This window comes from Amphiura filiformis, chromosome 4 (assembly GCF_039555335.1).
Source record: "Amphiura filiformis chromosome 4, Afil_fr2py, whole genome shotgun sequence".
Taxonomy (NCBI): Eukaryota; Metazoa; Echinodermata; class Ophiuroidea; order Amphilepidida; family Amphiuridae; genus Amphiura; species Amphiura filiformis.
In genome coordinates this window covers 80,208,719-80,352,897 of record NC_092631.1, presented here as the reverse complement: position 1 = coordinate 80,352,897, position 144,179 = coordinate 80,208,719, and the positions used below count along the sequence as shown (strand labels likewise).

Genomic DNA, 144,179 nt, shown 5'->3' with positions numbered 1-144,179 from the left:
GATATGAGATCCACGATCACCTTCTCGAAATGCTGGAGAGTTCTCTCCACTGCCCAAAGTTCGAGAAGGTTGATATGGAACTCCGTCTCCGTGGCCGACCATAGGCCCGAGACTGAGTCCCCGTGGATGTGGCCCCCCCAGCCCAGCTTCGGTCGTCACTACGTGATGCACCGCTGGTGCAGGAAACCTGACACCTTGAGTCAAATTGGGCTGATGGGTCCACCACCAGAGTTCCTCTCGCGCGATCTCCGACATCGGAACGCGAGGATATTGGATGACGACTGGGCCTGTAAAAGGCTAGAAGGTGTAGTTGTATAGGCCTCATGTGAAAGCGGCGATGCAGTGCGAGGTCTACCATACTGGCCATAAGGCCCAAAACCTTCATCCATGCCACAGCGGGTGCCCCCTCTGACTCGGCCAAGAGTCGGGCACACCTCGCCATGTTCGTCACCCTCTCGGGTGAGGGCGCCGCGATCCCCTCCTTGAGGTTGATCTGGGCCCCTAGAAATAGTGGTGTCTGCGTCGGGACCATCTTGGATTTCTTGACGTTGATCAGAAATCCCAGGTCCCGCACCGTACGGACTACTAACTCCACGAGACACTGTGTCTCCAGTGGGGTGCGTCCGTAAATGAACCAATCGTCCAGGTAGCAACACATGTTGACTCCCCTGCGCTTCAGATGCGCTGCCACCGCCCTGACCAGGAGTGTAAACACTCTGGGGAGGTGGACAAGCGAATGGCAGAGCATCGAAACTGGTAAGTTTGACCCTGTACCTTGAAGCGTAAAAACCTCTGATCTTGAGGTGCGATCGGAGCATGCAGATATGCGTCCGAGAGATCTAGCGATGCCGCCCACATACCCTTGATGGGGCAGGCTAGCACCGAAGCGAGAGTCTCCATTCTGAACCTCTTGGGCCTGATGAACTCGTTCAACGGCTTGAGGTTCAGGATGGGCCTCAATCGCCGGTCTTCTTTGGAGCCAGAAAAATGTGCTCCAAAACCCCTTGGTGAAAGGGGGGGTAGACCGGGACAATCGCTTGCTTCGTGAGAAGCTGAGTGACCTCTGATAGTAGTGCCCGGCGCTGGGGGCCGTCTGGCGGCACTACCGTGGACCTCTGAATCGTGTAGGCGCCACGAGGGTGGCTGGTAAATTCCAGCCTGTAACCCCCACTGACCACTGACAATACCCAGGCGCCCGGGAGATGGCATGCCATCTCTGGGCGTAATGCTGTCAGCGGCCGCCCACAGGGGAATCCCTGTGGGAAGTCAAACCTGCCGGCATGGACTGTCGACCGCCGTGCCCTCAGGACCGATCTGGTTTGCCTCCCTTAGAAGAACGGCTCTTCTTAGGGGCTTGCCATCTGATCCAGCACTACTCTTGCGCTTCCCAGATTTTTTGGGAGGTGCTGGAGTAGCCTCGGGCTCGGGTGTAGTCGGTGGCTGGCGTCCTGCTGAAGCGGAGCTGGCGCTGAAGAGCGCTTAGAAGACTGCTTCTTCTTGTGCTTCTTCTTCGCCTTACTGCCCTTCCCCTTGGTCAGGGCAGCCTCTGACTTCTTCAGAGTGCTCTCATTGGTGGCCTTCTTTGCCCGGTCCTCTACCGTGGCGCAAAAGGCCTGTCCAAAGAAGCCCTTGTCCCTCGGAGTCTGACTTCTTCATTGCTTCAGCAAAGTCAGAGCCATAAGTTGACTGGAGGGACAAACAGGCATTCTCCCGGCGGCAAGATGACATCCTATGGGCTAGGCCCATAGAACTCTCGTTGAGGTTAGCTGTTAGCACCGCTAACAGATTAACCTCGCGGAAGAGTTCCGACGTCGCCCCGTGGTCGTTTGCTACCTTCCTGCCGAGGTGCTCGCAAGCGTGGTAACAACGCTAGAGACTCTGATAGCGGCGTGCTCGCTTATCGATGAGCTTTAGCTCCTCCTCCCACTGGGGGAGAAGCGACCCGCGCGCCTTGGCCGCTAGCGGCAGGCGCAGCAACGTCTGGATCCATGTCAGGGACCCTGAGGTAGGTTTCGTAGTCCTCCTGCGAAAACGCGGTGGAAGCGTGCAAGCACGCGGCGTCGAAGCTCCAGCGAGCCTGACAGCCCTACGAAACCTACCCTTGAGGTCCGCCGGGAATGCAAGTGTGGGCGACCCTTGTGTGGAAGCGCTAGCTGGGCATCCTACTGAAAAGATGCCCTGGTCCTCCTGAATGGACTCCTCCTGAGAAAGCCAGGCCCAAACCTTGGGCCACACGGCTCATCACCTCAGCGGTGTCCGCAGGCAGATCATTGCTAGCGAGTTCCTCACGAGGAAGCGGGGGAAGGATACCTGAAGCTACCTGCACAGCCTCATCAGACTGTGAGTCGCTACTGGTTTCATCTTCCGACTCCTTTCCCTCGCCTTCAGCCTCTGACTCACTCTCTGATGAGGAAGAGATCTGACGACAGGCATCTGAAGGTGGACAGGGAGGTGTCGCCACCGTGTGGCTAGCCAACTGAACACCAGCAGAAGAGGAGTACTCCCGCTAGACCCGAGATGTTAGCTAGCCATAGCACCCGGGATCCATGCGCTCTCGCTGCTGTCGCCCTAGCCATAGCAGCGTGCGGCCTACCCTGAGCTGTATCAGGGTTAGCCACTCGCCGCCCAGCCTGGGTAACAGCTGGTGGTACTGCTTGCCCAGCGCTAGGCGGCACTTGCCACGGTGCTAGACCGTGGAAGAAACCACCCTGCGGCGGGTACCACGGGGCATACCCTGTCGGTAGCTGACCCTGAAAGGATCCGCCACCAGGGAAACCCCATGGAGCAGCAGTACCAGCACCGCCTCCCCCACCCCCCCCCCCACCCCCCCCGTTGCCACAGAGACTGTGGAAACCAGGGCAAAGTACTGCGGTACCTGCGTGGTTGTAGCGTAGGTGCCCGGTAGGGCTCCGGCTGCGTACCACTGTACCCATGCCTCACAGCGTTCCCCGCTAGAGGATCAAGCCGTGTGTATGGGTACCCGCTATACTGGCTGTCCCTTGGCTAGAAGGAGCTTGCCGAGTATCACGGGTAGCTGGCGTGTATACCCCGATCAGTCACCTCGCTACCTGAATAGGCAGTATCAATCAATGGAGCCATGCTCCGCTGAATAGATAGTGATCGATCATAAGAGGGTAATTGACCCATTGACTGTAATGGATCACCCACGCTCTGCTGGCTCTCGAGGACATAAGTGGGTTGTTGATCAGCTAGGCTGTTCAAACTACCTACCCTAACCTCTTGAGCCTCGCCCAAGGTCGCTGTGTGTGGCGGACCACTCACGGCAGCTATGGGCGCGTGCATAGTGGCTACCACTGAGGTCGAGCCGTAGCTCGTCCCGGTAGCTGCCACCGTTTGCACTTGGGTCGCTGTCCCGTGAGAGACTGCGAGCCCAACCCCGGTATAGCCGCTAGCCAGTCCCGGAGGACAGCCGGCAGCCATTCCAAGGCCCAGGGTATCACTCGGCGGTCCCGCCATGGAACGCTGCCGTGTGACAACCCCAGTTGGTTCTGCTAAGACTACACCCGAAGCGTTAGCCCCGGTATCGTCTCTGCTAAACCCATGCACATTTTCATTCGACCCTTGCGGGGAACGAAAGGCGTGCTGCGTGCCGTGGATCAACCCAGGCAAGCCCGGGGTTCCACTGGCACGCTGCGTGCTACAGACCAGCCCAGGCAAGCCCGGAGGTCCGTTCGCACGCTGTATGCTAGGATTCAGCCCAGGCAAGCCCGGGGTACCCTTGGCATACTGTCCATCGCCAGCTACTTCATGGTGCTAGACCCGCTCGTTACGCCAACAATGGACGGGTGTCCACCTGCAAGAAAGTTGCTAGAGATCTCGCTGGTAGACTGGTACTCGACTGTTAGGGCAAGTGCCGCCCTGCTGCCTGCTACTAGCTTAGACGTGAAGTCAGTGCTTTCGCTGGCTGCTAGGCCTTCGGGCTCGCTAGCAGTCCCCGGAGGGTCCGCCTGCTTGCCCGGGGCCGGAGCCCCAGAGGTTACCTTAGCGTGGCCCTTGCCGGCCGCGCTAGCACCTACCATATCAACCTTACCTGTAGCCTTCTGTTTCTTGGTCTTCGTTTTCTGTCTGTGTCGAAGTCCCAAGCAGCGCTACTTTCTAGATCTTGAAATGTATATCCGATAAGCCTATGCAAAAAGATGCACACTTATTAAATTTAGAACAATCCCTATGGGTGTAGCAGAGTGGGTGTGGGTCCCACTCTGCCACAAGGGAAGGGCAGGATTGACAAGGCCTGGACATGTTGTAGTAACTCGGGGAGCGTATAGCACTACCCCGAACACAAGCTCAAGCCCAATAAGCAGACACACACGCACAGTGGCTATCGCAGATGTAGTGGTATGATATAAAAATATATATACAAAGGGATGAAAAACTGAAAACCTTTTTCTATAGATTTGTCAGGCTGGTCCTTCGAAACCCACGAACTCTTAGCAGTAACTCGTCATCTGGCGTACTGAAAGATATAACGATAGAGCACACCATAAACATAGCGATAATCACTCACCATACATGTATACACAGTACTGTACAAACATCTATTGTAACTTACTAGTCTGCTATAGTTGTTTTACGTGAGAACAAAAATAAAATGGCGTCCTAAGGCGGCCATTTTGAAAAACGTGTGTCCCGTATCTGACGGAAACACTCATACAAGCTAAGTTTTTGGATCGTTTTTGTCACTTTTCTAGCGAAAAATGTCGTCAAAACTATCTCCCTAGCGTACTATACTGGTTGGTTTTTACCTCAGGTGTAACAAACAAACTGTATATCTCGATCCTTTAGTTGAAATGATACTTAGCGTTGGCAAAGAAAAATCCACCGTCTATCTCATGTAGAAACCAAGGAGGATAAGGGATGATTATCGGGGATCGGTTTTTTGTTATTTATTCATTTATGTGGGACAAAATGACTATTGGTTTTTCCGCATCTCGGGATCGATGCAAAGTATCTTAATCAACATCGGAAGCGGTAAGATCGACCGGTGTACTGAGTCTAAAAATTCACCCAGATTAGATAAAAAACCAGATACGGGGACACCTTCTTTCCAGGAACCATACACGAATATATGGAACAGTTTTAGTTTACCAGAGAGAATAATCGAGACACCAACACTTGCCAGCCAGGCAGCCAGTTCCAATAACTGTAACTCACAGCTCCGTCCGGGAGCTCCAACAAGTGCTGTGTATGTGTTTATATACATGTGTTTAATGTGCCTTCACATACATACTTAGCCGTCAGTACGGAGAAATTGTTGCTCCATAAATGATTGCAAATTACATGTATGAAAACACAGGTAAGCAATCATCACAGACGACATACATCTGTGACACAGGTTTCTAAAGTGAGTATTTTGCTAGATATGCAGGGCCGGGGTTCAAATTCACAATCAATTGCAGGAACCTGTTTGGTTCTCGCAAATGGCTCTTGCGAGAACCTTTGGTTCTTATCAAAACCAGGCTTTTGATTCCTGCAAACTATTGAGAAAACAGGTAAAATCATAAGGTGTCACCACCTTCCCCTGAGGTCTGGCCTTAATTTTTTTGCAGTCTTTCTGACAGACAACATGGACAATGAATGCATGTCGTTTTCACTGCCCTTTCACGACAAATGGACAATGCTCAAATTTAAAAATAGTTTTTCGCCAATCGGCCACTGTTGCCTTTGTCACAGATTTAAATTTTGCCTTCAAAACATTTCGCAAAATAGTTTTGGATTAATGAGATCATTAAATCTTATTTCTGTTGCATTAAAGGAAGGTCAAATCTAACACAACATGCAATCTGAGACAAGGTATACATGTAAATCTGAGACTTGGAAGCTTACGAGAACCAATTTTGTAATCCAGCGAGAACCTTCAGGAGAATCGGTCCTCGGGTTGACATCGGATTTGAATCCCTGATATAGTAATGCAAACTTGCCAAAACATTAACACTGCACTGTAGGGCACCGTGTTGGCACTTCCTACAACTTCAGAAGTCAAACGTTCAAAATTTGTATTGAAAATTAGTTGTAGCAACTACAAATTTCGAACGTTTGAGTTCCAATTATTGGAACTAAATTGTAATTTAAATACACATACGCCTGTTGCTGCTTGCCAGCTGAATAAGAGAGCAATTCAGCTCCAGATAAATTAATTATGCAGCCGCGTCATCCACAATAACAGCGTGAAGTTGGTGATGTTGCCTTATAGGTGTTCTACCGACATAAATATCCAGATCTAGATCCAGAACGTGACATACGTCATGATACGATAATACATTCTTTGACATTTACAATTACATGTCTAACGAATTCGGAAACCTTTTAACATTTTTTTTTTCAATCTTCCTTCTTCTTCCTATAGCAGATTTAAAAATAAATATTTTACTAACTTACACATTTGCGACTTGCGAGTCTGTTTTTTAATCAATAAGCCTACGTCATAAATGGTCAGTTCAGGCTTTCAGCTTGCACACACCTCAATGCCTTCGGCAAAATATTTCCCTAAAATATCGCAAGTAGTTTGATTGACAGATTTCACCTCTGACCTCGATGAACGATGATCACAAACATGGCTGCGCCCAGTGAGACATTCACACACACACAACATCGCATTATCTGCCTCGTTTACCGACGTGCTTTGACACGTTTGCAATAGGTTTTCAATTAATCTTGTATCATAGAAGCAAATAATAAGATGGACTAAGGACAAATATTGCCACGGACATCCAATCCTGCATTCCATTGATCACCGGTACTGCATGCACTGCCGGCTGCCCGTGTGTTTTCATAATGCATTGATTTGTGTGTACAGCTAGCTGAGCATGCTGAGAGCATGTTGGATTGTGTTGTGTCATTTTTAGTATCTATGGTTGTGTACACGACTCTGCAAGGTGGGTTTCTTTTATATAACCATTAGGGACCGTTCACAAACACTTGTTGGGGGGGGCCTGATGCAAAAAAGGCCCTGAATTTTTTGACCCTTTAATAGGAGGGGGGGCCCTGAAAAAAATGACCACAAATTTTCTTGGAAAAATTGAGTTTATATGCTTTTCTATGCTTGACCCCCGGCCCCAGCATTCCGTGCATCCGCGGGTATTCATGCTCGTCAAAATTTCGTGAAATAAGGGGTGTTTTAGATGAAGAAACGCGATTCGCGAAACACACAAAAAAGGGGTGTTTTTTCAAACCACATGTTCGTGAAATTGAAAAAAGGGTATTTTCATCGAGCAACCTATGCATTTCTGCCAGAAAAGGGTATATTAGAAATATCGTTTGCGTTTTAGCGAAAATACCCCTAGTATTGTCAAAGGGCAAATAATTCGCTAAATCGCTAAAAAAAGGGGGGTGTTTTTCCCCTAAAAACTTCGCGAAATGAGATGCAAAAGGGGGTGTTTTTAAAGTTCACCGACAAGCATGAATACCCGTGGATGCACGGGGGGCGGGGGTTAACCCATAATTTTCATGTCAAAAAGGGGGGCCCAGAAATTTTCGAGGTCTGTAAAAGGGGGGGCGAAACATTTTCGTGATAAAATTTGCTTGCATCAGGCCCCCCCCCCCCTTATAAGTGTTTGTGAACGGTCCTTTACATTTAATTTTTTTTTTTTCAAAATTATTTTGTTTAAAAAGGTGATGATTTAACTCAAAAAAATGAGGGGTCTTGCCACCATGTCTGTACATTGTATACCGGTATCAAAAATTAGCTATGTTATGGGCAAATGACTGTTTTCAAATTCTGCATATTTCTAGCTCTGCAGCCGTCATTGACATAGGGGCTGTGCAATAATTATGAGCCGGGGGATTTCCAAATGGCTCGCCAAAAATCACTTGCCCCCCCCCCCTTCTCGCCCCGCCAAAATTCGCTTCCCCCCTCTCGGCCTGCCAAAAAAATTCTTTGCCCCCCCCCCTTGCGTATGCCAAATTTTTGGGATCCCAACTTACAAACCTCAAATGGTGTATATGTTGCGAGCGCAGCGAGCAGGAACATTTACATATTTAAGCGTTTCCGTCCTGTTTTCCATAAGCCTTTTATTTAAAAGGCGCCCCATGAATGTGGCTTGCCAAAAATTGCTTGCCCAGCCCCTTTCTGCTCGCCAAACATTTCTTGCCCCCCTCCCCCCAATTTTACCCTCCACAGATTTTGCCCTCCCCAGGGCTCATAATTATTGCACAGCCCCTTACTCAGTTACTGTACAAAAAAGCAATGCATCATTTGTCACCACGGTGATCTGTATCGCCATTTTTCTTCTATTCTGCAACCTACTACAGGAATTTTTAATAAATCGTGGCAATGTGATTTTCAATTTTAAAAGCGAGTGCATCCGAGTTATAAGAATGAAACTAATAGCATCGCTTGATGTTGTCCATGGTAAAAGGCAGTCTATAATCCTGATACATGGATAATAATATGTAATTTATCATTGGCTAATATTATTTTACAATTTATTTTATTCTCATTTCCAGGTGCAGTAGAACAACTGAGGATAATGGCGCAATTCTTGAAAGACCGAAAAGATAATGATTTGAAGTGAACAGCTGGCATCTGTTAACCATCTGTTGCATGCATTTAAAACTCTCCCATCATGCTGCTGGACCGCAAAAAAGTCAACAATTTAATTTTTTGAAGAAAAATCTGATCTGGAGGTTGAACATTTTAAAAGAAATTAAATACTTGCATAGCAATACATGTTGTGCATAAACTAACTACATGCACGATGCAGTAGTAAATATGAACTCCAATTATTTAAACAATAAGTGACACTGACATGTGATGCCTACAAGTACAATGCAGAGTTCCTTATAGATTTTGTAGACTGTAAATTATAGCACAGAATGATTGGAAATGTTCAATGTGCAGGCACTTTTATTTGGTTTGCCTGAAGTTCGGTAGGCCTAATGACATCAATGTCTTTTCGCGGTTGTGCCATACAAACTAACTAAGGTGCTAACCAATTCCGAGTTCCCGCCTGTTCTTGGCCTACCCGGGTTAAAGTACCTGAAAAATGCCAATTTTGTTTTTTACAAAATTTGAAAAAATGACCTGGCAGTTATTAGGATTTAAATTATTCAAGTTTGGAAACCAGAGAAATACTGCTACGGTATAAAAAAAAAAAAATTAAAAATTGAATTAAGTTGTACATTTTAATTACTTTTGCTTCTATTGAACAGCTAGCAATGCATACTAATTCAATTTGTCCCTGCCTGTTCAATAGAAGCACAAGTAATTTTTTTTAGATTTTGTTATTTTTTTATTTTCGGGTACCCGGATTCCCGCCCGAAAATTCAACCAGGTACCAGAGTACATAATTACCTGTTAGTTGAGAGCCCTAAAACCAACATTGTACATGTGCGCTCTACGCAATTAACTTTACGAGTGCGATTCAATACTCCACCCCGGCCCACAAAATTTTGCACCAACGTCACTACCGAACTTGAGGCAAACTAATGAATAGCCAGGGTTCCGGTGGGTGTGGGGACTGGGGGGGGGGGGAGCAGTGATGGGTTAGGTGTACCTTCATTCCAATAATTAAAAATCTGGATACTACAAATATGATGAGTATCCACTTCAAGGGTTTAAGTCCAGAAGGCCCCAATTGCAATAGCTGCCATGTAGACATCTCAATAATTTTTGTATTATGTAGTGTACATATCTAAAATATGACACCTGGCAGCTATTGCAGATAGGGCCTTCTGGTCCTAAATCTTCGACTTGTAAATGCTTTATTATTGGCAGACAAACTATTTCTTGTCTTCAATGCTAGTCTTCTGTGAAAGTACCATATTAAGTAGGGCTTGAATTGCAGTGAGGCCACCAAGGCCATTGCCTCCCCTATTTCAGTTTTGGTCTTGGTGCCCCATATCTTTATCATTTTCAAGGCATTCTTCATCACTTGTTGGCCTTGGTGCCCTCGCTAGTCTTTTGGGGAATTGGGAAGGCTTGTGTGCAGGCCTCGAATTTCAATGTTTTTTTTTTTTTAGGGGGCACCCATTTTCAAGGCCCCCAAAAAACATTGAAGTTCGAGGCCTGAACACAAGCCTCCCCAAAAGGCTAGTGACTGCCAATAGACAAACAAATGATCTTTTTGTACTTGCAATTCATTATTAAAGTTATTTTTACACTATATAAAAAAGACAAGAGTTCATGAAAAAACAAAACAAGAAAGCATGGTGAATACGGCCGGTATGTAGTTTTGATCAGTTTATTTTGAGATCTGTAAGAAATTTAAAAAATAAAAAGCACTATTTTTTTAATTAAAAAAGTATGAAGAATGAAGTTCTGTGTTTGCTTGTGTTTGGCATCAATAAACAATCAAGCCAAAATAGTTCATCACACCTACTAATTAATAGAGAATAAATGATGGGAATTTTTTTACTAGCCTCTACTATTGTTTGATGGAAGATATCCAGTATACGTTCCCTACAAATTCCTCAAACTAATAAAGTCAGTCTACTAGTGATTGTAATCAGAGACAAGTCCAAAATTGGGTTAAAACATTTAAATGAAATTTAACTGAATTCTAATCTATTCTTAAACACTTGAGAATGTTCCTGCTATCTTATTAGTTCTTACCCGTGTGATATGACACAATATCACACGGGTCAGCGCGTGTGCATCGACGCGACACACGTACTCGCTATTTGAACCAATCGGAGGCACATAGCAACAACGGGACTGATCGATTTTCCTTGCAAAATGTAGGATTTAATTTGATTAAAATTTGTAATACTTTTGATATTTTTATTTGAATTGAAGTGTTTAAGAATGAGAATAAAGGTATTGTTTTTAGCCGCTCTCGTGCATCTATCATCGCATATAACACGGGTGACATCATTATTTTTTGCGTAAAACAACTCGGCTTCGCCGTTGTTTTACTTAAAAAAAAATGATGTCGCCTGTTATATGAACGATAGATGCACTCCAGCGATTAAAAACAATACCTTTATTCTCTAATTAAAACATTCAATCTAGAATTCAATCTAATTCGATTTTAAAAAAATCGCCGATTTTTAAAAATCCAATTCGATTCAATCTAATTTGATTTTAATTTAAGGGGTTAAAAATCAATCTAAGCAATTTTTAATCCCTTAGAAGTACTATACTACACCCTCGATAAATTTGTGTCTATTTTTGCATTTTCTAAAAACTAATAACACAGTGGTAACAAAGTTATGTATATTATAGGGCAAGGAGTCCAATTACTATACTGGAATTTCAGTGACCCAAGATAAGCAATACGTTATTTATGATAAGAAATAAGGTACAGTTAGGATGTACCTCATTTCCTAACATATATACTGAACCGCTTGTCTTGAGTCAATGATATTTCAGTGTAGTAATTGGATTCCTTGCCCCAATAATATACAAAACTTTTGCTACCAGTGTGTTATTATTTTTTGAGAAAAATTCAAAAATAGTCACAAATTTACCACAGGGGTGTAGTACCCACTTAAATTAAAATTGAATTAAATTGTATTCTAATCTGTCTAGATTGAATATTTCTAATACAAGATCTGAATAATTTTTTACACATTCCATTACACCTAATTTATGAGTCCCGACTTTTAATACTACATGTAGTATTGTTCTTCAATTAGCAACATAGTGAAGTGCGTTTCTGAACTCCGTTATTTCAGTCCTTTGTTTTGTCTGCCTCTGCTGCAAAAAAAGCGACATGGAATGGCTCACAGGGCATTGGTCAATGGTGACTGGCAGTTGGTTGTTACTTGTACAGTAGCTCTCATCTTTTGGCAGGTCTGAAAAGGAAAATAGGATTTTAGAAAATTTGTTAGGGTAGAGCTGGGACAGTGGCACAATACCTCCAGCATGGGGCTGTTACAGCAGCTTCGTTTGAAATCCTTGCCCCCACTCACACTTCCCCAAATGAACACATTCTTCAATGAAAAATCAGCATTTCCCCAGCCCCCTTTGGTGGTGGTGGCAGATTTACCCCCAGCTAACTGTTCTCTTGATTGCGAAAGTCTAGGTTTGTCACTGGAGAATGTTACCCCTGACCCCCCTGTGGTGCGGTGTCATTCAGCACTGATTGATTTCATTTATGGGCAAGTTATTAACCCCCAGTCTGTCACACACCACAGGGTTCATTTAGGTGTCATATTTGGGAACGTTCACAAACACTTGTAACAGGGGGGCCTAATGCCAAAAGAAAAATTGCCGGGGGGGGGGGGCTTTAAAAATTTCACCTTAATTTTCCTTGTAGAAAATTAATTTACACTATTTTCTATAGGGTTGACATTCATTTATCATGGCCAAAAAGGGGGCCCTGAAAATAATATTAGGTCTGAAAGGGGGGCACTGAAAAAATATTTCAGATCCCCTTTTGTGTAAATCCCCCGTTACAAGTTTTTGTGAACGGTCCCTTATTTTACCCCCACCCCTTCATTTCACTTTTATATTCCTAGCCCCAGGTCCTAGGTCCTTAAATTTCTAATTACAGACTTACTTTTTCACTAAGGGGCTGTGCAATGTGCAAAATTACGAGCCCTGGGGGAGGGTAAAATTGGGGGGCAAGAAATTTTTGGTGAGTCGAAAGGGGAGAGGCAAGAAATTGTTGGCAAGCCGAGGGGGGGGGGAAATGATTTTTGGGACACATTCTTGCGGCACCTTTTAAGTAAAACGCTCTAAAAAGGCTAAGGAAAACCGTACGGAAACGCTTAAATTTTATACACATTTTCCTGCTCGCTCTATCGCTGCACTCGCAACATGTATAGACCATTTAAGGTTTGCAAATTGGGATCCCAAAAATTTGGCATGTGCAAAGGGAGGGGGGTAAAGATTTTTTGGCGGGCCAAGAGGTGGGGCAAGCGATTTTGAGGGGGGGCAAGCAATTTTGGCGAGCCGTTTGAAATTGTACCCCCCGGGAGCTCATAATTATTGCACAACCCCTAAATGCAGTGTTAAAATATTTAACAAGCAAAAAATTACACGTACAGTAGTAGTATAAATTATACATACTTCGTCAAAGAGGTAAACAAATCACAGTGTTTTATTCCCGGGTTTTATTACAGCATTTTGAAGGTGGTTTATGTTTGGGAATTCTCATAACTAATATCTAAATTAACAGGTTTGGACATTTTCTTTTGTAATGAAGACATTTGTTATTAATAAACAAACACTCGTTGGGAGACAATCAGTGATAAAGTGCATTTTAGGGTATGAACTCGTGAAAATTCTATCTCGATATTGCCGAATTCCACAGTCTTGCACTACTGGCGAAGGGAGCAGAATCCGAAACCGCGGACAAATACCTCGTAATTGTTACGCTCGTAAGGCCAAAATTTCCATTCTTAACTATTTAAATGGAAAAAGAGAGTGTATACCACACATGGACGAGTCGATTTACGAGAAAAATTTACAAAATATTGTTGATAATGCCGAGACTAAAACTTAGCCTAGCCGAAAGCTTGAGATTCCCATTGAGTTTTTTATATACAGGCATTATACCAAAAACATGCCCACATTTCAACTCGATTATCTACCAAACTGGTCCTAGATCTCCTACAATTTTTTGATATTACATAAATGAAAGTATTATTTACCTCATATATCCATTTCAGTCGAGATCTACGACTGGAATTCCTGTAATTCGCTGCCAAATATTGGTATTTTCCCACACAAACCAATGGAAACAGTTACTTCCGGGTTGCCGATAAAGCAGGAAAAGTAGGCGGGGCTTGTGAGAAAAACTTCTAGAATCGTTTGAGCTGGTTTGAGTCGGGACCGGTAGAAACACCGAGTGCATTAAAATATACGAACCCAATGTGGTGGTGTGTTCAGCTTGATAGCAAAACAAGAAATCTGTGACTTTTTCTTTTTTTCTTTCAGATTTCCGCGGGACGCTGACTCGATCCCAATGATCTCTAAGTTCCCTGTCTCTATGCAATGTGATGTGTAAATTGGAACTTCGCACTCTGCCGATAGTTTTTACCTGGGTGCGCTGATGTTAATTGTCTCATTTACCAGTCACATACACATAATTGTTTGTAAAAAGTTACTTTTGTTTGCGAATGTTTATGGAGCTGCCGAGCTGGTGTCTAATATTCAATCTTTGCAGTATTAAAATAAGCAGGTAGGCCATACACAGTAAAAAATAATTGCTCAAAGTTGATCAAAATCTTACTCTTTCTGATAGTAAAAAGGGAAAGCGCCATTTTGAGTAATTGTACTCCATCAAGGTTGAGTAACCAATTACTCACTTGCTGATTAGAAATTTACTCAGAATTGGGTAAGACTTTTACTCAACTTATTTTACTCAATAATTACTCTGGGAAAGCGCTTTCCCCTTTTTGACTCAACAAGAGAGTAAAACTGTACTCAACTAAGGGAGTGTTCATTAATACTTTGGTAGGGGGCTGGTCTAACTCAAATTTTTCACTCGAAAACTTTTTGACCCCCCCCTCGATGGACCGCTAAACTTTTTGACCCCCTCTTTTGACAGACAAAACTTTTTTGACCCCCCCTTATCGAAAAACAAACGTACTTAATAGTGTTGTTTCCAGTGGTGTGGTATCTGGGTCACATGTCATTGAGGGAGGCAAATGTTTGAAACATTCCCAGTGGGAAAATTGCGCATGAAATACAAGCACAAGGAAATTTTCATTTTATACTTAATTTAGGTTTGTCCCAAATCAGGGTGTTTATCTGATTTTACATGGATAAATGAAATAGAGGATTTATTTGGAGGTTCATAGGCACATCAGCATAATTTCGATCCGTGGCTATTATGATAGTACAAATGCACGCGAACCGCGCAAAAAATGTGGCCATATTGAAGCTTGAATGGTCAAATATTGTTAAAATTTGAACTACTTTATGCAAAAAGCTAAAATGGTCAAATATGAGATTAATTTGGTCACGCAAATGTACACAGGTATCAGTTTTGGCCCCCCAAAGCATATTGGTACCTGGGCCTGTGCCCACTCTGCCCTATGGTAAATATACCCATGGGCCTATGTGTATACCAAAATAATTTTGCAATGAGAAATAGTAAACTGAAGTGTGCAATTTACATGCAAAGAAATCCAATTTATTTGCAATATTTTCTTGATTTAGTTGTATTTTGATCAGATTGGTACATAATCATATTTTTGTCTACTTTGAAGAGATATAAAATTCTATGATAAAAAGTGCCAGTATTTCTTAGACCAACCCAGATGTTGCATGTTGCTGATCATCTTTAATGTTATGTGTACACTAAGCAGGGTCTTAGGCAGGATTTGAAGGTTTGGGTGTGTACATTCAAAAAACTGGGTGTGTAAGATTTGTGTACAAAGTATAGGCCATGTGAGCAAAAACTGGGTGTGTATTTACAAATTTGGGTGTGTAAAACACTCCCTACAAGGCTGGCTGCCTAAGCCCTTGACACTAAGTGCCATCATTTTTTTAAACAAAAGTACTGAAGACCCAAACTTGCCCATGTTAAAAGTGATATAGAGTGTCTCAATGCGCGAAGCGCGCAAAAAATTTGGGTTTTGAAGAGGAAAACTTTTTGGCCCCCTTTCCTACCACCTAAAACTTTTTGGTCCCCCCCTCTTTTAAGGTCCAAAACTTTTTGGCCCCCCTCCTTTGACCAGCCCCCCCACCAAAGTATTTCTGAACACTCCCTAAGGTTGAGTAAGATTTACCACAAGATTGAGCAATTATTTTACTCAATATTTACTCTGCATGGAGTATAATATTTTGACTCATTATGGATTGAGTAAAAGTTACTACTGAAGGTGAGTAAATATTTTGCTCAAATTAGATGCAAAAATAGTGTCTTACTCAGTTTACTGAGTAGATTGAAACTGTGACATCTGTAATATCCAGAATCAATGAAGCTGTTGTCATTCCATTTTACTCTCTGTTCTAATAAAAACATGAAATTATTTACACATCACACCAATTAATCAAACAATGACTGGCAAGAAAATTATTTTTTAAACAGTATTATTCAAACTTCAAAAAAATAAAAAAAGGTTTTAACAGCAATTAACTCTATAACAGTATAATCAATCCACAAAATCAGTACCGTAAAATGGGGTAACTTTGGGCACTTTTGAGAGTTTTTAAACCACTGCTTCCAAACAAAACAAATTGTATTTCTAATTATCTCTTTTTTGTGACATTAGGGCTCCCTTCTTCACTTTGAAGTTGAAAAAAAATTTCAAATAATTTTTAAGGGTGCCCTAGGGGTTAAAATAGCCTGACCAAAGTTACCCCGCATTTGGGGCAACTTTGGACAGAGTATTACATTCCACGAAGAAAACAAAAATCAAAAAAATTGATCTTCGCTATATATGGGCAAGTTGTTGTTTTTTGTGACATTTGACCCCTTGCAAAATTAATCAAGCAAACATCCTTGCTCACAAATATCGATTTTTATTTTTCTGCAAAAAATGTAAAAAAATGCTCATTTTTGGTCAAAAATCCTGATTTTTTCATAAATTTCGAGAAAATTGGACATGAGTGAGAATTATTTCTTCCAAATATATTTCTTAACAGATTGACACCAAATATGACTAAAAACAATATTGCTGTACGAAAATATGACCATTTCAAAAAATATATTCGACTGACCAAAGTTACCCCGCGGACCGAAGTTACCCCATTTTACGGTACAGTGTTACATCAGCAAAGCAAATGTAAAGTTGCCTTTGCTTCCTAAACCCAACAAAAATCATCCAGAACAAACCTGGTGTAAAGTAGGGCCTTTTAAGTGATAAAGCCCTATCTAATCTAACTCAAAAAAACCCTCAAAATATGATAAATACTAGTTGAGTGAAGACCCATAAAGGTTTAAAAACCTCCCTAAGGATATTATAAGAAAACTATAAAAACAGATACATACAATTTGTTAAATGTAGCAATTTTGCACCAGGTTTGTAGTAGTGGATGGTCAGAAATGCAGCATACCTCTCAGTTGGAGTTTTAAATTAAACTACAGATTGTATAAACCACTGCTGTTAGTTTTATGTCCATTATTTCTCAATGTTCTCCATTAATACATGTTTGTTGTCTGATGCCACAATATTTCAAAAATCAGAAGTCCTCTGACAGTCTGATGTCACTAGTGTCACAATATGGTTATTGTCAAGGGTACAAAAATAAAATTGCTCCAAAACGGTCTTACAAATGGTTACGAATTCTTTCATGTGACATTTAGATCATAAAGCACACATATGAACCAGCCATCATCGATAGTTCAAAATTTTCCTTTCTTTTTCCTCTTGGGAAGAGAACGATTTGCATCATTTTCTATTCAAATTAGAGCAATTTTATTTTCTGATTTTTGTACAATTTGGTTATTTACTTTTCATTTAAGTATACAATTGATAATGTTCATCATGTCCTTTACACCACAGATACCAGGCAGTTCACTTGGTTCCTTTTACCCTCTGATCCCATGTAGTCCAACTTGAGTATCTCTCATCCAAGCTATAGTTGCAACTCTCTTCCTGTATCAAAAAGGATAAAACAAAAAACTCATTGTGAGAACATGGCTCTTGAGAGAAATTACTTGCCCTCCCCAGGCTTTGACTGGTCAAAAATGCTTGCCCCCCCCCCCCATCCTTTTTGGTTTGCCAAAAAATTAAACCCCCTCCATTTCTCCGCCCCTGTAATTATTGCACAACCCAACACATGTAGGTACTACATGGGCATAATTGGCTTGCCAAAGAATCAAAGCATGGGGGGAGGGGGGCAACACAGCCCCTTGCCACATGTGCATGGCCTATAGAGGGTATGCAGTATGACGTCACTCATCATAACAGAGTCATCATCATTTAAATAAAATTCTGTCCTCCATAACTTGATGTACCAATTTGCATAATAAATAAACACAATAAAACAGGTGATATATCAGCATGATCGTATGCAGGGCAGGATACTACATTCAGAGCATAAGCATACTGGACCGAGTAAGCTTAAATTCATTTTGCATTACGTTTACCAACTTCATGCCAAACATGAAATGTTTATTGCATCACACAATGACACAATTATTGCATAACCTGCGGGTCAAAATAATCAGCTCTTACCTTCAAGAATGGGGACAATTTCTACTAAACCTCGGGCAGTCGCCACGCAACACCACACATATTTTTCCAGGGGTACTTCTTCCATCTTTCGCAACACGTAGACTTATAGGCTTGTAATGGCGTCGCGTCGTCTCCGAACTTGTACCGACTAAACTTTACTCCAATGCAACCTAAATCGGTAGCGAACTCCGAACTTGTAGCATATATTACTACGCTGTCGAGTAAACTTTACTCGATTCAAACTTATCAGATTTTACTTTAGGGAGGAGTAATTAAAATTTCGCGGTTCGCTCTTTCTTTAGTAAATTATTACTCGTTTTTTACTCAAAATGTTTTACTCGGGAGCAAATTACTCCCATTTTTTGCTGTGTACGGGCCGCGGCATAGCAGCCCTGATTTGGTAAAATGATCTAACTTGAAATTAAAGAGCTTTTAAGTTTGAACACTTGACGTTTTTCCGGGCGTTTTTCTTTTTGAATCAATAAAATAAATTATTATACAGATCTAATGTCTTAGAAAATATAAAAATCTCATTATTTGGTGGCATGGTGGTGATTTGAGGATGTCACCAATGGAAAGAGAGCCCACACACTACCCAAGATATGGATTTATCTCAAAATGTTCAAATTTCAAGTTAGATCGTTTTACCAAATCAGGGCCGATAGGGATACGGTGACTGGTATGACCCCATATGCTTCCCTATACCACCATTCCTATTTTTTGGGATTAAAATAAAGTTCTGCCAAAACTGGAGAAAAAAGAAAAAGTTCACCATTTTTACCAAATTCTTGAATCGAGTGACAAAAATCAAAGAACAAGCCTATTTCGTTAGTAGGCCTATGCCGAAATTTTGCTGTAATCATTTCACAAATGTATTTTTGCATTAAATTAGACTTGATTGTCACATCATGAAAAACACAAAAAATGCACGTTTTTGGTACTTTGATAAATTTGGCCAAATATTGAAATTTAAAGTAGGCCTATTGCCTGTTACTGTTAGTGCTAAAAATAAACAATACTTTTGAAAGTGGACTACCGTAATCAAAGTGAGAAAATATCAGTAAATATTGCTCCAATGTGTTTAGGGGTTGTGCAACCAATAAGTCCCCTGTATGGGGGCAAAATTTCCGAAAACGCATGCCAAAGAATCTTTGCCCCCTCCCTTTGCACATGCCAAATTTGTAGGATCCCAATTTGCAAAACTCAACACTAAGCTTAGGAACCGGGGGCTGGGAGGGGGGATCAGCCCCTCAATAATCATTTAGCTTCATTTGGTGCGGGGGCTGGAATACATTTCAGCCCCCAATAATCCTAGGTGAAGTTAAAACAATTGTGATAAAATAGAGGTAAAATGGGTGTTTGTGACCTATATTTTGCAATTTTTTTTTCAATTTTCAGCCCCCATGCACCCCATGTTGAAAATCTTCCTAAGCCAATGCTTAAATGGTCTGGATACAATAGCGAGCGCAGCGAGCAGGAACATTTGTATAATATTTAAGTGTTTTCTGTTTTTGTATTGTTTTCATAAGCCTTATGAGAGTAATTTATTTAAAAGGCACCCCATTAATGTGAGACAAAATCGCTTTGCCCCCCCCCGGCTTGCCAAAAATTGCTCCCCTTCCTTTTGTTTTTTGGTTATTTAACTGCATTTTGTCCCAATTACCATAAATTGAGTTTTCTTTATATTTAAGGTTAATTATTATTGTTTTGTTTGTGAGCTAATTTTAACATAACATGTTACAATTAATTTGAGAAGCCAGGTTATTTGGATCTGTGGAACTGAAAAGAAGTGTGGTATCATCACATTATACAATATAATTTAGGTCAAGTATTTACACAGATAACAAATAATAGAGGGCCTAAGATTGATCCTTGTGGAACCCCGAATAGTATAACAATTTGGAAGAATGGAGTTTACATTTATACAGCTTGAGTTCTATCATGTACGCAGAAAAAAGGACTTAAACCAAACAAGAGAATGATCAGTTTTTCATGTTCTTTAGTATAAAATCGGATACATAGAAAAATAGTGGAAATGGAATGATTTCTTCTGAAACCAGATTGACATGAGTTTAAGATGTTTTTGTTAGTCAACTATCTATATAGCGGATTGTGAACAGCCCTTTCAAGGATTTTAGAGACAATTGAAAGTGCAGATATGGGCCTGTAGGCTAGCCACCCTTTTTGGAAATAGGAGTCCTTTAGTTTTCTCCCAATCAGAGGAGTCCTTTAGTTTTCTCCCAATCAGAAGGGCCATGCAGACTTACCATCGGGCCAGAGGCCCCCACCCCCCAAATTGCTCTGTGCATATTTTGGACCAAAATATGGTAAAATTGCAAACTTTTGTTGAGCGCTTCGTGCTATAATACTTAATAGCCCTTTACATAGCAAAATTCACCTTCATTTTTCTTCTGCCATCTGATGGTAGGCCCCACATGCCTTCCTCACGGTGAGTTTGGGGCCTCCAGATTTTGGCCTGACCCAGGTAAATTCGGCCCTGCCTTTTCATCAGCGCTATACTTCATTTTCTCTTTTGCTTGTGGCCCCTGAACCCTTGGGGCCCATTTCATCCACCCTGCCTCCCCCCGCTTGCTACGCCCCTGGAAACAAGAATTTTTAAGAGATAGATTTCAATTAATAAGCAAGAGAGCTAGAGGTACCGATGATTGGAACAGCTAGTTTCAAAAGTTTTACCTCAAGACTTGATGATTTATTATTAATCCTAACACATAATTCATCCAAAACTAATTCTGGAGTAATTTATTAGTCTCGCTTTGAGTTTTTAAAATATTGGATATGACCCGGGGATATGACCACATCTCATCCAATATTATTAAAACTCACATCTCGACCAATAAAATGGGCTCAATCGATCCAATTTTATATCACAATTGACGTAGTTATTATGTTTTGATGAATCCAAGTGTGTTAAAAGTTTGGATCCAACACATAATAATGATAAAATTGGATGCTTTACGCCCAATATTTATTGGTCTCGTTATGAGATTTTAAAAACTCATATCATAGCTTGACCAATAAATATGGACTCAATCGATCCAATTTTATATCAAAGTATTCTAGCCGTACTTTGTTTTGTCCATATTTGCATTAAAAGTGGAGTGACCATCAACTATGATCAGTGCAAAAGAAACTTCTCCGACCCCACCCACCGCCTCACCAAACGTAGTCATACAAATAGCTACCAAGAACTACAAGTCAACAAGGACGTATATTCATATTATCCCAAAATAATTAAGGACTCGATCGAATTTAAGCAAAACATCAAAGACCACTTTTGTGGCATGTCCTCGAAGCACACAACACAAATCCTCGTCGTTTAACCCCACCTGGGGTGTTGATGAGTATCATCGTAAGAGTAAGGAGTAAGAGATAGAGCTAGATATTAAAACTCCTTTGTCATCTCTGTTGATGATAACATGTGTTTGTTACTTTGTTATCATGTGGCAGATGGTTTGTATTCCTACATAACAATAATATTATTATACTTTAGCTACATAATACATAGGCTTAGGAACGGGGGCTTGGGGTGGGGCTCAGCCCCTCAATAATTTTGGTGCGGGGCTGGAATACCTTTCAGCCCCGCCCCACCCCCAATGATCCTAGGTGAAGTTAAAATTGTCATAAAATGGAAAATGGGTGTTTGTGACCTATATTTTGCAAAATGTTCTGACTCCCAGGGGGGAACCCCCTCGGGCACCCACAGGGTGGCCCACCAAAATGTTTTCAATTTTCAGCCCCCCATGTTGAAAATCTTCCAAAGTCAATGTAATAGTCTCCTTACAAAACTGCTCCATGAAAAAGTTGGTAAGCGATGTCTTCCAACCAAATAATCGAAAACATTTGTACGGGGGTGTGTCACGCAGACTTTCGGATGCTGACTTTCTCTATACCTACTTTTTGCTGTTTTAGCTACCCATCAGTATACCAATTTTCAAGAAAAAACACCCAAAAAGCACCCAAATTTGCCATAATTGGGCGCTTTAACTTAAGGGCACTTTTGCCAAAATGCGCCCAGTTGGGCGCATTGGTCTCCACTGAAAACCCACCCATCGATATACCAAAATCGCTGAAAAGGTACCCCAAAACCGTGGCACATCCCCGTATACCTTCAACCAGGAAGAACCCCCCCCCCGGATCTAACCCTAAATTCTACATCAGTTGGTACATGGTTGGAAGACATCGCTTAGGGACCGATCGTTATTTACGGCAGGGGGGGAATGGGTGTTTTGGCAAAAATATCGACAAAAATTTCGGGTTCCCCCTCGCGTCCGCTCAAAATTTTCGCGTTCCCCTTGTTTTCCCAATTTTCTCCATTTAAAATTTAACAATCCCCCTCCTGGTTGAACTAAAATTTCAGGTTCCCCCTCAAGACCACAAAAAATTTCGTGTGTTCCCCTAAATTTACCCATTCCCCCCTGCCATAAATAACGATCGCTCCCTTACCGAAAAAGTTTTGTGTTACGGCTATCAATCACATACATAAATTAGGTTTTACAGTGTACTGTATAGATAACCGTAGCAGGTACGTAAATTCTGGACGAAAACACCTGTCGCGCAAAGCTACTGCGCAAACTCAGAACAATTACCGTTTAGCCTCGATTGCAAAACAAATGCTTGCTTAGAGAATTACGTGGCAAATGGCAATGTGCATGAGAGGCAACCGTGAACATGAAACACTGATGAAGAGATGGAACATGTGTTTTTAAATTGTGAAATGAAATGATGTACATGTATTAAAGCAGCATGTAATAAAGGAACATTTTCAACCTGAAATATTTCTTCATATAATTCTAAAACAAGTAACTTCGTTGGATTTTTGAGTAAAACTTTGGAATGTTTGATAATTTTAATTTTTTGTACGTCCAAGGGAAACGTGGAGTACTTCTAGAACCACTTATTTGAACTTCGCAGTGCAGGATGAGTAGATGATGTTGTTCTGGTTCCGGTTTTGTGATCAAAACATCATCAACTAGGAAGTAAAACATTGAGAGAAAACATTACAATTCCACCGAGCTTTCAATTGCAAATGAGAATCTGGGCTGAAAAGCCCAATTACCATTAACAATGCCGGACATACTTACCGTTCCGGAGTTTCTTTCTGAAACAAAAGAGGATATAAATTCGCCTACAACGTCTAATTTTGTTTCGAGGATGGGAGCGTGTAGACAAGCGGTTACTGCTCTGGAAGAGGTAGGCTAATTAATGTTTTGTATTGGCTGCTGCACAGCAGCAAGCAGGCCTCTGCCAAGCAAAGCCAAGCACAAGAGGTCTAATTGCTTCCGCATGTACATGTAGTAACATATGAAACAACTATGTGTATAATTAAATTGTGGTTTAACATTAAGGGAAGGGGTATGAACGTTTGGACAGTATTTATTGTGGGACATTAGAGCACATCAGACATATCGAATTGCATTCTGAATACGAAGAATGTCCTTCTGATATCAAATAATTTTGATTTTTGAAATTCGCAATGTAATACACATTTTAGGCCAAGGAAAGTCGATTTTGAGTTTCCTGTCACCCGCTCTCACTTCATTTTCTGACCCTCACTTGAATTCATTATTGTGATTTTCCAAAAAATACCAATAAAAACTGGTTATATTTGCAAAAAAATTATGAATATCCCTTTAAAAAAGTGAACGGAAAATCGGCTCTTTGAAGTCAAGATTTTATAAAAAATTTAAAAGCTTGCAAATGCAAATCAACTAATTTTTGTTACCCATTTCAAGTTAAGATATCAACTGTTATGAATCAAGAAGAAGTGAAGAAATAACCAAGAATTATGAACCAAAGCTATACCCACAAAGTTTGTTAACAATTGTTAACGGAAAATGAAGCCTCGAAGCGACAAATATCGAAGTCCGGTTCTCAAAAATACAGGGCTGTTCACAATTAAATCTAATGTGGCAGTGTTTATTAAACATATGACCGTACTTTCAGGATAAGAAAAATTATGAACTAACTGAAGAAAACACAGGGTTTTACAAAAATGTTACTGTTTTTTATAGTTTTTCAAAATGGCAATATGAAGTACATTTAAGCCTGCTAAAACTGAACGCAGTAACTCCCAAAGATGATTATGCTACCCAAGGTAGCTGCTAACTAGATGACTTATGTGGCCTAAAATCATGGAATTCTGTGGCTTTATTAGAACACTACGGATCAAAATGTTAAAAATCCAAAGTTACATACACCCTTTACCGTAGGGCTGCTAAGAATACGCAATTGCGTTATTTGCGCCGCAATTTGCGTATTTTGGCTCCAATTGCGTTTTTTGACATTTTTGAAAAAATCTAAAAAAAAAATTAAAAAATTTTTTTTTTTTTTTTTTTTTTTTTGCGATTTTTAATTTTTTTTTTCATGGATTTGGAGAGTCACTGCCTAACATCAAGTGCTACCATCATTAAAAAAAAAATAAAAAAAAAAAAAATTGGAAAAAGATACAAAAAAATTACAAGTTTGTATCCAAATGGGACCAATTTGTAACTTGTGTTCACTTCAAAATCTATCTAAGATACAGACTTGTGTACAAAACCAATGCATTTTTATATCTTCAATAGACTATGCAGTGAACACAAGTTACAAATCGGTCCCATTTGGATACAAACTTGTAATTTTTTGTATCTTTTTCCAATTTTTTTAAAATCAGCCACAAATGATTGCAGTACCTCACTCAAGGTCAAGGGACTCTCTAAATCCGCAAAATATTTTTTTTTAATCGCAATTTTGTATTTTTTAATTTTTTTTAATTTTCTTAATTTTTTTTTTTTTTTTTTTTTTTTTAATTTTTAAAAAAAAATTTTTAATGATGGTAGCACTTGATGTTAGGCCCAGGGACTCTCCAAATCCGCGAAAAAAAAATTAAAAATCATAAAAAAAAAAAAAAAAAAAAATTTTTTTTGATTTTGCGTTTTTGGCGGAAATCGCGGATTTTTGCGTTTTTGGAAAATCGGGGTGCGTTTTTGGCCTCCAAAATCGCGTATTCTTAGCAGGCCTACTTTACCGTGAAAATGACCATATATCATTAGATTTATAAAATTTATTTGAGGACTGTTATATGGTCGTGCGTTTTAAGGTCGCCTCCTATTTGCTGAAGTATACCCCCTATGGTAGTAAAAGTATACATTTTCTGAAAGGAAATTGCCCAAGGAATCCAAATATGCACTCAGAATTGACACTAGGTATACGATAAAAAGGTAACATTGACTGAAATGTGAATTTTTTTATATTTTTAGTCATTCAATGTTTTTTACAATAACATTTTCTGTAACCCTATATAGCAAAAATAATGCTATTTTCTTGCAGAGCACACTTAGGCCCTTACAACAATATAAAATTGCATGGGGTTCATGATTCACCCAAAATAAATATTTCCATCCCAATTTGGTGCAAAATTATCATCGGAAATTTAATCTTCTCACGAGAGTCCATAAACTTGTGTCATAATTGGGCATTATCACCCAAAAACCTATCTATTTATATCAGACTAACTATGACACATTCCAACATGTTTTTGTGGCAGCAAGAATCACTGAAACAAGTCATCATAATTTACTTTTAACATTAACATACCTGAAACAACTTGCGTTTACCGAGTAATTAAATGTGTCGATGGCAATGCACCTTTTAAAAAGATGCACATGAAAACAGGTTGATTCTTTCAAACATACATACACAAATATTAGGATTTTAAGAACATATAGATTATGTAAAAAGTATCTAGTGCAATTGCACACATTACATCCACATAGTCCATGCAAGTTGTGTCCGATGGCATGTTTTGATGCCAAAATATGATACACAGTCTTTAGGTATGATAGCATCAATTGGCTTTAGGATTGGCTTTGTAGTGATGTGGATTGCCTGAATGTTGTGCAGAAAAAGTACTTTTTAGTAGTATCCAGTAATGACCTTAGTTCCTGGAGGATATACTGATCTTGAAGTCCAAATTCATATTCATTTTCATGGATTTACTGATTTATTGGTTGCAAAAAGGTATTAGCATCATGCTGACATTAATTGACTTAAAATAAACAAAAACGTGACACTCTTAATTATTGGAAAGTATTATTATAGGCCCAACAGTTAACATTATTTGGCTTTTTAAAATAAAATAAATCAATGGGCATGAAATATTATTTTAAAAATAATTTTTCCTACCGATTTGCAAGTTTATAATTGTCACAAAATCACTATGTTAATGTTATTATTATTTTCTTTATCAGTTAATGAATTTTGAAAAAAGCAGGTGTGCTATAAATCGCACTCCTGGAAATAGTCAGGCGAGCTACAGGTGTGCTGTTAATTGCACTCGGTAAGGATTTTAGGTGTGCTATCATTTGCACTCGGTAAGAAGTTTAGGTGGGCTATTTGAATTATTGCACTTGATATTCAGATAAGAAGCATTGGTGTTGAATGTGGGACTACAATGTAAAGGTGGGCAATCAAACTTCTTACCAAGTTAAAATTATGCAAATTTCCTAGCACTGCCCCACGCACCCACTGCATGACATCACATGCACAGAACTGACGAATCGTGTGCGTAGGATCGGTGAAATTTTTGTAAAATTTGTTAAGAAACACCTCGTGCATATTGTCCGTCTCCGTTGAAAAACTGGATCCTCTGCAGTAAAATCCACCACGACCACTTGAAATAAGCTTCCAGCAAAGTCAGAAAAAATATACCATGTCCAACAAAAAATTATAACCAAAATTACAGATACATGTAAATGAAATTTGAGTATCTTCAGTCATCGAAATTTTTGCTCGTTTGACTTTCGTTCGAAGTCAATTTTCAAATGGCAATATTTTCCGAACGGAACCATTGATTTTCATTCCGTCTTTGCCAGGACCCAGCAGCCATCTTGAATATATATGAATATGCATATGTCTGAGCCCAGTAAGGTCAAAAATTCATTCATAAAACCATGTCGGGTTAATTAATTGCAACGATTCTTATCGGCCGAATAAGACCATGTGTTTGTGACGTGTTGGGTTTATGAATATTTAATGAGCAGCGCGTTCCTGTCTGACACGGTAAAAAAAGATAACGGGGATCACCAAAAGTCCGATGCTATGCACTTTGCATGCTTAGTGGTGCCTGGCATGCTAACTGGCTCCTTTTTTTTTTTTGTACAGCGTGAATGGGGGCAGTTCGTTCGTGGGATGGGCTTACTCAAACAACTCAAACACCAAACTTTCGACACAAATATCGTCCCGTCTGCCTCGGTTTTTTTCAAACCCCATTACATTATTAAGCTTGTAGGTTTTCCATGTCTTATACTGGACCCATTTGTTCTTTTTGTCCGCCATGAATCCATGATGAGTAGTATAAACTGATATTTCTATCGGCAAACCTCGGTACAATTTTATCATGGCGCTACACTCACCGCTGACAGATCGCACGTGTGTTGGTCATGTCAAAATATTAAATCAGCCTTGTTCAGCTTCTAAATAATTATACAGTACAGTTGAATGCATAAACATTACCTCATTTACTACGGTGGGCAATGGCATGTCACGGCTTTGTTGTGACATGAACAGCACGTTATCATATTTCGGTAGCGTGACCTCACAAGAAAGGTCAGCTAATTTACATATTAAATTGTCGAAAACGGCCAATCAGCGAGTAGAAAAGATATTGTTTGGGTCGTCACTTTTGTAAAGGCCATGACATCGATTTATTTTATGGAAATCACTTTCGGGAACCGCTGCAACTTTGGAAACTCCTTCAGGTGACAAGGTGCGCTATGAATCGCACTCGGTAAAGTGATTTAGGGTGGGCTCTATGCGCGCGATCGCACTCGTGCGCCTTAAAATGCATTGACTGCTTTATTATCGGCCAGTTTGTCCATACTATACATTCATTTACCTACTTGTCAATCATAAAACAATAAAGTAGAATATGTTAGCTTTCTTTTGGTACCAAATTTATAGCCATACATAAAGATTTGACAAAAATATCAATGTTTCTGCAAAATAGTACTAAAATGTCAATTTCCCATATAGTTTGTACAGGCGGCGGCGCGCCGCCTCCACCCCTGTACTTCAAGCTACAAAAAGGTATATCTTCACTTCTGAATGGACTATGGCAATGCCACTTTGCAGGAATATGTCATAATAATACAAATGAGACCATATGCATTGATCTAGCTTTTGTAATTATGAAAATATATGAGATTAACTGCAGCTTGATACCAAAAAGCGTAACATCTCCACCCTTTTTGGGTGGCGAGTTTAAAACGCGTGACCATATCAAAAATTTGAAAAATATCAAATTTTAATAATTTGTCATAAAATTTGTATTACATCGTAAATTTCAAAAAATGAAAATTATTTAATATCAGAAAGACATGCTTCGTATTCAGAATGCAATTCGATACGTCTGAGGTGCTCTCATGTCCCACAAAAAATACTGTCGAAACGCCATAAACGCTCATTGCTAGATCCTTAAAAACTAAAATTACCTTAACCATCATTCAATTTGCAAATTTATGCGTTACCACCGTTCAAGTTTTATCACGTAAAGTTTTCGAACTCAGTAATTTATTATAGATGAAAGGTCCGTGCATGCATGGCATGTGCTATACTGTGTCAAAACACTAGTTTTGTTGGAGTGATCTATGTTCTACTGGATATGGTACAGTATGCAGAGCTGGATATAGGTCTACCCAACTTTGTACATGTTGTATCGCACCCATCTTGTCCTCTTGATTGACCTAGGGTTGAGTATAAACAGGTATCAGAACCCGGGATGGTCCCCTTTCTTCCCGGCCTTTCTCTTTTTGAATAGTTCTGACACTTTAATGTGCACAGGGATGCCTCGTCCTGTACACGGGACCAATGGCTTTATGTGACTTCCGAACCACGAGATGTCGTACACTGCCTACATTGTATACCTGCACATGCTAAACATAGTGTATGGGGTGAGAAGAAATTCAACAAAATTTTACATTCTGTGGTGTAAGTTAACTGAATGCAATTGCAGTATTTCTGACCTTTAGGAACACTTTGTTGGGCAAGGAAGAGAATTCTCACCTAAGGCAAGCCCAAGGCTCGAACCCTCACCGATTGTATTCTCCCGGCTGACAGCGCAATGCCTTAACCGCTCGGCCATCTCACCTTTTTGTCTCGCCTGAACTTTGTTCAGGATGGGACTTAGTAATCACTATTTCTGTCTGTCCGTCGTGTGTGGGGGTGTGTGTGTGGAGGGGTGGGGGTGTGGATGTATGTGTGTCCGTCCGGAGCTGTATCTGGGGAACCGTAAGACCTACGGCGATGCTACTTGGTGGGAGGAAGGGTATCCAAGTTTGCTCCGTAACCGTATGTTTTCGGTGAAAAATATGCAAATTAACATAGCTAATTTGCATAATTTATGCGAAAATCAGCGCAAATTGATAGCGGAGTTTGTGGATCTCAAGATCCGTAGGGCGCATGGTAACAAAACCTGGTGGCAGCTATGATACACATCTGCTGATCACCTGATTAGTTTTTCGGCGAAAAGTATGCACATTTAGTTGTTAATTTGCATAATTTATGCGGAACGATTCTACAAATATGGTTGGAAATCTGAAGAAATCCGCCTTGTGGAGCTGTATCTGGGGATCCGTAAGATCCATAAGCCCTATGATGATGAAACGTGGTAGGGGGTAGTATGACCAGAGGATCTCAACCCGATTTGCTTTTCAGCGCAAAATATGGTAATTAAGTACCTAATTTGCATAATTTATGCATAAAATGCAAAAACCTATTTTCTCGGAGACTTGGGGTGCATACGTTCTTCAAACTTGGTGGGTGGGTGCATCTTCACCCCAGACAGAACAAGTTTGTATCGGTAAGTGGGCCAAGGTCACCCGAGGTCATCCAGGGGTCATCTGAGGTCAAATGACTAAAACTGTCGTATGGGCACGAAACTTGGTGGATACGGTCAACATAACGTGGTAGGGGGTAGTATGACCAGAGGATCTCAACCCGATTCGATTTTCAGCGCAAAATATGGTAATTAAGTACCTAATTTGCATGATTTATGCGTATTTGATGCGTATCAAGCAAAAAATCCTTGTGAACAGCTTATCTGGAGATCCGTATGGGGTACAGTGACGTAACTTGGTGAGGAGTAGTGGGGCCAGAGGTTCTCGACCTGATTAGATTTTGAGCGTAAAATATGGTAATTAAGTACCTAATTTGCATAATATATGCGTAATAAGCAAAATACCTTGTGAACAGATTATTTGGAGATCCGTATTGGGTACAGTGACGTAACATGGTGGGGAGTTGCGTGGCCAGAGGTACTCGACCTGATTAGATTTTCAGCGCAACATACTTTATCCAATTTCGTGAGGTCAAAGGTCACATACAAGGTCAAAGGTCAACTGAGGTCACCAAATCTTTTAATAATTAATTTTCAACTGTGCATCACATATCCAAATAACAGCTTGATCAGTCATGTAATTATGAAAATATGACGACTTTAAGATAGTCGCTTTCCCATGTAAAGTATAGCAAAGTAGCACTTTCAATGAGTGATAACTCGTAAAGGAAGCATCTTTCTGTTTTGATTTATTTGATGAAATTGATCTTTGGTATTGCCAAGTTTGATTTTTCAGCGCAACATACTTTATCCAATTTCGTGAGGTCAAAGGTCACATACAAGGTCAAAGGTCAACTGAGGTCACCAAATCTTTTAATAATTAATTTTCAACTGTGCATCACATATCCAAATAACAGCTTGATCGGTCATGTAATTAATGAAATATGACGACTTTAAGATAGTCGCTTTCCCTGTAAAGTATGCAAAGTAGCACTTTCAATGAGTGATAACTCGTAAAGGAAGCATCTTTCTGTTTAGATTTATTACTTTGATGAAATAGTTCTTTGGTTTTGCCAAATTTTTGGAAGGTCATTACAGGGTCATCCGAGGTCACTCAGGGGTCATCTGAGGTCAAGTTATTAAAAACTGTCGTATGGGCATGAAACTTGATGGGTACAGTCAACATTTCAAGCCAAATTTTTGGAAGTTCATTTTGGGGTCACCAGGGGTCATCTGAGGTCAAATTAGTTAAAACTGTCGTATGGGCATGAAACTTGGTGGGTACAGTCAACATTTAAAGCCGAATTTTTGGAAGGTCATTTGGGGTCACCAGGGGTCATCTGAGGTCAAATTAGTAAAACTGTCGTATGGGCATGAAACTTGTGGGTACAGTCAACATTTCAAGCCAAATTTTTGGAAGGTCATTTTGAGGTTACCAGGGGTCATCTGAGGTCAAATTAGTAAAAACTGTCGGATGGGCATGAAACTTGGTGGGTACAGTCAACATTTAAAGCCAAATTTTTGGAAGGTCATTTCGGGGTCACCAGGGGTCAAATTAGCAAAAACTGTTTTATGGGCATGAAACTTGGTGGGTACAGTCAACATTTAAAACCAAATATTTGGAAGGTAATTTTGGAGTCACCAGGGGTCAACTGAGGTCAAATTAGTAAAAACTGTCGTATGGGCATGAAACTTGATGGGTACAGTCAACATTTAAAGCCAAATTTTTGGAAGGTCATTTCGAGGCCACCAGGGTCATCTGAGGTCAAATTAGTAAAAACTGTCGTATGGGCATGAAACTTAGCATGAGGGGTACAGTCAACATTTAGAGCCAAAATTTTAGAAGGTCATTTCAGGGCCACCAGGGTCATCTGAGGTCATATTAGTAAAAACTGTTGCATGGGCATGAAACTTGGTGGGTACAGTATAGTTGCCATCAGCCAGATAATCGTGCCCAGCCGATAACCGCCAAATTCATTTACCTCTCTACCAACAGTTATCGCAAAAGCAGGCGGTCACAAAAGCAGGCGAGACTCGTGGTTCGAGAACCGCCTTGTTATGTTTTATTACCCTGCCGACTAAGAGGTATAGACAATCTATAGTTAGGCTACTGACAATTGATCTTGAATTTCCCGTCGCTCGACCGACCGCACTTAATTTACGGGCCCGCACTTGAATTCATTAAATTGTGAATTAAAAAAAAAAATTGAAAATTAATTTTGATTATAATTTTGCAGATTTGAAGAGTCCCTACACCTGACACCATGTGCTGCAATCATTCATGATTGATTTTGAAAAATTTTGAAAAACAATTACCAAAATTTAAAGATTTGCAACTTGTGTTCACTACATAAAATCAGGGACATATTGAAATTAGTATGCATTGCTAGCTGTTCATTAACCCTAACCCCCTAAGGGCTTTTCGGCGACGGGAAGGGAAAGAAGGAAAGAATAAAGAGAGAAAAGAAGAAAAGAAGTTGTTTGCTCTGGGTTGGATTTGAACCCGAGACCCCTCGCATGCCAAGCACTCGGTCGGCGACACTTTGCCACGGGTCTTGGGCTTCGCTGGCCAGTGAAACCGTGCCTATATATCACTTAGGGCGATTGCGTCATCACACCACGTGGGATGCATGCACGAACAGCGCATATATCAAGTAGTATTGTGTTGTATTCAGGCGGGTTAGGGTTAAGGAAGCCTATACTGAGTTTCGATAGTGGTAACCTAACCCCCTAAGGGCTTTTTGGGGGACGCGGAAGGGAAAGAAGGAAAGAATAAAGAGAGAAAAGAAGGAAAGAAGTTGTTTGCTCTGGGTGGGATTCGAACCCGAGACCCTCGCATGCCAAGCACTCGGTCGGCGACACTTTGCCACGGGTCTTGGGCTTCGCTGGCCAGCTTAAACCGTGCCTATATGGTCATTTTCACAGTAAAGGGTGTAACTTTTGATTTTTAGGGTCAAAATTTCAAACCACGTAAATATGTTTCTGTTTACTGAAGTCATGCATAGAAGCAACTTAAATTCCAGTAAAATAATGTTTCAAGGCTTAAACCTTTTGATTTCTAATAAAAAATTTGACATTTCCATAACATTTTGGTTAAAATCTAAGAAAAAATGTATTTTACATAATCTCAGAAAATTATGACATGAAAGCTGGAATACATGTGAAATCCCATTCCAAAGTAAGTCAACAGATATAAGTTGAATTTTATACCATGTTTTGCTATGTTTGTAATTGCAGTTTTGAAAATTTTTAACATCAAGTGTCATTTACAATGGAAATTTCCAAACCTTAAACATATTTTTTAAGTTTTAATTGGGTTTCTAAAATAATTTGAATGTCTAACTTCATGTACAAATACTACTTGATGAAAGGAACCTCCCAGCCAAGTTTCACAGAAATTGGAGTTATTTTTTAGAATTGGCAATTCAAGCGATTTGTGTTTCGGAGGCTTCAGTTAACAACACAGGTGATCATAAAAGTAAAATATTTGGCTAAGGCTAACTACTACAAGTTGACATAAAAAAATAGGTAAAAAATATCACAATTACCAATTTTTATGCTTGTTGCTTCTAAGTATTGAATTTCAGTTGTAACAAAAATTAAATTATCACAGCAAGTCATTTTTTTTTTGTTTCGGAGGCTTCATGTTAACAATTGTTAAACATTGCAGAAGTAGTTGTTTTGAAAACAACAGTGTTGGGATCATCTAAGCTGTTATTTTCTTGTGTGTATTGAATCAATGATTCTATGCGGCAGATATTGTAGATTTATCACATGTTAATTTTTTCACCCATTTGTTAAGTATGGTGTTTTTTGCATGTGAAGCCTCCGAAACAGGCTTTTTGGGTATCAGTATATTTTTCAAACATTAACCATAATGTCAATTTTTTTTTTAATTTATGACATTCTGCACATATCAAGTAATAATTACAATGCAGATATCAGTATGAAACACACCAATTTAGATATGCATAGATGATAATTAATCTTATTGTTGTTTTGGAGGCTTCATTTGTTTTGGAGGCTTCAATTGTTAACGGAAAGTTTGTATTGGGTCCCATTTTCAAACGGTGATATATATCTCCACGATTTAAAAACATGTGACTTGAGGATCTACTTTGCTACATTTTGATAAATAGATTGGATGAGCTCTTTAATTTATATTTGCACAAGCTTGCTGAACAGTTTGTTTCGGAGGCTTCAAAAAAGTTAACGGAAAAACGGCTCTTTGAAGTCAAGATTTTATAAAAATTTTAAAAGCTTGCAAATCGACTAATTTTTGTTACCCATTTCAAGTTAAGATAACAACTGTTTGAATCAAGAAGTGAAGAAATAACCAAGAATTATGAACCAAAGCTACACCCACAAAGTTTGTTAACAATTGTTAACGGAAAATGAAGCCTCGAAGCGACAAATATCAAGTCCGGTTCTCAAAAATACAGGGCTGTTCACAATTAAATCTAATGTGGCAGTGTTTACTGAACATATGACTGTACATTCGGGATAAGAAAACTTATCCATGAACTAACTGAAGAAAACACATGGTTTTACAAAAATGATACTGTTTTTTATAGTTTTTCAAAATGGCAATATTAAGTACATTGAAGCCTGCTAAAACTGAACGCAGTAACTCCCAAAGCTGATTATGCTACCCAAGGTAGCTGCTAACTAGGTAACTTATGTGGCCAAAAATCATGGAATTCTGTGGCTTTATTAGAACACTACGGATTAAAATGTTAAAAATCCAAAGTTACACCCTTTACCGTGAAAATGACCATATATCACTTAGGGCGATTGCATCATCACACCACGTGGGATGCATGCACGAACAGCGCATATATCGAGTAGTATTTTGTAGTATTCAGGCGGGTTAGGGTTAAGGGAACAAACCAAAAGATCAATGACGTTCTATAAACGAGTTTTGTTTATGGGGGAGGGGGTAAAAATACTCGATTACGTTTGTAAAAAAAACATCGGTCTGAAGAATGGGTCATATATTTTGTAAGCTTTTCTTCATCAAAATGGTTTTGTATCAAAAACAAACATTGCAAAACTGGTGAAAAATGTCTACTAATATTATAAATGAGAAAAGTCGTATTTGTGGTGATACGATTTTCTTGCTCCATTCTTCACAAGTTAACTGATTTCAAGCGTTTTGTATCTGCGCAGATATGCCCTTCTTGCGGAAGAAACATATCACAATTAGTAAGTTTGATAGCGGTTTCGCTGTCGGACAAGTTTGGAACTGTCAAGCTTTTGTCAGGAGTAGCTCTGACCTCTTCATTACCTAAAAATGAGATATGCGCCCCTTGCCTACTGATGGCTCTGAAAAGAGCCATTCACAGAATTTTATTTATTCGTTATTTATTCAGGAAAATTCCATCAATACAAAAGTACTGGTCTCCCTAGAAGCCCTGATTCAGAAGACTGCACCTTGTCAACAACAAACATGCAGACCCCACCTATCTGCTAAAATTAAAGGTTTGGTGGCTCTGAAAAGAGCCGGTCACTGACGACTGCCCCTGTCAACAGAGAACAAGCAGACCTTGCCTATCTGCTAAAGTAAAAGGTTTGTTGGCTCTGTTAAGAGCTGTTCACTGAAGACTGCCCCATCAGAGAACAAGCAGACTTCGCTTATCTGCTTAAAAGTGAAAGGTTTGGTGGTTCTGAAAAGACCCATTCAATGAATACTGTCCCTTGTCAACAGAAAACAAGCAGACCTCGTCTATCTGCTGATGCAATTGCAGAGAGTTTAAAACAAAGTAAGTCGCCCGTACCTTTGTGTGATATGTTTTTTATAAATAGGCTGCCCCTTACCTACATGTATGAGATCAGTTATCATTCAGACTGATTTAGTTCAACTTGTACTTTTTTTTTTGCAGACACTGGACACAGATCGTAGTGGTCTTTCTAAGATGCGAAAATCAATCAAATCAATCTACAGTACAGGAAACAGTAAGTATTCAACCAATAAACTAGAAACTAGTTTCTATTTCTTGTCTTGTACATTTACATGACTACACATCTTGGCTCCCTGCTAGTAATTTAAGTCCACAAAAACAAAGCCCAGGTGGGAATTGAACCCCAGATCATGCTTCTTCTTCTATTAGAAACTAAATAAGTTGGTGGGAACAACCACCATGTCCACCACAGCAAGGCAAATTGGCAAGGTCATTTTGGGGTCAAGTTATTGATCAAGAAAGGTAAAGTAATTGGCAAAATAATAGATCCACTGAAATGATTGGTTGATGCATTCATGTGTCAAGCGACATCACTCAGGAGTTGGGATTTCTTCAACTCCCAAAAGTGATGTCGTTGTTTACCTCAGCGATTTGTATCAATTAATCAGCTTGATGCTCTGAAAATGGATGTAAACATAGCATGCATGAGAATCGCTGTTTTATAAAAACGATCAAGTATAAATTCAGCTTTAAAAATTGTTACAACCCTGCTCCTTGAACTGGCCTTCGCAGTACATGTATGGTTGACAGAAGGCTTAAATGATATGAAGTTTTAGTTTTTAACATTGCAAATGAAATGCCCCTTTTTTAAGGATAAAAACCAAGAAAATTTTGTTATAATGCCACTTTGGGTGGGTTAAGAATTACGAATGTAACTAGAAGAAAATTACAAAAATTCTAAATGCTTATTTTATGCCCCCCCCAAAAAAACATGAAGAGATTTTTATACATGATGTACCTAACCGAGCAATATATTATGCTAATTAGGTTCAACATGGACTAGTATTATATGTATGCAGTGTTATGGTTACAGTATACATGTACATTAGGGTGGGCCGAAAAACACCTTTTTTCTCGGATCGACTTGGAACTCTCGGAGAATTTTACTAGGGTACATACTACTATTGTGCTAAAATATCAGTAAAATCGGAGCATTTTTCGCCCAGGCAGTAGATTTTCACAAAATCCCTACTTATTCGCAATTTCTTACTGTATAACTCTATTATAGAGAAATCAGTAGAAACAACCTGGGAAAAGTAGGCATTGAGATTACATCATAGCCAATATTAAACAATTTTGGTAGTTTCTTTAGACCCTCCAGAACATCACCAAATAGCAAGCAGTCTCCACTTGGTTACCATTATTTTTTGCTAGAGACCTGTATTTAGTTCAATATTGATGATATTTGAGTTGCTAAATTAAGGGGTAGGGGTAGCATTATGGAGCAATTCTACAGTTCTACTGAGTCAAATTTCACAATCTTGGTCTCGTTGGGTAGATATGAACTGCAAAAGTACAAACAATACATGAGATATGAATTTAGAGCAGCTCTGACATGACCAGGGGTTAAAGGGTTATGTGACGCCTGATTTGTAGTAATTTTCAAGGCTGTGTGACCTTTTGACCTCTGGTCAAAACATGGATAACCGAAAATCATATAGCATTTATTTTTGGCAATGCTGCAGTTCATATCTATGCAATAATACCACATTTGGTAAATTTGACTGAGTAGAACTGGGGAAATTCTCCATAATGCTACCCCTACCCTTTAACATAGCAACTCAAATATCATTAATATTTGACTTACATGCGTGTCTTTAGCAAAAATAATGGTAACCAATTGGAGACGGCTTGCTATTTGGTGATGTTCTAGAGGGTCCAAACAAACTACCCAAAGTGTTTAATATTGGTTAGGATGGCATCTGAATGCCTACTTTTCCCAGATTATTTCTACTGATTTCTCTATATAGAGTTATACAGTAAGAAATAGCAAAAAAGTAGGGATTTTGTGAAAATCTACTGCCTGGGCTTAAACATGTCGATATTACTGATATCTCAGCACAATACTAGTATGTACCCCAGTAAAATTCTCCGAGAGTTCCAAGTCGATCCGAGAAAAAAAGTGTTTTTTGGCCCACCCTAATGTACATGTATGTACACATGCATTTATCTCAAATCGAATGTCTTAAAAAAGTGTGGGCAATGAATGAACTTAGTCAATGAACTTAGTCAGTCATGTTGGAACAGAGTGATTTTAAAACAGCTACCGTACCATACTACAACTTAGTACCGGTACTAAGTAAATTGTACATGTTTCATTGTTATGATGAACTTTGTCGCTGCTCATCCCTTTTTAAGGGATTTTTTATTAAAAGTACACATGATACTGTGACACCCGAAAATCAAGCAGCATCCAAATTGTGTAATGACCCCTATGGATCAATGCACATTATATTGTATCACTGATTTACTATACAAATAAAGCCATGAGTTGAAATGGTAACATTATTGCATGGTAGGTCAGGGAAAGGTAACACTTGTTGTCAAATATCAGCACTTACAAGTGGTAATTTTGGGGAGTGCAATTTTTTGCATTTTGTCAATTTTGAACAACTATGCTTTGTTTTTAAAATATATGATTTGAGTTTTCTTACAGACCTATTCATAAAACATATTTGGGCATTTTGTTTTCACGCTGAAAAGTTAATGTTCTGTGAAAATGTTCACTTTTACAGTCCTGGCAGTTCAATGTTATCACCCTGTATCAGGGGAGTCTCCCTGTCAGTCGGAATCACTGTTAGTCCTAACCACCGGTAGTCCGAATTTTTAGGGTTAGGATTAGGGATGGGTTTAGGGTTAGGTTTAGGGTTAAGGTTAGCGTTAGGTAAGCTTAAAATTCAGACTAGCTGTGGTTAGGACTGACAGGGTTTCGGACTGATGGGGTGTACCCATATCAGGGATTGAGTTTTAAGGCACGCGAGTGCGATCCCACACCATCGCACATACCTTAAATCGCTGGTCCGAGTGCAATTTCTCACACCTCTTGAAAATTCCTTACCGAGTGCAATTTAATAGCACACCTGATAGCCCACCTTATTTCCAGAAGTGCGATTTGTAGCATGTCTGTACGCCTGTTATTTTCAAAACTCAACCTCTGCTGTTTGTCACAAAAGAGTAGAAGTTTGTGATTTCAAATGAAACAAAACATGAAGTGTACATTGTATTAACTCTAAGCCTGGACTCCAAACTAATTGACTAACACAGAAATAATTCAAGCTCAAACAAATTTATAAATAAATAATTTTTAAAGAAGGGATAAATGAAGAAAGAGAGAATCTGAGCAAATGGCTTGTCTGGCCCACCTGAGTAGATCCGTGTATTTGAGGGAGGGCTATTCAGGGATCATTTTCTGGTATCCGTCCACATTACATCAATGGCCAAAATGTATTGCAGTGCACACATAATGTTCAAAGATTTTACTCAAGTGCTCCCTATTGGCATCAACATCATATAAAAGAACTTACTATTTTTATAATCCTAATTCATATAATAGACCTTAAGTTCAACAGGTAATAATCATTGTATGGTATGAGCCCCTTGGGGTATTGTTTTCAAATGGGTCAATCAAGCGCTATGAGGAACATTATACAAAGGACTTAAATTTTATACAGCCACCAGTTGGTTACTATAAAATGTGCATTAAAAAAGGTTACCAAACATTATTTATACACATGTATGTAACATGTGTGGTATGTTTGGTATCATTAAAAAAAGAAAGCTCATATTTTTCTCATTACCAAATTTGATGCCTGAGATAGTTTTGATTAAAGATGGTGTGAACACAACAATGTGGTAAAAACCACTGCTAGTGTTATATAGTGTACTATTTTAAAATTACTACACCCTCGATAAATTTGTGTCTATTTTTGCATTTTCTCAAAAACTAATAACACAGTGGTAACAAAAGTTATGTATATTATAGGGGCAAGGAATCCAATTACTACACTGGAATTTCAGTGACCCAAGACAAGTGGTTTGTTATTTATGACCAGAAATGAGGTACCACTAGGATGTACCTCGTTTCCTATCATGTATACTGAACCGCTTGTCTTGAGTCACTGAAATTTCAGTATAGTAATTGGATTCCTTGCCCCAATAATATACATAACTTTTGTTACCAGTGTGTAATTATTTTTGAGAAAAATGCAAAAATAGTCACAAATTTACCACATGGGTGTAGTACCCCCTTAAGAGAGCATACCTGCAGGGCTGAGCACATTTTGCTTCTCATCCAAAGCACTCAAGCATAAATTTTGAGTTAATGCTCGGATCGGAGCATATTACTCAAAATGTTTGAACAAGTGATATCCAAGGGACCATTCACAAACACTTGTAAGGTGGGGCCTGATGCAAAAAGGGGGGCCCTGAAATTTTTGACCCTCCTAAGGGGGGGCCCTGAAAAAAATGACCACAAATTTTCCTGGAAAAATTGAGTTTATATGCTTTTCTATGGGGTTGACCCATAATTTTCATGTCAAAAAGGGGGGCCCTGAAATTTTTGAGGTCTGTAAAGGGGGGCCCCGAAAATTTTTGTGATTAATTTTTTTTGCATCAGGCCCCCCCTTACAAGTGTTTGTGAACGGTCCCCAATGATAAAATACCCTATAAGATTTGTCTTAAGGGCAGAGTAATGGGAGAGAACACGGACCTTTTCGAGCATCATTATTTTTTAATTGTATGTCCAAAGTATATAAAACTATACATTTTTGGAAAGGAAATGAGTCAAGGAATCCCATGGTGACGTCAGATTTGTTCAAAAATCTCGAGTTTTTGAAAAAATCACAACTTAAAAAAAAAAAAAAAATCCGTTCAGAAAAAAAAAAAAAAGTTAGTTTTTCATGGAGAAAGATATGAACTTAGGGAAGGTTTTTTTATTTTTTGAAATTCGTCTTTTTTTTTTTGTTTTTTTTGTCACTATTAAGCTAAAAATTGCACATAATGGTGTATATTTTTGTTCAAAACAAATATTTTGAAAAAATTAGTAAACCTTCCCTAGACTTTGATGTGCTCTTTAGAAACGATAGTGCAAAACCTTTTGCTTGCATATTTTTCGAGTTATCTTGTCACAAAAGTCGTACAATATTGTTTAAAATGAGCTCTGAGAAATCGATGTTTTAGTAAAAAAATGTCAAAATTATGCACAAAACGTCCTTATATTTTAAAACGGCAAGACTTTCACGGTTGTAAAAGCTGTATCTGGTGCATGGTCTAAATATGCATCTTTTTGCACAAATGAATCTATAATGTCTGTTCTTAGTGCGCCTAAATCCAAAATAATTAAAAAATCTAACTGCCTTTTTCACTGCAAATTTTTGTTTTGTTTACATCACATTTGCTGGCGTTAACAACATACCGAATGCGCCTTGACTGCGTTGGACATACGCGCGCAGAGTTGCGCCACGTCACGCGAATCGCTTGCATAATCACAATATTTCGCATTCAAGGCGATTGCCGCCAATTTACTAAGCTGTCTTGAGCCATGTGACTTTTTAGAGTTGAAAAGAGTGAAATAAATCAAGCAAAAATACAAGTAAATATTAGGAAGTTGTATTTTTATCAGTTTCAAGTGAAAGAATACATCTTAGTGTTGATAAATATCAAGAAATCTCAAATTCGGGTGTGGACGAATGTGTCTCCCCTTACTCTGGCCTTAAAGAGCATCCATGGTAAAATTAAGAGTCATTCTTATAATAAATGTGGTACATGTAGGCCTCGATATAAAATACAAAATGCAAACCTTGTTTTCCATGTGGACCGCATAATTTGAGACATCACATGGGACTTGATTAGCACACTGATCAGCTTTTATGTCCTCAGACCCCAAAAAAGTCTGCAGCACTCCATATTTGTTAGGTTTTGTTAAGGGATCTAAAATGAGCGTTTATTACTTTTCATTATTTTTTTGTGGGACATGAGAGCACCTCAGACCTATCGAATTGCATTCTGAATCTGAAGCATGTCTTTCTGATATCAAATAATTTTAATTTTTGAAAATCACAATATAATACAAATTTTATGACAAATTATAAAAATTTGATATTTTTCAAATTTTTGATATAACAGTCCTCGAAGTAAATTATATAAATCTAATGATATATTCTTAAAGTGTATGTAGCAGGGAGGAAAAGCCGACGGTCAATTGAAAATTTTGACCTTTCATATTGAAGATATGGATTTTTTCCCAAAAGACCTAATTTTTTTTTGGTGTTTTTGGAAAAAATTCCATATCTTCAATACTAAAGGTCAAAATTTTCAATTGATCGTCGGCTTTTCATCCCACCTACATACACTTTAAGTAGAAATCATCAGATTTATAAAGTTTACTTTAAATATCAAAAATATCAATTTTTAATGATTTGCCATAAAATGTGTATTAAATTGCGAATTTCAAAAAATCAAAATTATTTGATATCAGAATGGCATTCTTCGTATTCAGAATGCAATTCGATATGTCTGATGTGCTCTAATGTCCCACAATAAATACTGTCCAAACGTTCATACCCCAGCCCTTAATGGGGTCCACAACATGTATGCTTTCACATTACAACTTTTGTATCCAGTACAGTATGTTCTGATGCATCTGATGCTTTTATTTTATTGACAAAATGAAGAGCAAAGGTTGCACAGTTGTGATAAATGATTGTACAATTAACTATGCCATGTCATGGGTGCAATTTATTTTGATTATGAAGAGGATCAATTAATGATGATGATGATAGTCAAATGACTAATTTACTATGATAGTGATGCCATTTATTTTCTGTTTTAAAATTCATGGTACCTCTCTTGATAAAATTGTAAAAAAGTAATTGAAATTCAAAAACATTTGTTTTCTCAAATTGTAGTGTATGAAATAATCTACATACAATAAATATGACATGTTTTTATACCGGTTACTCAGACTGTATGGCATGCCACCTCTATGGAATTATATTATAAATTATTTGATATTGGTAATTCACAATTGAATTGAGATATTAAGATAGATTGTGAAGATGTTGAAGGAAATAAATAAAAAAGATAGTATTCCTAATTTCAATTTGCAATCCACGACTTTCATGAAAAATGAGAATGATCACCAATCCTTGTTTTGTATAGAAAATCTGACAATCTTGTTTGATACATTGTATATACCATAAGCACAGTTAGCACAACAGTTAGCATGTGTACGACCCCACCCTCCTCCCCCAACACTGTGTCAATTAGATATTTAAAATGAAAATTACAAACCAGGAAATACCAGGCAGCTACTGAGCTGCATAGGATACTGCACATCAAAATACTGAGTCTTTAATTACAATAACTAGAAGACAATCTCCTTATATGGACCCCACCCACCCAACCAAATGTCAAGCTCTTGGTTGATTAATAGTTGTAGAAAAATGGCAGCTTTGTGAGTCTCAGAAGCTGATAATGTGTACAGGAAAGAATCCGTGTTTACTCCATACACATTAGCCTCTTTTGGTTGCGATTTATAAGAGATTGCAGTATTTGATGGATTGGTTTTGAAGACATGTACTGTCTGTGCGAGGAGGTATTAATTTACAGCACTTTATGTACATGAAGCCTAAGTTCTTTCTCAAATATTAATTGGGTGTAACCAGGGAGGGGTGGGGCAGGGTTGCTGACTTTCTGACCCAGGCCTTGGGGCTAGATGAAAATCCAATAGAGACGGGATCATGTGAATACAAAACTCACACACACCAATATCTGTGCACATACCTCCACACCCCTAAATTAAGTTTTTTACACTAAAAAAGGTGTGAAATGGACTAAATCTGCCTCAGGCAGTGTGGGCCCTCAGGGACATGCATCCCTACTGCACCCCGCTCTCACTCCACTTTTACCACCCCCTTTTACCACCCCCTTTTACTCTGGGATATGTGGGTATCCCAGGTGGGTATCTGCTACAAGCTTTTTCGCCAGCCCATTCGGGCTGGTACCTGTTTCAGGTTTGGGGTCAGTTTACTCAAGAGATTATATTTTAGTGGTATTGGAATGATTTTTTTTTTTTACTTTTTGTGGATAAATTTTTAAAAAATATTTTAATTGATTTGTTAGGAAAAGTAAGTATGTTTTGCCGTTTCAACGAACTAAAACGAGTGAGTATTACCAAAGTTATGTTTGAACTAATTAATTATGACTTTAAAAGTTTAAAGGCCTAAATGTAACAATAATAGTTAATATATATATAGCATCATATGGTCAGCAGAAGAAAATCTGACATCACCTATGATGTCATATCAGTGTCCTTGACCGGGGTCCTTACTCCTTGACCACTGAACAGCGTGATATCATGTTGATAACAGATCTATAGAATCAAAATCTTCATCATATCCCGGATCATATCACAGATTCTCAACAATCTGTGATCATATGGACCATATTGATGTGAAAGTAGTTATCTATCATATCCTGTGTCGTTTTATGGATAAAAATGACTCAAAATGTTATTGATGAAATGGTTGCTATCATAAACATCAGTTTTGTCTTTTCAACGGAAAAATCCGATGCAAAATAAAGTTTTTAGGGCCTAGCTATAATATGGGCATAATTTATGCATATGGTCATTTTCACGGTAAAGGGTGTAACTTTGGATTTTTAACATTTTGATCCGTAGTTTTCTAATAAAGCCACAGAATTCCATGATTTTTGGCCACATAAGTCATCTAGTTAGCAGCTACCTTGGGTAGCATAATCATCTTCGGGAGTTACTGCGTTCAGTTTTAGCAGGCTTAAATGTACCTAATATTGCCATTTTGAAAAACTGTAAAAAACAGTAACATTTTTGTAAAACCCTGTGTTTTCTTCAGTTAGTTCATGGATAATTTTTCTTATCCTGAAAGTACGGTCATATGTTCAGTAAACACTGCCACATTAGATTTAATTGTGAACAGCCCTGTATTTTTGAGAACCGGACTTGATATTTGTCGTTTCGGAGGCTTCATTTTCCGTTAACAATTGTTAACAAACTTTGTGGGTATAGCTTTGGTTCATAATTCTTGGTTATTTCTTCACTTCTTCTTGATTCATAACAGTTGATATCTTAACTTGAAATGGGTAACAAAAATTAGTTGATTTGCAAGCTTTTAAAATTTTTATAAAATCTTGACTTCAAAGAGCCGATTTTCCGTTAACTTTTTGAAGCCTCGAAACAAACTGTTCAGCAAGCTTGGGCAAATATAAATAAAAGAGCTCATCCAATCTATTTATCAAAATGTAGCAAAGTAGATCCTCAAGTCACTTGTTTTTAAATCATGGAGATATATATCACCGTTTGAAAATGGGACCCAATACAAACTTTCCGTTAACAATTGAAGCCTCCGAAACAAAAATGAAGCCTCCGAAACAACAGTAAACTTAATTATCATCTATGCATATCTAAATTGGTATGTTCCATATTGATATCTGCATTGTAATTGTTGCATGATATGTGCAGAATGTCATAAATTTAAAAAAAAATTGATATTATGGTTAATGCTTGAAAAATATACTGAAATCCAAGAAAGCCCGTTTCGGAGGCTTCACATGCAAATAACACCATACTTAACAAATGGGTGAAAAAATTATCATGTTATAAATCTGCAATATCTGCCGCATAGAATCATTGATTCAATACACACAAGAAAATAACAGCTTAGATGATCCCAACAGTGTTGAATTCAAAAAAACTACTTCTGCCATGTTTAACCATTGTAAACATGAAGCCTCGAAACAAAAAAAATGACTTGCTGTGATAATTTAATTTTGTCACAACTGAAATTCAATACTTAGAAGCAAAGCATGAAAATTGGTAATTGTGATATTTTTACCTATTTTTTCATGTCAACTTGTAGTAGTTAGCCAAATATTTTACTTTTATGATCACCTGTGTTGTTAACTGAAGCCTCCGAAACACAAATCGCTTGAATTGCCAATTCTAAAAAATAACTCCAATTTCTGTGAAACTTGGCTGGGAGGTTCCTTTCATCAAGTAGTATTTGTACATGAAGTTAGACATTTAAATTATTTTAGGAACCCAATTAAAACTTAAAAAATATGTTTAAGGTTGGGAAATTTCCATTGCAAATGACCCTTGATGTTAAAAATTTTCAAAATTGCAATTACAAACATAGCAAAACATGGTATAAAATTTAACTTATATCTGTTGACTTACTTTGGAATGGGATTTCACATGTATTCCAGCTTTCATGTCATAATTTTCTGAGCTTATGTAAAATACATTTTTTCTTAGATTTTAACCAAAATGTTATGGAAATGTCAAATTTTTATCAGAAATCAAAAGGTTTAAGCCTTGAAACACTATTTTACTGGAATTTAAGTTGCTTCTATGCATGATTACAGTAAACAGAAACATATTTAAGTGGTTTGAAATTTTGACCCTAAAAATCAAAAGTTACACCCTTTACCGTGAAAATGACCATATAGTATTGAACAATGTACCCCATTTGACATGCACTTATAGATAAATAAATTGTCTTACTTTATTAATTTAAACTTCTTTATTATAAATAAAATGACACATAACTATTTGATTCATAAAATTACATTCAACAAAACGATTGAAGAGAAAACACACAAGGCACTAGGCAGACTGTTATAGAATGGAGTATGTAAGATGCCATGTCCATAGCTTCGCAGGAGTTTCCGACTAGCAATCAACATGATCAGCACATTCAGAAAAACACAGTTTAAGAGTGAAGATTGTAGTGAGTAACCAGTCCTTTATAAATGTGCTGGCCACTATCTATTATAATATAGTAGGCTTAAACTATACATTGCGAATTAATTAAGTTATTTTAAAATAAAATGTACATGTAAGTTAACTCAAACCGGCAGTGTATATATCGAAAGCAGTGAAATCGGACATTCCTAAGCGAAGATATTGAGTTCGTAAGTTCTGGTATTACAAAATGGGAAATTGAGATATCGTGGGTAAAAAAGCTGAAAAGGCAAAAAAAAACTCAACGACAACAACAACAACAACAACAACAACAAAACAAACAGACCAGAACAATTTGGAGTACATGTAATGAATTAAAAGAGTTGACATGAGATTAGGAATTAATGTTTTCTGCTGTTTCAGTGTGCATGTTCTCATCGTTGATGGTTTGGTGGACTGTCATGTAGATGTAAGCGTGATCCTAAAAATGCCTTTCACATTGACCAAAACTAATTACAAGACCTCTTCTACATTGAGGCTGGCTTTCCCTTTTAAAGGGAATTTTTATTATAGTCTATGCTGCTACTTTGATGACTTCTTTTTGAGGCTCCTCCGCCTCTAAACTACCCCATATTTGAGTTTGCTTCATTTCCTGTGCCTACATACAGTACAAAGATACACTGTACATATATGTAGACAGTTAATTGACTTGTTTTAAAAATCAAATGTTAATATTAATAATACGATCAATTCTAAACATAAAATCAATCACGTATGTATCAGTGCCAATGCACTTTGAGAATTTAATAAATTAACATTTCATGTGTAGGCTAGGGCCTACATTGTGCAACTGTATGTTGCTAAGCTCATATTGATGTCTATTGTGCATTCATTTTTAGCATAACCTAATCATTTTGTTCTAATTTTCATATTAAAATAAATGTTCAATTATAAGAATTCAAATTTCAAGAAGTGGAAGACTGAATTTGCATGAATTAACTAGTTTTTTCCAGTTTTTTGTTTCTTTTGAGTTTTTTTGTCCAGAGCAGTAATAAATATTTATTGAAATCACTTGTTAGATCATCCAAACAAGCAAACACAAACTTGTTTTAGCCCCAATAATCCTATCCGGTAGATCTTGCTTTGCTTTGACTTTTTATAGCATTGTGGTTTTCGGTAGCATAATTTCCTTCCTGTATAAGCTTATGGCAGGCAGAGGCAGATATAAATGACCTATATGATTTACATACCAGTGGCGTGTCCAGGGGGGGGGGGGGCTTTGGGTGCTGAAGCCCCCGCAATTTGTTAAAAATCATGTAAAATCAGCCGTTTTTTGGCGATTTTAGCCATCAAGCCCCCCACATAAATCTGAAAGAGAGGCTGAGCCCCCCGCAGGAAAAGATCCTGGACACGCCAGTGCATACAATCCTGTTCAGCAAATAAAATTAAAATGACTTAGTTTTAAAATATGTACATGAGCTATACATGCATGCTTGGGTGGGTACATACCCCGGTGTTGTCACTTCCTATTCAAAGGCGTAACGCTTGGTCGATCGCAAAGTCAAAAATACCCCTCTATTTTACGCGGTTTCAAGAACATTTTCAGCGTTTGTTACCCCTATTTTGCACAAAAACAGGTACAAGTTAGCCTTAAAAATTACCCCTATTTGTTGCACATTTTATAAAAACAATTGTCAATTTAAAAAAAAGATTTTTGATCCACCACCACCCCCACTTTTTTTGGATTCTTGGTGGCTTAAAATAAAAGGGTTAACCTTATTAGGCTGTTGATGAAGGGGTACGTTGCAAGATTTGCCTTTTCTGCAGCCCCTGGGGTAGGAGCTGTGGCACGGTACGCCACTGCCACCCACACACCCCTACACACCCCTGCATAGAGGATATAGTGATAAATTTCACTCACTCTTAAATGTAATTACAAAGTGACACACTTTGAGACAGTGTCATCTGAGCATTGAACAGGATGATTGGATTACTTAGTGCATCAATGAATAAAACCAAAAAATAATATCACACTGATACATGTAATAAAGATGGGTCGGAATCCCCAATGAGAACCCTGCCCTGATGTATTTTGAAAGCTGTGATAAAGTCTGCATAATTTATGAAAAGTAACACTTTACATGCTGGTCCTTCACACCATGTGCATTGCAGCCTTTTACCAAGTCATTGTATCCTTTATAATGTCGGCAGATATACACAATTTCTGGTTGATACGTATCCGATCCGATTATCATTCAAGCCCTAGCTAGCCATGATGCAGTTTTTAAAAAGTGTGTGTGTGTGGGGGTTTATGTTGCAAGGACTTTTACTTGAAAGCACTCAAGAGTCCAGTTTTCTGAAGACTGCTGTCCAAACAACCTTAAAAAGTCACTGGATTTTAGACTCTAGGCCTACATTGATGGTGATGTTTTTATTATTTAGAAGCATGCAAACTTAAGTTTTAATAATTTTTTACAATGTTTGAGTCCAAAAACTCTTGTTTTTGGACTTTTACATGTGTCATTTCCTTTGCCATAGTATACATTTCATGTACATTGTATAGCACTTGTCTCCAGGACTTGTCTGCATTAAAAGATATATAGTGAACACATTTTATATGCCAAAATATTTCCCTTTAAACATGATCCTCCATGAATGATTCAAGAAACCAAATCTAGCTAAAAAGATGTAATCCTCTTTCTCATTCAAGCAAGCAGAAAAATCAACAGATTATGGCAGGTGAGACCTACATGTAAGGCATAGAAGCAGCAATATAAGGCAGGCATAAAGAAACATGACAACATATTGTCAAGAGGTGTCATGATTTAGGAATTACTTGTGAAGAAATCAATGCATTGTATTATTTCTTATCCAGAGAGCAAATACACACATGTATATGGCTTCAACATTGCTTTCCTTTGACTTTAAAGGCAGGCAGGCTCTGCTGCACTATAAAATCAAAGGAAAATAGATTTACTAGTTAGCAAATACATGTAGGCCTACATAAAGGTATATTATTATCAAATGTGTGATTGTGACATGGCTGGAAATTACGGCTGGGGGAAAAAAATCGCCACCAAAATTTCAGTTTCAAATGAGCAGAAAATGGTGAAATCTTGTTTTAAATTATGTACAATTTACTATTTGTTTTGATGTGCATTATCATGATTATGGTTGCATACACGTTTATGGATACAACATTATTAAACCGAGATGTACATGTATGAGCAATAAACACAAAACAGCTGTGGCCAACAACAACAACTGGAGAATCATAACAATGGCAGAATCATAATTTGGTATGGTAATACAGTGTAGGTGCCACATATTATCATATATCATACATTAATGTAACATTACACTATATATTGGTATAAAGTAGTGTGTTTCAGGGCCGTAGCAAGCGGGGCGGCCGGGGATGCCATGGCCGCCCCACTTTTTGAGAAATTTGTTATGTTTTTCTGTATATCTTTATTTCAATTTGTAATTTGGCCGCCCCACATTTGTGATGGCCGCCCCACATTTTTCAACCTTGCTACGGCCCTGGTGTGTTTGAACCATTTATGGTTGAACTGAAACCCAAGCATGATAGAATGTGTTGTTCATGTGCTGATACCAAATAGGAAATAAAAAAGAAGGGGTTTTAGGAGTCAGATTTTAAGCTAATTCAATTCTAAAAAATGGTGTTTTCCCCAAATTTTGCTTCATATCAATACATTGCTTTAAGGGGGTACTACACCCCTCGATAGATTTGTGTCTATATTTGCATTTTTCTCAAAAACTAATAACACAGTGGTTATGTATATTATAGGGGCAAGGTATCCAATTACTACACTGGAATTTCAGTGACCTAAGACAAGCGGTTCGTTATTTATGATAAGAAATTAGGTACCGCTAGGATGTACCTCATTTCCGATCATATATACTGAACCGCTTGTCTTGAGTCACTGAAATTTCAGTGTAGTAATTGGGATCCTTGCCCCAATAATCTACTTAATTTTTGTTACTGTGTGTTATTATTTTTTGAGAAAAATGCAAAAATAGTCACAAATTTACCACTGGGGTGTAGTACCCCCTTAACCTTTTTTCACATAATTTATATTGAGGTGGTTGTTGTATAAAACTACACACATTTTTAAATTTAAAAACACAATATTGGCTCTTTGATTTGCATCATGTGCATACGCATCAATTGTAAGATCCAGGTTTTTAAATGGCACGCGTGATGACTTGGACACTTGCAGATGTCTTGCAGGAAAATACATGTCTTAAAACACTATGAATTTTACCTGAAACTCATAAGGTCCCAAGATCCATTGGGTATAGAATCTGAAAAATCACACTTAGTCCCCTCAAATGAATTGTAAATGGGAAATGGTTCAAACTTTGCAAAACTTTTGTGCATCAATTGAAACAGAAAGGTGCAAGGCAAGGCAATTAGGTTGGGAAGGGGCAGACTTGCAAAGTCTATCAACTGACCCACTCCCACTCCCACTCCCAGCCAGAATCTATATGATAATTTCAACTGGGAGAAGTGTGCATGGAAAGCTTGTGAAAATTTACAATCAACAACAATAGTGAGAAACTAAATACATGAAGACTGAATATGGACCATGGTTTTGCTTGATTAAATTACTACTGGTATTGGCAAGCAGCACGACTGCCATAATACAATATCAACTCAAGTTTGTTTTGGCACACAATGCAAAATGAAGATGAATGTTGTAATGTAATCTAATCCATTCACTGATTAGAAATATAACACAACAATTTGACATTTTTGTTTGTGGAAATTTGTTTTATAAATTTGTTCTAGTACAAATGTATAAAAGATCTCTGAATCAGAACTTAGTAAGCTTTTAGATCAAAATTTACTTGATGTTGTCCATTAGTTCTGATCATGCATGTGTGTATACATTTGTTTGAAATTTGCAAAATTATACAACTATCAAAAAAATGAAGGCATGTATAAATGCCTTCCTTTTTGAAAGTTGTATAGAAATATATTTCAATAGCAACATCTCTTGTGACAGATTTATAATTTGATGCTCAGGCTATATTTTACAGCTGGGATGTACTGATTGGTACTCCCAGATTTTATGTCCCTAAATGGATATGAGCAGCTTTTGAAGGAAGCTCTTTGTATAAAGCCAGTCCCCATAGACTATTAGTTGAAAGATATCAGATATGGCAAAGAAAAAAAGGTTGTCTTATAGCTTGGGCAATTTAAAGCAAAGGCAAAATGCAAGATTAGAAGTAAATTGCAATGCCTTTTTTTTACTATCAAAAAACCCAAAACAGTTGCACTAACCTCCTACATTGTAGGGCATTATAATTAGTGCTCAACCGGCGGATCGGATATCGTATCGGCCTGATATTTTCAATATCGGTATTGGACCGGATATTGGTAAAGTTTTCGGCAAATTTGAAGAACCACTGGACCTATTCTGAAGTGCTAGGATCATTCACAGTAAAATTTGAAAAATATTTGGAAAAAATTAAGAAAACAATTACAGACTTTTTAACCAATGTTTACCTCTTCATGTATCACATAATTATAAATGCATGAAAACCAATGCATCTATACATGTATTATAACATCTAATTCTAATAACATTTTTGTTTTCCTTGTTTTATATTTCAGCTTATGTAGGCAATCTACTGTCCTTTGCAGAGAACTTAGAAAAACTAGGGTCTAATTCACTGACAAGAGCTGAACCAGACTTAGGTGCTGCTTTCTTGAAATTCTCTGTGGTCACCAAAGAATTAGCAGCACTTCTCAAAAATTTGGTAAGTTGTTACATATTTGGCCTCATAGAACATGTTAGGGAGGGCGGGTTAGTGTAGTGGTCTTCTCACTCGCTTCTCACCACTGGCCGGGGTTCAATTCCTAGCGGTGCCACATGTGAGTTTGGTTGCCGATCCATGCTCGTCCTCTCAGGTTTTTCTCTGGGTGCTCTGTTTTCATCCTGCATCTAAAATCGGACCTCTTCCCATATCCCTGTCCCATCATATCCGAATGGCATGCCTTGAATTTAGTAGCCTCTGAGCACTATTGGGCTTAGCCTGGCTTCGGCCGATTGTTATAAATATAAATAAATAAAAAAAATAAAAAAAGTTGAATAGATCTATATAAACCTGTTCCAAACATGAATGTTTATTGCTGACTGTGGAGTATGGCATACTTCCCAAAGCAACCATTCATGTATAGTCTGCTATCCCCATTTGAAATCAATTTGGTTTAACATACCTGCAATTGATGCAGTTGCATGAGATGATGTTATCTAAAGAAGTTACAGATAACGTGTAGCGGTGTTACACCGAATAAAACCGGTGCTATTGAAGCACCCACTCGACGGTGGATCAAAGCGTTATACACCGTGTACACCGAAAATTTTGATGGTTTGGTAGACACCAAACTAAGTTTAATAACACCGTCGCCCATTGGTGGTTTTTGATGTTTATGTTTAATACGATGTTTTTAAAATTGAGTTCTTACTTGGAATTACACTTGAGTATCGCTAAGTTTCTCAAAAGTAAGTTAAACACCGTCGCCCATCGGCGGTTTTTGATGTTTTTAAAAGAGAGTTCTTACCCCGGGTTCTTACTTGGAATCACACTTGAGATCGCTAAATTTCTCAAAGCGTCCGACAAGACCGTGTATTCATGCACGGCAATCGATTTTGTGTTGATTATGAGCTGTTTACAATTACAAAGCATTATTATAATACAGGCAGCGTTCAGTGGCATGTCCGGGGGGGGGGGCTTTGGGTGCTGTAGCTCCCCGCACTTTGTTAAAAATCATGTAAAATCAGCCGTTTTTAGCCATTAAGCCCCCTGCTGCATAACTCTGAAAGCCCCTCTGAGCCCCCCGCATAAAAAGATCCTGGACACCCGCGGTGGCATCCATCACACGATGGGCGATTCGCCCTCCAACTCTCTAGAATCGCCCTGGTATAAAATGAACCACGAGAGCAAAAAAAAAAAAAAAAAAAAAAAAAGTGACACACTCAAAAAGATTCAAATCACAATGTCAAACAATACTCAAATATTCCTTTGATTTTCCCAGACCATTTCCCACATAAAAAAAACAAACAAAAATAAATTAAAAATAATAGTGCAAACTTGCTCTGAAAATCGGAAAATTATTCACGAGTTATCAATTCTTCCAGTCCACGTCTAGCCTCTTCCCGATGTCATTGTTTACCATTCACAGAGTGCTAAAATAGCGCATGGTTTTTAGTCACGGCGAACAGTCACTCAAAAGTTTCAAATGCATTGGCGGCCGGCTCCAAGCCAGGCCCTGATAGGGATATTCCCACAGAAGACCACATGGCGGGGTTGACTTATTTAGTAAGGAAGGGCGGGCGCCCGTATCATTTAGAGATCTTGATTGTGATTGGTCAGATTTGGATGCCTGTTGTTTGATGATGTCAACAATACCCAAATATGGAAATATTGGGCGTGACAAAGCTAATATACCAAGACAAACCAAGGGATTTCCCCTTTTTGAACGGAAAATCCCTAGACATCCCAATGCTTCAATTGATGAGCTCATGAATAATTAATTAGGCAAACAAACGTCAAGATACTTTTTTTATATGGAAAATTCCCACAGTGGAAAATTCTTACAGCATGAGCAATAGTCTACCTTTCCGCTGTGAGTGTGGGACCGGAAAGTATGGGGAACTTTTACCTCGATATTCTATAAATATGAAATGTTTGTCGTCGGAAAAATAATACTGGCGGACAAATAATTAAATGGATTAATGAGGTCCATCTGCATGATGATCAATTTTTAGAACACAATATTCAACATGTTTACGTAGCTTTTGTTAATTAGTTTGCTTTTATTTATTATTATTATTTAATATTATTATTATTATATTTTGATACATTGATATTTTTGTAGCAATGTGATCATAAATCCATGCATGATTTTAACGAAATAAAAAAAAAATTGAGTCCTTGCCGTGTTTCTTTATCTTTCTTTTTCTCAATTTCACAATGCCTTGCGTGTTTTCTTGAAAAATTAGGCCGTTTTTTAGTAATTATTTATTCATCTGTTTTTGTTTTTGTTTTTGATTATCTATTTATTTATTTCAATTTATGGCACTGCTGTCATGTGCTGTGCTTAGCGTATAATGTTTTTAAATCAAAGTTTTCCATTCTCAGGTTTGAATTAGATTTTTTTTTAAAGGAGGATTTCGTGATCCTAGCATCCTCATTTATGACATTTTCAGTAGATATCCACGAAAAAAGCTTATTTCCAAAATTTCAGTTGATTCCGATTTTGCGTTTGCGAGTTATGCATGATTATGTGTATTACACTGCTCCATAGACAATGTGTTGTAATTTCGTTCTGGTGCACCAGAACGAAATTCAAATTTGGCGATATTTTTGCTAAACGAATTAATCTGCAAGAAATATTTGGTACATAAACATTATGTAGCCAGAGGTATCCAGTGGTGTAAAAATCTCAACTTTTTTTGTGAAAAGTGGGGGGATGAGGCTGTGGATCACGAAATGCCCCTTTAAATAATCACAGCATTTTTGTTTGTTTGTTAGTTTTGTTTTTATAGTATTATGAAAAAAAGAAAGAAACACATGTATGTTAAAATGATGTCTGAGTGTATTATTTACTTCTCTTGTTATTGTGGATATTTAAAACAACGAAAAATATTCTCATCTATTCAGTTGGTCCAGCTGACGGTACTTGCTTCCAGGGTCGCTAGATTATCTAGGTCAGGTCAAACCCCAATCTATATTTAGACCCGCGATGTGTGGGAAAGTACCGTATACGTGTTTTGATCCCGGTTTTGATTTGGTAGAATTCGTGCCAGGATAATTACCTGATAATTTCAGAATTTAGAATAACAACGATAGACAATTCCCAGGATATAAACAACGATCTTGGTGGAAAATATATATATCTAAATAGGTAAGAAATGTTTTGCGAGATGTGAGGGAAATGCAACTTTATTTATGAGGGTAAAAATGTAGCCTTTCAAGGATTTGAGCATGACGAAAGGGGTATTTATCCGGGGTATTTATTTGGCAAAAACATAAATTTGCGGTTTCAAAGTTTTTGGTTTTTTTTCAGTATTTCGAAAATTCAAGGTGCGTATTTTGGCCTCCCAAATTTCTTTGTTTGAACAGGAGGCATGCCTACTCTATTATAATGATCGGCAGAAGTGAATCAGAAATCAATACTCAGTCTGTCGAGTACGGCGATTTCGACGGTGTTTACACTTGCCATCATTGATTGCATGTGACGTTCTGATGCCTGACATGCCAGTCATTCATTTTCGGTTGACCCGGTTATTTCGGTGTTTTATTTTCGGTGGCGGTGTTGGGTGTTTTGCTGACACCGCTACATGTTAGACTTACAGATACATTATTTACATTTGTTTGACTATGTCAATACATTTATTTACAATCTAGTTCTATATGATACACATGTTAGGACTCCTGTCAATTTGGGCCACCTTAATTAAATACTTTGTCTCAAAGCTAGACACAAGTTGAAAATGTAATGTGGAATGTGGTTTTATTTTATTTTGCTTCACTTTTAAGTATCTGGACAAGCTTTGGGACTAGTGTTTTTGTTTGTAGGAGATCTGTTGAGAAAGGACATCTGACTGATGACAAATCAATACTTTACTTATTTATTTATTTATTTATTTATTTATAACATTCGGCCGAAGCCAGGCTAAGCCCAATAGTGCTCAGAGGCGACTAAATTCAAGGGATGCCATCCGGATATGACGGAACAGCGATATGGGAAGAGGTCCTATTTTAGATGCAGGAGGAAAACCGGAGCACCCGGAGAAAAACCTGCGAGGACGAGCATGGATCGGCAACCAAACTCACATGTGGCACCGCGGGGAATTGAACCCCGGCCACAGCGGTGAGAAGCGAGTGAGAAGACCACTACAAATTCTTCAAAATTGTACTCAATGCACTGTCTTGATAATCAGAAAGCAGGAAATGCAGCAGTATGAGGATTCATTGAGAGCAATAAAAACTGCTCTTTTCACCATTTACTAAAAAATGAGACACACTATAGTCATGCTTAATATAATGGTAGCAAATGCAATAATATATATTGCTTTTGGCAGTTGATGACTTCATTGTCAATACAGAATGATCAAAATTGAGTATGAGCTTTTTAGGTCACAATCAATGTGATGGGAGTGAAAGCTGTCTGAGGTTACTGAACTATTCTTGTAGGCATATCCAAGCATCAAAATAATGTGACAGTTTAATTTCACTTGGACAGATATTTTTACAAAATGGTTATTTGGAGAAGATTTTTATACAAATACTTGATATTGGGATGTAGGACCTATTGGTGATAATCTGAAGCTAGATTCACACCCCTTATTCTTTTGTTGACCTTATAGGCTCAATATCCCCCATCACTACATCAATGCAATCAGTAGCGTACGCAGGAATTTTTCAAGGGGGTGTGATGATAAAAAAAAAAAAAATTGTAAGATAGCAGCAGAAGCGGACATTGTGTCGCGCTTGCACGACGCCAGGGGGGTGTCTGAGGGGGGATGTGCCCCCCTCAGAAGTAGGAAATTTTGCAAAATGAATACCTAATTGAAGTGATTTGGTGGACCATTTTGGTACTATTAGTGTGTAAAATTTTAGTCTGAAAAAGCCGAAAAATTGTGAAATGATGGTCCACAAAGCCTTTTGTGAACAAGTTTTCCCTTTAATTTTAGGCCTATGATTTATGTTAAACACAAATTGGTAAATGTCGAAAGCGAATATGGCCACTTGTTTATCCACTATGCAGGGGGTGTCTGAGGTGGGATGTGCCCCCCTCAGAAGTAAGAAACTTTTGCAAAATGAAGACCTAATTGAAGCGATTTGGTGGACCATTTTGGCACTATTAGTGTGTAAAATATTAGTTTCAAAAAGCCGAAAACTCGTGAAATGACGGTCTATGAAGCCTTTCGTGAACAAGTTTTCCCTCCTCAGAAATGTTGCAAAATGAAGGTCCAATTGAAGCCATTCGGTGCATAATTTCAATGCAAAATACTGCCTAAATAGGCTTTATTTTAACATATTCTTTTGAAAAGCGATTAGATTTAGATTACAAAGTAAAAATCATCTATAGCTTGCAAACAGTGTTCAGCTGATAACGTGGCGCGGCGCAATGCGGTGTAAGAGATGCAAAAGCGTGATGATGGGGTTGACAATTAAAACTTTTAAAAGTATGTTGCTGGGGTGTTGGTGTAAACATGTATGTCAATTAACAATTAAAACCTTAACGTACGTACGTTGCCAGGGGTGTGATGATGGGGGGGGGGGGTTGACATGTATCAACAATTAACACATTTAGGCCTACATATGTTACCGGTCAATACCGGTTATGGGGTGAGATAATTTGTGTGGGGGTTGTTAAGGCTATAGGCCTATGATATTATTGTGATAATATGTCCCCTATGCCTTGCTCATCTCCCACCTCTCCTCCCCCTATCTCCTCCCTCCCTCTCTTTCTCTCCCTCTCCCTCTTTCTCTCTTTCTTTGCCTTTTCTTTTCCCTCATTTTATTTTTTTGACAGATCCAAGGGGGGTGTTTCACACACGTAACACCCCCCCTGCGTACGCCAATGAATGCAATGTATGGAAGTATTAAATCTGCATAGTGTGCAACCCTATCGATTTTTCTCCCATAAAGCTGGATTACATTTACAAGATATTCTGTAACCAGCACCAGCAGCACCAGTACTACGACAATAGCTCCTTTCTGTTATTGTTTCAGTATACATATTAAAGCTTATTAAAATTTGAACGATGTATGATTTTGTTAGTAATCTATGTACCCAAAGTAGAATATTGTGGTTGAATGTATTTTTTTTACATCTTGGGCTTACATGTCCACATATTTTATTGACAAGAATCAGGCTTTGATGTTGATTCAAGTCTGAACTGGTGACAAGTTATCAGACTAATTATTGTGAGTGACCATGAAGTGATGGCGAGTGCACAGCGATACAAATGAACTCATGAGCTAGTTGGAATAAGATATCAAACGATACTGAGCTAGTGCTGCGTATGCTACATGTATGTTAATATTCATGTTCATTATGCCAGTGCATCATAATCAATGTTCTGCTCCCATTGTCCAAGAATTATTATTATTTATGTCAGATTTTAATTAACTTGTTAAATTATTATATCATTTTACTTTTGCAGGTGAACTTGAGTTGTCTTGTACTCTTGTTGTTTTATTATAAAATACTAATCAATATTATGCCAGGGGAATGAGTGAATTCATGGTGAACAATATTCCCCCTATTGCCCCTAGAAATAAAAGAGGGCGGAGAACACATGATGTTTCAGGCACATTAAAATGGGTGAAACATATATTTTTTAGTCAACAAGGGGAGAGTAAAATAATTGTGAATTTCTTCATCCCCTGGTGTAAATAACAGTTGGTGTAAATGATCAGATCCTGATATCGGTCGATCCTTCATGTAATCCTAACCCTAATCATAACCCTAATCCTAATCCTAACCCTAATCCCAACCCTAAACTAACCCTAAACTTAACCCTAACCCTAATTTTGTGTAAAATAACATGAAGTAATAACCCTGATATGACTGTATTAAAGAATGACATGAATGCAGGTAGCAGCTGTATCAGATATGACCCTCTTGCATTCACCTGCCTGTATATTGTATGTGACACTCAACTTTTAACCTGTAGATCTCAAGTAACATACCCTCTGAATGTTTGATTTTATACAGGTGCAAAATCTGAACAATATCATTATGTTTCCACTGGATTCCTTACTCAAAGGAGACTTGAAAGGGCAGAAAGGAGACCTGAAAAAGCCATTTGAAAAAGCCTGGAAGGACTATGATGCAAAATAGTAAGTTTTTGTATACATTTTGTGTAGGGTGTGATAAAATTAATGGTGGTGGCATCAATACCCTGTAGCATTTGCTGGTCTCAATTCTGTGTGCGCTTGATTTTAAAATATTCTTGCTTTTGTGGTTTTCTGCTCCCAATTCTAGAAATAGAAAAATACAGTACTAATTTTTTTGGATTTAAATGTATCATTATCATGTTTTGCAAAATAAAACAATTCTTCAGATGGATCAGTCGCATTTTAATATTTGACCAATTTTGGGGAGTAGAAAGAGGGCTAAAAGCATGTATTCTTTGGTATGTTGTAACAATCAAGCCCCGGGAATCAAGCGTAAAGACTTAGTACAGAGTCTTATCTGTATGCACTCTAATTCATTTTTTTATAAACCAATTATTAAAAACGTAACATATAAAAATGGTAAGATAAAGATGCAATCTTCATCTTCAATTGCTGGTTAGTATAAATGAATAAATAAATACATAATAAATAATATTATGTTATGTTATGTATAAATGACCATAAAACCTTAGTGTAATCAACTCATATCATAAAACAGTCTATTTTGCAGCATTGAAATGGTCTTAAAATTGTATGGATATTTTATTACAAAATTGAGTCTTCCACATATAAACTTGATGTGGAGAACATGCAATTCCAGTGCAATGAAATATGTTGAAAATAAACAAACAGCTAAAGATAAAATGACCAAGCAACCAGAAAATTAAAACTATTATTAAGTCAATTTCCTAATTACACAGATTTCTTGATATCCAATGGTGGTCACTGGTCAACAAGCACATAGAACAATCTTGTTATCATGATTGTAAATCAGCCAATCAACATGGGTTGGTAATCACTTCTGTGTTCACGCTTGTATACGCTTGACGCACTGCACATAACTCGGAACAATTACAAAATTTACTCTTTTAAAAAACAATAACAATATCAATAAGGTGAAAATAAACATGCAAACAATTTCTCATGCAGAAACTGTTGTTAGCCATACCAAAAAATATCACGATTTATTGAACTAAACACTGATCAATATTCTTTTATATTTATCTCCAAAGAACATGAGAAAGGTATCCTGTTTACATGTAGAACACAAAAAATGACAACAATGGTTGAATTTCCTTTAATTTCTGACTACAATGTTGCTATTATGCTTGAGAAATTCGCAGAAGTATGCAATTTTCTTGTTATGACCAGGTGGTGTATGACATGCAGTCCCTAAATTCAGTAAATTTTCATCGTCAACCGTGTAATTGAATGGGATTATTTTGAAATTTTAAATCGCTTGAAATATCACAAACAAATAGGCCTATGTTGATAAATAATATAAATACAAGTTAAAACCGTTGGGGTTCGATAATGAACCCCACAAAACTAACCAGTATATGGAAAATGCCATACGGCCGGGCGGTTTCACGAGTTGCGGCGCGATCATGTCATCCGCCGCCTGGTTATGACACAATCATATTGACAACAATGACATACTGTTAATGTGGATATTTTCACGCTCCATTTTTTTCACACTTTTCGCGTTCTAAGCTGCTGCACAAAAATAACTGCGCGAATATATTCCTTTCGTGTAGAAATCAATGTAAGGAAACTTAGAATCATGAATTTAAAAACAAGAAAACCAGTTAAAAATTGGCAAAGCACAAAAAATTAATCTCGCGAAAATTTCTACTTTTACAGTACACATTAATTTGCTTGAATTCAATATCCCCATGCTGCTAGCTTGGTTTTATTTGATTTCATATATTCACACAAATTGTGTCAATGATGCTGACCTAGAAAGCTATTGAATACAATATAAACACAATATGTTATGGTCATTATTGGGCCAGTTACAAATAACTAATTAAGCCTGACAAATTACAATCTATGCACAATACAAATTGAGACAAATTACTGAGTAGTTTGTGAATGGAATGAGAGTAATGAAGGCCAGCTATAGTATTGGACAGGATCTATCATCAATGTGGATTCCAGTAGCCATTTAGTACAGTCATGCTGCAGCCTATTTCATTTCACTGTGCTAAAATAGCAGGCATGCAAGAAAATGAATGAGTTAAGTAAAATGAATTTTTTGTGGAATTAAATGTTTCAATTTTACCCTTCACCAATTGCCCTTCACTGTTTTACGTCTTTTCAAATTTGTTAGCCTGTATGAAAGAAATAGACCTACAGTCATGCTTATATTTCTGTGTATATGTTGTTATTTTCATGATAGCTGCATTGATTCCAAAAAGCACAAAAATAAATTCAGTACTAAATTTTTCATTTTGTCTCCATCTCATATGAACAAAAACCATTTTGATTTCTAGTAGGCGACGAAAAAATCCACCCTGTTCTACAGGCAGTCAGACTTTTCAAGTAAGGCCGGTCGGGTGGCATAGTTTGTTGGTTTTTGTTTTCCTACTGAGGCTAAAATTGCCCTAAAAATTTTGTTCACCAAAATGTAGAGTACAAATTATCTGAAAAAAAATCTGAAGATGTTTTGCAAACATATTTTTAAAAAAATGGCCTAAAAATAGCTGCTCTTACATGATTTTAGTGCAATTTAACAATAAAAAATTTCTCTGAAACACTGAAACACATATTCTGGGTTGGTCGGCCGTAGTTTTTAATTCTTTTATGCTTTTGTACAAGAATCTATGCAGTACATTGTAGCTATTTCAAGAATTTACTACTGAATTCTCTATAAATTTCTATCTGCAAATATGCCAAATTTGACATCTATAGTATGGTAAGGAGTGAAGCTGATAAATCACGATCATTTTCATCTTCCTAAATAGTGTGCCAAAATAATCTCATATCTAATGCCACAGTTCACTGATATCTAATCCAATACTATGATAGTTCACATGTGACCTCTGTGTAGGTTGTTAAATTGTTGTGTACCCAACACAGAATATATACAAATATATTGCAGTGAAAAAACTTGTCAGAATACACAAACATATTGCAGTAAAAAAACACAAGTCCTGAAAGATGAGCCTATGAGCATCTTCTTGATGTGGTTACCAAACTCCCAATTTGGTAGCCCAATTGGGCCTAGCTTTCAAAGATATTCCCTTGAAACTTAGCAACTTAAATTCCTGTCAGTCACAAAGAAATGTTTTAAGAATTTAAAACAATTTTTGTTGTTGACAATTAGTCAGGCAATTTTATAAATTTTAATACATGTAGTTTCCTATCTGTTAGCCGTGGCTTAGAAAAAATTGGGTGACTTTACGATGATTTGACCACAATTTGGGTTGAAAGTTTAGCAACACTAGTGTATAATGGTGCATTAATCCATCCTGCTTAGCTGTGTGCTCCGTGTTTACTTGTACGCATCAGCTGTTTCATGTTGGCCATTAAGGACACCATCATCATCCCCTGTATATTGGCAAGTGATAACAGATGCTATTCCAATTTCAATGATGCTAGTACAGTTAAAGTGAAAATTTTTGCAGAACATTTATTTCATTGTTACACTTTCGATGAACATGGATGCCGCGAAAAAATAAACATGTGAATATGTTCTTCTATGCATAGGTAGCCCTATAGGCCTATATATGTACGAAAAAACACAAATTTATAACAAAAACCCGAAGTAGTTTAAAATCGGCCAAGTGTGAACAATTTGTATGCGAAAAGTACCACTTTATGTAAATGAGTCAATGAACATGTTGAATATGTGACTTCAGAGATTGAGCATTATACTGATACATTGATGACTCTTTTTTTTGTTTTTAATATTTAATATTATTTTCACATATTGATTATAAAGACAATAGACATGTGGTAATTTTAGTTATATATATAAAAGCAGATCTTAGTCTTAATAAACTATGAGCAAAATGAGATTTTTAGATATTTTTTATAATGATGTTGTTGTTAATGATGATGATGACGTCGATGATGACTTAATGATGATATTTAAACAATAAATATTATTTATGAATAATGATCAAAATAAAATAGCTGGAATTAATTAAAATCTGTTAATATTCCTTGAACAAATTTTACCATGAAGTATAATGGCAATAATGACATGTGTATTGCTAAACAGTTTACCTAAATCCCAAATATCCTGGTCCATATGGTATTTCCTGGTATATCACTGCATATACTTTTGACCTCATCCCAGGTTTAATTCCTGGATAGCCTTGATGAATATTATGGTTCATAACTTCCTAACAGCTTCATTTTAATACCAGGTTATGACTGAGCAAGCAAAATAGGCCAGGAAGAGATAGCCATAACATAGAATAGAATAATAAAAGGAGATTTACATAATGTGAATGGTGTTTACCTGCTTACTATTCAATGTCATTAGGAATACAATGAGATGAATTTATTTACAAAACTGGATTTATGTCATTGTATTCATATAGAATAGATATTGGCTAAATTGGGTTTATTTACTAAAGTAGATATATGATTTCAGGGCAAGATTCTTCTACACTTAATGAATAATAGGCATGTATTTTTATGGTGATGTCAAATTTGGTCAAGAAAATATTGTAAACATTTTCATCTGGGCATAAAATTGGCACACGGGCAGAGAGAGAGTTAATGCGTATTTGTATGTAACATGGTGCAATGACCGATTAGAATGAAAGTTATGAAACAATAAATGAGGGTATCTGCTTTCCTTGATTTGTGAAGAACCCTGGCGAACACAAGTCATGTTAGTAGTGTGATATGCATTTAACAATAACAAGACTGAAACTCTCAGTTTTCAGAAGAAATATCAACATCGGGCATTCTGACAAGTTTGTGGATCCATGCTACGTACACAATCAAAAAATGTCGGCACACAACAATTCTTGCTTTAGAATAAATGTTTTATTGAAAGGAAGTTTATTTTACTGATCTTATTTTATCTTATATATCTTAAATCTTATTTGTATTTTATCTTATTTATTTACCCTTTATTATTTATCTTATTTTATTTATCACATGTTCCCCCAAATATTAAGTTAGTGAACTCAGTCAGTATCTAGGTGATGTCCATGTGGGTGGGGTTGGGGAGCAGCATGACACATATTTGCCTTTTTTGTTTAAATGTTATCTTAATATATAATTTAACTTATTACAAGCCGACGTCAAACGTCGGCTTGTGCTGTCTCTTCTCAATTCTTTACCTAGCTGGGGGGTTTACACCACACCCCCAGCTAGGTACTGTAATGCTCTCCGATTCTTCTTTCTTTCTTTCTTTCTTTCTTTCTTTCTTCTGGCAACAAAAATTTCAAAATGCTTCTCCTCCTACATATTACACCCTACAATTACGTAACTTGCACATATGTACCGCCTATATCCAGTGCCCATATGGTGCAAACAGAATTGGGATCAAAGGTCATTAAAGGGCATTTTCGGTATATAACCAAATATCTTCAAAATGCTTCTTCTGCCACATATTACATAGCACAATGACGTCACTTACACATGTGCATCGGCTTTACCCAGTGCCCATACCTTGCACACAGAATTGGGGTCAAAGGTCATTAAGGGGGGTAAAATCTTCCAATTGCATTATCTGGACATCTGTAAGGAGTATGGGGCTCAAACTCGATACAATAAATCTCATGACCAGGGGAACATTTTGCGGGGGTCAGGTCAAAGGTCATCTGGGGTCAAATCTTTATAACTTCATTTTCTGGATATCTGCAAGGGGTATGGGGCTCAAACTCAGTGACAACAAATCTGATGACCAGGGGAACATTTTGCAGGGGTCAGGTCAAAGGTCATGTAGAGGTCAAATTTTCTAAATGCATTTTCTGGACATCTGTTAGGGGTACGGGGCTCAAACTCCACAACAACAAACTTACTGACCTGGGGAACATTTTGGAACACTGTGCAAGGGTCATGTCAAAGGTCATCTGGGGTCAAATCGTAGAATTTCATTTTCTGGATATCTGTAAGAGTGCATGGGCTCAAACATGGTGACAACAAACCTCAAGACCAGGGGAACATTATGGAACATCATGCATAGGTCAGGTCAAAGGTCATCTGGGGTCAAATCTTAGAATTGAATTTTTGGACATCTGTTAGGAGTACGGGACTCAAACTCGGTGAAAACAAACCCCATGACCAGGGGAACATTTTTGGAACTTTTTGTAGGGGTCAGATACCTCCACAACACCAACATGCCCCAGCTAGGTTTGTGGTCTATGACCTCCATTTGCCACTAGTTCTTCTTACAAGCCGACGACGGATGTCGGCTTGTTCTGTCTCTTCTTAATTACCTAGCTGGGGGTTTACACCCCCTCCAGCTAGGTACTGTAATGCTATCCATTCTTTCTTCTGGCAACAAATTGCGCATTTTTTGCTCTAGCTCAGACATGCTTTGACCGATTTTGACCTAACTTGGTCACAACCATCATTGACCACGACCATACACGTCACTTGACTTTTAGTAGGTTAAAGGTTACAGAGGGGTCAAATAGGCTAAAAATGTGATTTCAGCTAAAAATTCTTCTTCTCCTACATGTAACATTCTACAATGGCGTCACTTGACCATAAGCATCGGCTATACCCTGTGCCCATAGTGTGTGAACAGAATTGGGTTCAAATGTCATTAAGGGGGCATTACAGGTATATAACCAAATAACTTCAAAATGCTTCTTCTACCACAAATTACATAGCACAATGACGTCACTTGCACATATGCATCGACTATACCCAGTGCCTATAACTTGTACACAGAATTGGGGTCAAAGGTCATTAAAGGGGTAAAATCTTAAAATTGCATTATCTGGACATATGTAAGGGATATGTGGTTCAAACTCATTGACAACAAATTTCATGACCATGGAAAAGTTTTACAGGGGTCGGGTCATAGGTCACGCAGAGGTCAAATCTTAGAAATACATTTTCTGGAAATCTGTAAGGGTATGGGGCTCAAACTTGGTGCCAACAAACTTCATGACCTGGGCAAAATTCGATACATTTGCAGGGGTCAGGTCAAAGGTCATCTTAGGTCAAATATTAGAATTTCATTATATGGACATCTGTAAGGGGTTCAAAGCTCAAACTTGGTGACAACAAACCTCGTGACCAGGGAACAATTTGAAGGGGTCAGGTCAAAGGTCATCTGGGGTCAAATTTTAGAATTGCGTGACAACAAACTTGATGACCAGGGGAAAATTTTTGGAACATTTTGCAGGGGTCAGGTCAAAGGTCATCTGGGGTCAAATCTTAGAATAGCATTTTCGGGACATCTGTAAGGAGTATGGGACTCAAACTCGGTGACAACAAACCTCATGACAGGGAAATATTTTGGGAACATTCTGCAGGGGTCAGATACCTCAACAACACCAACAAGCCCCAGCTAGGTTTGTGGTCTATGACCACCATTTGCCACTAGTTCTTTCTTTCTTCTTCTGCCAACAAACTTCAAAATGCTTCTCCTCCTACATGTCACACCCTACAATTACATAACTTGCACATATGTATCGGCTATGTCCAGTGCCCATAGTGTCTAAACAGAATTGGGATCAAAGGTCATTAAGGGGGCATTTCCGGTATTTAACTAAATACCTTCAAAATGCTTCTTCTGCCACATATTATATAGTACAATGATGTCATTTGCATTATGCATCGGCTTTACCACACGCCTATAACTTGTATACAGAATTGGTTTCAAAGGTCATTCAAGGGGTACAATCTTACAATTGCATTATCTGGATATCTGTAAGGGGTATGGGGCTCAAAATCAGTGACAACAAATCTCATGACCAGGTCAAAGGTCATGCAGAGGTCAAATCTTAGAAAATGCATTTCCTGGACATCTGTAAGGGGTAGGCCTACGGGGCTCAAACTTGGTGACAACAAACTTAATAATCAGGGGAACATTTTGGAACACTTTGCAGAGGTCATGTCAAAGGTTATCTGGGGTCAAATCTTATATATTCATTTTCTTGATATCTGTACGACCGATGGCTACACACCTTCCCTACAAGATCTCATGACCAGGAGAACATTTTGCAGGGGTCAGGGCAAAGGTCATGCAGAGGTCAAATCTTAGAAATGAATTTCTGGACATCTGTAAGGGGTATGGGCTCAAACTTGGTGACAACAAACTTCATGACCAGGGGTACATTTTTGGAACATTTTGCAGGGGTCAGATACCCCAGCTAGGTTTGTGGTCTATGACCACCATTTGCCACTAGTTCTTCTTCTTTCTTTCTTTCTTTCTTCTGGCAACCAATCAACTGCATCTAGCTTCGCAAAGGATTGACAGATTTCAACCAAAGTTGACCCAAATGACCACTGGGCTAGGCCAAACCTTCCATTTGACTTTGACCTCGCTGTGACCTTTGACCTAGCTATAATGGTCAAAATGTGATTTCACAAAAATGCTACTCCTTCCACAAATTTCATGCAATGATCATGTGACTCATGCATATGAATCAACATGTGGCAGTGCTTAAAACTTCCTAAAAAGAATTGAGGTCAAAGGTCATTAAGGGGGTCATTTCCGGTCTGAAAGCTAAAAATATTCAAAAAATCACTGTCTTTACAAAATATATAGCAGAGAGTCGCCATTAGCACACATGCATTGCTACTAGCCAGGGTCTTTAGGATGCCTACAGGTTTGGGGTCAAAGGTCATTAAGGGTTACTTCCGTCAAAAACCAAAAATGTTCAAAAAATTTTATCTCAAAATGTAAACAGACCAGAATAATATAAGCAACATACATGAATTAGTGTTCCCTGATGTATGCATGGTATTTTTATTTTGGGGGTCAAAGGTCATTAAGGGGTCACTTCCTGTTTTTAGCTGAATAACTTCAAGAATTTTTATCTCAAGAACTGAACATGTTAGAATTTTTAATTAAAATTGGAACAATGCATTTTGTCGGTGTACATAAGGTTTTTTTTACATTGAGGTCAAAGGTCATTAAAGGGGTCAAAAGGTCAATCAAAAATTTTCAAAAATCAAAATCCATGTATAAGTTCCGATTAAGCTGAAATTCACCAGGAATATTTCTTATGACATCCTAAGCACAGTGCAAGAGCAGTTGACCCCATCCGTAACCCAGGGGTCAAGTTATAGGGTCAAATTGCGGCTTGTATTCAGCGTCTGTTGACTCTAGTTCTTTCTTCTTCTTCTTTCTTCTGGCAACCGCAATCAACTGCATGTAGCTCCGCAAGGATTGACAGATTTCAACCAAAGTTGACCCAAATGACCATTGGGCTAGGCCAAACCTTCCATTTGACTTTGACCTCGCTGTGACCTTTGACCTAGCTATAATGGTCAAAAATGTGATTTCACAAAAAATGCTACTCCTTCCACAAATTTCATGCAATGATTATGTGACTCATGCATATGAATCAACATGTGGCAGTGCTTAAAACTTCCTAAAAAGAATTGAGTGCAAAGGTCATTAAGGGGTCATTTCCGGTCTGAAAGCTAAAAATATTCAAAAAATCACTGTCTTTACAAATTATATAGCAGAGAGTCGCCATTAGCACACATGCATTGCTACTAGCCAGGGTCTTTAGGATGCCTACAGTTTTGGGGTCAAAGGTCATTAAGGGGTTACTTCCGGTCAAAAACCAAAAAGTTCAAAATTTTTTATCTCAAAATGTAAACAGACCAGAGTAATATAACCATCATACATGAATCAGTGTTACCTGATGTATGCATAGTATTTTTATTTTGGGGGTCAAAGGTCATTAAGGGGTCACTTCCTGTTTTTAACTAAATAACTTAAAGAATTTTTATCTCAACAACTGAACAGAGTAGAATTTTTTAATTAAAATTAGAACAATGCATTTTGTCTGTGTACATAGGTTTTTTTTTTTCCATTGAGGTCAAAGGTCATTAAGGGGGTCAAAAGGTCAATCAAAAATTTAAAAAAAATCAAAATCCATGTTTAAGTTCCGATTAAGCTGAAATTCACCAGGAATATTTCTTATGACCTCCTAAGCACAATGCAAGAGCAGTTGACCCCATCCGTAACCCAGGGGTCAAGTTATAGGGGTCAATTTGCGGCTTGTATTCAGCGTCTGTTGACTCTAGTTTTATTTATCTTTTATTAATTATCAGGTTTTATTTATCTCAGCTTTTCCCAATATTTAGTCAGTGAACTCAGTCAGTATAGGTGATGTCCATTTGGGTGGGGCTTGGGAGCAGCATGAGCTGCATGACACATAGTACATATATGATGTGCAATATGCACTGCCATACTGGTATAAACATAGAAGCTTATAAATATTAGTATATTTCATCAGCTGAACATTGGTCCAATCCCTACACTGAACACTGTCATTAGTGGATTAACATCAGCACAGATGAAGGATTTAGGATAAATACATGGGTATTGGGTTTGTAATTATGCACATGATGCATGCATCCAATATGTGATTCGTAAGATTGCATTCATGGGGAAAGACCATGAATGAAATTTTAAGTGATTTGGTATGATGGATGATGTCAGGCCGTAGAAATAATTCTGCTATTCTGGGAACTAACTAGCCAATTTGAGCAAATATCAGAATTTATTTGCATGTTAAAACAGTTTTGTTAAAATCATTGTTAGGGTAGCTTTGTTAAGCATTGTTAGGGTAGCTTTTCTGGCTACAAAATTAGCCTTTTGATGTATTAAGTTGAATTATACAAAACAAAATGACAAATACAAATTGGTGAAAATGTAGGAATTTTTTTGTATTTTACACGTAACCCCAAATATTATCTTCCACTTCCCGAAGATTTTCTGGGAGCTGCATCCCCATGTTCCCGGCCCACCTTTTTCTATGCCCTGGTCATGATGATGTTGGGAATAGAAGTAGACCAGGAATATTTGAAACTCAAATCAACCCCAGGTTGGATCACCTCCCTTTCATCAAACCACTCTGGAGTTGGAGTTTTAGAATATAATTTAAATAATAATTAATTATTGATAATAATTAATGCCCATCACTCATCAGTATACATTACAATAATGTTGCTTGTACTGCTAGTACTACAAGCTTGTGGAGAACAATAGATATTCCACATGCTCATATCTACATGTATAGGCCTGCTAGTATTACCAAGGCTCTGTCATCAATTCATTAGCATTGTTTAATCATCAGCACAATTAACATTGATAGTAAGTAGCAATTAATTGACTATTTATCATAACAAATTAAAGTCAAGTGGAGGAAACTGTAACTTTCAATGTCAAATTTGAATTTTTTTTACACCAGGCTCCTAGGATGCATCATGGACCTGATTAATGGTGTAATCACTCAAATAAATACATGCCAGGTTTTTTCATAATTAAAATATTGGTGTAATTATTTCAACAGCTTGCTTTTTGTGAATGAGTTTGTTGTACATGTGCATCTTCTGTTAGGTTTATTATGCACACAAGATGTTTTTAAACAATTAGCATGTCGGTCATTTTAAGCTTGGCTTTACATCGAGCCTAATAAATTTTTTCATGGCAAAATTATGTTTTGCCAAATTGTACATTTCAATTGATATAGTTTGGACATAGATCTTGAAATTTCAGGGTATATGGGTCGGACAAATAATTAGCGCCTACAAAAATTGTATACCCATAGAACAAAATGTCACAGCTATGCCCAGATGATTTGTTGTAAAGTGTGGGTGTGCATCTGACTTAGCACTTTAAAACAGTTCACATGGGTGCTATTATATGACCATCATTGGCCAGTTTACTTTTGGTGACAGCATTCTAGAAAGTTCCTGGTATTTAATTTTTTTATTTAAAGAAAATAGAAGAAAAAAAAAACCAATTAATTTGATATAAAACTGAACTTTTGTCTGCAGCCCATGCACATCAGGCAGATCACTATATTATGCTCCTTTTCTTTGTGAGTTATGTTTAGGGCTCATATTGAAATACCCTACCACGTTTTCACACAAAAAGAAGGCAGGATTCCCTTCGCTCAGCGTGCGCCTTAGGAAAGCTCGGTCAGGAAAGCCCGCTCCTAATTTAAGTCAGTGAAGTGGCTAATTGCAGTGTTATAATCACACAGGATTTTAACAAAGAAGGCTAGCACAGGAAAGCTGCAGGATGGCGCACACCTTCCTGTGTAAGGGAATTTCAAAAAGAGCCCTTATGAGTCTCAATAAGGCATATACACAAATGGCGTAAATGTACACTTAGAGATCTAAATGATGGATTGCTGATAAAGATGATTTGACATATCCGGTGATAATTTTACAGCTTACATTCATTACTTTCAATAAAATCATGTGGCAGGCAGGACATTTATTATCACTCGTTTGGCAATTGATTCACTGTATTTAATTCTCACGTCACTGAATTTAAATTTGTGTTTTGTTAAATGTAACTTTACTACTACTAGCTTCTAATCAATTTAACTATATCACTTATTGTCGATAAACACAATTTTTATAATTAAAAATTATACCCTTCACTTTGTAAACCACTAATATTGATGCCAGAACATAATTAAGCCCTATAGATTTATAATCCGTACCCACAAAAATTGAAAGTTAATATTTAATATGGGAATATTTATTTTAAATGTCACTGCCTCATTTTGTTATTATAACTTCCATGAAGGTTGTTTGACCGTGGCCAAAAAGTGTGGCGCGGAGCGCCGAACTTTGGGAACTAAGAACTGATTTTCGGGCAAAATAGGGGCTTGAAGAACTCAAATTAGGACCAAATTATAGGCTGTTGAGCTAAAAATTTCTAAATTATTTCCAAATTTGAGCTTAAAGAGCTACAATTGTCAGAGTTTGAGGCTCAAAGAACTGGAGCAGATCCAAATGTGGGGCTTAAGGCGACGCGATCTTTTGTTGGTCGAAGCAACCAAAAAAAATAATTTTCATTGTCTAAATCAATATATTATTGAAAAATAATACTTAAATGTTTTGGAAAAGTTCATTCTACAAATCATATACTTTGAAAACTTGCTTGATTTATTGTTGCGAATAAGTTATGTACGTTTTACAAAAGTGTTGTTGTTTCAGCCCTCTTTACAACATAACTCAAGAACCACAGGACCTACAAAAGTATATCTGTAATATTTGAATTCTTCTACACGCTCGCTATGAAATGATCAATGCAATTTTTGCCAAAGCTCACTACCATTCGCAAGATGCTGTAAACTACCAAATCGCAACAGTTTAAAATAGCTGCTAACCTTAAGGAACTGCCGGAGAGCCTGAAAAAGGGATCCTTGAGCGCCGCACATACCCGCACCACCTTAACATGTGAGTGCCCCGGGTGCGCGCTTATAGATGTGAATTTACATCAGCGTATTAAAGTTGGGACTTTATTGACGTGCACATCAAAATCAAATAATTTTTGCCAATTTATTAAGCTGAACTAACTGTACTTAATTTTATTATAAGCTTGTGTTCTGTTTTAATACTGCTCAAATCAATTACACAAGTTACTGATGTCTATTTCATAGCCAAACAAGTTGACATTTGGTCTGGGAATATTTATTTTAAATTTCATCGCTTCGTTAAGCAGTCAGTGTCAATGTAGATACACTGTACACAAATATGAGCCTAGTATTATGTCTGTATTATGCATGAATTAACAGAGAGAATTTAACAAGTGGGCAGATACATACACACTGCTAATGGTTATTTGGATATTATCTTCAGTGGCGGCGCCAGGAATATTTTTTTAGGGGGGCATTGAGGGGCAAAGTGAATTTCAGGGGGCGTAAATCAACAAATTTTATAAAATTGCCGTAAAAATGGAACTTTTTTGGTTTTTACAGGGAGGCAAGAGTTCTGACTGGGGGGCATTTTCCCCCATGCCCCCCCTGTGGGGCTGCCACTGATTATCTTCATTGATAAAGCTAATTAGATATTAGTTTTTGTAAAAATTTTGATTTTATGCAAATTCCAGTGTGAAAGTGAACATTGCTCAAGATTTATATCCCTGAATTATGCTTCAAACAAACCTGGCAATCACCTCATAAGCACCTACATTGTACTGTAGAGCTTATTCACTTAAACCCTTTCTGGGGCATTCACAGATCATTGATACATGACTTGGAATAGATTTGAAATAGATTTTTATCATTTTTGTCCTACATATAAATTATCAGCGCACAGGTGTGGAAGTCAGTCATTTCCAGGGGTGCTTATTAAAATTATGAATTAAAAGTTAAAAATGGGAATTTACAGATGAGATACATGCAATGCCATCATATTCTAAACTTATATATTTTATTCAGACATTGGATGGAATGTAGTAATATTACTGAATTAAGTAATATTTGGATGGCCGCTGTTAATTCTAATAGGAGCCACATAATAAAATTGGATGATTTTCCCCTCATGGTTGCAACATTTCAAAATGGATATAATTTGCCAGCCTCATTAATCCTGGTCATTTAGCCTGATCGCATCACATATCATCAATTGTTACCACATGTATAGAGTCAGTGATGTAAAACAAAAGTCTGTCATGCTGAACCTTATAATCCATGCCTTAATATGGATTTCATATATCAATATATGTCAATGCATGTAATGTAATAAAATACCTCATGGATTGAGTACTATACAAATATTTGCACATATGCATTACACATGAATTATAATGTCAAACATACTATTACCGGTAGTTGCGGTGTTGTACATCTGGATGAAAACTATCGATGTTGAAATTTAGAAAGAGAAAGATATTGAAAGGGGTTCATATGAAAAAATTATGAATTATACAATGTATATAATTAAAATTAAGTAGATAAAACAATATCAGTCTCATGTGACTGTGATGATATTGTTCCTATTTTCAGGATATGATATAAGTTTATGAGAGATAGATTTACATGACATAGAAACACCTTCAATCGCTGGGCTCGAAATAAGGCGTGTCCGAGGATAAAAAATTTGTGATATGGGCCCTCAAAAATGTAAGAGCAAGTGCTCAAAATTGTGCTTATTTAGAGGCCCGAATTCATGTAAGCTATTCTATAGCTATTGATGTGGATTATATATATGGGCCTGCAAAAATTTGTGGGCTCCCAAAATTCTAAGATCAAAAGCCCGAATGGCCACCAGAAATTGTGGCTCATATTGAGGCCTATAACCATTCTGGATAGAAATGGATGCAATGCAAGTTGGCAATCATATACTAAAGCTACATCCTGTAGAACAGTTCCTGTTGGCATTCATTGTGTGCCTTGTTTATAGTTCTTATAGTAGGCCTACATGTATTCCTGGCAAAGAGCTTGGGATGGAGAAACCTCACTACCATAAATAAATGTTGGTATTTATACAGAGCCTTTCACATGTGAACATGTACCAAAGCGCTTTACATTTATTCCGCCGTCGTTAGAATATGTCAGCTGCCATACAATGCCCAAGGCATGCTCATACCTTTGGGCGGCGCTCAATGGACAATATTCATAACAGCTCCCCATTTCACACCTGGGTGGAGAGGAGTAATCGAGATAAAGTGCCTTACTCAAGGGCACAACACGATGGCGTCGCCGGGGGTCGAACCCGCAACCTTCTGATTACGAGTCGTAGCCTGTTCCGCTCGGCCACCGTGCTCCCATTGTGTAATCATCATAACTAGTCTTTCATAAATGAGGGGAGCTGGGAGCAAACTCTGTTTCAGAACTCAGTATCACAAGGGGGGGTGGTGGTACATGTAGTGTTGGGGTGGTGGTAGTGTTGGGGTGGTGGTTATAAGCCCCCTCAGATTACACCACAGCATCCTAATATGTATATCCAAGCCATACATGTGTCTCCCCTAAATGTATCACTTCACATAAAGACTTTTGTCTTGCATATTTTAAGATGTGGAATCATTTATGTAATTTATCTTTTCCATTTTACTTTTGTTATTGTCCCCAGTGCAAGAGTAGAGAGGGAGAAGAAGCAAGCAGCCAAAGATGCCGGCCTTATAAGGACTACAGTATCAGGGTATGAGGTGAGTCTTGTACTTCCATTTATTTTGTTTTGTTAATATAGGTAAATAAATGCGTATCACTTGCTGAGAGAGAAATTTTACTACACGCTGAGATGTTGATGCATTCAATGCACTAGCCCGTCTAGGAGGGGTAGTACATCAGACGCATCAACATTAAGCGCAAGTGCAATATTGTGTTCAATCTCTCGGTCTGCAACTCTGCATTTATTAAGGGCTCATATCGAAATACCCTACCATGTTTTCACACAGAAAGAAGACAGGATTCCCCTCGCTAAGCGCGCGCCTCAGGAAAGCTCGGTCATAAAACGGATGGATTATATGCATCAGTGATACACCCTGCCTTTTGAAGTGGTCCATGACGAATGGGAAGATTTACTCTGACTACAGCTCATCGCATAACCCAGGAAAGCGCGCTCCTAATTTAAGTGGCTAATTGCAGTGTTATAATCACACAGGATTGTAACAAAAGAAGGCTAGCACAGGAAAGCTGCAGGATGGCGCACACCTTCCTGTGTAAGGGAATTTCAAAAAGAGCCCTAACCTATTTCATACACTACAAAGAATTTCTGCTATTTTCTTAAAGGAAACAAATACTAAACATGTCGGAAAATTAGACCAATATCAGTGAATGAATCAATCCTGGAAGACGCGAACGCACATTGTGTATGCGAAACTGGGTGCAGGCAGGCCTCAGGTTCAAGTATATAATATTTACGGAACATTTTTTCATAATTATAATTACAGGTAGCAGAAGAGATGGAAAAGGAAAGAAGATTATTTCAGCTTCAGATGTGTGAAGTAAGTACTTATTTAAGATACATGTACTATGATTTCTTACTAGGGCTTGCAGCCCACAGCTTGTGTTGAATTATTCTTTTAGAAATCAAACTGTCATGAACTGATTTCAAAGCCTAATGTGAGCTGCAAGTTATATTAAAGATGTATGGGGAATTTGGGAAGAATCATTGGTAGGTATAATATGCAACTGAATCCTTGTGCACAAGTTTGTTTAATTACCTTCCTTCGCAGCACATTACCAAATTGAGTGAAGGACTTAGTTGCCACTCGGCTTGAAATACCAGGACAGAATTTACCAAGTTTGCAATGTACATGTGCATCACATTTCAGATCAAAATTAACACAGTGGACGATTTTGGCATTCAAATTGCATATATTTCACGTCCCGGTCAAGTCTGGGAGTTGTACAGCCGGACAATTTCCCTCCTTAGTAAGGTAAAATGCCTTGTGTAAGTGCACAACATGATTGCACTGCCCGGGTTTGAACCTACAACTTTGGGATCATCATGAGTCGCAACCTTTCGCTATGATGCAGACCTTTTTAGTTAGAGTGTCATTGAAACATTAATTATGGGCATTTAAAGCATACTTTCTAAAGTAAAATGGATTTGACTTGTAATCACTATTTTGTCTTGTTGATTTGCAGTATCTGATAAAAGTCAATGAAATCAAAGCCAAGAAGGGTGTAGAACTCATACAGCATTTAGTGGAGTACTTCAGAGCAGAAAATAAGTAAGTGTAGGAAAGGGAATAATTATTGCACTTAAGGGGTGTGATACCAAAACGGGTCAAATTTCATTTCACCTTGCCAGTATCCACTTTGATTCTGGCAACAGCATTTTACAAGAATCTTTAATTTCTCTCTATTTGCCTAGTGTATAGGCTCAAAATATCTACGAGAACCTCCTTAGATTCAAACAAATTAGTTAAGAAGAATCTCTTGAAAACTTGAAAAATTTTGGTAGAAAAACTATTGAGGATAATAAACTGGTAATATTTTGTTAGCCAAATCCAACAAATTTTACTTATAAAACTGAGCTTTTGCATCTTGTCTGATGGCTTGATCACAGATGAACTGGTCCACTGCTTTTACAGCGAAACTTGGCTGCTAACGATGTCATCAAGCCATCAGACAAGCTGGGGAAAGCTCAGTTTCTATAGTAAATATTTTGGATTTGGGTAACAAAAAATTCACCAGTTTAACTCAGCAATCCTACTCAATGATTCTCTTTGCTGAACTGTTATAAATGTTAACTGTTCAAGATCGCTGACCAATTAAGCTGGTTGTAGAACAGCTTGAATTTTGGAATAAATTAGGCTGCTAAATCCTAGAGATAACCAGGCCAGTGAGTCAGGGACTGGATCAAAGATGGATGACTAGACGTAGAGTAGCAATGTTGCTGGTAAACCAACACAGTTCCAAACAAAGAGTATTTTATTATGATTTATTTAGCAATGATAAATCCTGTATTCACTAGATATTCTCTGTTGAGAAATCAGTTAGTTTGGGCTAATTTTAAAGGATTTGTATTTTATCATTAGTTTGATCATGTGCACCCCAAATTGTTTTATCACATGCATGTTACCATAATGCATTACTAAAGTTTGTTCAGCTTATAATAGGCAAAAAAATAAAGACTTATAACCCCGCATATTGTTATAGAATGCGCTAGTTGTGTGTTGCGTAATGAATTACTGGCACAAGCGTTTGTGAATTTATGCAAGCGTGCGTTGGGACTTTATTTACGCGCGCAGTAACAAAAACCGAATAATTTTCACCTATCATAAGCTGAACAAACTTAAACATAGGAGTCACTCACATTAAACTATAAATATTTTTGTGTGTGTTGTTCTAGTTTCTTTGTAGATGGTGTAAAAACCATGGAACATTTCACCTCATACGTAGATGAATTATGCACCCATACACACAAGATTAAACTGAGACATGATGAAGAGAAGAAACAATTATTAGACCTCAAGATGTTACTGAAGAATACATTGTCATTGGATAAAGAAGTAAGAATGTGTAGATAGAGAGATAGAATACTGGTACCAGGATGTTAGCTAGCCACCTATCTGCCTGTCATTTTGGATGGGCAGTTTGCTCCTGGGACCGGCAAAATTAATGCCTTTGACAGATGCCAAATTCTAAAAGTGATGCTTGTTAAACTTTTGTAAACTAAAAACAAGATCTGACTAATAAATCGAGCTCGAGCAATTTGAATTGAACCCCCCAGAATGGCCTGAGGTCTATTTGTATTTTCCCGGGTCAAATTTTGGACAGGTAGTTTTGGTGAAAATACCAGGCACTTGTCAAATCCTAGCTAAGACCCTGACTGGTATTATAATAAAAGTTAGAATTAAAGATACTAGTTTGCATCTGAAGGTTTGTTTATGATTTATCATTATGATTGGAATTTCTGAACACAGCAGAAAACAGTGTGCCCTATTGTCAGTTATACCTTCAAACATACAACATTTACACCTTCAAAACCATCTCAAAAATTAGGTCTTAGTAATAAGAAACTGTCTTTCCTGAAGGCACCATGTCAGTGATGCCTAGAAAAGTGCCTCTTTGCCTTGTAAAAGTACCAACATCGTTGGCCATTTTCTTTTTCTCAGGTGTAGGCACCAGATGAATCAATTTTTTATCCCTACTAACCAATCATGGGTGGTGGGGAGTTTGATTGACAGGATCGTCTGGTGCAAACTAGTTTCTGTATTAAGTTTTATTATGTACAAGCTGAATCCTAAAATTGCTTGATTCGCAGAAATGACTATAGTCCGTCTCGTCTCAAATTGAGAGTAAGGCCATTTTGGATTTCACAGTAGCAGAATTAAATTGGGCATGCTAATTCTGCAGTGTGTATTCACACACATAGAAAGGTGGTTTGTCCATACACTGGCGACGCAACCGCGTAATCATATTGATTCTTATCTGCCACTACGAAATCCAACATGGCGTTACTCTCAAATTCAGACTAGCTGCTTAACATTTGTAATTGAAATTGTATGGTTGAAGCGGTCTTTTCAAGATGTGTAACCTGATTGACAGCCTAATCTATCCCCACTTTACCTCATCAAAATGCAGATTTTTTTAGGCCTGACATATATGTTTTGTTTTAGTACAAAAATATTGTAGTTTGGTGGTTACCAACTCAGAAGTCTGTTCTATGGCCAACTGTGATTTCACTGACAGTCCATTCTGTATTGGAAAAATGATTTTGAATAAAAATGTTGATTATGTGCAATCGCTGACTAAGATACCTTAACTTTGCTGAACATTTTCATTTTCTCTCCTCAGACTCCACTTGATAAACAAGGCTACAGTTTACATCAACTACAAACAGACAGAGCACATGGCACAGAAAAGAGTGGTATGCTATCCAAGAGAACAGAAGGCTTGAGAAAGGTATACCAGAAGAGGAGATGTGACATCAGAGATGGCTACTTATTTATATCACATTCCACTAGTAGTAAACCACCTGCTAAGCTTAATCTGTTAACGTGTCAGGTGAAACCATCACTGGAAGAGAGTAGTCAAAAATACTTTGATCTTGTAGCAAGTAAGTAGCAATTCTTCTATACTTTATTTTGCCCTGCTAAGCTTAATCTGTTAACATGTCAGGTGAAACCATCATTGGAAGAGAGTAGTCAAAAATACTTTGATCTTGTAGCAAGTAAGTAGTAGCAATTCTTCTATACTTTATTTTGCCCTGCTAAGCTTAATCTATTAACGTGTCAAGTAAAACCATCACTGGAAGAAAGTAGTCAAAAATAGTTTGATCTTGTAGCAAGTAAGTAGTAGCAATTCTTCTATACTTTATTTTGCCCTGCTAAACACAATCTGTTAACATGTCAGGTGAAACCATCACTGGAAGAGAGTAGTCAAAAATACTTTGATCTTGTAGCAAGTAAGTAGTAGCAATTCCTCTATACCCTGATTCTTCTTTGCCCTAGCCTGTAATAATCAGATTAACTACCATAGCTATAGGTTCAAACAATTTTTGATTATATCGTGCTGCACTACAAGCAAGTTGCACTCATCACCTGTGCATGTCTGCAATCATAGATTGAATACAATACCACTCTTTTCAATGGTACTAATCTTCAGGGTTGTCACTACACTGGACGGGCCGTCCGGCACTCATAAAAAATAAAAAAAATAAAAAATTATTTATTTTTTTTTACATTTCCGGAAGTGGATGATGATATTTCATCATTAAAGCCTATTCCCCGATCCCTAAAAGATAGTGCGAGGCGCGAGAGCTTCGCCTTTAATATTTTAACCAGTACTTTTTTGGTCCTGGTGACAACCCTGCTGCTAATCTTACAGGTGCAAGTGATCAGCATGATATGAATATTCTATAGAATTACGATCCAGGTCTTTATCCCTGCTCTTTGACATCTATGGTTGCAGAGGTACCGCGTGAAGGTACTAGTGCAGCATGATATAATCAAAAATTGTTGTACCCCATTGCTATGGTAGTTAATCTGATTATTACATCACTTTGACAGCGAATAAAGTGTGCTGAGGCTTGTGGGTTTATGCCTTTAAGGGAAGGGGTATGAACGTTTGGACAGTATTTATTGTGGGACATTAGAGCACATCAGACCTATCGAATTGCATTCTGAATACGAAGAATGTCCTTCTGATATCAAATAATTTTGATTTTTTGAAATTCGCAATGTAATACACATTTTATGGCAAATCATTAAAATTGATATTTTTGATATTTAACAGTACTCAAGTAAACTTTATAAATCTGATGATTTATATTTGAAGTGTATGTAGGTGGGATGAAAAGCCGACGATCAATTGAAAATTTTGACCTTTCGTATTGAAGCTATGGATTTTTTTTCCCAAAACACAAAAAAAAATTAGGTCTTTTTGGGAAAAAAATCCATATCTTCAATATGAAATGTCAAAATTTTCAATTGATCGTCGGCTTTTCCTCCTAGCTATGTACACTTTAAGAATATATCATTAAATTTATAAAATTTACTTTGAGGACTGTTATATCTCAAAAATGTGAAAAATATCAAATTTTATTAATTTGTCATAAAATTTGTATTATATCGTGATTTTCATAAAATGAAAATTATTTGATATCAGAAAGACATTCTTTGTATTCAGAATGCAATTCGATAGGTCTGATCTGATGTGCTCTCATGTCCCACAAAAAATACTGTCGAAACGCTCAAAACGCTCATTCCAGTTCCCTTAAGTCCCTATCCCCTTCAAAAATTGGAATTTCTATAATTATGGATTGATTAAAAACCTGACATTTTACAGTTTGATAAAGTAATCGTAGAAGATCTTTGTCAGAATACATTTAAAATATTGTTTAAATGTGTACTAATTCTTGTATTTGATCAAAAACTATATCAATTTTGTGCTTCCACAGGAGACCGTACATATCACTTCATGGGGGAGACTGAGGAAGAGGCAGAGGAATGGATATCAGTGTTAAATAATAGCAAAAAATATGCCCTGGAAGCTGTATTTGATGATAATAGTTCACCCAATGATGTACCTAATAAGGGTTTGCAGGAGCTAACACACAGTATAGTAAGAGAAGTAAGGTCACTGTCTGGCAATGATACATGCTGTGACTGCTCAACACCAGGTATGTGTGCCTGATATATTATATGTGTGTAAGGCAACAAAAAAAACCTTTCTACGGATGATGACAGACTTTTCAAAACTTTGGTTTGGAATTGTTTTGCCTTTCAACATATTTTTTCTGGAAGAGGCTAAATGACCCTAAAAAGTCATCAAAAGCTAAAAAATCAGCAGATGTTTCAAAAACATTTTTTAGTGAAAATCAATCCACTTTTCAATCAATGCATACAGCTAAAAAGATCCCCACAATTTCCAATTATTAAAGATTGTCAATGATTGTCAAAGATTATCAAAGATTGCAAATACTACAGGATCAGCACATGTGATTTAAAATATTTTATTTCATCCAATACCCAACATTTCATTTGAACTTCACTGATAGTAATTAGTATGCTAAATTAGTAGCAGGCTAGATTACATAACAGGTCTTGGATTATAGCAGTTTCAGGAAGCTTGTGGGATGCCTGCTAATAGTAACTCGCATACATGATGATGTAATTCATCTGATTGGTGCAGTAATTACAGTATATAGGTTACCTGTTTGATTAAAGGAAATCCATGGTGCACTATCTTAGTAAAACATACATGTGGTTTTACAAGAAAAGATGACGGTGTCATGAAATAGGCATTTTGAAGTGACCTGATATCGAGGGTTCAATGCAACAAAAGAATCACCTCCATCAGCTCCCCTGGGTAATAACATTGTCTAGGGTATCTAATGGAGATGAGTCTTTGTTGCGCTGAGCCCTCGATATGATCTTGCAGTCTTACTAATTCCCATGTTATTTTGTCTTTATTTCAGATCCCATGTGGTTGTCAACTAATCTGGGCATCTTAACATGTATAGAATGCTCTGGTGTACATAGGGAAATGGGGGTACATATATCAAGGGTACAGTCATTAGAATTAGACAGAGTTGGCACTGCACAATTACTGGTAAGTATGCATTGTCACTCACTAGTAGGGCATTTGAACTATACTAGTAACATTAAACTCCCCTTTGTTTTGGGTCAACTTTGACAGTCCTTATTGTCGCCCAAGACTGCTAATGGAAAAGCAATATACACACTAAGTAGTAAGATAAAGTCATGCTGTAACCAAGGTAACAATGGATGTATGTGAGTGTGTCCATCTGTTTCTCCTTAGCATTATGGGTATACATTTTAGTATAGCAAGATATGGGGTTTACTACTCCTCACAGTATTATGCCAGTTGCTGTGACCATTTATACACTAGGGTGGAGTGAGGCAATGGGCTATTCGAGTTGTAATCCATACACTCCCTATATGGAAGACATGATCTTAATCTTCAACACAGGGAGTGTCAATTTCAAATGTGGTTACCTGAATGGGTAACTTCATTTGAAATCTACACTCCCTATGTGGGAGATTATGGTTATGTCTTAGAAAGGGGTGTGGATTTCAAGTGGAATAGCCCAATACAGGTGAAGTGATTAGTTTCTCCAACCTTTTGATCATGAGTCAAAAACCATGAGACAAACAATGCTTGGCAAGATTATTAAACCAATATGTTTATTCTCATTCTTAAATACTTTCAGTTAGATAAAGGTAAACAAGAAGTAAATTATTGCTTTTACCCATGGAATTACCCAACTCTGAATTTATCATTCCTATTGTCATTATTTGAATATGATTGGTTCAAGCAGCGTATAACGAACATTGTATCAGTGTACCTATTGAAGCCATGTTATATTATTTCATAAATTAATGCCAGGGATTACTTAACTTACAGAAAGTTTTTGAAGTGTTAAATAATTTGTTATAGAAAACTATTTTGAATCTGGAAATACTTATATTGAATATCTTTCCTTGCAGCTTGCAATGACAATAGGAAATGATGGTTTCAATTATACATATGAAGAAGATATGGACCAAATAGTCAAACCAACACCACAGAGCAGCATGTAAGTATAGTAAAAGCTGAGAAAAATGACACCCATGAAAACCAAAATATTATTTAACATGAAAGATACCAAAATGATTTGACACATTACAAGTGGGAGATTTTAAATTTTACAAACTATTTGTAACATTTAAAACCAATATTACAGCACAAATCAGAAAAAAAATCAGTTTTTCTTTACTTTCAGAAATGTGCATAAATCAACAGGTTTTAATTATTGCTGTCTAAGAACTTAAATCTGAGTACAATGTGGATATATTTGACATGTTTAGCATATTATTATGTCAATTTTGACGAATCACTAGATACAATACTATAATTTTCAACCAATTCCTCAAAAACAAGAGGATATAGATGATTAAAATATGCCTGCAGAGTGTAAAATACCAAAATTTCTTTGCATTTTACATGCATCTGCGAGATTCACTATTTGAAAACTAACTAATTTTGGGGACTTATATGGCACCATAATGTAAGATCATCCATCACACAGAGATGTAACTTTTCTGGATTTTTTGTTAACATTTCTGGAATTGGATGATATTTAACCTATAATTTGATCAGCTTATAATTGGCAGGGCTTATAATATATGCAGATTAATATCAATGTATTTTATTTGGAGAATTGTCTTGAAGAGAATTGCCAGAAGTATTACAAATTATAAATTGAAGTTCTATCTTTCGGCGCAGTGGTAAAAGCCTGATAATTCCTGCCATTTACAAGCTGATCGAAGTATAAAAAGTTTTAAAAAAAACTTGAGGGTGGTGTTACCCTGTAGCCTATCCCCTGTTGCTATACTTGGCAATTTTCAAGATTTAGACAAATACCTGTGTTGTATCTCTGTTCCAGGTAAGAGTTATGTACAATATAAAACAATAAAATAATCTTGACAACTAGTAGAATCTGTTGTACTGGACTCCACCTGTTCAACCTGCTTAATGCATCATTTTGTTGATGTGACCCAACACAATTAAAGATGCATTTGTGACCCAATCTGATCCATGCAGGCTAAAGTCAGAAATTTTGTCAATTGAGTTACTACCATTGCTTACATGTACTTGCTCAATACCTGCAGTTATTGATGTTGAATCCCCTGGTCTCTTGAATACTTGGTTTAAAAGTTATGAACCTTTTATTAATCCATTTTCTTAAGGTTTTTGTTGTTTTTTCTCATCACTTTTTGCCTTTATCTCAGTTTCATTATTGCCGACATTAGCCTGATTGTACCAGATCTGGTCACATTTTAAGATGGATAACATTAATTAAAAACAAGTATGTTCCATAGACCTGGTGGCCTGAAATTTACAAGATGCTGTCCATAAGTTATGATTGTTTGTTTTGTCCAGTTGAACCAGGTTACATAATAACTGATCATTTCCCTTGCAATTTAAGGCACTAAATATCTTCACATATGTTAAGTCTTGGATTTGAACACTACAAGTCAAGATTTTAACAAATGAAAGTTTTTACACCTGGGCCAACCACAAAGTATGTTCAGTAAGATGATGCCAAATAGGTAAAAAGTTAATAGAGCAAAGTTATCAGTTCCTCTTTGAAAGTAGATATTTTAGGATTGGTGAAGGTTTTGGGATATCAGCATAGGAACACCTCATCATATGTCCCAGTACAACTTTGAAATCTGGATGCTTCATTGCATATATTATGAAGTTGATGGCGCTGTTAGCTATAGGTCCAAACTTGACATAGTATCGGATGTGTCCGGTATTGGTAGAACTCGTAATTGATAGTAAGACGGCGTATGGAATAAAACAGACGAAATAAACAATGAAAACAATGAAGAGATTCTTGGTGATCATGATCTCTTGTTTGGATATTTGTTTCCTTCTGCGAACTGCCATGGCACTGTTGGGATCATTGCCCTCTTCGGTGATTGTAAGTTCTAGTGTGGAATTCTGTGTGCTGTAACTTTCTGAATTATCAGCCATAGAGCGGGTAGAAATCTGGGGCAAATGTTGCTTCTGTTCCCGAAAGTGTTTCTTGACATGCACATAGATCCCGATGTAACTTCCAACTATTGCAATGAGTGGAAGCACTAGACCAACTACATTTATAACAAGGTCAATGAACACGTCTGTATTCCCATTGTTAGCACAAACTAGTGCAGGTTTGTTATACCCATAAGCAACATCTCCAGTTGCAAGAGGAATTAGAAGGCATGCTGCTGGGATGCCCCATGGTATCGCCACAAGAAGAGCAAGCTTCCAGGATGTAAATATCTTCTGGTACCAAATAGGTTTTGTGATGTGGATGAGTCGATTTACAGCAATTGCACCCAGAGTCCACAAACTGATTAATGTGCATACATATATCATAAACCCAGTTAACTGGCAAATCCAGTAGGCCCCTGGTATTGGCCATTCATTTTTGCCCAGAGTACCGACAGTATACCAGATAAGTGTGAAGGATGTCAGCAGGTCAGCTATGCTCAAACTTGTTACAAATGCGTTAGTCGATGTCTGCAGTTTCTTTGAAAAAGTTACCGCAGCAATTATCAGGGTGTTGCCAATAAGTCCAGTGATACATACCAGTCCTAGTAGGACTGCAAGAAGAATTTGTTCCCAGTACGAGACATTCAAGATATAAACTGGGAAGGGTGATTCAGTTGCGTTGGTTGTAGTATTGCTCGTAGTCATATTGGTAGGTTATTGAAGGCTGTTTTTGTGACTGACGCTTTGAAAAGATGCTGCTATTTATATGTCGTCTGCGAGCTTCAGATCTCACTGAAGAAATGGAGTTTAAATATGTTTATTTCACAGTGACTAAATAGGGAGGAAATAAAAATGAAATTAATCTGTGAAAAGAATTAAATGTAAGTTAGCTGAAGAGGTGGTTATGCATGCATGTCTGCACAGTCAATGGGTTTCGTATTGTGATAGCAGTATGTCAACATTGTCAAAGTGCCAGATCTTCAAAGTGCTAAGAAACAAACTCATTACCAGAACTTAACATATCACCTGAATGGGAAATTGACTCAAGTGAGCCAAAGTGTGAGTGTTATGTGTGTGAAAGATACTGTGTAGCCAGATACCTCTTTTGCATTGTGGCGTCAGGTTCAGGTAGGGTTACCATCTCGCCATTTTGGTAACCCAATTGGGTGACATTTAAGAGATTTGCACATCAACATTTGACCGTTTCCTACCCCATAGAAACCAATGCTTAAGATTTTTTTATTTTGACAATTGCTACCGCAATTTCTGGTAGTTTTCTGTCACATAAAATTAAATCCAAGAGATATTGGGCACCGTTTGGTGATTTGACCTGACATTTGAGATGACAATATGTGGCAACCCTAGTGTCAGGTGCATGAAGATATTCACAGAGTGAGAATAGGTTTGTTTATGTGAGTTTATTCCTGTATTGCACAATAAAAATATAAAAACAATGATATGTGATGCTAAAGGAATACCCTAACAAACACAAAAATCTAAAAATAGGAACCCTTGAATCACATGTCAATTACTCAGAATTACACAAAGAAATATGTAAAAATCAAAAGCGTCTACATAACTTACTTAAAAGCACTAGCAGTGCTAATTAGTTTCAAAGGGATACATGTATTAATCGTAAAGTACCAAATTTTACAATGACCGTGTCTAATGGTCCATAATACACTTGAGTTGCATTGCGTTGTATTCCAGATATATCAATTACTTTTTGCCCCAACTCAGTGCAACTCGTCACATTTCCAAGTTAAAATATATTTAACTTTATTGCGATACCGCAATGCACTATTTTGCAGTGCAGCAACGCACCGCAAAGCAATTGAGGCATAGTATGAACGGACCTTAAGCCTAACCCTATACTTTTATTTTACGTGCTGTTATTTTTACAGTAGCTCTTGGAACGCAGCATGAACACTTTCACTTTTTACTGACAAGAACCTTCAGTGCTCATGAAAGTTCATCTGTGTTGGTAGAATTCATAATTGAATTTCAAAACCTTTGATCCAAAAACAAAAAATTTACTTCTACCTTGGCATGGTACTCCATCTTTCATCAGTAAAGGTGCACTGTATCATTGCCAGTCATGATCTAGTGATACCGATCACAGTCTAACTCCTGCTGATGAATGATGGAGTATATTTTGTATCATCTGAAAATTTTTAAAACGTTCATGTTTAGATCAAAAGTTGTAAACCCGTGCTAGTTATGTTGAATATGATAAGATACCTGTATTGGTTGATTACTTTAACTCATAAAGTAACTGATTTTGCAATGACAATGATAAAAATTGGGAAAGCAAATGTTATGTGCTAAATTTCTTCTTCATTACTATCTGATGTCATGTTACGGAATATTATTGAAGAAAGAAAAAAAGTCAATTATAGTGAATGCCATCATATTTGTATGCTATTCATGAAGATAGTTTTCCTCTGGATATTCTATTTATATTTGCCTTTTATGCATTCTTTTATATTCTGTATAACTGTGAGATTTGTGCTGCAAGCTGATTTGAATTAAACATTCCATTTTGACCAATTCTAAAAAAATTTGTTTTTATTTTACAGGGAGGAAAGACGAGAGTTTATCCGAGCCAAATATGAGCAGAAGAAATATGTGTTACGGACTACAAGTAACACTGACACACTAGTGAAGGATCTGTTACAAGCAGTACTATTATCAGAGATAGGGGTACTAATCAAAGTATTTGCAGAAGGAACAGACTTGAATGCAGTACTTCCTGAACAGGTAATTGATTCTTATAAGGAGACTTTGTGAAAGATATTTTTTCTTAGCATTCAATAACACAATGGGCATAGTTAATCCCATGTTAATATGTCACAGTAAGCACTTGCGGGACCTTACTTTTATGACTAAATAATTTTCAAAAAGTTTTTAATATCATTGAGGGTAGTTTTGCTTCCCAGGTAAAATTAAAAATGCATATGAAATTGTGGAAATATTGGTTTGTTTGTGAGAGTGTTGCTTCTCTTCTTTGGGGTGGATATTGTTTCCAGGCTTATTTAGTCATATTGATATGTTCATTTGGATCAAATACATTCTATTGCTTTAATTATTCTTACCACAGTTCATATCCAGACTCTGAGCAAACTGGCAAGCTTGTTGTATTCCTCATTTTTATATGTGTCACTTATGCAAGCATGGAATGCAAAATAGTGTACCTCCAGATTATTTTTGCCATGTTCCTGGTAATCTTCAATTTAAAGTTTATTCATGTTTGTGTTGTGCATGTAATGCATTGTGATTTGTGTTGTGCACATACTGCTTTGTGGTGAAATCACATGCTAACTGCACGTGTGAACCTTTGCAGCACTCAAACTTAAAGACATCAATAAAAATTCAGTTTTGGGCCTTTGCTAATAAATGCAGGTGGTACAACATTTGATCAGCCTGGCAGATTTATCTTAGCATTACAGACAAGATATTTGGAGCCAGGATCCCATAATATAACCTCTCTGCTGATACTTCTTTACTCTTATATACAGACAAATGGTGCAACATCCCTTCATCTTTCCATAGAGCATCAGGATGATAACAATCTGCATATCGTAGATTTCCTGGTACAGAATAATGCAGATGTTGATAAATTAACGACTGCTGGAGATACACCCCTACATATCGCAACAAAATTCAACAAACCAGAGAGTATCAAGCTGTTATTGAGGGGAAGGGCAAATGTCAACATAGGTGAGTACAAAGGTCAAATGAAAAGAAAAAAAAAAGTTCGAACACTTGTATCAAAGTAGGACTGTTTGAGACCATATTTATGATATACTTGACATATTAAAATTTTGCTTTCTTTGGTGTGAAGTCTGAACCATTTCCTACTACCTTCCCCCTGCACCACCAATCAATGTTGGATGTTTCTAGGGGTGCGTGACCAAAAAAACAACCAACAACATTGATCGGGGGAATGGAGGCATATTTCAAGTACCCATGTTAAAGTGTTCGAACAATTATGACCAGGATTGTAGATGTTGATCTGCAAGCCTCAGCACACTTTACAGGTTGTCACTGACCACTACGGCCCACATCATTCCATAAACCATTTTTATCAGCACAGGAACTTTGTAGTTTCAAGAGTGCATACCCTAGACAGTATCAGCTTAGTCAATGACCACTTTAGTTTCTTAAAGTATGCGAAAATAATTGTTTGAATATGTAAAATGTAGGTACAGATGAATCCAATGGACAAGGACAGATGCAAAAAAAACCCATCATGGATTAATAAATGATACAAGAGAGTGTCTTATATGTGAACAACTGAAAAGATTGCAGGTTGCACCAATGATGTGGGTTTTCTTCTGGCTATCAAATTTTACCTCCTTCTGTGCCTCCATGTTTTGTGTGTTGTCTCCTCTTCATACTGTTGTTTAATTAACTTGTTTCCCACATCAAGTTGTGTACTCTCTCCACCTTGCTCTCTGTTCAGTTTGAATATGTATTTTAATTTTCCTCTCAAACAGAAAACAATAAAGGTGACACGCCTCTAGCGATAGCCAAAGAGTATGGATTTGGTCAGTGTGAGGAGTTGTTGAGACAAGGTGAAGCAGGCAAGTTAGCTCTGTGTGAACATGTCGAGTTCTTTTGGGGTTTAACAGACACTGATGGAGAAGATTTCGTAGACTTCAGTGATGATGATCTAGATGAAAGACCAGGACAGGTAAGAACAAAATAGTATCCAAACTCTTATTGGTGATAGATTATACACTACAAATGAGCAAATCAAACTTGGCAAATCTGAGCTACTTTCATATTTCATGGGATTATAGTAATCCACATTTCACTAGAAAATACAAGATATTTTAATGCACTCCCATACATAAAAATCCCACCCATTCCAATCCAATTGAATCCATTCCAATCCATTACATTCTAATCCAGTCCATGTCAAATCAAATCAGACATGACTGAACATGGCTATTACAATACGAAAAGATTCGAGCCAGGTATACCAACTTGGTGTGGAAGACAAAGACAAGGTAAAAACTAATGCAGTAGTATGTAAACCAGAGTGGTGTACACTGTCACTGCACTAGAAAAAATCCAAAACCACAGCGATAGTAGACAAAGTTAACAAAAATACAACCGACGTTTCAATGTCAAATCAAATCAAGCATTACTTAATAAATGGTTATTATATGTTATTGTGTGTAGCTATGTAAATCTTTCCACCACATTATTTCTGTAGAGTCCAATGAGGCGGACTCGTCCAACGACACTATTCGACCGTGACCGAGGTTCTCCAGACTTGAATAAAGGCAGCACATTACCCGGCCGCATAAATCTTCAGAGAGTTCCGTCTGATAGGACCCCAAAGAGACCACCGATTAGATCTAAATCACAAAGTGAAGGAAGTTCCAAGCCAAGTTCGAATGAGACAACGCCCAAGAATGATAGACAACGTATGCCTCCGCCACCAGTACCACCGAGAAAAGGTAAGGTTGAATAAGAGAGATAATTTAAGATGTTCACAATATACACAAAGGTAATTAGTACTCATAAGTAATGCCAATTCATCAGCATTACCATAATGTTATCAGCGGTTAATGCCTTGATATGTCTTGATATTAAAAAAAGTTCATTCTCACTGCCTCTGAACTGGATCTACTTAAAATGAGTTGACAAGGATTTATAGTTAGAAGACTCCTTATTACAATAACAGATCCGAGGTGGATTTCACTGACATGTACTGTGCATCATGACTCAAACACATCATAATTTACAATGCATTGGATTAAAAAAACTTCATCGTAAGTAATCAGGATTGGTAACAGAAATTCATGATAAAACTACAATGGGCTGACATGATGATGTTGTGGTGGATTGAAATCTTAAGTGAAATTCATTCCTGGTCATTTTAAGGAATCTAATGTCATAAAATGTGGCATTTGGATGTGATAAATATTGTTCACAATCAATGGAAACAAATGGGTCCCTATCATTTTCATAATGCTGTTGTAATTTATAATGTTCTTTAGAATCGAGGCAGGAATTTTACCCTATGACTCTCTGTATGGAAAATAATATAATTGTCCTGCATGTGAAATCAGGTTTGCCAAAAATGAGGTTGCTGATTTTCTAGGTTTATGCAGCTAGAACAATGAATATTTTAGTAAAATGCAGTAAGATATATTTGATACTTTGTTTCTTCACAGTTTAAGGTAAATTATGAAATTCTTATGCAAACTGTTTTAGTTCAAATTTGACAAAATATGAATTGGCAATAATTATTGTTATTGTTTGTAATTCAGAAACTATAATACATGTTATGTATTGATGGATGTATTTTTATTTATTACTTCAAACAATGCACACACACTTTTAATGGATTTGCAAAGTTATAATACCTTGGTCAAGCAATCGTCACAAAAACAGTTAAGCAGTAATATATATGTGATTTACCCAAACCTCTGTGCATGCTGCTTGACTGCAGATTACCCAGCATGTATGCCTATATAATGGAACAACGCTTGGTGATAATAAAATATCAGAATGTGCATGCTGGTACTCTTTTCAAAATAAAGTTGTTTGAGTCAAAAAGCATTCTTGAAAAGTAATGTAAAGCATTCATGCAGCAAGATGATCCTTAAAAATACTAAGACCAGACCTCCCCCTCCCCCTGGGTCACCCATTGTCTTCCCACAGCCTATACTACTGACTCATCAGTATTTTAGGCATTGAATGTTTTGCCAAAATGATTATATTGGCTTCTGATGTATATAATTTCAGCATGTTAAGGTGTATGGGACTAGCATGAAAGAAAACATAATCTGCTTAAGTTTATATAACAAAATTGCTGAAAATGTACTGGTGAAAAGTTAATTACTACCCTTTGCATATTTCAGATTTCCATGTTTTCCCCTACCATTATATGTTTATTACATGTATTTGTTTGTGGATGTAAAATAACATAACATTGTATTGAATGTCAGTAATAAAATACAGACATGTGCATTTTGTCCCAGTAACAATGTCAAGCAGACGATATCTGACAATGATTTTGCAGACGATTTCTGACAATGATTTTGCAGACGATTTCTGACAATGATTTTGCAGACGATTTCTGACAATGATTTTGCTAGAGTATTTTAGACTGAAATGTGATATAGTAATCATTGACACGATTGATGTACAAACTCCAAACAAATTACGAATAAGAGATGCTGCCCCCAATCCTACCTCTAACCTTAACCCTAATACAAATCTGATTCCTCATTGTAATGCTAACACTAAATCCTAATAATCCTTGTGGTGGCAGCCTCTATATTGAAATCTGACTTAAAGTTCACTTTGTTATTTTGATTGGCCAATATAAGATGACCAATTCATTATGGTGAAGTGATCAAAACTTGTTTGCATTCATCGAATATCACATATACTGGTAGATGGGTCTTATCTTTCATTGGAACTTTTTAAATCACACATATTCTCAGAAAATCTTTGCACATCATTTCATCAGTGAACTGGATATGGGTTTGCACACACATCAAATGCATTACTACTTCAATAATATGAAAACTGCAATGTTTTGGAAAAAAGGGAAAGAAGGAAGACAGGAAAGATTCGTTATTGCATGATAATCATGTGAATTAGATGATCTTTACATGTAGCTTGTAAATTTGCATCCTTTTCTTGTTTTCCTTAAAAAGGTAAGCTTTCAAGTTGTGGATGTGAATTTTACAACCATTCTCAGACATGAATACGAATTGCACATTACATTCTTGTTTGAGTGGGCCCCAATGGGCTATTCCAGTTGAAATCCATACACTCCTTATGGAAGACATGACTTAATCTTCCACACAGGGAGTGTGAATTTCAAATAGAGTCTCCCATTCAGGTAACCCCATTTGAAATTCACACACCCTGTATGGAAGGTGAAGGTCATGTCTTCCGTAGAGGGTGTATGAATTTCAACTGTAATAGCCTAATACAAAAATGGTGAATGAACGAGACAGATTCACTGCTATATGTTGAATGTCATTATTTGCAATTAAAGGAGGTAAAAAAATGCCTTATGTTTTGTTTGCAATTTCAGTGAAAATATATATTGTTTTATTTAACTTCTGTTCCACTTAAACTGACTCATATCCATTGGTGATGGGTCATGCATTACTATGTTAAAAAGTGCTGCTTATAAGGGAATTTTGTGAGTCTAACAGTGCCTTTACTTTTGTGTACCATTCATTTAAAAATGTATACTTTTAAACATATTTTAGAAACTCTAGTAGACAATCACACAGATTTTATTTAGAATTTCATCAAATTCCAAGTTTTAATTTTGTGTTTCAGTATTTTACTTTGCAATGCGTATGATTAATGAGCGCAAACAAAATACGCTGCAGTTATGGAACTCAATTTAATGCAATGACATAAAGGCTCAGAAATTGCAAAGCAGTCATTTATGTGCAATCATTTCATACACACTAATGTGAGCCATTACAGAATTCCATCATGGCACTTCATGTTATGTACCGTGTTTGACCTGAATTTGGGACTAATATCAGCTTTTTATTACACTCTACTATATATGTGTAGGTGTCTGTTTGTTTGTTTGTTAGTGCACATGTTAGTATACATGTGTGACTTAGCTTTGATTTCAGTCCTAAATTTTATGTCAGACTGGGTATATGATACATTCCTATGCAAAGTAAATGAGGTTGTGGAATACGTAATATATATGTTAAGCTTTTCTTTCTGTTAAATTAAAAACTGGTGCAAAATTTCTCAAATATATTTAGGTTGAGATTTAGGACACATTCAAAGAGTAATCACTAAAATAGTTGTCACTGGATTGAAAATGAAATTCGAGAAACCAGTAATTTTTCATTTTTTTTAAAAACAATTTTGCTGCTTGTTGATGGTTTATATGATTGTTCATGCTTATGATTTTGCATAAGTGTACATGTATATATTTAGTACCACACCCTCATTTTCCTGTATATTGGGTGCGTTTCACCTATTCGCCCATCCACCTTTGCTTACTAACTTGCTGCCAACCCTTGAAATCACTTGCTCGTCTAACCACAGGATGCGTCAAGAAAAGGGCGCCCCCGCGGCCTCCATCAGAAACAGGACACAAGAGGGCGATTTCTGAGCCACCTCTAGTGAGTCCCTCAGCCCCAGCACCACCCACTAGAATAACATCAATACGAGAGAAAATAACACCTGACTCCCCAGGTAAGGTTGCTATGGTAACACAGCCAGATTCATTTTCCACAGGGGACACGACAGCAATATAAATCTACCCTAGTTATCAGCCAGTTACTGGTTATACCGCATACTACTACAGACTATTCACCCACAGGTAGAGCCCCATATGATTTATTTGTGTACTGTGTATTCTCTTATATTCATGAGGGCCGATCGTTCGATCGTGCATGTCTAATAAATCACGCCAGCATTTATTTGAAGACGGTAAAATACTAAAAATACACAGTATGTGTGTGTCAGTGACAGTATCATCTAGCGCACTTCATGGAACGATTGTCCTCATTAACGAGTGATTCTGGGAATTAACCTGTTGGTGAATAGCCTGTATTATACATTGATCCGTACCAAAAAGGTGGACGTAACTGAAGCTGTTTATGATTAATTTTGATCCGAAAGTGACACTTCAACTTCAGAACAGCAAAAAGCATACATATTATCAACACCTTGAATACAGACAATAAACTTCTGCTTGATATGTTAGAGTCTGAAAGGATAAATTTATACCCCTAAAGTGTGTACTTACAACCATTGGCAAAGTTTGCAAATAAACAGGTGGCCCCCACTTTAACCCAAGCATTGTTTGAAAGTATTGTTATGTCTGTGTCATTTTTATCTCCAAAAGGGAATGGATCTGGTTGTGATACAGTGGTCCCGGTATGGGTTTTCAGATAGCTTATTCTCATTATGCATGGCTGGGTTGAAATCTAGGCTGCTATCAATACTTCTTATGATAAGCTTATTTGCATGTTTCCTCCTCCCAAGAGCTTTTATATGTATTCAATTGTCATGGTCATTCATCTTTAGGATACATATAACACTTGCTTTATAATTATATACAAAATTTCAACTTGGTGTATTTGATAATGACGCTTGTAATCATAGTAGGACTTTCAATTTTGACCCTCAACCAGTGGTACTTAATTTGCATCAGAATTCCCTGAAATATTACTGTGAACTATGTGATATTCAATTTTGACCCTCAACCAGTGGTACTTAATTTGCTTCAGAATTCCCTGAAATATCACTGTGAACTATGTGATATTAAATATTTACAAGTGGTTTAAGAATACAGAATAATTATGTAATATTACTGATGTGTTTCATCAACCAAATATAGTCCATTTGGCTTCCTCAAGACAGTATTATCTATGTGAGATACATTCATGATCAAAGATGGTGTATCTATTGGGCAGTCACTTTGGGCCATATCGTGTTCTGCAGATGTGTCACCCATGGACACCTACTGTCTTGAGAAAGACCAATTGACTATAGTTGGCAGTGGTTACCATCCTCTGTATAGTGAAATAGCATTATTTTACTGTTAAGAAAATATTACCACATTGAAATATGGTGGTGTGATAAACTGCAGGAAAAAGGTTCTGGTAGGTGAAAAGAAATCACTGCTGAAGGAAACCCTCAATAATAGTAAAATAAAATAGTGGCACAGCAGTAAAGATGTTAAGAAATTAGACTCAGTTTTCATATCAAGGGTTGTCAAGCACACACAGTCATCTCACAGATTATCACTGCTGGGTACAGTTAACAATAGAGATGTTAAACACTTTGAACAATTCAACATAGTCATCATTCTTGCCATGTCTTCCACCTGTGTCCATCATGTCACATTAGAATCGCATCTGTGTTGTCTTTCACCACACATTGCTTATATCACACCATGATAGTTGCATAATATTTGGCACACAGCATTTTATTAATGGGAAAAATGCAACATCAAAATCATAGAGTAAACATGTTTGGTCAAAACTTATTCATTATTTTCAAATATGTAGATAGGCTTTCTCAATGGGAATTCATAAAAGTTATAATATCTCTACGAGTATGCCCTGTACCGCTGCATCTGGTCCCTGTGTGAGTAGTTGAGCTTTCATCAGATGTGTCTCTGACTTCATCAGGATGATATATGTCTCTGACTTCATCAGGATGATGATGTCAGACACACATCTGATGATGACACATCAGGAGATGACACATCAGGAGATGACACATCAGGACTGAAGTCAGAGACACATCTACCGAAAGCTCAACCACTCGCACAGTGACTGGCTGCATCTGTACTGTGATAACTGACAGGGTACTCATAGAAATATTGTAATAATTGTTTTTACTTTAGGAATGACTTCCCATATTGATTGATTAAAACTTACAATTTGTTAGTGTATACAGAAGGCTACTTAAAAAGAGAGCAGAATAACTTACATAGTTTGTAATTACTGTACTTATACAATGTTCTTCATTGCATTTTCACAATGTCACGTTAACTTTTATTTACAGATAAAGCAAACAAAGGTACTATAGCTACAAATACAAGTAACACGATAGAGGAAATGAAGAAAAGGCTTGCGTAAGTACATCATAGATTACATAGTACAGCCTGGGCATAGCTGTAGTAATAGTTTTTGGATGTTACAATGAATAGGTATTACATTAAAAAGACTAGTTTGCATCTGATGTCAGGGCAAAGGGGCGGCTTGATTGGGTGCTGACCGGTGCTGTACGACATTTTCAATCTGGTTGACAGGATGTCATACGCAAAGTAGTCTTTTTAATTCAGTCTTGAGTTATAGACCCAAGGGTCCGTATGCACAAAAGAGTTAGACCGGGTGTAAAGTTAGACCTGGTCTAATGCAAAGTTCAAAAATAATACAAAAGAACTTAAGAAAATGTAAAGGAAAATGTCCTTTCTCCTGATATTAAATTCCACTTAGACCAGGTCTAACTTTAGACCCGGTCTAACTCTTTTGTGCATACGTACCAAAGACTTCCGACTCTTTGTCATGTTTGCGTGTTGATCATCAATGTAGAGCAAAATAGTATACAATTGTAAACTTTAATTTGAAGTATATGCTTGTTCGCATTGTGTGAATAGTGTGTTGGGCTGGTAACTTGCACTACTACACGTGCAAACATTTGTAAAGCATAAGCTTAAAGATGCAAAATATCGTTTAATTGATATTGATATAGGAGGGCTCTTGCCGATTAATGCTGGTGGTACAATATTAGGGTCTCCATGCCTGACAAACCAAGGTTGTGGATTTACCATAGCATTACACACATGCACGCAATAATCTTTGGAGTCTAATCTCTTTGTATGTAACACAATGACACACATTAGTACGCAAAGCCAAAGTAAACTCCAGCAAATTGCTTCCTTCTTGGCCTTTTGGTGTCATTTCATGGGGAGAATCTGGACTAAGCCAATATAATTAATGATATATGTGGATGACTGTACAGCATAAATCATAATGTATGATGAACAGAACCTGTTTTTTTCTTTATAGTTTAATGTTTCTCCGATGTACAGTTCCTGAGTTAAAGGCAAATAGGTCCATTTTAGATTGTGTTACATTGTCCCATCTTATTCATGATAGTCAAGCAACCCCAAGGTTTGAATCTGTGGCTCCAATGTGGTTGAGAACTACTCGATGAGAATCCCTGGTTTAGAACCTCTGGTTGACAATCCATTTTTAGTTATGCTATAAAATATTGTGTTTTTATTAATTACAGAGCCAATCCAGATCTACTACCCAGAGCCAGGATAGCCAGTACTGAGGGTCATGGTGTAGCCACTGGTAAGTCATTACCATACAAAACATAATGTATACAAAGACCAACCAACTATAGGATTATTTATGCCTGGCCTTTTAGCTCACAACCTTTGCAATCATGGTGTACATACATGTAGCTTCATATTATGTGTGTGTATGTATGAGCTGACATATTGTGCATGCATTAGGTTTTGGGGAAGGCCTGTGCATATAAAACTCACACCAAATCGGATATCGTGCAATAATAATTAGCCTATTAAACAGTGAACTAGTCTTATGCTATTTGCTAAAGCATATTGATGGACCAGTTGCTTGTATCTCGGATTCAGTATAAGTTAGCTGTTTTTGCTTTTCGGCACTTTGAAGATACTTTACCAACTTATCTGTCTGCTACGCTCTGCACGTACAAACCAGCTCGATCACTTTGATCTTCTACTGAAAGATTATTGAAATCTCCTTGTGTAAATCTAAAATCGGCTGGTGAACGCTCCTTTCATTTCGCTGCCCCGGCTGTTTGGAACTCACAAACAGCCTCCGTAACACACATTCGCTTACTCAGTTCAAAAAGCAACTTAAAACTCATCTTTTCTTCGTGCTTTTCGGATTCACATATGTAACTTGTTTGTCTTTATTGTTTGTGCGCCTTGAGTTCTTTTGAAGATTGCGCGCCTACTGAGAACCCTCCATTATTATTATTATTATTATTATCATAGGCCTTCAAATGCTTACTGTGTGTTTATAAACAATGCTGACACCTCATCTGTGATGACTTACATGTTTAAAAGCATGAGGCATGAAATGTAACTACAATGGCGCACACATGGTGTTGATTATATATAATTCATTGTTACTTGATTTCTGTTTGTTTTTACAGATGGCAACCCAAGCAATCATAGTAGTCGTAATAATAGTAGCAGTAGTAGACCCATGAGTGCCGCCAGTACCAATAGTGCACCAAATAGTCAAGCTAATAGTAGGCCAAATAGTCGGCCAAGTAGTCGACCAAATAGCTCTTTGAATTCATCCAGTGAGATTAGCAGCAATAATCAATCAGCACCGATGCCAGTGCCTAGAAATGCAAAACCAGTAGTAAGTATCTGTTCATTTTGTTTATTTTGAACAATTCCAAAAAAAAAATGAAGATGTTTAACCCATATTTTAGTGATGTTTCACCACTACACTATTGGTTTCATCAGACTGGCAACCCATAACATCTGAATGTTTCCTTTTATAGGCAACAAGAATTGCCGTAGATGGTGTAATGAATAGGTCAAAGATGTTGTTGAGTGTGTAGCCCCCTTGCCTTGTCATGTTTAAATTGTTATGTCTCCTTCTGTCGGATCTAAGTGGCTTCTTTGAGCCATCTGATAGTGTTGTTATCTTCATGATTTATGACTTTTTGAGTGCACTCAATTGATAGAGTGATTCCCAATTGATAGAGTGACAGAGTCCTCTCAATTCATAGAGTTGCCTATACAAGGAAGCAGGCAGGCAGGCAGATGTTATGGGTTGCAAGTCTGATGAATCACTAGTGTAGTGGTGAAATGTCACTAAAATGTGAGTTAAATCTTCATTTTTCTTTGGAATATAATAAAAAATTTCACAGTTGAAATTAACATTCCAAATGAACTTGTTCAAAGAGTAGTAAGTATGTGTGGGGTTATGATGACTGAATAAATTCATATTTGTTTCTTACAGGTTGTACCAGAAAAAGTGGGCCCCAACAAATGTGGTGATATAAAATGTGTTTTCAACAATCATTCAGTGTTTACTTATGTGAAAGCCACATCTTTTAAAAATAATAAGAGCTCATGAGATAAAACAATTAATGAAGATATGATTTCGGATGTAAAATGGTCACTGGATCAAAGTTGCTATTTTTGTTGACTTCAAGTTGTACCGTTCTGGTTGTTTGCACATGCACAGGGTCATTTTGTGTGAGAGCTAGGTCATTTATTTGGTGACAATCAAAACAAATTGAATAAAAGAGTGTAGATGAAATATGTGGATAAGAGAGTATCTGTGTCCTATTTTCAGTGAGTGACTAAAATAAGTGAAATCTATGATGTTAAGTTTCAGAAAAAGCAGAAACGAGTGAGAGCCCTGTATGACTGTAATGCAGATTATGAAGATGAGTTAACATTTGAGGAGGGTGAAACCATTATTGTAACAGGGGAGGCAGATCCTGAGTGGTGGGTAAGTAGCAAACCATTTATAAGATCCTGGTCATTTGAATTTGAAAACTTGTTAAATGATAGTGACCACAGGGCCATCACCATGGGAGGTGCAACACTCCCCTGCTTTTTGTTTTGATATTATATTAAATAGTCGTTTGCAAGTGTTATGTGTTGTGCTTTGGCACCCGCTTAATGCTATATGCACACATCATGTCACGCCCTAGCTTTTAAGTCGCCAAAGTCCACTGATTATGACCTGTCGCTGTAAATGCCAGAAGTATATTATTTTCTAATAATGACAATCCAATAAAGTTGGATTTCCCATGTTGGATTTTTCGTAGTGTTACACACAGACTATACAGAATTCACACCCCTATGTGTCTCATCTCAAGTTGATAGTAACTCCATAATCACAGTGGCAGTGCATTTATATTGTTACATTGCCAGCGTACGGTTAATTCGCACTTATACTTGTGTGTATGCGCCTTGTGGGATTAGGTCAGCATGTATAATTTGAAACTGCCACTGTGATATCCAACATGGCGTTACTCTCAACGTTAGATAAGACACACTATAGTCTATATCCTCTTCAGGTTTCATTTACTGTTACAGTGTATAGGGTATACTGTAGTTTATATTCTGAATTTAATGAACAATTTCTTTAATCTAATTCTTTCCTTATTAGATTGGTGAGGTCGAAGGTCATCCACATCGGAAAGGTGTCTTCCCAGTGTGCTTTGTACATTTACTCAATGACTGACAGTAAATCCATCATGTGCCATCCACCACACAGTCTAGCCATATACCGCCTAGCTGACTACAGCAGCCGGCTGTCACTGCCAATGTGAACATAAAGAAAGAATATTTTTAGAAACCTCAACAAATTTGTATATTACCCTCTTATAAGCCCCACTGTACTTTTGTATTGAGCCCTAAAAATTTGATTGTTTGTTCTTCTATATCCAACAGACCCCAGTTTTGGCAATTGCAAGAAGGTCAGAAACTGTTGATGTGTTACCCTATGGATATCCACAATGTTACAATTACACTCTGAAACTTTAATTGTTTTCAAATGCTATTAATTGGCAACCCAAAGTTGGGCAATGGACAAACAAGCAATAATGTTTCCTGTCCCTTTTAACATTTCTTACTTATTTTTTACTGATTTGTCAGTGACAGGATTCGCTTTAGACATGTAACTGCACCTGTCATGTGTGAAGTCAACTGCTGCACATAATTATTTTGTCATTACATCAAGTCACAATCAGCAGGATGGACAATCCTTAGCCTTAATGTAAAAGGGTTTAAAACCTGACGATATAATGACAACAGTTGACAGGCAGCAGCATGTAGTGTGTGTGCAAGAATAGGGAGTTTTTGATTTTCCACGACGAATGGTAAAACACTAAACGTTGTCGTCGTTGCCACAACGGTTGTCAGGCGCTTGGTGTGTTATAGAATTTGGATGACGATGCATTACAAAGTCAACGACGACAACTTTGGTGTTTTACTGTCACAGAACCATCCGTCGTGGAAATCGAAAACTCCCTAATATCTCATGTGTACAAGTAGTAGCTGCCATTTATATTATTACATTGAACAAATTATGCAAAAGGTTAATTAAATGTCAAGAAGCAATTTATGATAACTGTTGTGAAGCAGTTGACATGAAGCAGCTATTCAACTGTATTTCACATAACATGTTCTTGTACTCACACAGCAACTAAATTGTCACTGTAAAGGACATTATCATACTAGCAGTCTCAGCGTGTGATTCAAAAATCGCTGGTGATCAAATGCTTTCAGTGTGTTCAGTCATGGCTAGTGACATAGCGACATGGCTTGCAAGTTGATGCTACAGCATGGTACATGTGTCAACTTATCAATCAGATATCAGCAATTGCTTTTTTGATATTCAACAGAAGTTACCTCGATAAAAAACGCTACACTCTTTGCAATTGCCTATGATATAAGCATAATGTGAAAGTATATCAAGTTGCTTTTGTCCTGCATGATATAAGCATAATGTGAAAGTATATCAAGTTGCTTTTGTCCTGCATTCTGGCTGTATCAAAACTGTTGGTACACATCAGTTTCCATGAATCAAAATACAGCATAAGATCCACCAAATGTTTAGATTAATGTTGTAAAAGATTATTAAACTACAAATTCTGGTCATTTGAATAGGATGCAATGCTGTATTTGGGAAGAAGTGGGGTTTCAATAAACATACACCATCAGATTCCTATTGCTGCTGCCCACAGCGATACACATTTACCCAGAGGTAATACTTAATTGGTACTCTAGAGTGGGTACTGCAGATTACAGATATTGGCATTACATGTATTATAGTATACACACTGGTACTGGATTGGTACTACACAGGTACTCAGGAGTAGCCACTAAGTAGCTGGGCAGCTGTGTACCGCTGGGGTCAGCAGCAATAATATTCTGGTAGTGTACTTTCAGCCTATATGAATATGTCTTTTCAGTAAATATTTTCAGTTTTCCAATTGATAATGTCTTTGTGGTACTTCCATTCCAGTTATCTTTATTATATCCTATTTGTGTATGACATTATTTTGTTGATAATATTTTGTATTTACATTTGGTACTCTATTATCACCTACTATGTTACAGTACAATTGTATTATGTTGAAAGTCAGTTTTTGTTTGTGCTGGATTGTAAAAGAATGCTATTTACTATTATATTATCAAAAATTTTTATATAAAATGGAAGGGTAGAAAATTGCTCAAAAATGGGTAGTAAATTACTCAAAAACCTGCAAAATGTGAAGCATGAAAGCCACCAAAACTTTGGCATGTTCCACTTAATTTTATTTGTATAGTGTACTGTTTTGTTATGTTTTTGTGCAATTGTGCATATTGATCATATGCATTTAAGAGTGACATTAATTGCAAAAGTGGTATATCATGAGTTATACTTTGTATTTTCTTGTTTTCAAAATTCATAGGGTATATTTTCAGAGCTGATTGTGTTTTGAGTGTCAAAGTTACTAGCTATATCAAGTGTATCAATTATTGTTGCTTTGGTGTACCTTATTGGAGATATAGCCAATGCTTGACAACTTATTGCATAAAATGACGCGATGTACTAATATGGACTATGTCTTATTAGCAATGATAACCATTTATGATTAATGAGATTTAACGTTATACCTTTACAAAGGGTTTTCATTGAAATGCACCCACCAAAAGAAAGAATGCTTTCCGAAATAGTGTCTTGCATAGCTTGAAAATGGTAGTTTTACCAGAACGAATTCCCAATGTTGTTTGTTTAGTAATGTTAAAGAGATTTAGACCCAAAGAGGCTGGACCACAGAATTATAGAAGGAGAACCAGGACTCGCTATACCACCATCTATAATCGCGCCGTCAGCTATGGGGGAGTAAATTGGGGGTATTCGGGTCCTTGCCGACGGTGCATGGAGACGAACAAAAACAAGTCTGCATCTCATCTGAAGCATCTTGGTACTTGCGTGCAGGTCACATCAAATGCGTCTCTCAAATGTGCCCATCATCTATGTCGTGCTTGCATGAGCTTCGAGCACATTCAGAGGGAAACCGAATACCCCCAATTTTTGCTCCATGCCTGTAACAAGATCAGAGTCAAGTCCCAGTTCTCCTCTAATTCTGTGGGCTGAACTCAGAATTGCCCAGTGATTTGCCGTATTGGTTTGTCATACTTGGAGACCAAAATAGTGTACGTTCTTTATTTATTGACTAATCCTGAATAACTTGCATCTGCTTTAACATTACAAAGATGTTTTTGCATAGCACTTGGCACAAGTTATTGGCACAAAGCATTAGATACAGAACAGAATTAATATAAGTATGCACTTTAACTCATTTATTATGTTTTGATGATGCCAAGTTTGTGAAAATATTGAATCCAAACTTAAACTCAAAGCTAAACAAATAAATATGGGCTAAATTGATCCTATTTTATATCAAAGTTGACCGGGTGTATGGCAAAATAATCTGAGTGATGTGCAAACAGGGCTGAGTCGACACTCTTTAAGTTGGATCTCTTTACTTAATACTTGCATTGTATTGTACATTATGTATATTCACACAATCCAACCCATGCTTTCATATTGTTAAGCACAACTAGTAGTTGTACAGGGCTTTCAAATTGCCAAAATAATTGCAATTACTGTTAATAGTAATATCAAAATGCTCAATAATAATTATCTTAAATTTCAATATAAATCTTATGTTGCTATCCAAATATCTATCTGCTTTATACTTTTGTTGTATTTGCCATTGTAATTTGAAAATATCAAGAATATTTTAAAAAACATATTTTTATTAATGAGAAAGAATTGAAACCAAGATAAATTGTAATTGTTATTATTTTTAAACAATCTGCATCAATAGCAGTCAAAAGGGTGAATGGCTAAAACCCAGGGGAGGGGATGCATTATCATTTTTGGTCAGTATTCTCCCAGTGGAACTGGAAATGATGGATCTTTGGGATCTGACAGTGTGTTGGTAAAAGGGTGTCTTTTGGAGCTGCAACCTTTTAGAATCAAGAATCAGAAATTGTTGGCTTTATGGTTGAAAATTGCCCTGGAAAAAACAGAAGTGAGGGGAATGACTAATTTGGGAGTCTTTTACAGCTGAAAATATCAAAATCAAGGGCCTTTCAGCCATGATTTGATCAAATTTAGGGGTCTTTTAGAGCTGAACAGTCCAAAAGGGGAACATACATATCAAAACAATGCACTTGTTGGCTGCTACATGTGTCTCATTTCACATAATAGCTAGGAATAAATACCAGACTCATCTCAAGCGGAGGTCACATCAAATGATCCAAAGTCACATGGTTTAGGAATACAAAGAACATTCCTTAACCCTATGACTTGGGGATGATTGGAAGTCACCTCCACTTGAGATGAGTCTGGTATTTATTCCCAGCTATTAGGCCTACGTGAAATGAGACACATGTAGCAGCCGACAAGTGCATCGTTTTGATATGGATGTACACAATGGTCATTTGTGTTGAGCTAAAACCTGATTGCATTTCATAAACACAATGTATTATTTGTAAGAAAGAGGCTGACATTTCTGTTACAAAATTTTTGTTTCTAATGTTTGTCATAAAGGAGAGTAAATGGTGCAAGACTTTGGGATAAATTTATTCATGTTTTTGGTTTGTCGGCTGTTGTTTTGGTTGGTTGTAAGGAGCTTGGTATAGTAGAGCAATACCTTCATCATCATCTGCATCATTTATTCCTCATAAGTGGCACCCATCCTTGCATACATTTTGTTTTATATATATATCTACACTTAATGTTTTCCAATATCCATACATCGAGGGGTCAGTGACACAAAGACATAACTCCATTTTGGCAATTCTGAGAAAAAGTTCAAAGATAATGGTCCACATTGACTTATGTAGTTAAATCTGTTTCACTGGTCATTGATTTCAGTGGGGTGCTAAATGGAGTTACTTCAATGAGTTTATTGGAAAGTGCTCATGTTTCTGAAAATTTTGATATCAAAATCTCATTTTCGGAAAAAAAAATGGAGTTACGTCTTTGTGTCACTGACCCCTCGACATGTTAGTCAACAATTCCTGTATATTTATTGTATCAGCTATATATTGAAAATGTTATCTGTTTTCTTATTATTGCTTTAGCATTTGGCAATCATAACTTGTACTGAACTGTGTATTAGTGGGCATTTCTGATCCTTTAGACCTAAGAATCAATGTAGCTTTAGAGTAATTAAGTTCTACCTCATCCTTAGAATATCCAAAGCATAATTCTTGTATTAGTAAAATGACTATAGAATAAGCTGTTTCCTTAGTCATAGACTGTCCACTGAATCTACAAAAGACCGATACATTTGGGGGCAGGTTAGTTAGTTTGTTTGATTTTTTTTTTTGATCAAAGATTCATTTGTATTTGCATGGTCTTTGACTAAGAAAAAAGCAGGTTCTACTTGTCAGGCTTGTAATACTGTAAAGATTAAGCTTAGGTGGTACTACACCCTGGGCAATTATGTGCCTATTTTTTGCAATTTTCTCAAAATTATAGTGCATTGGTGACAAGTAAGATATGTATATTATAGGGCAAGGACTACAACTACTGCACTGAAAATTTTATTTCAGCACAGACAATAGTTGTGGAGTTACAGTCAAAAATGAGGGAAAACCAATATTTGATCAATAACTACTTGTCTTGAGTCACTGAAATTCCAGTGTAGTAACTGGATTCCTTGCCCCTATAATATACATAACTTTTGTTACCAGTGTTTTATTAGTTTTTGAGAAAAATGCAAAAATAGTCACAAATATATCAAGGGGTGTAGTACCACCTTAATGGCGCACTTGGGCTCCTTTGTCTTTGGGTAAATTTCACATGCAAATAGAGAGCTCCCTCTTCTGAAATAAAGGTTCTGTTTCCTTATTTTGCTGATGGGAATATTAAGGGAGGGAACTTTTAGGTTGTGCCTAAAAAAACACTTTTTTTTAGTGCTATTAGCGAATCTTTACGGTATCAGTTTAGACTTCCAACAAAAATCAATGATGTTTTGAGTACAATATAAATGCATCACCAAGTAAATTCTACAACATTTATATTATGTGTTCAATTAACTAAAAGTCTTAGTCCAAAGGTTTGTCATGTTTTTAAGATATGAAATGAATCTGTATTCCTACTGCTTGACCTAACAGAGTTTCTAGCATAGGTTTTCAGTTTGAATACATACATCAAAATCCATGCATTTAACATTCAAAATTGACTCCACAATGTTGGGCACATATTGTTTTGAATATACAGCTGAATCCTATTTCATGCTGTTTATTATAGTTATTGAATATGAGAAACTGGTTGGTCCTAAGATGCAAAAACTCCCAATGCCTCATGGTATTAAAAAATAGGCATCAAGCCAGTTTCCAATAAAACAATTAAAACCAGGTTTGTGATTAAATTGAACCCATAATTATTGGAAATGCATGTTGTCAAAATGGAAGTATTTCACTTGTAATAGCAGTACAAAGAAAATATTTGACTTTCACTGATAGATCTTTCTCTTTGTCTTGTAAACTAATAAACATTCCTGTCAGTTGGAAAGGTACTGTATTGAACTGGGGTCCCATTTCACAAAGCCTTACGATTGATACATGTATTACAAATGATTTAATGAGGGGTTATGTTTAGGATTCAATCATGTTTCACGTTGTTCATCACCGTTTAACAACGATGCAAGATAGTCTGCGTGGTTTACTTGCGAGGGCAGCTTTAGCTGCCCGAGCTAAGTAAACCACGCAGACGCTGAAAGTTGTTAAACGGTGATGAACAACGGTGAAGCATGATTGAATCCCTTTCAACAACGAAAAGAAGCTAAATATCGTATAATTCACGATTATTTTACGAGGAATGTAAGTTAATCATTGCCACTCAGGCAGCCTTACAAAAACTTCGATGATTTCTCTTTTGATATCAGCAATAAAACTACATAATAAAACGGCAATGTTTAGCCGCTACCTGAAAAATACTGAATTCAACTTGTAAGCTGGCATACGCACAAAGGTTCCAGGCATGACGAATTTTACGCGCTCTCGCGTAACACGTAGTCTCGCTCGCGTTCGCGTATATGCTACAGTAAAAGTGTGGGTTCTTCACGGTTTAACAACGGTTGGCTCCTGTACAAAGGTATAGGAAGAGTTGTTGAAATGGTATATCAATCATAAGGCTTTTGAAACAGGCCCTAATAGTCCCACTCCTATTTTATGTGAAATGTGACTGAATTTTCGAGTGAGATTATAACAAGACCCCAATGTACTCGAAACTCCCTAAAATAAATTTCCCTTCAGAGCTCCCGGTACATGATGGTGATCGCGTAGAAGGGGCTGAGACTTCACCTCTTCTACATGTTCAATGACCAATTGATCAACCCATGTTCTCATCTTGTTCTCATGATTGTTGATGGATGGGTTGTTTATCACTTCTGTGTTCACGTTTGTGATGTACATGCTCAATGCACAGCACATGACACTGAACAATGAAGAAATTTAGTTTAGTGACAAAGTAATGGCCAGTTGTGATGCAAAGAAAAGCACAAAGTGAGAATTGATCACAAAGAACCCTCATGTGTGCCGATTTGTCACTATAATATTGAAAACTGAAAAAATGTAAAAGAATAATTTAAAAAAATGCTATTCTTTTATTCAGCTTTATAAGGTATCGATGGGCAATGGGGTAATTGTATATGTGCCAAACTGTTTAATTAAAAGGACCTTAAAAGGACCCTCAGAGATCTGTCAAGGACTGAACAAATTATCTGATGTTGCTTAAAAATGGTTGATGTATTGGGGAAATACTTGAAACATTTCCTTTTTAGAAATATCAGCAAAATATGAAGAAAACTGAAAGGTTAATCCATCTTTGAGACTGCATTCCTATTGGATTTGGACGGACTTCCTTTTTGTGAATTTGTACATTTCCTTACAGGTCTACTGGAAGAAAAATATTAATGTGCATGAAAATGTCACAAATGACTCCCGAAATTCACAAAATTTTCATGCACACAAATATTTGATGCTTTACAATATTCACTGTAGGAGTTTGTTACTACATTCTAAATGTGCAAAAACAGTGACATGTTTGGGAATGGGCACATTTGGAGAACAACTGCTACAGTCTGTCCACTTAGAAGTACAAACCAAATATGTGGCATCGGGGGTCGATGCTTTGCGTAAAATGCGAGCGCAACGCGACGCGTAAAGATCGTGGTGTACAAATCGCGCAGCAGTTGGCGCACCAAAGAAGCATTGCGCTGAAATAATTATTCTCATACCTCCAGTTTCCGAGGTCTATTTACTTTGTACTTCTATGTGGACAGACTATAGTGCATTGAAAGGTCAGCCCAGGTTAAATAAGAAATATAAATAAATGGTGTAGTTCTGGATTTACAGATCTCTGAATGTCCATTTAAGACAATAAATTATAATAATCTTTTGATGGAAAAGATGCAGTTGAACATGTTATCATGTTGCAAAAAGCTATGGCTAACTTGTATGTAACTTCTGTTTTGGAGTGGGCATGTTTATTTACCTATGGTGACATGTATATTGATATGGTACATATTGTTATATATTGTTATGTTTTTCTCATACTGACATTAATTCTGATCATAGAGGGTGACCTGATTGGTTTTTCCCAACCATAGCAGACACCATTACGTGCAAGAGCCTGTTGTGCAGTATTGTCAGTTTGTAACAACTTTAGCTAAAAGAATAGAGAGATAGATGGCGGGATCATGATCATTTTGACCCTGCAATGATGGGGGGGGGGGTACAATTTCCAAAAGGGAAGGTGAAGAGTTTCTTTGCAGTTGAATTTGCGATTTCAGTTTTTGCCAAGAATATTAAATTATATTTCTATGATGTTTCGTTTGTTTTCAAATCACAATGACTCCCAGTTGGGGCCATGCATTGTTTTGTAAACAATAAATACTTGCGCTTGCATCAATATTTGTTATTTGAACTACAACAAAATCACAATAATCTATTTGGCTTCCTCGAGAGAGTGACATCAGTACTTTGTCAGAGTTACTTTGTAAGTGTACAAATATACCGCCTATTATTGTGCGTGTAAGTTTTTTGAGTCAATGTGCATGATTTAATACTACACACATTGGAGCACATACTGACATCTTTCCCTCAAGGAAGCCAAATGGACTAAAGTCATTATCATGTAAAATATGCACATATACAAAAACCAATGATAATTTGAATAGAGTACAACATGTAACAATTAAGCAACAGAATATTGTGGATTTTGTAACAATATTGTCTCCATGGTAATGATCGTTTTGTATAACTACTATTTGTTCAGGAATGCCAAATGTGGTCACGTTTATTAGAGGGGGAGTGTTTATACCTTATTATAAAAGACTTTATTACACTGTATTGTCGACTACACATTTCTTGAAATTTTCGGTTTTAGAGGGATTTATAGTGTCCTTGAATTGTTGTCCCATGTTGGGGTCTACTTTCAATGTAATAAAATAGCCCACTGAATATAATTGATATATTATAATATTGTGGTGAATTGATCATAAGATAATTACTCAGAATTATGGCAATACTTGTACAATGGTTGATGTTTATATGTGTACATTAATATGAGAAATTAAAATCTATTTTGTAATGTTTGTATGTGATAATTGTGAATAAAATATAAAGCTATGTGGAAATAATTATGAACAAGACTCATTTCTCATACTTACCTCATTTGTAGGTCGCACCTGTTCGTAGCAATATTAAAGCTGAATTGGGCTATTTCACTTGAAATCCAAATTCCCCCTATGGAAGATATGGCCTTAGCCTCCTGCACAGGTGTAGATTTCAAATAGAGTCACACATTTGAAATTCATACTCCCTGTGTGGAAGATTACGGTCATGTCTTCCATAGGGGTGTAAACTGTATGGAATTTGATTTCAACTGGAATATCCTATTTGAACTTGATCACTTAGTGATTGTGATGCATTGCATTTGAAAAGTGACGGGCAGTGGCAGGGTCTTAGCTAGGATTGCCAAGTTCCCATCATTTTCACCAAACTTGCCCATCCAAATTTGGCCCTGAAAACATGAACTAGTCCTCCACCCCATCTGGGAGTTCAGCAACCAACTATTGCTATTAGGCTTGATTCACAAGTCTGGTCTTGTTATTCAAACATTATTTTTAGAATTTAGCTTATGTCACAGGTATATTTCTTGTCTGTCCAAGAAGCAAACTGCCCATCCAAAATGACAGGTGAATAGCTAACGCCATGAAAAATGATGCATCACTCGTAGCCACTCTTAGACACGTCACTCTCCGTCAATTACCAGTGAAAAGTTAATACTGGGATTCTATGCAGCCACATGCCATAATCACATCAATATATGACCTGCTACCACGAAATGAGCGTAGTCGCAAAAGTTGGTTTCGAGCGTCCTGGCTGCTACGTTGGTATTCTTTGCTTCACACACACTTGTCCAACCAAGCCAATAGTATGCCTGTATGTCCTTAGTGAATGGGAACACAATGGGCCATTCACAAAGGACATAGTACTTGCTTGTACAGGTGCATGGCAAACAAAGAACTTCAAATCGGCAGCTAGGATGTCTTGAATCTACCAACTTACGACTTTTTATGCTTATTGCATGGTAGCAGGTCAAAGTGTACATAGATAAATTGAGGAACATTTGAGTATGGTTTAGTGTGCCATTTGCTAGCATTAGGGTTAGGATGAGGATGTCTACAGGATGTGGACTCTTGTTTTCTAGAAATTGGGCCTTATTGACAGAAGAGAGGGTTCCTTCACTGCATGCATGTTGTGCTCTCTCTGTGAATTTACCTTGGGGAAATTAAGCTTGCTAGAGGCATATAAATTGTGCATCATGTATATGCTGTAGTGTGTTTTTGGTCAATCTGGTGATGCTGACTTGGTTGGGGCACTTAATATGTGACGTTGTTGAGTTGATGTCTTTGCAAAGTCTCCTGTATTGGTAGTGGTATGTCCTTTGTGAATGGGAACAGGATTGAATACAGAGTACAATATATTATGTCCCCATTCAAAGGACATACCTATGACTATACAGGTGTCTTCAAACAAAGAACAGCACTCAACAATTGCAAGGTATCAAAACAACCAACTTAACGCTCATTTTGTTGGAACAGGTCATATCGTTATGAATTCGGCAGAGTGACGAATCGAGAAATTTGAGTAAATTGAGTTATTGTATGCTTATGATTATGTTTCAGGTGATCTTTTATTTCCACCAAAAATTAATGGTATATCTTACTCCCAGACGTAGATACTGAAATTTTGATTTGGACGAATCGCGCCTGAGTGCGATTAATGAATTTGACTAAAAGACGAATCGTATAGGCTACTTCACTGTACAAATCAGGTTGATCTGTAGCATTGTATAGCGGGAAACCCCGAATTTTATATATTAAATGTCCTTTGCTATTTTATTTGATTCCAATGGATAGCTATAGGTACCTTCTATTCAGTGATATCAATTTAAGTACAAACATTCTCCACATGATATCGCTATGGCTTAATAATGTGAGTGCGCCCTCGTGAAATCCCCAAAATTAAACGCAAAATATAGGCCAATTTTGTTATTTCTGCTTTAAAATCTTCAAGTTTTTACTAAATATTACAGGGATGACTATTTATAACTTATATATCCAATTTAAAGTCTACAGCCTTGGAACAACCAGTAATTTCTACGCAAAATCATAAAAACAAGAATGGGTGCTATGGTTTACACGTAGTTGAATGCGTATTCGACCTCGTATACAACTATTTGCGCAGTGGTAGAGCCATTTTGGATTTAGCATAAAGCCGAAAAACTGTAAAAACCTGTTTGGGGAGATGATATCGATTGTTTCAGAACACGCAGTTATTGCAAATAATTAGTGCACATTCACTTCTATAATATACATTTCAAATGAATGCTCAAGAATGTTCTCAATTTTTAGAAGGACCAATGGAATGGTACCAAGATTTTCAAACGCCGTTTACTCAGAACAGCAATTTTGCGTATTCGGCACTCTGCCGTGTTCATAACGATATATGGGCTGTTTAGTATCATTGCAGAAAAACATAATAAAAACATAACACAAATCAAAACTGAATTACAATTTTACCATAATCATGGTTAATTTATTCTATGTATAAACACTTTTCTATTTTGAATATAACTTTTATTATTAATAAAGTTCACACATCTGTACAACAGCATGCCATTTGATAGATCAGAATCACTTCATTTCCTCCAAAATCTTTAACCTACATATCGGCCCAGATTGAGAAAAAACTCAATGCCCCAATTTTCTCTCAGCAGACAACAAATGTCATACAAATTAAGTAATTTCCATCAAATTTGGAATAACATGTCCTAACTTCCTAAATAGTGATATTTTTAATTTTCTTTCATGTTGCTAAAAATAATAAAATACAGCAAAAATTGAACACTTTTGGCTCAATATAAAAGTCAATATAAATTTAAGTGGCAACGCTCATTTTCTTGTAATCAATAAGTTTTTGTTATCAAGTTTCTTAAACGCAACAACAGTGGAGGTACTTTAGCTGTCCTGTTCTATTTGGCAATCTCTCCTGAAGTTCGCATTGTATTTCAAGCTTTCATTTTGCTCTGATATTATTACTGACGGTAAAAAGAAGACAATTACACAAAAAGGGGTTGATGGTTAATGTCACCCAACTTGCTGCGGACCTTATCCATCATAGCACCTAGTTTGTATTGCCACCATGCAGCCACCTTGAAGTGATATCCACCTTACAAATCTGGTGGCATCTCTGTTCCGATACATCATGTGTTTCCAGTTACTGCTGCTAGCCTGCTACACAATGTACACAACCTTGGTATCAGTTCGATATTGCACTGTCTTGTATACTTGTTATCCTGGTCAAGTTTTTGTTTTATCATTTCAAGTTCTTGATTTCCTTTGAATCTGTATTAAAAGAATGAGAAGTGAACAAAAATGATTCACAATATTATATCAAGAAACATACTTGTTGAGCTAAATGATAACCAATGATAACATTTAACATGCTTATGTAACACTAGATTTTGCGGTTCTAGGGTTGGACGGTTCTTGTGATAGGCCTATCTCTAATTACCCAACACCCGTTACCCATAATACTTGTCTTAACCTTTCAAACTACTATGATATACGTCTCTCAATGATTTTTAAGACACAACTTAATCAACTCTGTTTTGCAGCTGTGACGCTACTTCGGTACCCATAATCTGAAAACCCATCGTTCGCCTCTTTCAAGCCCTGTCCTGCTACCACATTGGAGGACCCAAAAATACCCCGAAATTCAAGTAGTGTCTGGATGTAGACCGTCCATTCAATCGGGAGAAATGTGAACGCAAACGGGTTATATAGGCCTTACCATAACCGATGATTTTTATGTTAATCATGTCTTGAAAATAGGCCTATTGGTTCAATGAGATGCACCTGTTAGTCACACTGTAATGCTTTCCGATGCGCGATGCGGTACCCTGCGCACACCCCCGTTGATACTCCGCGATAGCACACGCGTGCATGTGATATCGCACCGCATGCGTATGCGATATCGCACCGCTGCAGCGTCTGGCGATATCGCACTGCATAAACGCGATATCGCACCACGCGGACGGACTGACACTCTGTTATTAGTATTATGATGCCACTTGAGACTGCTGTGATCCGTTTTCAATATAAGGTGCAACACGCTTCCACTTTATGCTTTTAGTGATTTGTTGTCAAAGAACAACTACAGGGCTACGTTCTCCTCAGAAGAATATCACATTTTAATACATTAAATTATTACTACAACGCTACCAATTTTTGATGTGTCATTTTTTCAAGTTGGTTTGGTGGATAGTTGCTTCGAAAGATGGTAGAATAGAGCTAGGGAGGGGGAGCGCCTGGGGACCGAGGGATGAAGATGAGGGATGGAGGGAGGAAAGCCAGCAAGGGATGGAGAGCCGGGATGGAGAGAAGAAGAGAGGGAAAGCTCAGAGTTTGAATTTTTAGCCAAAGTCTGTTAGTTGGCCATTCATCTATTAAACTGCAATATTACCTTTAGATGTGACAATTTTGCATTCCTCTAGTGTGGCACCTGTAGCTGAGCTCTGATATAATCTAGGGTACTGAAATGGAAGAAACAAATGCCATGCATATATAAGTTGAACATTTTGATACACAGCCATACAAACTTGTACGTTGACATAAATTAATTGGGAGGGGCACTTATTACTATTGATAAAAAATAACGCACATAGCAGACATTGCACTTTGTAGCTGAACTTTTCATCTTCTACACCCCTGCCCAATGTTGTGCCAATTTTTGCATTTTTCTCAAAAATTATAGTGCATTGGGGACAAGTAAGATATATTATAAGGGCAAGGACTACAACTACTGCACTGGAAATTTTATTTCAGCACAGACAACAGTTGTGGAGTTACAGTCAAAAATGAGGGAAAACCAATATTTGATCAATAAATCAATAACTACTTACTTTGAGTTGCTGAATTTTTTCAGTACAGTAGTTGTAGTCCTTGCCCCTATAATTACATATCTTACTTGTCACCAATATGCTATAATTTTTGAGAAAAATGCAAAAATAGGTACAAAATTGAGCAGGGGTGTAGTACCCCCTTAAAAAAAGTTGATTTTAACCCAAATTGGCACTGGTTCAAACCAATTTCATTGTCTACCATTCTACATTTGAGCAATATTTAATGTTCGGTTTATTGAAATAACAGAACTAACTGCTTTAAATCTAGCTAATAGGATAATAAAAGAACCACATGCTTACCTTATTCCTATAATAGTCAGTGTTCATCTTCTGTAAGGCTTCATACATCTCGTCACACTTTCTTTCATTTATCTGTATCATCAAAATGAAACAAAAGATTATTAGGCCTGATGGGCTTGTCATTGCCAAGAGTAGTTACATGTAGTAGAATATACTGCATAAGAGCAAGATATTTTAGAACATTCTACATGTATGAAGCATTTTGATTGTTCATCAAGACACATGTTATTTCAGGCATGAGCAATTAGGCTCAAATTTAGCTCTAACCATGCTGTAATCCTGAGGATGGGGAAAACCCTGGGTCCGGGCCCTGGGTGCACGAAATATCCCATAATATTAATCAAGCAATCAATCAATCTCAGGCAACTGGTGGTGAAGGATATCAAATACAGTAGCTGATTCATCAGAGCTAATACCCACCCCTGTACGTATGGTCTACCAGATGGGCACACCTTACTTGCCAATCCAAGGTCCATGAATACATGGACACTGTCTTAAGTGCAATTGACGATTACGGGCACACCAATTGACCTCTGTTAACAACAAATCCGATTCAGAAGTCAAATTTGTAGTTTTTGGTGGTTTGTCCCTTTTCAAATTCACCCCTGCTAAAAGGCAAAATGCCCCTTGTTCCGAAACAGAACTGTGTGTATTTATAGTCCAGAGGCAATAAACACAAAAACACCCAAAATTGCTCCTGGATCTGAAATTCTTATTTCAAGCCCTGACATTGCCACTCAGTTGAATAACCTTTTTGAATGTATGCATGAAAAAAAAATACATTTTAATCTTTTCTAGTGATGAAAAATGTGCCATATGTATGGCCTCGTGCTCGCTAACACATTGACAGATCGATATCAGGGCTGTCAACTCTCACGCATTGGCTGTGAGTCTCACGCATTGGGTCACTTTCTCACGGTCTCACGCCAAGGTAGTATAATCTCACGCCTAGGTAGTAAATCTTATCATGGTACAAAATGAACATAGTCGGCAAATCCTGGTACGCCTCTGTCTCACGCCAAGCAATTCCAAAAAGTTGACAGCCCTGTCGATATCAGGGGTAGCATTAAGGCCCGAAAGTCGGGGGTTATTTTCCTGTGTTTTTCACTCCCGAGCTTGCAGAAAATCCAAATACCTGGGGTGAAAATTAAATCTCGTGGGTGAAAAATATTTTGCAGTGTAGTCAGAGGTAGGAGTAAGGTCCAAAAGTAGAGGGTCAGAGTTCACCCCCGAGATTGCACATGTTCCCAATATAGAGGGTGAAAAATTAATATTGTTTCAATTTAGGGGTCATTCACCCCCGATCGGGGGTTAACGCTACCCCGACTCGATATCCTCTATTTCACTCTCTCAGGAATTAAGCACAGACCTACGTAACGTACATATATAGTACGAGGAACCCATACCGTAGTAGCTCTGCACAACGGTATGGGATGAAGTGTATACAAAAAGCTGGTGCAACGTTGCACTAAAAAATACGGTGACATCCCGCTATCTCTAAGGTCCGCTATCTCTAAGGTTCGCTATCTCTAAGGTTCGCTATCACTAACGTGTAAAGTCTATGGAGATCAGAATCCGCTATCTCTAATAGAGAAAAGGGTTCGCTATACCAAAAAAAGGTCCGCTACTTCTAAGGTTCGATATCACTAATTTAGAATAAGATTCGCTAGTTCTAAGGTTCGATATCACTAATTATAAATAAGGTTCGCTATCACTAATTTAAAATAAGGTTCGCTATCACTAATTTTGAATAAGATCCGCTATCACTAATTTATTGAAGGTTCGCTATCTCTAAGGTTCGTTATCACTAATTCCAATAAAGGTCCGCTATACCTAAGGTTCGCTATCACTAATTTTGTTTCAGGTTCGCTATCCTAATTAATTAAGGTTCGCTATCTCTAAGGTTCGTTATCACTAATTTCGATTAAGGTTCGCTATACCTAAGGTTCGTTATCACTAATCTTAAATAAGGTCCACTATCTCTAATTTTAAATAACGTCCGCTATCTCTAATTTCAAATAAGGTCCGCTATCTCTAATTTTAAATAAGGACCGCTATAGCGAACCTTATTTGAAATTAGAGATAGCGAACCTTATTTAAAATTAGAGATAGCGAACCTTATTTAAAATTAGAGATAGCGAACCTTATTTGAAATTAGTGATAGCGAACCTTAGAGATAGCGAACCTTAGAGATAGCGAACCTTAGAGATAGCGGACCTTATTTAAAATTAGAGATAGCGAACCTTAGGAATACCGGGATTGTTAAAATTAGAGATAGCGGACCTTATCTTAAATTAGTGATAGCGAACCTTAGAGATAGCGAACCTTCAATAAATTAGTGATAGCGGACCTTATTTAATATTAGAGATAGCGAACCTTATTTAAAATTAGTGATATCGAACCTTAGAAATACCGAACCTTTTTCAAAATTAGTGATATCGAACCTTAGGTATAGCGAACCTTTTTCGTAATTAGTGATAACGAACCTTAGAGATAGCGAACCTTAGAGATAGCGAACCGTAACCAAAAATACAAGGCTCCTGTAGCTTAAATAGTTGCATGTTTGTCATAATATTAATTACACAGCTTCTTGTACTTCTTGCCTAAACTCCTATGCTTGAAATTGTAATTAATATTCCATTATTTATCCAGAATAAATAAACACATGATCCACATCGGCGCACCAAAACTGAGATGGCACTTCAGTGCAAACTTAGATAGCGCAGCACCAATACCAAAATGTCATACCGATAAACGATGTGTCTATTTTGCCCGTTTTTTAAGTTTGTGTTGCGAACTAACGTACATATGCGTGTAGAAGTTCTAGGGTAATAAAATCTGTGGCACTTGTGTACATAATCATGACATTTAATATATTTGTGATCTTTTAAAAGCGTTACTGAACATTATACATTTGTAAAAAATGAAGTTTAATATATTAAATAAAATTGTGTTTTTCCCGACATTTTAGTGAAATTTGTTGGTTCAAAAACTAATTTTTCATCCAAATAATCTTTGATCTACTTCCTTTTTTGAGACGCGTCAGACATTTGTGTCAGACATAACCATGATCAATTGATCATGATGATTGATAACACTAAGTCAAAGCATCGAGATGGTCTAAGTCTAAAGCTGTATTATATAACACTACAGTGAGGTAAGCTTAAGCTCGAAGTGACAGTATAGTAGACAATATCTTATTTACTTGAGTGGCAGGTCCTTGTTTGAAGCCTATTGCTACCATCTCTCGTATATGCATCCCCAGATCACGTCCTTTTTTGCTGGAATCCAATGGCCATTGCTCGATCAGCTGTAGAAATTTGCGGTACCTGGTGGCTGCCATATTGAAATGTTGTGCAACAGGTTAGGCTTCCAAAGCAGTCGTTTCGTATGAAAAGTCGGCCGACTGGGGGTCAAAGGGGGGGGGGTTGCCCGGGGATAGGTCAATATGGAATGGATATTAATCTAATATAATGTGTAGGACTGATACTTCCAGTGAGAGCAAACTGTAAACATCTGGGATAATTGGGTGAGACTGTGACCCCAGTTTTGCTCTTTTTTAACCAGAAAAAAAAGTCATACCCGATCATTTTGCCTTAGTGACCTAACCAATTTTTCAAGTTATAATGCCATTGTGCGGAAATTCAAAATTCAAATTCTACAAATTTCAAATTACTTATTTTAAATTTGACAAATTTAGAACAAATAGAAGTTTGAATAAAACTCTTCGAACTGACCAAACTAATTAATAAAAATCCCTTTAAAAAGGGATGTGCTGGGGTTGTTCACAATGAGTAACTTCATAGGCCTATTTCTTTTTGTAAAAATAGTCAAAATAATTTGAAGTGGCAAGATTCGGTTGGTTCAAACCCCAAAATCGGGCACTTTTTCCCAGATACTGATGACTCAGTTGGATTCATTACGGGGGGGAAGGTGGGGCATAACGGAACACTTAACTTCGAGGATGCTCTGTGACGTCACATAAGTAATATGACTGTAAAAATTATATGTTCAGTTAAAGATTGTATTAAGCTTTAATATACCATTAACCAATATAACTTGAATCTTACAATTTTTTATAAAAATGAAGAAATATTTTCAAAAAAATAAAACCGTTTTGCCCCACTATCGGGGCAAAACGGAACCCCCCTATGGGGCAAAACGGCACCCTGGGTGTAAACTTATATCAGCAGTTCCATCGGTAGGCCCTAGGCCTAGTTATATGTATGCCTATATTCAGTTACAATAAAGTGGGCCTGTGGAGTGAGTGGTTAACGTCTTATAGACCTAGTAGGCCTAATATGTATGACCAATATTTGATTAGAAAGAAATATTAAGTAGGCCTACCCATCTCTGTGGAGTAAGTTAACTTTTAATCATTAATTCTATCTGTAGGCCTAGTTTAATAGCTTTTAATATGCCTATGTTTCAGCGAAGTGTTTACCATGCTCAAGTATGCCCCTAGATACCGCCTCCATTTCCTTGAGTGAAGACGTATGATATCCAATTGGGGCAAAACGGAACCCATCTGTGGGGCAAAACGGAACCCTGTTCCGTTATGCCCCACACTAGGGGTTTCGTTTTGCCCCATACCCGAATAGGTTGCATGCATAATACATTGTAGCATATAGACCATGCAGTACATACAGCTCAAAGCTAGTACCAATAGTGTTTACAATATACACAATTATTTGGGAATCCGATATTAATGAAGTAAAATTTCCGCACATTAAACATCTACATATCTTACGTCAGACAGGTTGTAATTTTTTGACTCGATCTTGCTCGGATGTCAGTAGATTGTTTTAGATCAAATTTTTGTTGTAAATCTGCGTGGCTATACTTGTGTTCCTCAATATAATTTGCATAGACGACAGTATTGCCAAGGCCTATTTTTCCCTTAGGTCCGTTTTGCCCCGGGGTCCGTTATGCCCCACCTTCCCCTACATCAGTTCTATTCCAATTCTTGTACTTCAATTCATATGTTACTCCTCTTCAGGTTTACCATTACTCGTTGACTGCCGATAAAACGCCCAATAAAGACTTAGTCACCGGACCGCGCCGGCCAGTTAAAGTACATGCCCTATCACACCACTCCACACCATACAGTCACATTTCCCAAATATGAAATTTAAAAAAGTCAAATTTTAATTTACTTCTTTTAAAGTTTGGCAGAGGCGGGGTTCGAACTCACGGCGCAACGCTTAGTACTCTATGAGCCTAGCGCCTTAGACCACTCGGCTACTTGTCTTGTTGTTATTCATTTGAAACTTATTTAAAAATATAATCGCAACTTCAACATAGGCCTACCACGTGACAAGAAAAGACAGAAAACGTATTATATTTTGGAATTTTATCAATAATGTGTATTATAATAGAGCTACCATTATTTATATTGTTGAATTCTCAAGCGCATCATTTCGAATTGGGTTTTTATTCCTAAAGCCCGATACTGACTCCACCTGTACATTTTAATTTCATCGCGGGATGCTGAGATGTTTGAAAAGCATCGCAGCATCGCATACCGCTGCGAAGTGGAGTCAGGATCGGGCTTAATTCGAACCACCAGCATCCATGGTTCGATGTAGAGATTCTTTCCTATTCAGAGGAAATATTGCAATTACACACCTTATTGCCTTTTAACAATAACCAATGACACTAGCACGTAATTCCAGTCAAGCACCAATCTTTAATCCTATTGCAAGCTTTTAATCCGATATGCAGATTATCTATTTGTTTTCATGAATTGGAAGACATTCTTTGATGTGTTACTGAAATTACTGGAGTGTGAGGTCAGAATAGTATTTTATTAACAGAAAGTATAGAGGCCCTGCATGAAATTATCGATTGGCTCCAAACAAAGGTGTCCTTCACCGTAGTTATGGCGGAGTGCAGTCCATTCAATCAAATGTTGTCATCAACCTATTTGATTGCAATCATGCTTTTGTTGAATGCATTTGAGTAGTCCGCCATATTTACGGGATGATATGTCACATGCAAGGCCTCTATTCTCCAAATTCATTTCCTAATGTATGTGAGAATGATACAATAATGACATGATGAACATAGTCATTGATGCATCAGTTTTAAAATAGACTAGGCGGTTACATATTTGGCGGTTCTCGCCTGGCCGCGATTACCAGGCTGATGGTGACATGCCCATATGACAGTTTTTACTAATTTGACCTCAGATGACCCCTGGCGACCCCAAAATGACCTTCCAAAATTTGGCTCTAAATGTTAACTGTACCCACCAAGTTTCATGCCCATACGACAGTTTTAGTAATTTGACCTCAGATGACCCCTGGGTGACCTTGGATGACCCCAAAATGATCTAAACTTATAACTCTAAATGTTGACTGTAGGCCTACCCACCAAGTTTCATGCCCATATATGAGTTTTTACTAATTTGACCTCAGATAACCCGTGGTGACCTTGGATGACCCCAAAATTACCTTCAAAAATGTTGTTTTAAATGTTGACTGTACCTACCAAGTTTCATGCCCATACGACACTTTTTAGTAATTTGACCTCAGATGACCCCTGGGAGCGGACCCCGGTGTCAGATGACTTTAAAACGAACATAAACATCTTCTTGACAGGACAGAACTACACCCACCCACCGAGTTTGAGCCCCGTACGACCTAGTTTCATGCCCATATGACAGTTTTTAGTCATTTTACCCAAATGACCCCTGGGAGGGGGCCCGGGGTCGGATGACTTAACGAACATGAACATCTTCTTGCCAGGACAGAACTACACCCACCCACCGAGTTTGAGTCCCGTAGGACCTAGTTTCATGCCCATATGACAGTTTTTAGTCATTTGACCTCAAATGACCCCTTGGAGGGGGCCCCGGGGTCGGATGACTTAACGAACATAAACTTCTTCTTGCCAGGACAGAACTACACCCACCCACCGAGTTTGAGCCCCGTACGACCTACGACGGCCTCACATTAGCAGTCACAGACAAAACCTAAATCTACAGAATATATCCATTACTCGTCTCGAAAGAGCTCAAAATAAATAACTTAGAAAATTTTCTTGATGTCCTTTAACATGTTTCCATAGTTAACCATCGTTAGCCATGGATATCTATGCTGTAGAACTGACCGGTGACTAAGTCCGATTTATTGGGACGTTTATCGACCATCAACGAGTAATGTTTCACCAACTTAAAGCCCAATACGAACAATTCCAAAATTTGACCCCTATATGACCTATGACCTCAAAACATTTTCACTCACCTGATGCTCCCTTACGCAGAAATTAGTATCACTAGGTAATATTAATGTTTGACATTGAAATTTACTTTTACGAGAGCAATTTCCCCCATCGCTTAATCTAAATCAACAATGACCTCATTTGACACCTAGATGACCTTTGACCTCAAATATCTCCGCTCACATATTGTCTTCCTACTCAAATATTATTATCACCAGGTTTGGATGGCATGAGTAGGAAGCAGACACTGTTAGGGTACAAACACCCCTGCACATATACCCCACATACATGGATTGCTAAATGGTCTTGTGGCCTAAAAAACAACCGACGTTCGCACCTTATAGTATAGATTAATTAATTCATAGCTTTTTTTGTTTTTTGAGAATTTAAGCATACAAAGTAACAAGCAAAATTTCGATATTATTTTCAAAAGGTACCAGTACATATTACAGGCCTACACATACTGAACCCCAAAATAGCACCTTTAAAGCCAAGAATTGAATGTTTACTGATAATATTCTTAGTAACAAAATTCAATCATTACTTTAGGACCTATGCCCTAAAGCTTCATTCTAGTTGTGACATATTTGTCATCATAAAAATAGACATACTGCAGTTACTGTCCGTTTTCCTATACACAATACACAGTGCTCTCACCATTGAGCTGTGACCTGTACAAATCGTGCCATGTTAGAAGAATAGGCATTTGTCTAGTTAACGTCAATGTGTGAAAAATAACCGGCCAATATTAAAAGTACTCTCAAAAACTTCTAGCAAATATATTCCTCTAACATGACCTAAAATTACAGCTTGGTTAGATGCTCAGAAATATTCGTACTTTGGTAAAATAGTGAGTGAGGGCAAGACATAGCTAGCCAACGTCCCGTGTTAATTGAATGGAGATTTGACCGAAAATTTTGGTAAACGGGCCGCTCACTTCTGAAGAATGCCACACGAAAACGGTACAAGCTACATTTAAAGTACTCTCTGTTCGATCATCATGATGAGTTTCTTACATAGTATGCCGAAATTGGGTACTGTAGGTGGTTGACAAAGGGTCGTACTTCGCTGATGAGTAAGTGACAGTAAACATGAAATTCAGCGCCCATAACCCAAGTTAGTAGCTAGTTAGTGGAGGCCGTCACGGGACTGATTATTGATTATTGAAGTGCCTTATTAATAGATACGCACGATTTAGGGCAAGAAAAAACCGGGACACTTTTGGAGACATCATCATCATCATCATCATCATCATCATCATCATTACTTTCTACATTTTTTCTAAACAACATACTGTTTTAATAAGATTTTTTTCTTAAAATGCATTTAACTATAATTATTGTTTAGAGCGTGGTGAAATAAAACATCACGATTTTCATCACAAAACAAATATAATGCATAAGAAATCGTTTGTTTTAGAGCGTGATGATGAAATAAAACATCATGATTTTCATCACGAAACAAAGTAATACATAAGAAATCGTTTGTTTTAGAGCGTGATGAAATAAAACATCACGATTTTCATCACAAAACAAAGTAATAGGCCTACAAAAGAAATACTTTTTTCGAGAGTGATTAAATAAAACATCACGATTTTCATCACGGAACAAAGTAATACATAAGACATCGTTTGTTTGATTGCAATCAACCGCGACAGTTCGTCTCACACACATAACAATGCACTGCGATCAAATAGGTTGATGACAACATTTGATTGAATGGACTGCACTGCGACATGATTACGGTGCACCGGTTCAAATCCTTTGTTTGGAGCCAATCAATAATTTCACGTACAGCCTCTATGCAAATTAGAGTTTACACACGCTGCAGCTGGGGTAATCGACCGAATGCATGAGCTTATTTGCTTTACTGAATCGATTTACTGGATTAATATCCTGTTAACTGGGTTTAATGCCACAAAGGTCGAATCGGGCTTGCCATGGACCATAAGTGCATCATGACCCAAATATTTGAAGGTGATGTGTGCATCAATAGCTTTTGGTCATCATCGTGTTACCAGGAAATGTACACTATTTCCAATATTCAGTGATCTTGCTTATTTATTAACACAGGTCTTCGATGTGAGGGATTCAACTTTTAATACCATGTTTACTGCATGTTGCATGGTCAAACATGTTACATGTAGTTGAAAATTATCCAACACATATTAAGATAACAGACCACCACAGACAGACTAGGAACCTGAATAGAGTCAGATGTGTAAATTAAATATGTCATCATAACTCAGCAGGTAGCTCTCACCCGAGATATTGGATCACATACCATACAAAGGCATACAACATACTGAGATACTGAACTCCAACAAAGCATGTATGGTACCCGGTGTGTCTGCCCACATGATCCCATAGACTGCCAAGATAAGTGTTCTAGTGAAGAGAACCAGCAAAACTTCCTAGTCATGATTCAGAAAAATTATTTACCTAAAACATATACCTATTTTATCTTAACATGCAAAATCAACACAAATTTTCTGATATCTGCACAGGCCAATTTTAGTATTTCTGTTTGTCATAACCATTTTGATCAATTTTTTGCAACATTTTTACAAGTTTCCGTTTTCTTCATGAATTACTTATAGAAACAACAGAAAACAGAACCCAAGCAATAAGTGCTGGGTTGCCGTTGGCAACCCAGCACAACAACCCAGCACAAAAAGACAGTGTCATGCACATATTTAGGCCCTATACTCCTTTAAAGGTTTGGGTACAAAATAACGACTTTGTTTCCTGAACTGCTGCACAAGTTTCATTTTTGGGACCAATAGTTCATCGTGTTCATGCAATATTAGGCCTAACCTACTAAATATATTATTTAAAAATAATTGCTACATTTGCTTGTCACCATGGTCACAGTGTTTGCAGGTTTTTGCCGCAAGTAGTAAAAAATGGCAAAAACTAAAAAAGCGGATAAAATGTTTTACTTTTTACTTCTCAAAACATACAGTACAACAAAATACAACCAAAATGATTTCGGGAGTACCGTATCTTTTGCCCATTTTTGTAAATGTATCCGGATCAAAACTCAAATTACAACGAAAAATTCAAGTTATTTTTAGGGGGGTAAGTCCAACTTGTTGAGACAATTTTTTTTTAAAGCAAACAAATGACTCTCGGCCTGGAAAGAAGCTGAAGGAAGGGGTTAAGCCACAACGCATCATAGTTCGTTCAGGTGTACCATGGTTAGATTTGTAATTCCATATATTATTTATGGAAGATGACTGGACTTTAACTCTCTCCTCGCGGGCGTCGACTGCAAACGACAAGTTTCAATTTTTTTTTTTAATTCAAAAATTTCAGAATTGTACATTTTCATGCCCATATTTGGAATCAGCATGAAAAATGCATCAAAATGAGTACAAACAAGCCTAGTATTGGTTCAGTAGTTCTTAAGATAGCTCTTGATATTTTCAGAAAATATCTCAAATCTTGGATTTTTTATGTTGAACCCCGTGGCTAGCACCCAGAGCAGATGATGAGTACTGTTAATAGACATGTACTTTAGTGATGAGTCAAGAGTCATAGCAGGAAACAGATAATGAGGATGAGGATGAAGAGGATATTGGTATACTTTTTTCTGACAATGGTTGATCATAACATGCTGGTATTCTGTAGTTTGAATTGAAATTGTGATGTTATTAAGAAATAAACAATTGATTGTTTTTTAAAAACAAAGAGTTTCCTCTCCCACGGTATTGTGTAACTCATTATACAAAATATACATGGCACAAAAACAACACATTCAGACTTTCTTAAGTAGCATGTAATATTTTATTAGAAAAATAAATCCAATTTGGTGAATACAGTTGAAATGATGACCAATCAGAGAATACATTCAAATACTGAACAAAAGTGAATTTGCCCTGCCATTCTCATTCCTTTCAATAAAGGTCTAAAAGGGTAGCTTGAAGTTGAAGTGCACTGTAGCTTCAAAATAGGCTTCAGTCAGTATTGTACTTAGGTACTTCAGACCATGTTTCCAAATGGAACAATGGTTACCTGGGAGTGACCATTGAACTATCAGTCTATCAATGGTCAGTGAATACAGCGATAACCAAAAATTGCATAGAAATAGAATGCCATTAGATCTGAGACTATTATACCTGTCTCAGATTAGATGTACCATACATTTGTTTTGTATTGACTAAATTACTGTTGCTTTGAATATGCTTTATTGCTTGGGGAGTGGGACCATTCAATATTTACGCCAAGGGAGAGTGGGAGTTTTGACAAAAAAGTTCATGTTCGCACTTGCAGATCTGCTCAATAGACCACTCCCTTGTTTTCCACCTCTTCTCAAAAAAATTTAACATAACACAATTCGGATTCTTCTTTAAAATTCCCACCCTGGCGTAAATATTTGATTCCATCTTAAAACTCACACTTTCCCGTCGACGCGTAAATATTGAATAGTCCCTGACAATACATTGTTCCTTACAACTTTTTAGTATAGTTTTAAAAAGGAAAACTTGTTTGATAATATCATTTCCCTTGGTACAATATTAAAAAAGATGTTAGTGAGATATACATCATAAAATTATGGCATTTTAGGCATTTATGGCTAACTGTTTGTACAAGGTTAATAATTTAATGTACATTTGGTATACAACATAGTACTTCTTATTTATCTTGGCAATTAATATTAGGAACATTTTCAATAACTATTCAGTCTTTATTACCTCATGCATTGCCTTGACTTTTTGAACAATAATTTGGTAGTCCCTTTTACAGCTCTCCTATGACATTATACCATAGGAAAGAGATGTGTACATTTTAGGATCACCTGCAAAATCCAACAATTAATTCCTCTCCTAAAAGTCAAAGCCTGCTGTTGTAAGAATCATATGATTCTGAAAATCAGCTGCTGTATACATTTTAAACTTAAGATTATGAAAATTAATTCATGCTAAAATTCAAACCCGGAACAACGTAGGACGTTGGTCTTCAAAGGTCCGTTTTTCTCAAATTTTATCATTATTTTTCTGAAAATGGTTGTCAATACTGGTCATGAAAGAAATATTACATTGTAATTTACATTGTAGTATCAACAGTATGTAAATAAAAGTTATTGAGTTTCACTTTAACAATTAAAATTTGCCTGATCAACAGGATCAAAAGGGGAAACAACTCAGCTGCTGCCTTACACTATGTACATGAGTATGTATTTGTTAACAGTTCTAAAATTACTCTTTACTACAGCCATTTGAAGCAAAGTAATAGTATGTACTTTGTATGGCACCCCTGAACACAATCACTTACAAGTTGCATCTTCTCTGGTTAGTACATCTTCTCTGATTACATCTTAAAACTGGATTTACCAGCAGGACCAGGCATCAAGGAAGACAGAGTGACCGTGGGGTCCTCTGCCCCTGCTTGATTATCAGCCCTGGGTACCACTACCAGTCACATTCATTTTATGTAGGCATTATCAGACATGTTTTTTTTTAAATAACATTTAATTTGTGTCAAAAAATTGCACTTGATAATTCTAAGTTAGGGTCAGAGATCAAAAAAAATAGTAAGCGAAAAAGGACGATCTCATCTTAATTTCAATTTTCATTTAAAAAAAAGAAGCCCATAGAAAATGTGTTATCAAAGGAAAACATTCAATTTCAAGTTTTTTGTTTTTTTACATTTTAGTCAAGTTGATCACATCCCATAATATAAAAAGTTGTAATAAAAACTTGGTTATTTAGTGTGAAATTGTTTTAAAAGAATGTAAAGCACACACACATACATGGGGTTCAAACAGTGCTAGGGCCCCTAGTAGGGGCAATTTGACTCAAAGCAGCCCACCCATTGAACAATATTCTGCAAAAAGAATACACTGATACCTCTCCTAGAGGCTGATTTAATTAAAATCCTCATTTTTATTTTATAAAAAGCATTTTGAGACTTGGAATCAAGTTTGATGAAGAAAACAAGTTTGATGTGTAGTTTACAAGAGTGTATGTAGGCTTTCACCGAGAATATTTATCACTTTTTTAGCCGACAAAAACTGTTTTTGCCAGGCGAGAAAAACCATGTTTTTTCACCTGCTTTCACAACAGAAATTCATAACATGCACACATCAGTCCTGAAAAAGTCTGTCAGATCCACACATGAAAGCTCAACAACCTTTTCAAACAAACATGTGTGTAGCATAATTATGATATCCCTGTATAGAAACCATAGTGCTTATTTTGTAGTTTACATTGTACCGGTACCTTTAAGGGGGGTACTACACCCCTGGCCAATTTTGTGCCTATTTTGCATTTTTCTCAAAAACTAAAGCGCATTGGTGACAATAAGATATGCATATTATAGGGGCAAGGACTACAACTACTGCACTGAAAATTTTATTTCAGCACAGACAACAGTTGTTTTATATTTGATCAATAAATCTATAACTACTTGCCTTGAGTTGCTGAATTTTTAGTGTAGTGGTTGTAGTCCTTGTCCCTATAATTTACATATCTTACTTGTCACCAATGCGCTATAATTTTTGAGAAAATGCAAAAATAAACACAAAATTGGTCAGGGGTGTAGTAGTTACCCCCTTAAAGTATGCACCACAGTGACAGTTGGGCGGGTCTAGCCTGGATTGATAGCACACAATTTTTCATTTGTAAATGGCTATTCCAGTTGAAATCCATACACCCCCTATATGAGACATGACATAATTGACATTAATCTCCCACACAGGGAGTGTGAATTTCAAATGGAGTTACCTGAATGGGTGACTCCATTTGAAATCTACACCCCTTGTGTGAGAGATTAACTGATTAAGGTTCTGTGTTCTATGGATTTTAACTGGATTAGCCCATTATAATTATGTTCAATAAATCTTTAAAAAAATATGTGCACTTTGCTAAGGAATTTGGTGTCATAACTTTCCAAGTCTACTTAAGTTGCCTTTACTCTTCTTACTGCCAATACCAGTAGGTTTCTTTGTCCTTGATTTACTTTCAAACACTTTGCATGGTTTGCCTCCGTGGAATTCACATCGACAGTTAGTACAGAATTCAAATTGGCAGTGATAGCTAGTACATTGTCCTTTTTGTTTGTTGAGTAAATGCTTAGCGGGAGCTTGACATCCATGACGGGCACACTTGGTTAGAGATTCATCAACAAATAACTTCTGACCAGCCTGAGAAAAGGAAAATAAAAAACAAGAAAATGAACAAATTTATGACAAAATCTAATGCTATTTTTATGTTAACTTACATTAAACATTATTTGAGTGCAAACATGCTGCTATTTCCACTTAGTTGGCGCACCATGTTTGTTGGATAATTATAAAATTTCAAAACTGGAATGTCACTATAGGGTAGGTATTATGTGTTAGAACCTCTTTTCACAAAATTACGTCAGAAAATCTGTGTCTGAAACTGGGGGTGGGGTGGGGTGGGGTGCACAACTAACTCTACTCTACCGTTACTTTTCCATGAGTTTGACCAAAAAAAGTTGTAGGGCTACACAACTTGTAAAAATGGTACATAATTTTAAATTTGATCTGAAAAAAAGTACTGTGTTGCACTTGGAATGAATGGATGATAAACTTTAAGATTTACTTTAATTAATGCCAAGTCTACCATAGTGACTGTAACTTTGTGTAGCATACCTCATAATATTTGTGATAATTTCCGTCTGAAGACTCTGGTTTGGCAGTTACCCTTGGTGTACTTGTTAACTGTGGTGTCCCAAATTCTTGTACTTCTGTAAGTGGGGACTCTGCTTCTGTCACACAGCGTTTTTCTGTCTTCTCCTTTGGGTAATTTTCCTGAAATTTATAAAAATAAATGTAGAGAATCATTGAAAAGCTGATGGGATTGAGACGAATATCTCTAGATGTTATACCAGTAGTGTATAAATCATACTTGATACTTGTCTGTTTTCATGTCAAATTTTAAATAGCCTGGCCCACAGCAGCTGAAGGGAGTATCCCATCATGCATCTGCTTGCTCCATAGCAAATACATACAAAACATAAGTAAGAGCGACTTAGATATTGAGAGCTATGGATAGTTTCACAATACTTTGGAGATCATATTTTTTCAAACAAAAGTCTTAACTCCCCTGATATAAGCGAGTACTTGAAAGTTGAAGTGAGGGATTTTGTGTACACTTTCTATGGCATGTGCAGTTCTACTGTGGTACTGCAGAGCATGATGGGATATACCTATCTGCTGCTGTGAGCCTGGCCCCTTTAGTAAGATTGTTTGACAGTATCCTATTTGCAATTGAATCCCATCTGCTGATTAAGTATCTCCCTCAATCTGAGGATTGTCGTACTCCACATAAAAATAGGATATACCGTAACAATCTTACTTGGGCTATTTAAAATTTTAATCATTTAGTTCAAATAGGTCACATCATTTACATATTATAATATCCAACTCACCTACATGTAAACATGCTATTGAACATAAAAGTTTTCATGTACCAGATATTGTATTTTGTTATAAATATTAGAAGGAATAATGAATTAATGATCAGGTCATATTAGACTTTAAAAAAACACAATTGATTTTTAAAATTTGTACAGTATGCAAATTTTTTTACACAATCTTATTTTAAAGTTAAGCTGGTTAAAATTCTGAAGGGTTTTCTAGAAGTAGGCTGCATTAATTCAATCACCCCTGGAGATTATCAATGAGCTGACAGAGAGTTCTACTAAACCAATTGACCAGTGCAGTGATGATTTCATCAATAAATGAAGTGGATGCATACCTTGTGTATTCTTTGCTCCTGTTGTTGTTCCCTCTGATGCCTATCAACAATAGTAGCTTCCTTGGGGGTTACTGTCTTCAATGTTGAATGCCACTCAGGAGACACTTGTGAAATGCTACAATGAATGAAACATTGATCAACAAAGTTAGAAATAACTAAAAATAGCTTGAACAATTAAAGAAAATTAAAGGCCTACAGTATACATGTACTTTTAATTTGATGTATACCGGTAATATTCAATGCAACACATCTTACAAAAAGTAGACTAAAGTATGTTTTTTCAAATTGATCTAATCTATCCCGTTTCATTTCCAGTCATATCATTATATCATATCATATGAATGTTTCATGACGTAAAATCAAATATATTCCCACCAGACCAGACATTTGATTTGACATCAAGTCATCAAATGTTTGATTTTCTGTCATCTTTTGAGTTTAAAATTGACATTTGTTAGAAGATTATCTCTCGATTAAATTTAAGTTTAAGTTTAAGAAACAATATCTAACAAAATTCCAATTTAAGTTCCAATTTTAGATTTCTGTACCGTACCGTAACTAAAATGTGCTTTGAGTTTGTGTGGTGTGTTCCAGCATTGAAATTAATCTTTTTAAATGGTGGGCTCATAGTTTAAAAGTTTTTAAAAGGCATGTCACTTTAGAATTCAGAAAATCAATTAAAGTGTGGGTTTATACCATACTAACTTTGTGGGTAAAAAGCATTGAATGATATAAGCGTGGATAAAAAATAAAAAGCGTGCCAGGGCTTGTTTCAACTTACACTATATTTTTATTGAATGATATTTAAATAATTCCAAGAAAAATTGCCAAACCCATCTATCGCAAGATAAAATTCCATTTGATGCCTGTTTTGTGCAGAAAGTATCCATGTCTGTAAGATTGCAAATGGATATTGGAATAATAGGAGAAAAATAAAGCCACTAACTGCAAAATAATTTTTCTGTGTTGAAAACTTCAAAACTTGTTGAAAACTTGAAATCAAAATAGGCATTTAATTTTTGAGTTTTATTTTCTCCTTTTGTTAAAAAAAATTAAATGAATTGCTTCAAAGCAAAAGGCTATGGCAACACGCACAATTTTACTATTTAACAGCCACTGTCTGTAAGATTCAGACTCTTGTGATTCAAGTGTGTCATAAATTTTCTTTAAAAAAAATAGGATGATGCAACATTGGTCCAAGAAAATAACCCCAAAGTTTTAGCTTCCTCGCTCATTTCGTTTGTCCGCAAAAAAATAATGAAATTTTGGCCCCCAAAACATCGTTAAATGGTTTATCATCTAGCAATGACTACAAAATTGTGCGCCAACATTGGCCCAGTAAATAGAAAACAGTTTTTGAATCCTTCTATGGGTGTCATTACAATTACACAAAAAAATGGTTGGGTTACCATTGGCGCATCGTAATAAACAAGTTAAAAATATTAGTGAAAAGCGCCCTCGTGTTGTTTTCTGTGGCTTGAAACTCGTTGCGCCATTAAGCACCCATATAAAAAGCAAGCTGAAATGGATAAACTAATTATTTTGAAGCAAATGCAAATGCAAAATTGATGGGTGCTCGTTGGCGCTAGAAGAAAATTGGGGTCAAAGGTCAAATTTTCTTATTTTGCGCCATTTTCACGCCTCATTAATTTTGTGCGCCAAGGTCAAAGAACATTAAAAGTGGTGTTCAGTAGTAAAGAAACTATAACTCTAATAAAAGAAACAGAAACAAGCTTGGGTCCTGTTGGTTTAGTATTTTTAATGATTTTCTAAATATCACCCTAAAGCCTAGTAAATAGTAAATAATAGACCAAATAGGGGTTCCATCAATATTCAAGCATCCACAACAGGACGCGCCAACAGGTACCCGTGGTGTTTTTATTTCATTCACCATATTTAAGTGCTGTTATTTGCATTGATGTAGAAATTAGTTTGGGCTCATGTTGGCGCAAGGATGTTTTAGGGGTCAAAGGTTAATCCAAAACCATAAAGTGCTGCTTTATGATAGTTCGTGCAACCAATATGCAATCTTCAAGCATCCACTACTAGATGTGCCAAAGAGTACCCATAATGTTTTTACTTCAATCAGTTTATCTAAGTGCTGTCAATTGCATTTATATAGAAATTAGTATGGGTTCATGTTGGCGCAAGGATATTTTTAAGGTCAAAGGTTAATCCAAAACCATAAAATGCTACTTTTTGATAGTTCCTGCAACTAATACGCAATCTTCAAGCGTCAACTACTAGATGTGCCAAAAAGTACCCATAATGTTTTTACTTCAATCAGTTTATCTAAGTGCTGTTCCTTGCATTTATGTAGAAATTTATTTGGGTTCATGTTGGCGCAAGGATATTTTAAGGGTCAAAGGTCAAACCTAAAGCACAAAGAGCAACTTTTTTGCGAGTTTGTGCAACTGAAAATGTGCGCAAACAATGTCCCAATTTCTACCTCAAATGGAGTGTATATTTGCTTGTTGAAGTCATAACAATGGGATGCTCATGGCACTCGTTGATATTTAAGAATATAACACTTTAATTTTGTTGAATGCAGAATGTGTATAAATCGAAACTTACCCTGCATTTTCAGATCATGTGACCATCCACAACAAACCAAGTGGAAGGTACACATGTTAAGTTTTTATGGTTTACAAAAATATTTAGGAATTCCAAAATATTATAACCCTGCACATGTTACAAGTATATTGATTCATTGCAGTCAAAATGCACTATTGATCTTCATATAATAATATTAAGCTTGTAACTTCTGCATTTTTATTTTAAAAAGTTGGTCACATACATATATTTGGCTCTTTAAATATCAATATGCCAATATCATCCCAAGGATTTTTATGAACAAATTTAATAAATCGAGTTGGCATAGGTTATAGGTAGTGAAAAAATTATGGGATCTTGTTGCGATTGAAATTACCAACACTCAAAGAATGCAATTTGTCATATTTTGAGTTTTTTGTATTGACCTTTGACCCTCAGAATATCATTGCGCCAACATGAGCCCAAACATATTCCTACAGATACACAAGTAACAGCACTTGGATAAACTAAATGAAGTTATAACACCATGGGTACTTGTTGGCGCATCGAGAAATGGATACTTGAAGATTGCATATTGGTCGCATAAACTAACATAAAAGTAGCATTTTGTGATTTTGAAGTGACCTTTGACCCTTAAAATATCCTTGCGCCAACATGAGCCCACACCTATTTCCACAGAAATGCAAGCAACAGCACTTGAATAAACTAAATGAAGTTAAAACACCATGGGTACTTGTTGGCATATCTAGTAGAGGACGCTTAAAGTTCGCATATAGTACGGCATGGCATATTATTTACAGTTTACTTGCCTTTTAGATGATATTTAGAAAATCATAAAAAATACTAAACCAACAGGACCCAAGCTTTTTACTGCTTCTTTTAGTAGAGTTACAGTTTGTTTACCACTGAACACCACTTTTTCTGTTCTTCGACCTTGGCGCATGAAATTAATGAGGCGTGAAAATGGCTCAAAATTAGAAAATTTGACCTTTGACCTCCATTTTCTTCTTGCATGCCAACGAGCACCCATCAATTTTGCATTTGCATTTGATTCTAAATAATTAGTTCATCCATTTCAACTTGCTTTTTTCATGGGTGCTTAATGGCGCAATGAGTTTAAAGCCACATAAAACAGCACGTAGGCGCTTTTCACTAATATTTTAAACTTGATTATTACGACGCTACCAATGGTAACCCAACCATTTTTTTGTGTCATTGTAATGATACCCATAAAAGGATTCAAAAAATGTTTTCTTTTCACTGGGCCAACGTTGGCGCACAATTTTCTAGTGGCTGCTAATTGATAAACCATTTAACGATGTTTATGGGGCCAAAATTTCAATGATTTTTTTCGGACAAACAAAATGAGCGAGGAAGCTAAAATTTTTGGGGTAGTTTCTGGGACTGATGTTGCATCATCCTATTTTTTTAAAAGAAAATCCATGACGTACTTGAATCACAAAGTCCCATTTCGGTCCCATTCTTACCGACAATGGCTGTTAAGTGAGCAGCAGCTTTGAGACTCAGGCTAGCGGGAGCCTTACCCTAAATTAGACGAGTTTAAATTTAGCACCGGTAATTGAGACTCAGTGTTCTTCTACTACTAAAGGACTGAAATTGTACAGAAAGAACAACTTTCACAATTTCAGATCTATTCAGATATTTATAATTTATTGGACTGCACAACAAATTAGGCCCTTCACAATTGATTCCGAGTTTACTGTTCATGATTTTAAAAATAGGACGAGGTGACTTTTAATTATTAATTATTTTCTTTATTTAGTATCAGTTATCACAACCAATTATCAACCCGTTTTGACGGGAGTCAGCATTTAATTATTTTATTAATATGCTTTTAAGTACGGTACTTACTTACACATAGTATATTAAAGGTGCAGTTATGCTGTTTGTTTATTCATCATTATTGAACATTGATATGATTCATGACGTTAGAGAGTAGCAAGTAAAAGTCATTAAAAGTTATTTTAAAGGCGAAAATCCAAAATAAAAATAAAATAATTAAATATTTTGCAATTTTCAATTTTGGACGCGGGCGGTTCAGTAAACTAAAAATTAAGTGTGAAGGGCCTTAAGTACTTCTTTGCAGGAAAGAAAAAGAGCAATAATATAAGACTTTAATATATGCTTCAAGCACAACGTCAGCTTACCAGAACCAGAAAAAGAGCACGTACACCAATTTTGACAAGTTCACTTTGACATAGTACATGTATACGCATGCATGTAGCCTAACTGAGTATAATTTGTATTGTAAAAACTTTTTAACCAAGGCATATAAACTAATAATTTAAAACTACACATTTAACTTAAATTAATTTATAAAATATTCACCTGATAAGATCTTCTGTTGCATCACCCACTTTCTGCACAATGTTTCTGACAAGATTGGGCTCCACTTTTGTCAATTCTGTGAACAAGTCAAAACTGCCCATTCCCACTCGATGACCAATAGTACATGAAGAAATATCACTCTGGTAACCAGAATCATTCTCACTTGTCTGACTAAAATCGGATTCTTGTTTTTCTCTCATGTTGTTAGGAGTAGAAATGACGATACCGCTGTCTAATGTCTTGTTTACGTGAACAGCTGATTGATTGTGTTTGGCGCCCGATTGATGATCATGATCACTTCCGGTATGTTTTGTTCCATTTCGAGCAGTCAATTCATTTCCAGTTTCTTGGAGTTTTTCTTGTGCTTTTACTGACGTATCCATGTTTAAATTCAAATAAATAATTTGCTGGAACTTCACGAGAGATCAGATGCAAGTATGACGATTATTATGAGGGTAAAACTGCCCAAGCTGGTATCAGTACCCCACACGGTCCGTGAATACAACAACCATTTGGCCGATCGCGATACGATATGAAGAATCGATACAACACCGGCTCAAAAAGTGGTATATTTTTCCTCTGATCATTGGTTCGTGTCTTTAAAATGATGACAAACAGTATAGTATAAAGATATCTACAACATGATCACAGATGAAGATCCATTTTAAAGTTTTTCATTGCATTTTCTTCATAAACACGAACTACCACCAAGTCGATGATCATTAATTGAGCGCAAACAATATTTTGAAGCTGCCGCGATATGCATGACGTCATCTTTGAACTTTGAACTGTGTTTATTCTATGGAAATTTTACACAAAATTTAGGATATAAAAGTGAACAAAATATTGGACAAATTTTATAATTAATAACATGGTGTAAAGATAAAATTTTAAACACGTATTATAATGTACATTTTGTTAGCACATATATACGTTTAATATAGCAATTTAAAATTTGAATACCAAGATATAGGAACACCATGATCAACAATACGCCAGAAAATTAAAATCTATGAATATTCAAATCATTACGCAAAGAAGCGGGTGTCACAACTATAGGGCGCACGCCACTAAACAATTTCTCCATTGTATTACAACTAAAAACGCCGGTTTTCTTTGCTCGTTTTGAGGCCTTAAGGGCTGTGCAATAATTATGAGCCCTGGGGAGGGCAAAATTGGGGGGATTTTGGTGAGCCGAAAGGGGGGGGCAAACAATTTTGGCAAGCAGAGAGGGCGTGCAAGCGATTTTTGGCACACATTCTTGGGTTTGCAAATTGGGATCCTAAAAAATTTGGCATGTGCAAGGGGGGGGCAAAGATTTTTGGCAGGCCGGGGGGGGGCGATTTTTGGCATCATGGGGAAGCAATTTTTGCGAGCCGTTTGGAAATTCTATACCCCCTGGCGAGCTCATAATTATTGCACAGCCCCTAATAGGGCACTGGCAGTGGCGTAGCGTCATAGGGGCCGCGGGAGGCACGTGCCCCAATGGCGGATCCAGAGCAGTCGGGGGGGCAATTGTGACGGGTCCTACATAAGGGGTCGTGCAATAATTATGTGTACCCCCCGGGGATGAATTATAGGGGGGGGGGGGGGCCAGCCCTTTTTGGCAGGCCAAAAGGGGGGGCAAGCATTTTTTGGCAGGTCGAAAGGGGGGGGTCAAGCGATTTTTGGCAAGTCAAAAGGGGGGGCAAGCGATTTTGGCACAGATATTTTTGGCACCGTTTCTATATATTATGCCCTAAAAAGGTGTAGGAAAACGTTAGGAACACGTTCAAATATGCAAAATTTCCTGCTATATATGGTAAGACAATTTAAGGTTGTAAATTCAGGTTCCCCAAAATCTTGCATTGGTAAGGGGGGGCAAAGGTTTTTTGGCACATCAAAGGGGGGGGGGCAAAGATTTTTTGGCATGGCCAGAGGGGGGGGGGCAAGCGATTTTTGGCAGACCATTTTGAGAATTCACCCCCCCGGGGGTACACATAATTATTGCACCACCCCTAAGCGGCGGGCCCGCCGTAATTTTCAAATGCTTTTGGGCAGCTAGAGGACCTTCAAGCAAAATAATCACAGACCTACAGAGTGTCCCAAAAAAAAGAGGCCCCTCATTGCGCCCTCTTTTTCTCCTATTTCTGAAAAGTTGATCAAATGTACTTTGGTATGTGAAGAAACCTTAAATCGTTAGCTTTAATAAACCAAAACAATTATTTCAATCGGCTCACAATTTTTGAAGATATGCCCTCTTTTAGAAATGTACCCGTTTTTCACTCTGTCCACGGATGAGGTTTGGCTACATCAAAGATTTAAACGAAGCACACGGTTAATGACATGGATAGATAATAGCATTAGGCTTGGGAAAGCATTCACTATAAGCGAGGATCACCAGCTAGCTTCAAACATCTTCGCAACCCCCGTATCACTGCTGCATTCGCAAGTATCCGGCGCACAAGGATGGTACGCAACGAAATTAATGCAATGAGAACTAAGGCTGAAACCTGTATTCGTCTCGGAGGCAACCAGGTAGAGGGCAGAGCAGCACAGTAAACTCACTTCAAAAGAACCAAAGACAAACTAACAGCCCTTTTCAGGGCTACCTTTTATTCCAAAAAGAGAAATGACTTATGTTGTCAATAAAAAGAAAGTAAGAAATAATAAAGTAAGAAAGTAAAAAACACAAAATAAAACAAAAAGGCATAAAATAACCGAGAAAAACATAAGTAATTGCAAGTATAGCAAAAGAAGTCCCATCTCACATCAATTTCGCCCAAATTAATGACACTTAACAAAATCCATAACCCATACGCCCACCGGTGTAAAGCCCATTCCCTAGAACAAAGTTGTTATTTGATAAAGTTATCATCGAGGAATGTTTTATATTCATGCATGGTATATGCACTTTTCAATCTTTGAAGTATAGCCAAACCTCCTCCGTGGACAGAGTGAAAAACGGATACATTTCTTTAAAAGGGCATATCTTCAAAAGTTATGAGCCGATTGAAATAATTGTTTCGGTTTATTAAAGCTAACGATTTAAGGTTTCTTTACATATCAAAATACGTTTGATCAACTTTTCAGAAATAGGAGAAAAAGAGGGCGCAACGAGGGGCCTCTTTTTTTTGGGACACCCTGTATATAGATTAACCCGACTGCGATTTAGAGCTATTTAAGCCGGGTCTACTATAGGCAGGCCCGTACGCAGGGGGGGTGCGGGGGGTGCGGTCGCACCCCCCCAAATTGGCAAAAGTGTACAAAAAGTCCCAAAAATTATAATTTGCGAGCGTAGCGGGCCAAAAAATGAGTTTTTTTACGCTTTTTTGGTCAAAAAAAGGTCCAAATTTTGGGAAGAAAGTCCACTTTTCACAAAATCGCCCCCCCCCCTTGGAAAAAAGTCCACTTTTCCAAAATCAGCACCCCCCCAAAAAAAAAATCCTGCGTACGGGCCTGACTATAGGCCTAACCATTTCCCTTCTCCTTTTCTCTTCTTTTTTTCTCCTTTTTTCCTCTTTCTCTTCTCTTCTATCCTTTCCTCTTTTTTGGTGGGACTGGGGGAGGCGGTCCCGCCCCTGAATCCGCTCCTGTATTGATTTGAAATTTTTAAAAATCCCATAGGAAAATGGCCGAAAAATGGCTTGTGCCCCCACCCCCATCAGACCCGGTGCCCCCATGGCTGGTTCCCCCCCCCCCTCAATATGATGACCCACGCTACGCCACTGTAATAGGGCGCTTTTTGCCTGGGCTTTATGCCCCCGGGGGCACTTCAATATGAAATGGATATAGGTGTACGGCTGGCACTTTCGCACTAAGGGGCATTCGGTGAGAGCAAAATATAAAAAATATGGGGTCATTAGGTGAGAGCATGATTTTTGGCATTCGGTGAGAGCAAAATGTAAAAAATATGGGGTCATTGGGTGAGAACATGACCTTTTTTTTAACGGAATCTTGGGTGAGAGCCGAAACTGCGCCACAAAACCCTCGAAAATCGAATTTCTAGTGCTAAATGGCTTCAAATTTCATTGGTTTTTCAAAATAAGTAACAAAATCAGTGATAAATGAATGTTGCTGTTCAAATTGAACTTGTAAGGGTCTTTGGGTGACAGATCAAAATGGAAAAATAGGGGGTATTTGGGTGACAGAGCATGTGTTCGTAAAAAATATGGGGTCTTTGGGTGACAGCGATGCTGAAAAGGGGGTCTTAACAGCCCTACATACGCGTCACCTCCAAAGTTGGAGTGCCCCCCGGGTTTTAGCCCTCTTTTGACAGTGGTGTAGCGTCATAAGGGCACTGGGGGCAGTGGCGTAACTAGGGTTGGTAGCGCCCGGGGCAAGAAACTTTTGCGCCCCTACACCCCCCCCCCCCCGAGAATATCTTAGACGCGGGTAATTCTTGAAACCGTGATTTGCGCGAAATTTTGGCCAAATTAGGCCTACCACTAATTAAATTTGGTTACTAGAAGTTGAATATCGGTCTTAAAATGTTCTTCACCGCCGTTTTGAAATTTAGCTAAATTTTAGGGGGAGGGGGTACAATTTATTATTATATGAATTATTGCACAACTGCAAAGTAACCAGAAGTGGCTTCCAATTCCTCCTTGACTCATTTCCTATCGGATAGGCTTATTACAATACAACAATAGGCCCTACAATACAACCACAGCGCTTTCAAAAAAAAAGAACACATAGGGGGCCAAAATATAACAATAATAAAACAATAATCAATGGTATTCTACATAATAAACATACAATTTCCAGATAACCAAAGAATTTTAATTTTAAAAATAAACAAATGAGTTTTTAAATTGGTTTTGAAGATGTCCTATGTTTTGGCCTGTCTTATTGGAAGAGAATTCCATAGACATGATAAACGAGGACCCGGTTTGACTTTGTCACCGTGCACAGTCCTGGTTTTCGGAACAATGAGAAGTGTTCTGTCAAGTGCCCAAGAAAGCTGGCTACACCCCTCTTTGCTCCCTCGATTTTACCCTCTCCAAGGGGCAATACAGTTAGCAGCCTGGACAACCGATTCTTTAGAAATGCTTAGTCGCGCTAAAAGTCGATCGATACATGTTAAAATCAGCACAATTCAGAGATACACCTTTTTGCTATGAAATTAATTTTCTCGGTCTAATATAAAGCAATATTTTTTTTCTTCAGTAATGTCAGTTAAAAACTTGGTGCTTGGATATATATTTTTTTTTAAATCCTGGTGTTAAAATTAAGCATCAAATTGTGTCTTTTAGTGTGATATTTTTGATTTTTATAGGCCTTGAGTTCGCCTGCGAGCTTTTTACGGAATTGTTTTTTTAGCGTCTCAAACTAATATAGTTTGCTAAAGAAAGATATTTCCACCTCTGTAACGCACATCGTGTGGGTCTATATATTATAGTTTTTGTCAGAATTTGCGTTTTTATTTTACCCTTTTTCCCTTCATGCTCCGAAAATTCCATGATTATGAAAACCATTTTGTCTGTCTGTTTGTTTGTTTACCTAGGTTAGTCCGTATTTTCTCTTAAAAGAGACGCACGCTTGAGGTCCACGGGAAAATCCACGGTCCAAACCTAGAAAAATTAGCGTGTTATTATACGGAATTGGTTTATTAGCGTCTCAAACTAATATAGTTTGCTAAAGAAAGATATTTCCCACCTCTGTAACGCACATCGTGTGGGTCTATATATTATTATATATTAACTGTCTATGAGTGTGATGGTCGAAATATAATCACGAGGTGAAAAATGGATTGTTCCATTCCACGAGCCGGAACGGCGGCGAGTGGAATGGAACAATACATCTTTCACCGAGTGATTATATTTCGACCATTACACGAATTTAAGACAGTTAATATTTGTTTTATATCACTCATGCATAAATTCTATTACAGACTTGACATTTAGTATGGAATATTTTTTCGCAGAATTCCAAGACTGGTCTGGAATGGGTCTGCATAAACCGCACGGGGTAAATGTTAATTGGGGTGTGTCGGGAGATGTTGCAAAGTAATTGTTTGACAGAAAATGGGCTTTCCATTAGTTTACATTATGACGCTCATAATGTAGTGAATTAGCCTAAAATGGCGGATTTAAGGAGACTGAAGTTGATTTTTGTGGGGGTAAAATTTCTGAATTTGAGCAACATTATTCTGATATTATCAAATTTATTGAGGTTTGAGGTGATATTGCTGAACCTAAATACCAATAAGTGTTCGTCAGAACTGAAATGCACTTGCAATTTACCAGTTTTGAAAGTGGGAGAAGCTTTACAAAATACGGCTCTGAAAAGTGGTTCGCACTCAGAAAGTTTGAATGGCCCCCTGGGGTCAAATGTTATAAACTTACTGTACACAAAGAAACATCAAGAGTTCATTGGACAACCAAGAATCCGCGCAATTGCTTTGTACCGTAAGTTTATAACATTTGACCTCAGAGGGACCATTCAAACTTTTTGAATACGTACCACTTTTAAAAGCCATATTTTAAGCTCCTCCCATGTTCAAAACATTGTTACATTGCAAGTGTATTTCAGATGTGATGAATGCCGATTCCTAACGAAGTTTAGGAAATATCACCTCAAACCCCTATAAATTTGATAATAACAGAACAATGATGCATAAAGTCAGAAATTGTGTCCCCCACAAAGCGCAAATTCAGCCTCCTTAGTCCGCCATTTTAGACAAATTCGATTAATTGTGAGCACCATAATGTAAACTCATGAAAATCACATATTCTATCAAACAATTATTTTACATCATATCCCGACACACCACAATTAATATTTAGCCCGTGCGGTTTATGCAGACCCCTTCCAGACCAGTCTTGGAATTTTGCTAAAAAATATTCCATATTAAATGTCAAGTCTGTACTAAAATACTATTTAAGGTAGGAAATACATTTTTTCATCAACATAACACCATGTTTTGCCGTGATATGCTTCAAATTTTGGGGTCCACCCCATAACTAAATCGGCGAGTCCAAGAGTCAGCGCACGGCTTGGCGCAGGCGCACTACAGTGTGGGCCAAAAACAACTTTACCCAATTTCAGCGGGTGGTTGCTCAAATTGTAGAAGAGCTATTCATAATATTGTTACATATTCTAAATGTATATATTTCTAAAAGTATGTGATGAAGAAATCAAAGCAAAAGAAGCTAAATTAACAAAATGGTGCTAGTTTTACGTCCGAGGGTCAAAAATCACTTTGTCCACACGTAATTCAATGGTATGTGTCTGATTGCTAAGAGTACGGCATACATATGCGTTAGACATAGGCCTACATGTAATTGGTAAACACGTTTGGCTTGTATTTGGAAAAGTGATGATTGTTTTACATGCATGAAATAAATACAATCGATTTTAACCCCCATTTATTGTAATTGACTAACAATTAGCATAAAAATTACACAATCACAAAGGTTTTATCTGGCGCAATTTTTGAATTTTAAATAGGCCCTCGTGCATTTTGTGACTGCGTGGCTTATTTCTAAATAGGTTTGCAAGGTGTCAAGATAAGGCAATTCACAACACAAGAGATGATTTTTATGGCATATGAGGTATACTTAATTAAGAACAGA

At 37.2% G+C, this 144,179-nt stretch overlaps 4 protein-coding genes across 6 annotated transcripts in view; 1 reads left to right on the top strand and 3 right to left on the bottom strand.

The window, feature by feature from the left end:
• Window positions 1-6,531, bottom strand: part of LOC140151489 (E3 SUMO-protein ligase NSE2-like) — a 25,632-nt gene extending 19,101 nt beyond the window's left edge. Inside the window, exon 1 of the mRNA XM_072173843.1 lies at window positions 6,397-6,531. The gene's annotated coding sequence lies outside the window, so the exon portion shown is untranslated. The remainder of the gene's footprint in view (window positions 1-6,396) is intronic.
• Window positions 6,532-22,968: 16,437 nt separating this feature from the next.
• On the top strand, window positions 22,969-102,349 carry LOC140151488 (arf-GAP with SH3 domain, ANK repeat and PH domain-containing protein 2-like). 3 transcript variants are annotated; one of them, XM_072173840.1, is made up of 23 exons: window positions 22,969-23,247; window positions 35,752-35,824; window positions 51,978-52,123; window positions 59,100-59,224; window positions 75,044-75,119; window positions 75,864-75,917; window positions 76,564-76,649; window positions 77,774-77,933; window positions 79,222-79,483; window positions 81,326-81,547; window positions 82,346-82,479; window positions 83,379-83,467; window positions 87,996-88,176; window positions 88,935-89,136; window positions 89,916-90,112; window positions 90,641-90,887; window positions 91,791-91,826; window positions 94,480-94,629; window positions 96,955-97,024; window positions 98,188-98,252; window positions 99,103-99,317; window positions 100,302-100,424; window positions 101,091-102,349. In XM_072173840.1, the coding sequence occupies exons 1-23, from the start codon at window positions 23,122-23,124 to the stop codon at window positions 101,163-101,165; spliced, it is 3,114 nt and encodes a 1,037-aa protein (XP_072029941.1). In that variant the 5' UTR covers window positions 22,969-23,121; the 3' UTR covers window positions 101,166-102,349. The 3 variants fall into 3 exon arrangements, with proteins under 3 accessions (XP_072029941.1, XP_072029942.1, XP_072029943.1); XM_072173841.1 differs by lacking the exon at window positions 91,791-91,826; XM_072173842.1 differs by lacking the exons at window positions 91,791-91,826; window positions 94,480-94,629 and having other exon boundaries at window positions 22,970-23,247.
• A 10,787-nt stretch (window positions 102,350-113,136) lies between these two features.
• LOC140149951 (ubiquinol-cytochrome-c reductase complex assembly factor 2-like) lies at window positions 113,137-119,143 on the bottom strand. The gene is made up of 4 exons (XM_072171960.1): window positions 118,975-119,143; window positions 115,770-115,841; window positions 115,031-115,100; window positions 113,137-113,910 (listed from the first exon to the last, which is right to left on the bottom strand). Exons 1-4 carry the CDS (start codon window positions 119,110-119,112, stop codon window positions 113,882-113,884), a joined length of 309 nt encoding a protein of 102 aa, XP_072028061.1. The 5' UTR covers window positions 119,113-119,143; the 3' UTR covers window positions 113,137-113,881.
• Window positions 119,144-126,758: 7,615 nt separating this feature from the next.
• On the bottom strand, window positions 126,759-137,386 carry LOC140151487 (F-box only protein 43-like). The gene is made up of 4 exons (XM_072173839.1): window positions 136,624-137,386; window positions 131,722-131,836; window positions 130,614-130,772; window positions 126,759-130,139 (listed from the first exon to the last, which is right to left on the bottom strand). Exons 1-4 carry the CDS (start codon window positions 137,004-137,006, stop codon window positions 129,876-129,878), a joined length of 921 nt encoding a protein of 306 aa, XP_072029940.1. The 5' UTR covers window positions 137,007-137,386; the 3' UTR covers window positions 126,759-129,875.
• Window positions 137,387-144,179: the final 6,793 nt, after the last annotated feature.

Excerpts from the sequence above, each read along its gene's own strand:
- LOC140151488 (XM_072173840.1), top strand. The coding sequence starts at position 23,122 with ATGCCGGACATACTTACCGTTCCGGAGTTTCTTTCTGAAACAAAAGAG. Across the intron at positions 52,124-59,099 it reads CAGCACTTCTCAAAAATTTG|GTGCAAAATCTGAACAATAT; the intron begins GTAAGTTGTTAC and ends GATTTTATACAG. Across the intron at positions 76,650-77,773 it reads TACTTCAGAGCAGAAAATAA|TTTCTTTGTAGATGGTGTAA; the intron begins GTAAGTGTAGGA and ends GTGTTGTTCTAG.
- LOC140149951 (XM_072171960.1), bottom strand. The coding sequence starts at position 119,112 with ATGGCAGCCACCAGGTACCGCAAATTTCTACAGCTGATCGAGCAATGG. Across the intron at positions 115,842-118,974 it reads AACAAGGACCTGCCACTCAA|ATAAATGAAAGAAAGTGTGA; the intron begins GTAAATAAGATA and ends TTGATGATACAG. Across the intron at positions 113,911-115,030 it reads CAAAATTGTCACATCTAAAG|ATTCAAAGGAAATCAAGAAC; the intron begins GTAATATTGCAG and ends CTTTTAATACAG.
- LOC140151487 (XM_072173839.1), bottom strand. The coding sequence starts at position 137,006 with ATGGATACGTCAGTAAAAGCACAAGAAAAACTCCAAGAAACTGGAAAT. Across the intron at positions 130,773-131,721 it reads AGGAGCAAAGAATACACAAG|GAAAATTACCCAAAGGAGAA; the intron begins GTATGCATCCAC and ends TATAAATTTCAG. Across the intron at positions 130,140-130,613 it reads ATTATCACAAATATTATGAG|GCTGGTCAGAAGTTATTTGT; the intron begins GTATGCTACACA and ends TCCTTTTCTCAG.